This window comes from Aythya fuligula, chromosome 1, assembly GCF_009819795.1.
Source record: "Aythya fuligula isolate bAytFul2 chromosome 1, bAytFul2.pri, whole genome shotgun sequence".
NCBI lineage: Eukaryota > Metazoa > Chordata > Aves > Anseriformes > Anatidae > Aythya > Aythya fuligula.
The window spans coordinates 46,951,762-47,093,812 of NC_045559.1; the positions used below are offsets into that span (position 1 = coordinate 46,951,762).

The following is a 142,051-nucleotide window of genomic DNA, read 5'->3' on the forward strand; positions in this document are numbered from 1 at the left end:
CAGCTTCCCCCAGACCTCTTGCTCCTGCGTGGGCTCCTCTCCATGGGCTGCAGCTCCGGCCCGGGACCTGCTCCTGCGGGGGCTCTCCATGGGCCGCAGCCTCCTGCAGGCCACATCCACCTGCTCCACCGGGGGCTCCTCCACCCATGGGGGGGCTGCAGTGTGGAGATCTGCTCCATGTGGCACCCATGGGCTGCAGGGGGACAGCCTGCTCCACCAGGGGCCTCTCCCTGCACAGGCCGCAGGGGAACTGCTGCTGCCTGCCTGGAGCACCTCCTGCCCTCCTGCTGCACTCACCTTGGTGGCGGCAGGGCTGCTTCTCTCACATTTTCTCTCTCCTCTCTCCCAGCTGCTGCTGTGCAGCAGTTTTTTTCCTTTCTTAAATACACTGCCAGAAATGCAATCAGCATCACTCAACGGCTCAGCTTTGGCTGTTAGCTGGTCCCTTTTTGGACATGGGGCAGCTTCTGGCCTCTTCTCACAGAGGCCACTCCTACAGTCCCCCGATACCAAAACCTTGCCACCTAAACCTAGTACAGTAGTCCAAATAAAGAATTACCAATAAAACAATAAATAATAGACATTTCTGAGTACATTGGCATGCAATATACCAGATTGCTTTTACAACCAAACATGTCAGAAAAGTATGTGTTCTACTTCCTCAGCTGCATAAAGTTATTGTTTATTTTTATTCACTAATAAATAACGTCCCATTCCAGGTGAATATGGTTTGTATGGTTTAGATTAAAGTTATATCAGTCTTAAATCAAACTGTCTTATTTGAAGAAGGTAAGCTACCCTTTCTCAGTATTAGTAGTGCTCTATCTACTATTGCAGTTGCTCAGACCCATGCTCAGCTGTGCTTGCCATGGCTAAGGAGCCTGGAGTCCCTGTATCAGTGTGCAGGCAAAGCAAATAAACACTTATTTTTAATGTAAATTAATGGGGAAAAAAGACTGTCACCCTGAATCAGGAGGGTCCAATCTGTGATAGCAAGTTGTTTTGAGACATGTTTGTCCATTGACAGTTATGTTACAGATCTTTCCATAATTCCCAGTAATCCACCTAAAAGGAGAGGCTTATTAAAATGGAAAAAATGGGAGGTTACTGGAGGAGTGAACAGTCATTCTTTATGGCAATTTATGGCAACAGCCTTTCGAATGGGTGGGGATTTCTCTACAGCTCTGTAAAGGGAAGCGTTTGCCCCTGGTGGAGCTACAATGAAGACCACAGGGTAATCTATGGAGGAAGAGGCTATGAGAAAAGAGAAGAGGTCTGGAATGAGGGCAAGCAGCCTGTGGTTCTGTGCCGCAAAACAGATGGTGTGTTGTAGGAAAGATGGGGATTTCTTCTGGATGACATCTCTTGAAATGCTGGGGTAATACCCTGGATCAGCAAGGAGGCTGGAAGAGGAAGAGAGTATTGCGTACAGGAGGACTGGCAGGTTGGGGTTTGGGTCTGAGGTTGGCAGAGATCTTCCATCCTTGGGAATGAGGCAGGAAAGTTCCCAACAGGGGAAATACCTGTGATTGAATTTTAACTATGCACAACAGCAGCTTCCCAGCCTGTGTAGGGCAGACGATTCAGATGTGGAATCAAGGCACGATATCAGCTAGGTAAACGTTACCACAGACCAGTAAGGGCCAGCCCATTGCTAGGAGGAAGGTGCTGCACAGCTGAGGACCTTCTGCTGAAAATGACTCATGTCCTGGACACGCATTTATAGACTTTCAGGAAAAATGCCTCCGATTGTCTGAGTTTCCACGGAGGTCTGTGGGGGAGATGTGGTCCTTCAGGACCAGCCTCTAAAGCATTTACCATACAGTTTTACATAGAGCTAACAGCTCAGATTACATCCAGATGGGAAAACGGCGTGTAATTCCTTCAGCTGACTCTCCCCACTGTGGAAACAGCCTGCCCGTGCTCTGCTAGCTGGAACAGACAACTGGCTTAATTGCATTGCCGTATTGCCACTTGCACTTTAAATAGCTACGGCCTGTTAAGTAAGCAGAAGCAGGAGGAGTAGGTTTGTGTGAGGTGGAACAAGGAAGGCCTGGTAGTGCCTCGTGTTTGAATTACCTGGAATCTAAGGAGGTGTGAACTCTAGCAGACGATTTTCCTCTGGTTAAGTAGAAATGGTTCATAATGGCTCTCCTCCATGACACCTAAGGAGTTCGAAATCTCACAGCCTTCCCTTCAGTACAGGCACTAGTAGTTACTTATTTTGATTTACTGAGCGTCATGTCTTCAGCACACAATAGCAGGGTCAAGTGTAGCTTGTTGTCATCCCTCTTTTTGTGACATGTCTCAGGCACACTGAGAATGATTCAGTTTTGTAGATGCCTGCGGCCCAGCCAGACAAACCTGCCTGCCCACACCAGCATACTGATCACCTGCTAGCCTTCCAGCAAAGAGCTAGAAGAAGCCAAAGTTACAAGGTGGCTCTGTTCCCCACATAGCAGAGCCATAAGCGGACATTTGTGACCCTCTGGAGATGCTCTTTTCAGGAAAGGTACCCCAGTAATCAAAGCAGCAGGGTCTCAGCTCTGGGGTCATACTAAGCATTGCAGAAAGCCTCATTATGGCTATTCTTTGCACTGAGAGCAATACAGGGCAATCTGAAACAAAATATAAATGGGGAACAACCACTTTTTCTCTGCACTTTCCAGAACCAGAGGCAAAAAATGCCTCCTTTATGAATTAATGTACTGGATATGTTGATGGTTCCCTTTGCTCTCTTTCTGCAGTTCAGCTATGTTTGTATACTGTATTACAATTACATACAAACGGGTTTTATAGGGACAGATTCCAGTCCTGAATACTTAAATAGTCAGACTGGGTTGCTGTATCTTGTACAGATATGAGGTTCTCTTTGTTTCCATACAAAGGCATTGAAGGGGAGTGAGGGAAGGCAAAGGGGAATGTGGGAAAGGTGTGGAGCGATGAGGAAAAAGCCACCTGGAAAGGGCAAAGGGAAATGGAGAGCACTCCACACACAAGCCTACTTTGGCTCATGAATTTAACATGTGTGTAATGTTTCTTACGAGAAGTCATGTGAGCAATTTAAACTAGCCCCTAGGCAAGCCTAATCCGAACAAGCTGCTCTGAGACAAGCTACAAATTGCGGGGTTTAATAAAAGGGATAGGCCAGAATGAACAGAGCAGAGGATAATACAGGAGGGGGAGAGGACCAGTATAATACCAGAACATGAAACAAAGCCTACATAAGCAGACCTTAATAATATATTATGTCGAGGTGGCAGAGACTGAAAATGAGACATTGGATGAAAATCCTGCAGTTTGGTGTGTAAGTTGTATAAGATATCCCAATAATAATTTCATAACCATGAAGAGTGGCTGAGTTCTTTTAGCTCGGTTGTACCACTGCTGTATCCCTGTCTTGCACTGTGTCCCTGCCATTAGGTGTCACCAGTCCACAGCAGTAGATTTCTGAGGAGATAAGTCTGTCTAATATTGCAAAGGTGCTCTTTCTTTCTGAAGGGTTCCCTGGGGAACCTACAAAACTCCTACAAAAGCATCTCCCTGGGTAGCAAGCTAAGCTACTGCACCAGACACTTAATATTGAGGTTCAACTATGATGCACATTCACCCTCAACACAGCCAGCAAGGCCCTGGCCTGCCCTTTGAGGCACCTCACTGTCCCTGCTCCTTGGCTCATCTGACTGGAACTGAGCCTCTGCCACTGTCCCCAGGCAGGCAACCAGCTGGCACGTGGTGCAGTTTGGCTTCACATCGCCCATGCTCGCTCAGCAGGTCACAGGTAGTCCAGCTGCAGGTTCAGGGGGCCCAAAGTGAAGGTGGGGTAGCAGGGGTAGCACTGTGTTGTGGTTTAACCCAGCCGGCAGCTCAGCACCTCACAGCCATTTGCTTACCCTCCCCCCCCACAGTGGGGTGGGGGAGAGAATCGAAAAAAAGTGAAAGATTGTGGGTTGAGATAAAGACAGTTTGTTAGAATGGAAAAGAAAGGGAAATAATAATAATGATGATAATAGTACTACTAATAATAAAATGTACAAAACAAGTGATGCACAATGCAATTGCTCACTACCTGCTGACTGATGCCCATCCCATCCCCAAGCAGCAGTCCCCCCTACCCTGGCCAGCCACTCTACGTTAATTCTTCAGCATAATGTCATATGGCATGGGACATCCCTTTGACCAGTTCGGGTGAGCTGTTCTGGCTCTGTCCCCTCCCAGCTCCTGCTGCACCCCCAGCCTGCCCGCTGGCATGGCGGTGTGAGAAGCTGGAAAGTCCTTGGCTTGATGTAAGCACTGCTCTGCAACAGTTAAACCATCACAGTGTTATCAACATTATTCTCATCCTAGATCCCAAAGCACCCTACCAGCTACCAGGAGGAAAACTAACTCTACCCTAGCCAAAAGCAGGACACACTGCTAGCTTCGTGTCATGGGGAAAACACAGCTTGAGGTTCTGCTCTCTCTTCTCTGTCTGATGTACTGCAGTGCTCTGCAGCTTCTCCAAGAGGGGAGACTGCGCTACAGAGATAATTAAACACTGCTGGTACAAAAACACTTTTGGGACAAGCAAAACAAATTTTGGAAAGTACAGCAATATTTATTAACTGGTGTCCATCCTGGGGCTGGCCAGTAATCCCCACTGCAGCTTCCAAGGAATTAGACAACTCTTAATATGGAAGCTTTCACCAGAAACATGAAACAATGGCTGAAACATCCACGCCACCCAGGTCAAGCCAGCTCAGCTCCGGTTTCTGACAAAGCCAGCAGCAGGCCCTGCACGCCACTGGCTGGCAGTGCATCCACAGCCCTGCTCCCTGGGGCCCAGCACAGCGGGGTGAAGGGGAACGAGCCACCGGTTGCCCAGTGCACTCAAAACATGAGGGTTTGCTGGAAATACGCAGCCAAATTTTCCTCGTAGCCAGTATTTGCTTGGCAACACAAACACGCAGCTGCAGGGCAGAACGCGAGTCATGATGTGGAGTTAAAAATATTTATCCTCTTTGCTGATGGAGCACTCTCTGTCACGCTAACTTCTGCCACCGGGGCTCACGGTGGCCTGAGGCCGTGCCGACAGCTTCCTCTTCCTGCTGCGGGGAGAGCTGTGCTGGCCAGGCAGTCAGAGCCACAGGTCGGCAGCCTTCTCATCCCACAGCCCACCACCTCCCACCAGCAGAGGAAGCTGAAGCGACCACTGTCCTTTCTGTGCCCTCACGCTTCTTCAATTAATTGTATCGAAACAGGCTGCAGAGGCCCCACGATGCGAGGCCCTGCGTGCGGTCCATGCACTCTCCCCAAAAGGCTGTGTAGTCAAAACTGGCAATCTAGACAAAGGGAAAGGAATCTGCTGCAGGCTCAGAAAACTTTGGAAATGAGGTACAAAAGACGCTCTCTGCAGGCCTTCCAGGGAGCCCCTGGCAGAGCATGGGCACGAGCACCATTTTCCAAAATGCCACCAGCGCCCATGACCAGCCCCGCTCTGAGCACTGCCGCTCCCTGCCAGCCACTTGTGAGCCCCAGCCAGCGCCCTGCAGGGTGTGCAGCCAGCCAGGGGAAAAAACAAGACATCCAGTTCAGGACTTGGCTGATGAGGGACCACCAGAAGCAGTCCAAACCAAGGGCCCACCTCACTCTGCATCTTCTCCCTGTGTGAGGAGAACAGCATAAGAAAGATGAAGTGTGGAGTGATTTTCCCCCTAGTGTGATCTCACAGGTTAGAGAAACTGCAGTTTATAAATTTTAGGATTTGGAAGTTGCATCCACTCAAAAAAACTTTTAGAGGCACCATTAGATCTAGTCTTCTTGACTGTCTAATTCTTTTGAACCTGTTTATATTCCCAGTACCCAGAGCATCCAGTGACAATGAGTTTTGTAGTGCACTTGGCTGCATTTAACTCATACATGTGTAATTGCATGAAAAAGTGCTTTCTTTTGCTTGCCTGGTTGCCAACATTTTCATTGGGTGCCTCCTAGTTCTCGTTTTATGAGGAACAATAAATAACCATTCCCAGTTCATCTTCTCCAGACCACTTGTGATTTTATAGACATCTATATTAAAAAATGTTTAAAACTACATTCCCCAAGCTTTTATCAATGTCTTCACATAAACATACAACCTGTTTCATATTACTTGGGTTGAAGCCTGCCATGGCTATCCTCCAGATACATATTTTAGCAACCAAAGTAAATATGTCCAGCCAAGCCTTGTGCATTGTTTTGTGTACTTGCCTGGCGATACAGCTTCCTCCTTTTTTACTGTTTTGTAGGAAGTATTTATTTAAAAGAAAAACTGTATGAACACTTCCCTCACTGTGCTCTCTCAGGTACTCGGGGTACCCATGCATGAGGATCCAGAGCGGGGAACTGCTGGCTTCAGGGTTTGCTGCCAGCTAGGAATAGGCATGGGGCAAAATTATACATTAAACAGCAAGCTGAAGTTAACACTTGGTGTAGCAGCTCACTTCTACTGAGTTTTGGGAATAAGACTGCAGTGTGAAAGGGCATATGCAGGATTTCCTTTTGATAAGACGCACGGTTTTGGCCCCTGAGGAAATAGGGGCTGCTCAGCACGTCAGTGCCTGCTTGTTTGTCTGTTTCTTTAAGTGTTTGGTGGACTTTTAGCTTCTCTCTGGCAGCCCACACGTTAGTGTAAAACTTATCCTGCTGGCTAACAGGGAGCAGGAGGGGAAAGGTGCTGGTTTGGAAGACTGGGATGCATGCTGCTTTCCCACCACATCCAAAATCCTCCACTGCCAATTGTTTGCTCTCCTGGCTGACAGCAGGTGTAGGTGAGGGAAATTCTCTCTGCTAGCCCTGACACATCCCCAGTCCCTTGGCCCTCTCAAAGCTACAGAGAGGACACAGGACCCTTGGCAACCTTGCCGGGCCTGAAACCAGATCCCTGTCACACGGATGGGCTGCCCGGGACTTCAGCCAGAGACCTGCAGAAGGCAGGCACTTACTCACAAAACAAACGTACCTAAGCGTGTCTTCTGGAGGTCTCTCAAAGTTATTATTTCCCATCGGAGAGACCATCTGAGCCAAACAACAGGAGCTCCTGCCAAAGGGAGCTGTCTATGCTTTCTCTTCGGTCCAGGCTGTGCGGTGTCTGCCCAGGTATCCTGGTGAGGGACCAGGATGAGAGGATCCCACTCTTTGCAGGAGTCCCACCATCTACAAGCTGGATTTCTTAACATGCCTGAGGGCTTGCCTGTACCTCTATGCTATTCTTCTTCAACCAAACTTTTCAGCTCTTGGGCTTTCTTGAACCTTTTTCTCCATTAAAGACGGTCCCAGATGATCAGCAAAGAACTTCCTTCAGGTTGTGTGTTGAGGACAGTGAAAAATCATCTTAGTTATCCCTCAGCCAGCTGAACTGAACCAGCCTGAGGCAGTAAGGATGCAGCCCCAAGGCTTTCCCTTGGGATGGGGATGTGTCCCACCTATTTTTGCAGGGAAGCCAATGGGGAGAGGTGAAAGACCCACAGTTTATGGCCCTGAGCAGCTCTGCACAGTCACTCTCAGGAGCCCTTTTCTCTGGATGCGTGGCCCTTCTCCACGATGTCCTGCTTCACACATTTGGAGTTATCCCTGTATTATAGGCATCCTTGTGGAGCAACGCCACTTTGCTGAGGCTGTGCATGGTGTGCCAAGAGAAGAAGCTCAACCCCTCTGCTGAGAGCACCATGGGCATGGAAACCTGGCTGGATGATGTGCTCCACGGGCTTTTAGTGAAGAGAGTTACACTTGAACAGCAGACTTAATCAAGTTGCATGTCATGCAGTAAGCTGGGGGACAGAAAGGTAGGCACTTCTGCTTTATTAAGGTAGCTGTGCCAAAAGAGCTGTGAGAAAAATATGGAAGTTGCTTTTGATGTTGTGAAAAGGTGGCTATGCCTGTGGTAGTCATCTCCAGATGTTTTTAGGCCTGGGGCATCCCCATTTCAGACAAAGAGGGAAGTCTGCTGGTACATCTATTTTGGGAGTCTTCCCTTCATGGCAAGAATGCTGTGCAGGCTCCAGTGGCATTCCTGCCATGGAGCTGAGAGCCCAGAGGAGAAGGGATGAAGAGCATTGAGTAGAGCAGCTTGTCGCAGCAGAGTAAACTGTGCAGCTTGTTAACCAACAGCCAGCATGAGGATAGGTGAGGGCACACCTGGGTTTGAGAAATATTGAGAACAACAAACTGAATTAGTGGTTGATGTAAGAAGAAACATCCTTGCAGTTCTTCACTGAGAAGTGATCACAGAATCACAGAATTGTAGGGGTTGGAAGGGACGTTGAGAGATCATCGGGTCCACCTCCCCTGCCAAAGCAGGTTCCCTAGAGCAGGTTGCCCAGGTAGGCGTCCAGACGGGCCTTGAGACTCTCCAGAGAAGGAGACTCCACAACCTCCCTGGGCAGCCTGCTCCAGTGTTCCATCAAATGATGAAGACTCGCATTTCAGTGATTTTGGAGAAAGCATTTCTCTTCGGGTCTTTTGACTAATCCTTTGCTTTCTCTCTCTCTCTCTCTCTCTCTCTCTCATTTTGTTTTATTTTGTTTTGTTTTGTTTTGTTTCTCTATTATAAAGTATCTCATGAGTAATCTTCTTTCATTGCTTATTTTGGAAGTACTAACATGGAATAACTTCATTTTCCCAGCTTGACCTCTAGAAGTTGAAGTGTTGCTGCCAGGCAAAGCCTAACACAAGAGTCACAGGGACAAAGTCCAATTAAAAAAACAAACAAACAAACATGCAATGCTTCTGTGCCAGATACAGGCTTTGAAATTTGGAGGAACTGGCACCACCACCTAAGCCTGTGCAGTAATATAAACACTGCTCTAACAACAAGCCTTCAGATCACACTCAAAGTCTACACACAAGAAGGGACAGAAGTGTAAAATCAAACGGTTTGCAAAAATTTGCATTGTTTGGTGCTGTGTTCATAGCAGAATGCTGTGGAAAACCTGAATGCAGTAAACCAGGCAGAAGAAGTAAGTAAGCCCTCTACAACCTCATAAATCATACAGAGAGATACAGTCACACTGACCGAAAAGAGGAAAGCACATGACTACATATTCCTTCCAAAACTGTAATGGAAGCTTTTGCTGTTTAGTAAATATTTCTTCTCTGTTCCCACTCTTTGAGTAAAGACAGCTGGCAAGAGATGTACTAGGCTTCTGCTTTTTGCTGAAGCCTTGGGTAGTATGGTACTTTCTTGCACAATTATTTAGTTTCTACTTATGCTCATGTTCTGGTTTGCATTCCTGCTCTGAAATTGGACACGAGGGACAAATGTATAGATAATTACATGCAAAAGTTCTGCAGCATCTTGCTGAGGAATGAAAAAGGCTCAAAAAAGCAAATTTGGTGTAGCTAAGGGAGATTCAACCTACTGATGTACAGATGTAGACTGCTGGTCTGACAATGAGCTCAAGAGCTTAATTACTGCACGTCACACTGACCACAGGTCATTGCCCCATCTGGAAGCAGAAGGAGATGGACGAATTTGTGTGTATCTGTTGGTGAGAGCCAGCACCAGACCTAGGCACAACTAAACAGTACTCCTACCCCTGAAACAACACCCCGAGCTTATCCAGAGGTCAGTCTGTATTGATGTGCAGGGAAGAGGCCACTTGAAGCTGAAATGAGAAAACATGAAAACAGACATGAAACTTCCTCCTGGAAACCTCCAGATACTAAACAACAGATACAAAACTCCCTTTTGTGATCACAGAACTTATTCTGTCAGAAGATGAGCATCTGGGTCCCATTCCAGCAAAGTGCTTATGAACATGCTTCATGTTAAACATATATACCATCCCTCTTCTTTCAGCGAGGATGCTTTTATATTTAAGATTTAATATGAGCTTGTTTGCTTGGTACCTCATGGAACAGAAAGGACCCGATCACCCAGAAGTAGACATTTTTAAAGTTGACAATTGAGAAGATTATGAAGCTAATAATAGTTACAGATTCTTGGAAAATGCAGATGATTTCTTCACATGCTACAATTCTGTTTGTACATTAACTTAAGCTGTGTGTGCATTACGGTTCTCAGATGGAGAAGGTTGCTGCAACCTACTGTTGGTAAGTGTGAATAATGTGACCAGAAAGAGGAATTGTTGCTGTCCAGGGGATTTCAAAAGCTTTAGCAAAGAAAATATTTGAAAAATAAAAGACAATCAACAAAATGATGGGTGGGCTAAGTGGTGTAGTAGACATTTAGATCAAATTAACAGAGAAGTTAACTGTGCATCACATGGATTTTTGCTTTTGAGGTGGCAACTATCCTTACCTGAGCCTGGCATGATGATGCCCTGAGGCTGCCAGACCTCTGCACACAGGTAGATAACATCCTCCAGAGAAGAAAACACACTGCACACCTGGAGGTGGTACAAGTGAATCGCATGTAGAAATGCAAATACAGACAGTTCAAGTGGCAATTTTAAAGGTAGTTACTTAATAGCATATCCCCAAATTCTGGGTTAACATCTTCAAATGTGCATTGTGACTTTTGGATTCTTTAGTTTTGAAATAATATCAGTGATTCTGAACATTAGGTCTTTGTGCTATCTTAAAGACAGCACCAAAAGCCGCAGCTCCTCATGCTGATGTTGCCAGCTGTGTGCGTGTCTAGCCACATGGAAAGTAAAAAAAAGAAAAGACTGTCTGTGCAAAAGTATTTTAAAAATCAGAGAAAAAGGAGGAACTGAAAAAATTACAAAACAGGTTCCTTCCATATGAAAGGAAGGATGAGGGGACTTATATTTAACAGGCCATCTGACATATAGAAATACATCCGTGTGAAATGGTTGGAGGCTTCTGCAGTGAAGACAGGACTGAGAAACTGCCTTTCTCAGAAAATAAATAAGTAAATTAAGAAATAAAATAAAATAGGCCTTCTAAAGCTGCTTAAAAGTAAACGAAGGATAAACTATTAATAAAATATTGCTTTCAAATATTTTCCACCCTATCTGTCCCAGGGATCTGAATTCATTACTGTCCATTCACGTACAAAACGGAGCAGTTCTCGAACCATTGTGCTCAAGCATTAAGCACTCAGTACGTTCAGCACTACTGCAGAAAAAGCGGAGGTGTAATTTACCCGTATTATAAGCTAACACGGAAAGAGGCCAGGCTAGTCTGGCGGAGTCATAAAACTGCTGTATGCATTGGGATTGAATGCCTGATGCTGGCCTGGGTGGCTTTTAATTGGCGGGTAGGTCGGCACTCCACCTGGCTTCAATTAGTGTTGCTGGGCTGACCTGCGTGGGGCTGCAGCAACGCGCACCACCTGAAGGTCCAGACCCGTGTAAAGAGACTGGGAAGTTTCAATGAAGGACTGAATCGCTCGCTCCTCGGTGGCACGCTGTGCTCACAGACCCCACATCATGCCCTGTGGCAGTCAGCGTGCCAGGGATCTGTGGGAGCCAGCTGCTCCTGGTGGCTAGAGGACACCCTGCTGGTGTTGTCACCAACAGTGGTGGTGAGCATGGACCAGTTGTCCTCACACAGGTCTTTTCCCAGGAGCTGATCCAGGGCTGGAACCATCACAGTGCATGCTAATGGTGACAAGCTAAAACTTCTCCAGTGAAAATGAAATTCTTCCAGCTTGCTTTTTCAATGTGTATGATCAACTGGTTCACCATGTGTAAGGATGGAAAGTCTAGAGCAGCTACTGGTGAAAATTGTGCCAGTACCTTCTGAGGGGAAGCCACGTTCCCCTCTCTTGTTCCCCTCTCTTCTTGTCAGGTTTAGCACCAGAATTTAGCAGCAAAATCCAGCTGGAGTAGAGGGCTTGTATCCTCCTAAACTGTCAGATCATCATGCTTATGTTGGATTTCCTGACCTGCAAGGAAGCTTGGAACAATTTGCTATTACAAGGATTGCTGCTGCAGGATTTCCACTAGACTGCTGCTTTTGCTGTGGTCTTCCAAGCTGGTTTTACAGAGCTAATGAGCAATGTGAACAATGTTGTTAAAGTAGACTTTTAAAATACTGAATTTTACAGTCTCAGAGGAACCCTTTCCAGCACATGTCTTGTTCTAATTCTCAGGATAGGATGGTGTGCCCTTCAAATATGCCTATTGCTCTGCATTCGTTACAGAATAAACTCAGAAAACCAATTTAGGTTAAATACCCTCTTTTGGACATGTAAAGATGGGTGGAAAAATCACCTGTATACACTTATATTCTGCTTTTCATGGCATTTGCTTTAACCCTTCCACTCTTGTGTCTACAAACCATCCTTGGAATTAAAAGAAAGAAAAGCCAAGTAATTTTATCAAGAACAGCAGCCGTTATTTCACGAGTTACTTGTTTCTTGGTTTAAAGGTATTGACACATATGAAGAAATAAGGAGCAAGCCCAACCCCTGACCATTGCAAAATTCAGATGGTTTGAAAACAACACACAGACCTTTCCAAACTGACACCCCTACAACATGATGAAACATCACCCAACGTGGCGGAGGTCTTCCTGGGTCTGTTCCTCCTGTTAGCCCTTACTGAACATTTATAGAGACATTTTTGACTCTGCCCTACCTGGTCTCCCTATGTATTGATTAGTTTCTTTCTAAGTGAGACCACAACTAGCATACTTTCAGTAGCTGATTATATTTATGTGTCTGCTAGAACAATTGCTGGAACATATTTTTAACTAGGCTTAAAACATGGATTTATTGCTATAGTCTTCAAGTTCAAAGAGGGGCTTTTCTGTTCTTTTCCTTGCCCTTTGAGTAACTAAGAGCATAAACTTCTCAGTGCTCATAAGCTTGTGTTTCCTCATTACTAATGAGTTTCCAACATTTTCAAGCAATGTTTTTGCTTTCCAAAAATCTTCTTGACAATGGATAATTGTAAAGTTTGGCAGTTAAGCATATATAAAATGCACAACGTTAAACACACATATGGATACAACACACAGAGGACAGAACCCGCAGAGTTACAAAGTGCTCAGGGCCTTAGTGTGCCTCAGTAAGATGCTCCAAGGAGATGCAGTTTTGATTTTCAGGATGAAACTCCAGCCCAGACCTCCCCTGGGGGCTGCTGTGCCATCACGCTGCACCATCAGCAAGGCTGCGAGCAGCAGTTTGCTTTCCAGCACTCTTGTCACTATTTGGTTTGGCTGAGCTGTCTCCTGCAGCTGTGAGGCCAATACTGGCTCTCCTCCCTGCACTCTTGGTAGTGAAATAAGATGTGATGAAACAATCAGGAACATCAAAAGGGATGTGGAGGAGAGCTGCCTGTGGATAATTCAAGAGGATTTGGAAGAAGAAATCAGGGCAAGGCTTCTGCGAGTTCCTCAGGCTTTCATTAGCGCTGGACCTAGTCCAAGCTTTCCTGCAAACACCATGCGAGGCTCACTGCTGGGGCTCCCTCTCCTTGTGCCTCCTCTGGACTTTGCCCTGAGGAAGCCAGCATGGACTGCACCGAATTCCTCCCCACGGTGTGAGGTGGTGCCTGCTGGGCTTGCTGGCATTGCCGGCGGCATTTTGTCAGGGCCTGGCAGCTCCATGATGTCAGGCCGCTGCAGGGCAAAAGGGGGCCACCATGTCAGGCTGATTGAGCTGACTGGGGGAGCTCAGGTGGGAACAAAGCGCTTCCAGGGGGAAATGGCCCAACCTCGTAAAAACCCACTCAGCACCCTGAGCTCCTTGCTCCTTCTACCTTTGCCCACACACACAGAGCAGGGCTCTCCAGGATTGCAGAAGCTGCACCTACACAGCCAAACCTTGCCTCTTGTGCAGCTTGCCTGTGCCAGCCCAGTCTCAAAACCTGAACCCCAGCTAAGCAGGTATGGAAGTGCTTGCAAGACTCTTTTTCATGCCTGCAGAGCTTCGTCAGCGTATTTCTGTTTGGAAGGGAATTGCTTTTCTAATCCATTATTGCTTTATGACAGCTGAAATTGCCTGACTTGATGCCAACACATATGAACCATGAAACGGTTCTTATATCGTATTTTATGGTCCATCCTCGGTTTTGAAATAAGCAGCCTACTAAGCAAAATATATATATATATATTTCTGTTTGCAAAGACGTAAGTGTGGACTTCGCGAAAGGGAAGTGGGCATGGAAGGAAATTCAGAAATTGCAAAATGGACTTTAGTTTTTGTTCCTTCTGTAATACAGGCGGCAAGAGACCTGCCAAGCCTGCCTTCCTCTCCCATCTGGGTTTACCTGGCTGTGTTGGCACAGGCCCCAGCTCTGGCTGGGTAACGCAGAGCTCCCGGGTGTCTCCGGGGATGGTTCTCCACCTCACATCCCCCCTTTCCTCAGCCTTTATCTTGCTCCCCTCTCTGGGGGGCAGCCAGGCGGGGTGGCTGGGGGCTGTGGGGGCTGCAGGAGCCTCATGGCTTCTGGCAGGGGCCTGTGGGCGCCACTTCATCCCACACCGCCTGCGTGCCCACCGCTCCTGCCTCAGGGCTGGGCTTTTTTCCAGCTCGGTGCGAGAAACAAAAGGTGAATGGTTTGGGAAGGCTCGGCTACAGCCCCTGTCCAGCCGCTTGTGCTTTCCCCAGGTGTTCTTTCAGTGACGCGGCTGAGCTTGTAAATCCTGCAGCCGCACCGCCAGCTGCCCGGACCGCCCCGATCCTGCAGGTTTCTTCTTTGTTTCCTTTTTTTAGGGAAAAAAAAAAAAATCTGCGGTACAATTTTACAATTTCAACGTTTTTCTTGCAACAGCTTCGCTTTCACAAACTGGAGGCGAGGGGAAAAGAAGTAAAACATATCGTACCTCCCCGTCGGGGAATCGAACCCCGGTCTCCCGCGTGACAGGCGGGGATACTTACCACTATACTAACGAGGAACTGTACAACGGCCGTTCTCCGCGCAGCCGCTATATCACTCTTCGCGCTCAGCGCCCAGCGCCGCGCCCCGCCCCCGCCGCGCTGCACCATGGGAGGTGCAGTCCCCGGCCGCGCTGCCCTCGCAGATTCCTATGGCGCGCAGAACTACATTTCCCAGCGGTCCCCGCGCGGCACCGCCTCCCTCTGCTCCCCCCTCCCCTCGCAGGTAGGCGGCGCGCGGCCGGCGGTCAGCGTGCAGAGCGCGGGCGATGGCGGCGGCGGACCCCAGCTCCTTCGCGTCCCCCGCCTGCTGCCTCACGCGCCACCTGCACCTGCGCTGCCGCGTCGACTTCGGCGCGCGGGCGCTGCGGGGCGCGGCCGCCTTCACCCTGCGCGCCGAGCGCGAGGCGCTGCGTTGCCTGGTAACGGCGGGGGGGGGGGTGGGGAGCGACCACCGCAACGGCCGGCGCGGAGCCGCCTCGCTGAGGGGACGGGGACGGGGATGGGGACGGGGATGGGGTCGCCGCCTGCCCTCAGGTTCCCCTCACGTTCCCCTCAGGTTCCCCTCGGGCTCCCCTCAGCCTCTGCCCCGGCCCCTGCCGCCCCCTGCAGCCGCGGCCTGTGCCGGGCCGTTCTGGCCGTTGGGGGTGAGGGGGGAGCCGGGCGTCGCGGCGGTGCTTCGGTTGGCTTTTCCCCCTGCTGTCCCCATAAAAGCCTTTCGGGGTTGACACTCGTGTTTTGGGAAAGCCCTTTCCGTTAATAACGAAGGCCAGAGCTTTATTCACGATGCATATGTGAACGCTGCCTTGTTGGTGCTTGCCTGAAGGGCTTGACTCACAGCAGCCAGTTCCAGGCTGGAAGTCTTGGCAGGCGCCCTTGTATCCTCCTCCTTATTCCACGGCAGCCATGCGAGCTCCGTCGCCTTTGTAGTGTGCTTAGTAACCTCCCGTTTCCCCTTTTGCGCGTTCATAGCCAGAAATCAGCCTTCACCTTCCTCTCCCTCTGGTTTGTCAAGTTCCATGCTACTGTCTTAAAATGCTGATCCCCAGTGTGGTTATTTAATCATTTTGGTTTTACCTAGAAGTATTTAAATCTTCCTTTAGCTTCAGATAGACTTGTCTTTATGATTTGAGGAGCGCTGTGATAATTGTTAGCGCTGTTTAACAAGTAGGTAATATTTGCTTCGTTACAGGTCTTGGATACAAAAGACCTCCAGGTATTTAAAGTGACCGCGAATGGACAGGATGCAAAATTTGCTTTTGGAGAAAAACATAAGTTCAAGGGGACCCCCTTGGAAATCACGCTTCCTTTTGAGCTAAGAAGGTATATGTTTACACATTTGCCTGTTCTTTGAGATGCTTTCCAAGCTGTGCTATATAAGCTGCTTTCCTGCTTGCAAGGTCTTTGTGTAAAGCTTTCAAAGGGACTTGTAAATTAAGGTGTCAAATGTATACGTTCTATGATGTTGTAGACAAAATTAATATTTGGCCTTTGTGAGACAGGCAAAGCTTTGGGAGTCTGTACCTGTGTCCAGGTCTCTATGTTATAAACGTACAGAGTGGCTTGGTAAAATAAGCAGTGAAACAATGTGAGCTGTTTCACAGTTGTTCCAGCACTTCTTATCGTTAATGTCCTTCACCTGCCAGAGTTAGATCTTGTTTGGAATTGCCCCAGTGTGGAGCATGTGGAGTTCCTGACCCTGTTACTGACTGATCCTGCATTACTGTAGAAGTGCAGGTTACCCCTACAATTATCTGGGAATATGTTTTCAAGTAATACGAGCTTTAGTGTATTGCCTAACCCAAATACCCTAAAAAGAGGAACTTGAATTTTGGCAACACCATGGAGAATGGTAATTTACCTCTTTTAAATTGCATGAAATAGAAAATTGTTGCAAAAGTATGATACATTTTTGACAGTTTGAGTTGTATGCTACAACTCTGTATCATCTCATGTGCTAAAGCTGAAAGTGCTGATTGTATAAGGAGGTTCCCTTCTTGAATAAAATTGTAAGTTGTTTCTTATCATTTCATTTTCAAAACTGGTTACCATCCCTACAAATTCATCTTTGACTCTAAATTTTTTTTTCACTCTGTGAATTAGTGCAGTTCACAAACATAAGTGAAGTGGAAGAAAAAAAGCTGTCATAAAAGATCGGTCCCTTCTCGGAGAGTTCTGGTGGTTTGATGTGAAATTGAATGAATGAATGCCTTGGACAAACAGGCAGCAGAGACATAGGGAATTGTTTCTTTTCAGATTTTTCAGATCTGAAAAAAAACTTTCAGATTATTTTAATCACCAGACTTTCTTCTTCTAAGAAAAAACACCTACAAATAGTTTTTAGTCTTGGTTGTAAGAATTTGTAATCTTATCACATGTTACAGTCTTCCATATAAATTGAAATAGAACAGTGATAGGAAAGGTTAAGAGTTACAACTGGAAGTCTGACTGTTCAGTAACCATGTGTGCCTTATGGTAATACAAATTGTTTTTTCTTTTGCTGTCAAATATGTACTTTGGAATGGCTGTTATAAACGAGATATGTATACTTGGTCGACTTATCTAGTGTCTAACAGCTTTGATTGCTGGAGTTTGTTCTGATTTATGATTTGATTATTAATTCGAGAGAAATGCATGTATACACGGAGCTTTCAGATAATAGAAACAAGTACTTCTACCTGCTTTTGCTGTTGGTCATGGTTTTGTTTTGCTTTAAAAAACAAACAAAAAACAAGAGAATTAACTTTTTTTTTGTTTTGTTTTCTCTTGATAGCAAGCTGATGCTGATCTAGCACAGAGCTGTTAAATTTGACTTAAGTCCTTAAGCCTTAAATTAAATTTAAACTTTTTTTCTCATTAACCTTACTGCTCATAGGGTTTTCTAGTAATTATTATTTATAGTATTTTTTTCTTCTTAAGGATCACTTCTGCAGAATCAAATATCAACTGCACAATTTAATTATTTTGATTTAAACAATGTGCAAATACTGTGTTGTTATGGCATGTAATATATGCTTTTTTATTTGCTTATTGAGTTGAGATTTTATACTTCATTAGATATGTCATTAGATAGTTGTGGGAAAACTGTGTGAACTTAGGTTGTCCAAATAGTTTAAAGAAAAAGTCCATGTTCTCCTTGAACTGTAAAAGAGGAGAAAATGCTGGTTAGTAAAAACAATAATGGAAGTGTTCTTGTGACATCAAAATTGAAATAAACCAGCTATTTTTTATAATCGTAGCTGGGAGAAGCTGTAGTAGTGTGCTACTTGTTTGCATTATCAGTGCTCCTGAGACAGCACTGCAGACACATTTTCTAGCAAGCTTTGTAGAGGAGTGCCAGGAGTGATCACAAGTCCTGTCAAAACTCTCTGACTGTATTCTTTATTGTACAGGGGACAAGAAGCAATTATCGAAATTTCTTTTGAAAGCTCTCCACAGTCTTCAGCTCTTCAATGGTTTACACCAGAGCAAACTTCCGGAAAGAAACACCCGTTTCTCTTCAGCCAGTGCCAGGTTGAGTTGACTAATTTTTCTAAGTTGTTTACATATCACAGTTGTTGTTTACATGTCAATTCCCACAGTTTCTAAACAGGAGGGGAAGGCTAGTATGGGATGAGTACAGTAACCTGTAACTTCTAATTGTGTGTGTCAAAGGCCCTAAACAGAAAAACTAAAATCAGAACATTGCTGAGATTTTATTTTATGTTTGCAGTTTAATAGGTCCAGAACTGCTTTACCTTCTCCAGTATTCTTGCTGAAGAACATCTAGTCCTTCGCAATCAGCGTGTGTGATTAATGATGTCTTACCTAACGATTTTTCTTTAGAAAATCTTTCAGTATAAGACTAGTGTAAGCTATAAATGACAGGAAGTATTGGTTTGTGGATAATGAATTCACTGCAGGAACTCTATAGGTTTCCAATATAATACTGGTTTATTTGTAATCCTTTGTGTAAGAAAGAATGCTACATTTTATGTTTTTTCTTCTAGGCTACCCATTGCAGAGCCATCCTTCCTTGCCAAGATACACCAGCTGTGAAGCTAACATACTATGCAGAGGTAGATGAATCTAAGTCGTGTGCCTAAATAAATGCCATCACTACAATGAATGATTTTATTTTTGTAGCTGCTAGCATATGGCCTCAAATAAAAAGAGAGAATATTGGACAGTGCGCTTAGCCACATGGTCTAAACTTTTGGGTAGACCTGTGTGGTGCCAGGAGTTGGACTTGATGATCCTTATGGGTCCCCTCCAACTCGGGATATTCTATGGTTCTATGACTTTTAGCTTACTGCAAGAGCCAAAAATGTGCTTATCTTCTCTTTAGCACTTCTTTAGGCATCATCTCTTTTTCATTCACATGTATCTTTATGTCTAAAAGAAAAAAAGTTCTGCAGTAGGAAAAAATACAGTCTTAAACCAGGAAGGTCTGACAGTCAAACAACAAAGCGTTGCAAAGTAAAAATACTTGAAGTTGCTTCAAGTATTTTTAGAAAGTATCAAGTATTAGAAAGTATCTAATACTTTCTGGTACAGAGTTGGGGCACCTTTGCAGAGTTGTCATAAGTAGTCCAATTGTTTTAAAGAAGCACAAAGACAGATGTGCATTGTGATGATTAGTAGTTTAAAGAAAGTGAAACTTTGAATGTTTGTCAGAGGTGGTCCTTTTGGTTAATTAACTATTGTCCTAAGTCAATATTTTCTATACGGCATATTCTACCTGAAGGGGAAAATTTTCAGATAGAACAAATCAGGGCTATTCTTTTGCTCTAGCTGCTTGTAGTATATTATATACTCCCATATGCCAACTGAGTTCCTCATGGTTGCACAACCTTCTTTCAGGTATCTGTTCCTAAAGAGCTGGTGGCTCTTATGAGTGCCAATCGCGATGGAGAAATGCCTGACCCAGAGGACAGCAGTCGGAAGATATACCGTTTCAGGCAGGATGTGAGTGCTACAGGCTAGTAGAGGGGTTCCTAAAGTCTTTTTTCCTAACTCTTGCAGTTTACAGCCAGTTCAGATATGTTTTTGACATCACCAGTAAATCAAGTGACGGATAATAGGTTCGATCCAGTAGGTGTTGGTGATGTTTCCTGGTTATCTGGAATTCCCAGAAAAGCCTGATAATTTTTTTGGAAATGTGTAATACGCTGAAAGCTAGTACTGTGGAAACACCTCTGCCTGCATTGATTCTTGGGAACTAATGGGTGGGATTTAATAGCATGGGAGTGAATTTTGAAAACCAGATCCTGCGAATTTTAAGCTTACCAAGATTTTTGCAGTGAAGCTGAACATTGGAATCAAATTAAACTTGAAGCGGTGCACATTCTGACAACAGAGACTATTAAAAAGGTGAAAACTTTGGCTTTTATGGGAAGTGTCTCTAGCTAATTAAAAAATGACTGTTTTTAGAATGAAGTTTCATTAAGTGGTGCAGCTAGTTTAATGATTCCAGTGTTCCTACAGTGGCAGTCTCAATTTACTCTCCTGGCTTTTTTGTTCTTTGCTTTTGGGGTTACAGCTCTGGTGTGTATGGGATCTCTTAGTGAGCTTAGTTCATTTTGCTGAACAGGCAGAAAAAAATGAAAAACCTTAGTAAGTTGATCTGGACTACTGGAGAGTCTGAATAAGTGCGTGGAAGGATGGATGGACAGACTTGAGTGGCTGGGGAGAGGGGCTGGAGAGAGGAGTGGAGCCTCAACTGCAGAAGCTGTTGGGTTGATTTGGCTGCATGGTGAAACTTGAGAGAGGGGAGAGGAGAGGAAAAAAGAAAAAAGTGTTCGCCTTATCTGGGAGCTCTTCAATACGGTACCTGCTCTGTAGAGCCAAAAACCTTTGCAACTCTTGGTCTAGTTTGTCAGATGTCTGTTGCATGTTATCTGCTTCCATAAAATTTAGTAACACTGGAATTAGTTTGGGAAACTAATTTTCTTTTGAACAGTAACCAAACCTGGTCCTGTGCTATGCTACAGCTACAGGATTTTTCTTTTCAAGCAGAAATGGTATTTAAAAGTTTGTGGCCTTTACCTGAAAGATCAATGAAACAGGTACTTTCAGATAAAGGAATATCATTTGGGGGAAAAATGCCTTTATCATAATGGAAGACAGAAAGCTGTGGAGAAATGTACATTCTTCTTTGTTTACATAACTTTGTTTTTCTTTGAATCAATGATATTGATAGCTCACTTTACAATAAGTCTTTTTTTCGTGTTCATATTTAGGTTCCCATACCTTGCTACTTGATTGCTTTAGTGGTAGGAGCTTTAGAAAGCAGGTGAGTGAATCAATATAAAGTAAATAATAATAATTGCTTTTTAAAAAAATCTTCAGAGTATTTAATTTGTTCTACAGTGCTGCACCTTGCTGAATTTATTACTGTCTTGTGAAATCTTTGTATCAAACCATATGCATCTTGATTCACTCTTGCATCGTTTTTCTATTGAATATACTTTTGCTGTAAGATAAAGAAATACTCTGAAGACTTTGGAGTTGATTGAAATCTCCTAAGGGCATTTTAAGCTGAAGGAATAGTAGTATCTTTTTCCTCTGGTAACAGATAGGCCTGATTATGTACAAAAGGGAGAAAATGAAATTTTCAGCCTCATTGCTTGTCTGCACAAGAACGTGTTAAGCTAGCCCATAATAATGCTTGTTTAATAGGGCTTACAGCATCTTACAATCTGTAAATGTGTTGCCCATTTATTTGTCCTGAGCAGTGGATATTTATGGCTTGTTTGTTTTCTAAAGCTTCTTCTAGTGTCACTTTAGCAATGGAGAGGGAGATTGTAACAAGTTTCTTCAGCATCATGGGTTTCTTATGAGCACATTAAATGTATGCTGTCCGTGTTAGCTTCCCATGGAATGATTTCCCATTCATCGTGTCTTGCTGGCATTTTCACTTTCAACAGGCAGATTGGTCCAAGGACACTGGTGTGGGCTGAAAAGGAGTTAGTGGATAAGTCAGCCTATGAATTTGCTGAGGTAGGTAATTAACAGAACTGTTTTGTCAACTATTTGTTTTACATGGTAATGGAAAAGGAACTGGCTCCAGCTTCAGGTTTTGTCCAGATTTGTTCATCCGTAGTCCTCCTTTTTCTGCTTTCCACCACAAAAAATGCTGCTCTCTTCCAGCACAGCACAAAACTCTTACTGAACAAAAGTATTGATGTGCAGCATTGTGCTCATTTTACATGTGGGGCTTACCAAGGTCAAAGAGAATGAAGTGTGGGGTCAGTAGCTTATAACTTGTGTAGTGTTTGTAGTCAGAAATTGTATTAGAAACTAACGGGAATTCTTGTTTCAGACTGAAGCTATGCTGCAAACAGCAGAAGATTTAGCAGGACCCTATGTGTGGGGACAGTATGACTTGTTAGTCTTACCACCTTCTTTTCCTTATGGTGGCATGGAGAACCCTTGTCTTACTTTTGTGACTCCAACGCTATTGGTAAGTGTAACACTGACAAAATTCAGCTTTTCCTTAGAGCTTGCTCATCCGTCAAGTGATGGATGTTAATTTACAGACTGCTAATCTTCCCCCTCCCCCCTCCCGAGAACTGTAAATTTTTCTGTCCCCTTTGGCGTTTAGGGATCATGCATGGAACTGCAGTAAGTGGTGTATATTGAGTTTTACTTGAACTGACAACTACCTTGTCTTACCTTGACTTTTTTTTTGTTTTGTTTTTAGGCAGGTGATCGATCTCTATCAAATGTAAGTGCACAATAAGTTCATGTCTTCAAGCAGAACATAGGTTGAATTTGCATCTTAGCTTTGTAATGGATATCTGCAAACTTAGTCTCTTGTTCGTTGGGGGAATTAAAAGCTAATGCAGTGATTCAAGAAGTCTTACAAAGTGAGTTTTAGTTATAAGTAAACCCTAGAGAAATTGGAGATATATCCATTTTTTATACATTCACTTATGAAACAAACAGATGAAAATAACATGACTGTATACATAGGGGACTGACTGAAGTCTGCTGCTCAGTTGCAGTCTTCTTGTCCTGTATGCTTAAAATCACAACCATATTGATTTCATCTGAATTGTTTGTAGGAAGTTTCTTTCTCTATATACCTATCTACCTACTGGAACTCGCATTGGGTACATTAAAGTGGAAATTGTGAGAACGACGTGAATAAATTCTTATTTTGTCTGGGAAGCTGAGTACTCTGGATGCTGTTTTATCTCTTTAAGTCTCTCTTACCAGACTGATATACTGCTTAAAAAGTGAATATGATTCCCTATATGATGTTTCTTGCAAGAAAACTAAAATATTAGACATGGGTACATTTTGCATCACTATCCTGCTTTCTGTTTGCTATTTTAGAATATCTCAGCCCTGCATTGTTTGCTTTTGTGGGAAAGTAATACTAGTTCATGGCTTGCCATGTGTCCAATGTTCTGTAATACAACTTCATAAACGAGTGCCTTCATGGTACTATCAGAGGAATTATTTTTGTTGATCAGTGTGGCTCTAGGACTTGCAAGCTACAAATTCAAATTATTTCCGGAGAAGGTTCATTCAAAGGCATTGTTAGTCCTTTAAATAATATTTATATGGATAAGTTTACAGATCCAGTATATACAATATCAGTTGGCTTTGTGAACACAGTGCAGTAATCCTGCTCGGATTTTTCCTTTCTATAAGGATTTGATGATTTGTTTTCAAGAGGAGTCTAAACAGTAAGACTGTCACTGTTTTTCTGCGTTTTAGGTTATTGCCCATGAAATCTCTCATAGCTGGACAGGAAACTTGGTAACAAACAAAACATGGGAGCACTTCTGGTAGGTATGATATTCAATGCAATGTAATGCAAACCATGTATTAAAAATGATCTATAAAAAGACCAATGAAATGAGTTTTGCTGTCCTACCAGTGCTGACATTATCAATGTATTTCCAGGCTGAATGAGGGACATACTGTATATCTGGAACGCAGGATTGGTGGTCGGTTGTTTGGTGAGCAGTTCAGGCACTTTGAAGCCCTTGGTGGTTGGAGAGAACTGCAAAATACAGTGAGTATGTTAAAAGTTTTGACAACTTTGTTTTAGGTATATACCTAAATTAAAATTGATTTCACGTTTCCCACAAATAAGACTTATCTAGTCAGCTTTCCTAACGCCTTCTTACTAGAGGTGCACGACGTTGATTACAAGGTGTATTTTGTCTTCCTAATGCTTAATATGCTTAGAGAATAGGTTAAGCATTTTGAAACATTTCAAGCTGTTCTGTAAGGGTGGACATCTTTCCAGGCTCTCTTGGTTGTTACTGATGTGGCTAAACTGTAGTATTAAAACTGTAATATTGTTATCTGTTAGCATACTAATTGGCAGCTGAAAGTTTGTCAAAATTGTAGAGTCATGGAATCGTTTAAGTTGGAAAAGACCTTCAGGGTCATACAATCCAACCGTCAACCCAACCTGCCAAGCCCCATCACTAAACTATGTCCCTTAGTGCCACCAGCTTATCTGCGAGCAAAAGTGCAGAATTGCCAGTGCCAAATGCAAATAATGGATTTATTTTTTCCTGCATGCTGAGTTATAACTGAGAGTATTCCAGATCTGTTGTTGTCCAAGAGGGTTGTTTAGTTTCATGGTTAGATACCATAGTTAAACTTCAGTTTTCAGATTTCTTGTCTGTGATAACATAGCTCCTTCTCACTGTGTTTGGTGATGCAGTTTGCATATTTTATTGTTTCCTTACTGTTTTGTTTTTTTTTATACCACATATTTAGAGTGAGTAATTTGTTCAGTAGTTTGTTAAGAAAGGGATAAATATTTTACCAGGTGCTCATGACTGCAACAAATGTGACTGTAATTAACTACTTTGGGATGATGAGGTGATCTCTATCTTGGATTGATGATACCCGTAGAAATAGGATTAGTGGTGACTTGCAAAAATGTTAGTCTTTCTAGATTCATGTATTTTCTTTTATCTTTGTCACAGATAAAAACTCTTGGAGATACAAATCCCATAACTAACCTCGTCCCTGATCTGAGTGACATTGATCTTGATGCAGCCTATTCATCTGTTCCATATGAGAAAGGCTTTGCTTTGCTTTTTCACCTTGAGCAACTTCTTGGAGGACCAGGTAGGTGTTGGTCAGACTTAAAATGTGTATATTTATATTTATATTTATATTTATATTTATATTCCATTTTAATTTCAAATGTTGAAACGATTGTTTGTTCTTTCTAATTGTTAGATGTCTTCATGGGCTTCTTGAAGGCTTACATTCAGCAGTTCGCTTATAAGAGCGTAGGAACTGATGAGTGGAAGAAGTTCTTGTACTCCTACTTCAAGGATAAGGTTGGATTGTGTTTAAAACCTTTCAATTATATAAAACTATGATATAATTCAGGAATTACCTTCTTTAAGGACCAGTTCTTCTTCTTTCTCCTCTTTATCTTGATCTTAATGCGATGCAGTCTGGAATCTTACAAAGATGGGTTTGCATTATGATGCTTTTTTTTTTCCTAGAGGTATTTTATTTCTGTTATGTCTTGTTCTGAAGTACTGTGTATAAGATTCTCCAAGTTAGAGGGATATTAGAGGGGGGGAAGTCAGACTGAAACTAGACTTCATAGGGTATGCTTTTGTCTAAAAATAACACTCTAAATCCAGTCAGAATTTGTGTCGCTTGTAGGTAGATATTCTTGATAAAGTTGACTGGAACTCTTGGATGCACGCTCCAGGAATGCCACCGGTGAAGCCCACGTAAGCATTTTTGTTTGTTTATAATATGTTTCTCTTGTTCAGATTGCACGTGATTTTTCAAACAGTCATGAAGCAGTTTGTAAACAGAGTAGAAGTCTTCCCATAAACCTTTTATTAGAAAATGTCCTTGCACTATGTAAAAATAGATGTTTATATAGAACAAAGTGTTGCTGTTACGTTTTTTTGTTTGTTTGTTTGCTTTGCTGGTGAAAATTCATTTTACTTTGAAATTTGCCAGGAAAGGTATATTTTTTTCCCTTAATAGTCTGTTACAACATCTAAGTGAAAAGAGAGCATTACTGTAATATATGTTCAATATACTTGGAAATACCAATCATTATAGAGGTGTGTGAGATCAATGTATAGTGTCACCTATGCACAAGATGCTTGTAACTAAAACTAAAATACATTTCATGATAACTGAACGTTTGTGAATTATATTGCCATATTGAGTTGGAGCCTACAATGAACAGAAGTGGAGACATTTGAAAACAATTTCTAAGCGTTCTTGTAAAAACATTACAGAAGCGTTTTGTGTTTCCAAAGTGTGATCCTTTGTTTTTAATCTCTGACAGATATGATATGACACTAGCAAATGCCTGCGTTGCCTTGAGCCAAAGATGGATCAAAGTGAGTGGTTCAAGAATTCTGCTAATATCTCTGTGTCTTGAAAAGCTAATTTTCTGTACACAAAGTGAGTCATTCTCTTCTGGAATCTATCATTTGCTGAGAGAGAATGCATTTATTATGGTGATAGTATTGCTGCCAGGGATTTTGCATTCTGTATACTAGCCTTTCATCATGGAGTCTGTGGACTTACTACAACTTCTGTACATGAAGTGCAGTATTTTTTTTTTTTTTTTTTTCCCAAGGCACACAGCCAGCTTTGTGTTACGTGTATGTAACAACCAAACTGGGAATGTTCTTTTTGAAATCCTGTTATTATGGCTTGATGAGAAACATAAAAAGAGGTATCTCTATGTTACTGATTATATAGCAATAATACCTCTACATTACACTAGGGCTAGGAAGTATTTCTCATCAAAACTTAAAATGCATAAATTGTAATAAATACCTAATAACCATACAATTATCTCATAATTTTTACCATTAAACTCATACAACTAACAAAGGATTCAATGTACCTTCCTTTTGTTGGCCTTGTGGCTTTTCACTCTACTTGTATATTGTCTTTAACTTTTTCTATAAAATTTTACACTGAGAAAACAAAGTATTTGATTTTCATGTGACTTTAATAGAAAGATAGGGGAGACAGAAAGATCAGTGGAGAGAAAACAAGTAGAAGTGAAAGTAAGGAAATACCAAGTGTCAGACAATGGCTTACCTCCTACCAGTAGAATCTTGTAGTATCTACTGTGCAGATACAAATTGATGTGTTTTTATGGGAAATAGAGCAAAAGGAAATGCAGATGCTGAAACAAAGTTACATCTGTTTGTGCTTTAAAATACCTATTAGAAACTTAAGTAAACCATTCTCTTTTAGGCAAAAGAGAGTGATTTGGGCTCATTCAGCTCGGCAGACCTGAAGGGAATGTCATCTCATCAGCTGATCGAGTTCCTGGGACAGTTGCTGCTGGAGGTAAAAGCATGCCTGTGGTAACCTGATTCTTGTATCACAAAAGCAGGCACAGAAGACCAAATGTTCTTTGGAATTAAATGTTCTCTTAAGTCTTGCTAAAATAACCTGCTCTAACCATACATAGTCTCTAAAAGCATCAGCCCTACTTACCTTTTGGTCCTTCAGCTGATGAACAACATGTGAACTATTGTGGATTGAAAAATAAAAACAAAACTAGAAGGTGCTTGAATTTGTCTGTATGTCGTGTTTGCGACCTGCAAATGAGCTATAAATGCTGTAAATGAAACAGAATGAAATTAGTTCAAGATTTGTACGTTTTGGTAGTACTGGATGTGGGAATTTGCTAACCATTGCACTTATTCCTTGCCCCTTCTCTAATGTTCTGAAGAGGTGAAGGGAGCAAATTCAAATATTTATCATGGTAAGCTTTTAAATCCTTTGTAGCATCAATCTTCTTAAATGAACCTGTTTATTTTTGGAGTGTGTGGAATGAGGCATGTCTCTGTCTTATTTCTGACTATGCAATTTCCTTTTTTTAGGCTCCTCTTCCAGTGTCACATGTTAAACGAATGCAGCAAGTATATGACTTCAATGCTATAACTAATTCTGAAATACGATTCAGGTTTGTTCTAGTATGGACATTTTTTCTCACTTTAAATGCTTCCATAAAACAAACTGTCCTGCCTCAGAAATGATCTGAGCTATACTGTTTTATAGCTCTGATGCAGTCATTACTATTTATGTGTATGTGTAAACCTGCTTACCAGAGCAGTATTGTTACTTATAAATTGGGTAAATATAGTCTAGTAGAACAACAGGAAGGGAGCAGTGGATTAGCTGTGCTTTATTCACATCTGTCATGCTTGCAAAGGAGCCTGATGACATGATAACTTATTTTGGGGGTGGTATTGGATAATACACTAATGAGCCTCTCTTTGACTCAAAGATATTGAAAAATCTTTCAATTTGTCAGTCAGGACTAGATCTTTCGGGCTGGCCTAATGAGTTCTGTTGATGTGCTGGTGTGTGTGTGTTTGTTTTTGTTTGCTTGTTTTGTGTTTATTTTCCAACACAACTCTTTTTTGTCACATTTTAATGCCTGCTATTACAAAGCTTTTGTCTCTTCAAAATAAGCACATATCAAGAGAAGTCTCTAAACAAATAGGGAAAGCCTTCTGCTACAGGGCTTGATTTTTTATGCCATCCTAACTTTTTTGTATGTGCATTGTTACAACAGGCCATGTGTTTAAAAATAAATACTTTTTTAAAATTTTTTTGTTTGTTTGTTTGGGAACAAAAGTAATCTTCACAAATATTTAGAAGAATTACATACTTTGCTATTGTTACATACTTGGGTACATTTGTGGTAGTGATAGTTATTCTCCCTTATTGCTAAATTAGAGTTCTTCATTCCTTATCATTAACAAAACTAAATGTTTTTAAGCATACAGTATAGTTCTTGTTTCTTGAAAGAGTATTTTCTTATATTTTTAAAACAAAACCTGATGAGGTTTTGTTTGTGTTTTTCTTCAAGTTTTTTGGTAACTTGGTCAAATGTGGAAAGTACTTTATAATTCGGCTCTGAGTGATGCAACCGGATGCTACTCTAACATAAACAAAATATATGTATAGCCACAGTAAAAAGACAATTTTGGAGAAACTTGGAAACTTTTTTTTTGTGTTTTATGAGAAAGTCCACTTTGTAACCTGCCACTCAGACACTAAATATTTTATATTGCACTTATGTTAGTATTTTATATATGCTGAAATTCTAGTCCATGAGCACACAGCACTGTCTATGGCATTTATGGAAACAGAATCATAAGACAACTGCAAATGAAAAATAACATTTTCTTTTTTTTTTTTTTTTTCAGATGGCTACGCCTCTGTATCCAGTCCAAGTGGGAAGAAGCTATTCCTCTGGCTCTAAAAATGGCAACAGATCAAGGGAGGATGAAGTTTACTCGGCCCTTGTTCAGGTAAAAGTAATCTCCAAATTGTAGGAGCTAACAATGTTGGCATTTTTAGTATAATGGAATATATGTCTTGACACTGTGTTGTTATATTTTATAGTGATAAAATGATTTTCTATATACTGCCAACAAGCTTATCTTCAGAGTCACGTTCCACTTGCTGACTTTTTAAGAGAGGAAACACTAGTTTCTCAATATGTCTCTTAATGTGAGGCTGTCAAGATAAAAGTAAAACTTTGAGAAAAATCTGCATTATACTGTTTTTTCACGGATTCTTTTTTTGTAACGCTGTGCTTTTTGTTTTGTTTTTTCAGGGATCTCTACAATTTTGACAAGTCTCGAGATCTGACTGTCAAGACATTCCTAGAGCACAGAGCCTGTATGCACCCGGTCACATCAATGCTTGTGGGCAAAGACTTGAAACAGGATCAGTGACAAATTTATTGATTGCTTTGAAATTTTCTAGTTGCTGAAAAAAGACTGATACTGCAAACCATTCATATGTGTGCTTGATTATGCCATAAATGATCTGCTGCTTTGGTACTAATTTAGCTTAAAATGAACTTTCTGAATCAAATTTGGTACTTTCTATTTTGTACCTCCCAAGTATTACTGCAAAATCACTAAATCTCTGGAACTGGGAGAACGGTTTTCTTACAAGCAATTCATGGAACATGCAAAGAAGCTGTATAAGATGTAGTGAATCATGGAATTTAAAAACATGGAAAATTAACTGGTGGATGGCATAACTCTTTGTGCATAGCTTTCTTTTTTTTTTTCACAGTAATATGAAAATAACTTCAAGTATCTGACAACTGAAAAATAAATCTTTTTATTGCTCAGTCTGCTTGTCTGTGTGTTGATCTGTACAAAAAGTGTCAGAATAATAGAATTATAGGATCATTAAGGTTGGAAATTACCTACCTCCATGATCATGTGGTCCAATTGTCCAATACCACCACTACTGCCCACTAAACCGTGTCCCTAAGCATCACGTCTACCCTTTCCTGAAACACCCCCAGGGACAGTGACTCCACCACCTCCCCTCCAGTGCCTGACTGCTCTTTCTGAGTAGAAATGTCTCCTCATCTCCAACCTGAACCTCCCCTGGTGCGACTTGAGGCCATTCCCTCCAGTCTTATCACTAGTTACCTGCAAGAAGAGGCTGACCCCCAGCTCCCCACCCCTTCCTTTCAGGTAGTTGTAGAGAGCAATAAGGTCTCCCCTGAGCCTCCTCTTCTGCAGCCTAAACAACCCCAGTTCCTTCAGCTGCTCCCCACAGGACCTATGCTCCGGACCCTTCACCAGCTTCGTAGCCCTTCTCTGGACACGCTCCAGGGCCTCCATGTCCTTGTAGTGAGGGGCCCAAAGCTGAACACAGCTCTCGAGGTGTGGTCTCACCAGAGCAGAGCACAGGGGGGTGATCATCTCCCTGCTCCTGCTGGCTGCACTATTCCTGATGCAAGTCAGGATGCCACTTGCCTTCTTGGCCACCTGGGCACACTGCTGGCTCGTGTTCAGGTGAGCATCCACCAACACCCCCAGAGCCTTTTCCTCTGCATAGCTTTCCAGCCACTCTGCCCCAAGCCTGTAGCGCTGCGTGGGGTTGTGCCAAAGTGTAGTACCTGGCACTTGGTTTTGTTGAACCCCATTGGCCTCAGCCCATCGTTCCAATTCCCTTATTTACTCTCCTGTGTTGTAGGAGAATATTTTCCACTGGTGTGAATTACTATGAGTATAATAGGACTTTGAAGACCTAAACGGATTACAGCATTGTACTGAAAGCTGAGGAAAAAATCTGCGTAGCCACATTTATCACGGCTTTGTTACATTAGTCAGTTCTTTACATCACTCACAATACAGTTGTTTTACTTTTTCATTGCTATTGGATCTTTTGTTGTGTACTATTACTATGAATTGTCTGAAATACTTTTGTTCTCTTTCTTTGCCAAACCTGTCGTTTTTACCATATTTCATATTTAATGCCTTGCTATGCTTTTAGTGACATTAATTATTTCAACCCACTACATATTTTTAAAACTTCTAATTATTGCAGGGGACTGAAACCCAAGTCTTTCCTTCATGGATTTAGATTTTTTGTTTTTTAATATTTCCATTTTATAATCAGTCCTAGTCACCACCAGTCTATGCTGATACTGTAAGTTAGAAATAAGGTTAAAAGCATTAGGAGCTGTTTCTTGTGTATTTCAGTCCAAACTGATAAGTGAAACTGTTGTGAATACTGCCATCTAGGGGTTGTTTTTTGAAACGAATCTGGGAAGAATTGCTTTTCCTGAAAATGATAAATTAACGTAAATGAAATCTGTTGACACCGACCCCCCCCCCAAAAAAAAAAAAAAAAAAAAAAAAAAAAGTATTTTGGAGGAGGAAAAATACTATATATAAAGTCACAGCAAAAAGTCTAGATTTGATTATATTTAGAGTAGGACTGGAGAGTCATTCAATATATTTGTTTTGCGTTTTGATTAGTATAAGCTTTCAAGTAGATGAAGATGCATTTTACCAGGAGATTAATCTTTCCCTGTTAGCAGCTCTAATATAAATTAAGGCATGAATGTACCTTGTTGGATGTTAGTTGTTCAAGGTATGCCGAGTTCTTCTATTCAGCTCTGAACTACATATGTCTAAGTAGATTAATTAAAAGTGATGGAAAAATTAACTCTTGTGTGACTGAGGCTCAAAAATCAGTTTACATATTTATGAATGCTGTGTCAGTCATCTTTTAATAAACTCACTAAAATACTGGCTGTTTTGGAAACAGGATAGCTTAAAATAAAGCAGTAGAAAACCTACCTAAATTGTTACAACTTTTTTTGTGTTAAGGACTTAGTGAGCCATTCAGTTCTCTTCTTGCTACCCCTCTGGGTGACAACTTCTAGTGGAAAAATTCATTGAAAAAATTTTTTCTCTCTTTCAGTTTATGAACTTACACCGTTCCTTTCATTCACTCCCAAAATCTAATTAGGCTTCTGCTACAGCACTGTCCAAATGACCAGAGATTCTCGCAGGCAATGTTTTGATCAGAAGAGGGGGGATATCTGGTCCTTTCCAGGAAAAGGGTGTGCTCCCTTGGTTTGGTTTCATTGGCTGAAGTCAGCTGAACGCATCGATCTCACTTATTTACAAAGGTGGGGATCTTTGGGGGTGGATTTTTGCCTTGATCTGATTGGGACACCAGAATCCGGCTGGATACCGCTCTCAGGCTGTGGTGTGGTAAATGTAAGGCTGCTTCGCACTGCAGCCCTTCAGGCAAGGAGCAATTCTGGAGAGAAAGCATGCCAAGATACACGGTGCATGTCCGAGGGGAATGGCTGGCAGTGCCGTGCCTCAACGGTGCTAACACAGTTGGATGGCTGGGAAGGGAAGCTGTGAGACGGTACATGAAAAACAAGCCTGATAACGGAGGATTTACATCGGTGGAAGAAGTAAAATTTTATGTTCGAAGGTGCAAGGGTCTTGGCTTGCTGGATCTTGATGACACAGTGGAGGATGCCCTAGAGGACAATGAATTTGTTGAAGTTGGTAAGCAAAACCTTAGGCAATGCATGACGAAATGACTGCAATGGCACCTGAGTTAGCAAGCTGTGTTTTAGGTGATCTAAAATTGCATCAGAGATGGTGTCTAAGATTTTTATGGAAAAATACCAAAATGTAAATTCTAACAGAACTATTTAGCGTTTAGAAACTACAGGGTGCTGTATGTATCATCTGTATATGATGTCTTATATTCTCTATGATTGTTCAGGAGATGGAACATATGTCCAAGGACTGGGCTCTCCTGTTTCTGTCTTTAGATAACCTTAAATAAACTACATACACACTAATTATTTTCCTAGAGGCATACAGATATGTTTGGTGATGATGACTGCAAATTAGTATACTTACTGTTGTGTACTGTAAAGAATAACATATTAATCTATACTTAGAGTAGAGTTTAATCCTGTTCATGTTTACTTTGGATATTTCTTCTAGTTATAGAAGGAGACATAATGTCTCCAGATTTCATACCGTCTCAGCCGGAAGGAGTTCATTTGTATCCTTTTTTGAGCAAGCCATGAACTTTTTATAATTCCAGATTCATAATTTTCTAGATTTCCATGTTCTTTCAGTGTTCCTTCATTTTTAAAAGACATGGCCAGTTTTAATCGAATGGACACTACTACTTTTGACATCATGTTTGCCATTTCTTTTCCTTTACGTAACTTTCAGATATAGCAAATACCGAGAACCAGAACAGGTAGGAATTACCAATGGTCTTACAACTCAGTAATGGTCCTCATATTCTTCAGAGCTTGTGAAGAGTTAGCCACTGCAATATTCATGAGATCAGTGGCTGTTAGGTTTGCTGGGCCTGGGAATCTAAATTGTGATTTGCTCATTGCACTTTTATTATGGTGTTCCTATCTTATGAATGAGAGCATGCATGATCTTCCTGCCATCGCTGAGCTTTTGCTGTTTTTGTTGTTGTTGTTGTTTTAATACTGTGATCATTAAGCAATTCTATTTGTATATGTATCCCAAACTAAAAGGTGGTTCTTTGGTGTAGTATATTTCTTTAGATGGCAACAGCTTAACAACGGAGGACCTGGTCAGTTTGGGAAAGGGGCTCTACAAGATAAAGGTAAAGATTCTGAACAAACATGGCAAAAAGTCATGTTTATCTTTCTACAATTAGAATTAAATGATGTAATAGATAAAATTACATCAAAAATGCATAAAAATACTCATTTTCTAGCTCACACCTGAAGCTGAAGCTAAAGTCAAACGATCGCGAGAAGTAATTGAAAGGATTGTAAAGGAACAGACAGGTAAATATTTTTATCACTAACTATTAATTGTTTTTGTCAGACGCTATGAAAACTGTCTCAGGCTCTCTCCTTACCCAGAAATGTGTGTTTCTTGCAGTTGTTTATGGAATCACCACAGGGTTTGGGAAGTTTGCCAGAACTGTCATTCCAAACAGTAAACTTATGTAAGTTATGTGTGCAGTTCTCTTCTTCCTTTCTTCTGAGGAAAGAAAGAAGATGGAGCAGCTCTACACTGCATGCTTACGATTAGATGAGAGGGGGCTGCTTTAGTATTTCTGTTTTGTGCAAAATAAAACTTGAATTTCAAAAACTTATTTTTTTATGTAACTCTTTTTTTTGTCTTCATAGGGAGCTTCAAGTGAACCTGGTTCGATCACATTCTGCAGGTAATGAGAAATCGCTTGGTGCTTTCCCTTCCCTGTGCTGTTGATAGCAGGTGGGTAACTGAGCCCATTACTGTTTCAGGTGTGGGGAAACCTTTGACCCCCGAGAGGTCTCGCATGCTGTTGGCGCTGAGGATCAATGTTCTAGCAAAAGGGTACAGCGGAATTTCCCTAGAAACCCTCCAGCAAGTTATCGAAGCATTTAATGGTAAAGAAAGATGCTGAAAGAAAGCTTCCCTCTCTTTTGTTGTTATTGTTGGTAGTGTGGTTTGTTTGTTTTTGTTTTTTTTTGTTTTTAACTCTTTCTTTAAAGGATGTAGCTCAGTGAGTCAAGCTATGTATGTTATTTATTTGACTTTGTAGCTGGGAGAGATCAGGACTTGTTCCTACCCAGGCTCATGGTTAGAGACCATTCCTGTAGTGAAGAACTCAGGGGTGAGCAGAAGCAGCAGGAGAGGCTGAGATGGCGCAGGCAGGAGTTTGGGAAAAGAGCCCCCGAGGATGAGCCCAGTGATGAGCTCAAGGCTAAGCAAGAGGTTTCTGGTAGAAATGGAAGCCAAACATGGATGATTTAGATCATGGTTCACCCACAGTCTGAAGTGCAAACCTGATTGTATGTCTTATGTTTTCTGCTGTGAAAGCTGTGAGCACACAATAAAAGGAAGGGTTCCCTGCTCACAAACAGGCTGAGGCCAGCAGTGAGTGAGAGCTGTTTCCATACTTTCTGCTCATATTGGTGTTTGCTGAGCAGATGCACCTGTTTTTGTGAGTAGATCCCTGAGAGGTGCCCAAGTTTTCACGAGCAGGCCTACCAGGCAGACCCGCAGCAGAGCGTGGTCAGCAGTGCACGTTGCCACCACAGCTGTCACAGCAGCTGAAGCAGAGTGTCCCTGATGGACACCACAGCAGGGAGACCAAAGGGGTGTCTCTGCTCTTTGTTGGTGGCTCTTCTTTGATGGTCCTTCTGGCAAGACGTGCTACAGTGGCAGTGGTGACCAAAGAGCACCTCTGCTCCCTGTTCAGGACTTGTTTTGAGGATAAACAGGTTCCCTGGGCTCTATTTCTTCATTTCCACGCATTCAGTGCCCAGAGGGATGAGGCAAGGGAAAGGGGTTTGGAGATGGTTTCCAGGAGGTACTCAGTGTTTAGTGAAGTGGGAAATGGTCAGATACCTTTGGCTGGTGGTCAGCCTGTGATGGGAAGCTAAGAGCAGCATTTTAGCTGCCTGGCCATGTGCTTATAGACCCCTAGCTGTGGTCCCCCCTCCTTACAGTACTGAATTCAAAAGGGAGTCAATTTCTTTATAAATTGCAGCCATTCTTGGAGTATGGACAAACCTGTCTGCACAACAAGTAGTCCTGTTGGTGCTATTGATAACAGATAACCATTACAAGATGTTACTGTGACCATCTTCATGTGCTGGCTTCTCTGTTTTCCAAGGAGCATATCAAGGGGAAGCTCTAACAGAAGTTGTATTTGTTTTTTGTTTTCTTTCTAGCATCCTGCCTGCCTTACATCCCCGAGAAAGGGACAGTTGGGGCCAGCGGAGACTTGGCTCCCCTCTCTCATCTTGCTCTGGGATTAATTGGAGAAGGAAAGATGTGGTCCCCAAAGAGTGGCTGGGCTGATGCTAAATACGTAAGATTTAAAAGTCTTTAGATTTTGTGTACCAGTTTGAATTGGGACTGGGTTGTGTTTAACAGCTCATCCTCTACCTTGAGGAAGGTGGATCCATGAGAATAGAGCAAGTAACCCACATGACAGGGGACCAGAAACAAACGCCCAGCATGTTATTAAGTCCTAAAGAAATATCACTTCATAGTATCATAATGCAGATTATAACTAGATTATAATATAATTTATAACTAGATTATAATATAATTATTTTTTAATTAATTAATTGTTACCCTGTCACTAATGCAGCAGCAGATTGATCTAGCGTTGAACATCTCCAAGTCTGGCCTCTCTGACGTTTTTCAAAGTAGCTTGTTCTGTCAATCCTAACACTCCTATCCATGAATATTTATTCATAATATTTATCCACCAGATTTATTAAAGGATTGATAATTATACCATCATGGTAGGCTGTAGAAGTACACAGAGAGGAGTTAGGGAGGAAGGAGGCCAGCATGTGCCAGACCTTCTGTTTTCAGATGTTGGAGGGACCTTTATTATGAATCTATGTAATATTTGAAGCATCACCTATGTAATATTTGGAGCATCACCATCTCAGCTTTTGCCCATCTCCCTGGAAATGCAGGAAACAATTGATGGGAGGGGAAACGGGGCAGTAGACAAATTAAGAGCTTTGTTCTTCAAGTCGGTGGCTCCTGGTAGAGCTCTGTAGCAAAAATGGAATTGAAGGCAGACTCCCCAGGACATATTTTCAACATGAGATCATCCAGCCTTCCCACCTTCTCTCTCTCACTCTCCCTGCTTCTGCCATTGCCCAAATAGTTCCTTGTATCATTTCCAGAGAAAAGAGGATCTGTTGTGGTTTGGGACCAACTGCACACCTCTGAGGTTTGTTGCCTCTTCAGCTGGAAGGGCTGAGAGGACTCTTATCAAAACCAAGGTTACACCGTTCCTCCATTTCCCACAGGAGTGATTTTATGGAACAGATATGCACAGAATAAACTGAGTAGGGCTCTTTTCCACCGGAGGTTTTCTATAGGAAGGGTTAGGGAATCATCTATAAGGGAACAGTTTATACCAAGCCAAACCTGCTGTGTGGTAGGGGGTAGGCAGAACCATCTTCCCAAGGCGTTTCCAGCCTTCTCTCATATTACTCTTTCCCATGAGATAATACATGATAGCTGTTCATGGGCTGTGACAGTATCTCACGTTGGTGCTCACGTTACTGCCTTCCTTTATGGAACTGGGAAATGAGGTGATAGTTTAGAAGCTCCAAAATGCTGTCCTTTATTTTGCCCAGCAGAAAAATTAACCTAAAATGTTCATAATATAAAACTGCTTTTCTTCCTTCACTTGGGGACTTTTTTTGTTGTTAATTCATTTATGGAAACAGTTAAGATTTTATAGTTTTGGTGGTTGAATTACTGGGAAAAAAAAAATCATTAATTATGTTTTCATTAAACTCTTTCACAGGTCCTGGAAGCCCATGGTCTGAGACCAATTACCTTGAAACCAAAAGAGGTAATAAAGTGTAATGATGCCAGCTGATGAAAAACAAGCTTAGTCAATCACTAGTTGCTTTATACTTGCTATGTAAGCCTGAAATTAATTAACAGTCATTTTAAATTAAGCTACAGAAGAGTATTTGAAGTCAGCCACAGGGAGGGATACCAAAGACCCCATTCTCCAGCAGGGTTTATGGCAGCGTTCCCATTGCAACTCCCACCTACGTGGCAACTGCAGCTATCAGAGAAGCTGTGACTGCAGGGCTTCAGGACAGCAGAAAAATAAGCTCCATCTTTACCCCCATTTCAATATCACTGGTAGAATCCAGTCCTTTTGCCAGTGGTAACTGGTACAGACCTGTATTTCCAACCACTCCTGACCCTTCATTGGCAGAAGTTATCACAGTTGCCGTCCCGTGTGTCTCCAGGCCAGTGGAACCTGGTGTAGTATTGCATTGATGAGGACAGGCTTCTTTTTGCTGATAGCCACAGCAATGCACACAGTACTAGTAGATCTATCCCTTGCAGCACCAGTGCAGACCTATCTTTTTGGTTGCCAATCAGCTCTTCACTTTGCTGTCTCTAGAGGCTTGGTATTCAGATCTGTCTTCATCTGAGCCCTCTGAAGGTGCTTCTCAGCCCTTTGACCATAGAAAGAGCTCAAATGACTGACTTGAACCAGATATCTGTCTTCTAGATTGGTTAAAACTGGGTGAGATGAATCTCACTTAAATATTAAAGTTTACATGGCAATGCAGCAGATGAGAGGGCTGGTGAGGGGGCTCAGAAGCTGTAAAACTCAGGGGAAAGAAGCCAAACTCAGTGTCTCCTAAAGTCAAACGGCAAGCTCCCATTGCTCTAGGTGACCCTGCTTGGCAGGGGGTTGGATTAGAAGATCTTCAGAGGTTCCTTCCAGCCTCAACCGTTCTGTGATTCTGAGATCAGCCTCATGTTTGTTTAGAACAAACCTGTGGTTCGTTTTAGCTGAACTCAACAAATCTTTGAAAGCAGTGATAATTTTTAATTCTGTTTTAACTCTCTATTTCTTTATTATCATTGTTGTTTGCACAACCCATGCTCTTAACTTCTTTGGTTTAATGACTTAAGAAATAATAATAATAACACAAATAAAATCAATAATAATGCTGTTAAACATTCCACTTCCAAAGCACTTGGAAAAGATTTAAAATTTGAAATAACATGAACTAAATAAACCTCTTTCTTGGAACCACTGGAGTTCCAAAGGTGTTTATAATAACTTAGTAGGGTCATGAAAATTGACAATTTATGTAGCAAAGATACCCAGTCAAGCTGTGCTTTTTATGATTTTCTTCAGGACAACCCAGGGAGCTTAGCAAAGGTCTTTACATGCCTTATACAAGAAAGAGAATTATCCCTGAGATGGGTAATTATCACAGCATGTGGAATAGCTGCAATGAACTCGCTGAACATCTGCTCTCTCTTTGAAGGGTCTGGCCCTCATCAACGGGACACAAATGATCACCTCGCTGGGATGTGAAGCAGTTGAAAGAGCCAGTGCTATTGCTAGGCAAGCAGACATAGTCGCTGCCCTTACGCTTGAAGTCCTGAAGGGTACAACTAAGGCCTTTGATACCGGTGGGTACTGGACCTTTCCTGACTGTTTGCTTAAAGCCATTGGAGAGAGGCAAAACTTATCAGTCTGATTTGTCTTACTAGACATCCATGCTGTGCGCCCACACAAAGGGCAGGCTGAAGTGGCATTTCGATTCAGGTCCCTCCTGGATTCTGACCACCATCCATCAGAAATAGCAGGTGAGTAATCTCAACCTTCACCCTGCCAAGTTGCACAGGACAGGCTGGGTCTCCCAACTGCAGCACCTATGCTTTTGTGTGAGGAGTATCTGCTTTTCATCCCATTGTTCCTTCTAGAGAGCCATCGATTTTGTGACCGAGTTCAGGACGCGTACACAATGCGTTGCTGTCCTCAGGTAAAAACTGAATTTATTTCCTTTCATAAAAAGAGAAAAATGATGGTAAAGTGCCCACCTCAAAAATACTGTCATCTGTGCATTGTCTGACACCACTAGAGAAAGAGATTTTATTTTGCTTCTCCCTTACTTCAAAGTTAATATTAATAGGGATGTGTAATTTGCTGATCCCATGCACACATCCCTCAGGCAGTATCTGGCAATGCTGTGCTTGGGTCTGAAAAAGATCGGATACTGGTAGCAGGGGGAAGGCACTGGTTTTCCCATTTGTAGGCTTTAGAGGGTATTTCTTCTGCACTGAAGTTAAGACCATGAACTGGGGAAAGGTGTTTCCAGCCAGAGAGATAAATTGTTCAGGTAGCTGTCAATCATCCTGGATGAACACAATGCCATGAGCTTTAACATGAGTTAAAGAGAGCACATGCAAGTGGATCAGCACCCCCGAGGATGAACTAAGTGTCCAATCTAGCTCAGGTGCTAATGTCTTGTTCTAGGTCCATGGAGTTGTAAACGATACAATCGCTTTTGTGAAGGACATCATGATGACTGAAATCAACAGTGCCACAGACAACCCTGTATCTTTTTATGAATTTATTTCTTGGTAACATTTTACTTGTCCTTTATTTATTTATTTATTTATTTATTTTTCTAAGTAGTTATTTGTATACGAGGCAAAAAATTCCTAGTTGGTTTCAGTCAATAACTACCACTGGCTGCAATGTCAGCCTCTCTTCCTTTCCCCATATCTGCATCAGTGCATGCAAGTGTGTGCTGGGGCAAGGGCACCACCCATGCATTCAGTCTAGTGCATGTTAAGGTTTCCTAGATAATAATCCATATGCTTCTGTTGCATATGTAGATAGGTGGGACTTGGTAACCAAATGCACTTAGATGAATGGTAACTTGTATGAAACACTTGGTGGTGCAGCACTGGTGAGACCTGCATTCCAGGGCAAGGTTTGCATTCCGTCAGGGAAGGCAGACAAAACATACATGACTGGTAAACCTCCTCACGGTTCAGCCTGGTAAACTGTGGGCACACTTTTTGTGCTGGCACTGAGCAAGGCTGGATTCTCCTCAGCATTATGAAGATGTTACACGTAACATCCCACTGATAGCTGACATGCATCACTGCTTGTTACCTGTCTAAAATTGTACATGCCTTGGAGAGAATCTATCAGGTAACTAAGAAATTGTGCTGGGATTCAAACACATGTGTTTCTTTGTACCCCTAATAATCCCACCCCCTAATCAAACACCTCTTTTCATGCGGTCCATTTGAAAAAAATACATGTCAAAACTCTGTCTACAAGTTTGGAGAACTGAGATTGGGCCTTCATTTTCTGAAAAGTACATAGTTGTGATACAGTGTATGTGCAAATAAAAGCCTACTAGTGCAAACATATCTTCAGATAAGATATTCTGATTGCTCATATATATCTTTCACATAAGCTGTATTTAATTCATATTTGTGCCTTAACCTCTCCTTAAAGATGGTGTTTGCTGAAAGAGCAGAGACCATTTCTGGAGGAAATTTTCATGGTGAATATCCTGCAAAGGTAATTAAGCATATAGAGAAAAAAGACATTATAGCTTCTGATTTTTTTTCCTGTCACCTAATTTAATGAGGACGTCTTTTATAGGCTTTGGACTACTTGGCAATTGGTGTGCATGAACTCGCTGCGATTAGTGAAAGAAGAATTGAGAGGCTCTGCAACCCCTCACTCAGTGAACTGCCTGCATTTTTAGTCACCGAAGGAGGCCTGAACTCCGGCTTCATGATTGCACACTGCACAGCAGCTGCCCTGGGTGAGTGCTTAACTAGTACCAATAGGGCAAGCTAGAAAGATCAATTTACACTGAGGCAGTTGTAATTTGGTAGTTGTCAAAGGATCTCACTCCTGTTTTCCTTCTCTTCTCCACATGCTTTGAGCTGGCTGGGTGCGATGTCTGAGCATTCAGTGCAGCTGCAATTATTTCAGCTCAGGGTTCTTTGTTCTGCACTGACCCATGAGCAAATTTAGTGCTCTGAGCATGCAAACCCATAGGTGGACTTCAGGAATGCTTGCATCTTGATGGGCTTGGCAGAGAGTCCTCTGTGTACAGAGTTGCCAGCACATGATCTCCAGCTGAAATCAGTGAGAGCTCTGCACCCAGCAGCCTGCAAATCAGCTCAGACAAGGCTGTAAAATTCACAGCAAGCTCTGCAGGCAACACACTCTATCTGTCTGAGCCACTCTACCAAACCTGTGTTTGAATAGGTATGGTCTCTAAGTGGAGGCACCTTCATTCCTCAGTTCTCATAGGGACACCACTTGTGTCAAAGCTGGGCTGATACCCTTATCACTCAGTGTCTCCATCTGATGGCCAGGTATCTACACCAGCAGCAAACTCCACAGGAGTTTCCAGGGCTGCGTATCAGAGGAGCACACCAAAAAAAAGCACTGGTATATTTTTCCTCTAGTACTCATGACTAAACCAACAACAAGCATGCTGGCCTCTGTAATATTACAGTTCAGGGACGCACGAACCCACATGAAGATAAACATGCTGCAAGCAGAGGGTAAAATGTAAGTAAGAGTTGCAAACAGTCAGGAACAGAGGATGTCGGATAATAAGTAGATAAATACCCTACAGAAAAACAGTCAATGAGCTAAATCGATGCAATAAAATGGCTCTGCCCAGAGGCTGTTTTGGGAAATGGGACTGGAATATGAGCTGAAGGACTCGTTGCTATGTTTGAAGGCTGGCAACTTTTCCTTTTGGCCAGACAGAGTTTGTGATGGCTGCAGACCTCAGCTGCTGCTGGGCTCCAGGTGCCAGGGGCATCTGCTCTGCTCACAGGCCTCACACTTACAGCTTGTGTCTGCCACCCGAGAGACCCCAGGGCATTCCCCAGCCTCCAGCATGGCAGTGAGGACAGCCCTGCCTCCCAGCCCATCACGGTGCTGAGGCCAGGGGCTCGTGGTGGGGAGTGGGCAGACTTTCTGTCTTTGGTTAATATTTCTATCTAAAGACCAGTATTTGGTGACTGTTTTCAGATGTGGTGGTAGTTTTCAAGGTGTTTATTACAAACAACTCAGCTAAAACATTGATGTGTTCTCCAAAGAGGAGCAGCTGTTGTATTCTCCACTGCAGTCTGTGGTGGTGGATGGGCTCTTTGCTTCAGGCTGGCTGTTGCTTCTGGTGTCACTGCCCTTTCTGCCCAACGTTCACTGCATTGGGTTTTTGCAGTTTCGGAGAACAAAGCCTTGTGCCATCCCTCCTCTGTGGATTCTCTGTCCACCAGTGCTGCTACAGAGGACCACGTATCCATGGGAGGATGGTCTGCAAGAAAAGCATTGAGAGTCATTGAGCATGTGGAACAAGGTAACATTAAAACACTGACTTCCATACAAACCTTATATATTTAACTGGATTAAGATATTAATGCCATTCTTTTTAGATGTTTAGATGATTAGAAAAAAGGCTGACAGAACTATGCATCTGAAAGAACTGTTTAAAAATATTTTATTAAGTATATACTTTTACAAGCAGTTGGAATAGAGATGAGGTAAATCCAGGGCTAAGTGTTTCCTGTGAAACAAAACTACTCACTACAGGATGCTCAGCAAAACTGTCATCTCTTGCTTTGAAGTACAGATTGCTCTCTTGCTTTTCTGTTTTTTCCTTTTATTTATTTGTTTGGCAGGTGATGTGCTTAGATACAGATGTCAGCTGTTAGTGGAAGAACAGAGTAATACATAGGTCACAAACACTAAACTCATTCGCCCACTCAAGTTTATACATGTGAGTGCTCTAAAGACTTAGTTTTATGGAACTGCATTCTTCACGTGCAGACTAGTGAGTCTGAGAAACATGTTTCAACATTGTGTTGAGAAACAATATATTCTAGATCAAGCTGATTTAGCCAGCTCCTTTGGTGAGTTGGCTCGTGAGACTGAGGAACTAATGCCCATAATCATCAGGTCTGAGGTGGGCAGATAAGTTTCAAACTTTTCCAGAAAGAATAATCTCCTTCAAAGTTTCATAAGCCAAGCCTTTCTATAGCTCAGTCCCCTTTGTTCATCTCAGCCCTAAAAAGTTTTCTGATTCATGATGCCCATTACTTGGGGTATTCAAGATACCCTGGAAGTGATATTTATGGGTATAGGACCCCCCTTGCTGTTGTGATTCCCTAGTTCTGGCTATCGAGCTGCTCGCTGCCTGCCAGGGCATTGAATTCCTACGCCCTCTGAGGACGACAACGCCATTGGAGAAGGTCTACGACCTTGTGCGCTCAGTTGTGAGGTAAGATCAGATAAACGCGACAGGCAGAGGTCACGGGCCGCTTTGGAGACCTGCTGCCGCTGGTGGTTAATGTTTGGCCAATGTTCTCACTGGGTCTCGTTGCAGGCCTTGGATGAAGGACCGCTTCATGGCCCCGGACATCGAAGCGGCTCACAGGCTGCTGGTGGAGCAGAAGGCGAGTGTTGGCTTCTGGCGGGGGCGGTGTGCTCTGTCCTCAGGGGCACGCCACGGCTCTGCTCTGGGGATGTCCCTCGCTGTGGTCACTGGCCGGAGTCAGGAACAGCGCCCATTTGCCCGGTCCTGTGTAATAAATGGTTTACATTACTAAAACTGGCGGGGAGCTGCTTGAGGGCAGGGTCCCACACCCCTGTCCATATCCACGGGATCCCATTTCCAATGGGATCCTTCTCCGGACAGGGATCCTCATTCCCCAGGTAGCATGCTGCCCAGCCATGAGGCCCTCGGGCCTGGCAGGCTGCTAGAAGAGGTAAGGGGAGGTGCATGAGGGAACAGCAGGGGCCTTAGCAGCGCTAAACCAGGCCAAGTGTTTGTACAGCTATGGGACTGCACAAACATCTCTCACTTGTTTTTAAAAGGTAAATAATAAACAATCAGTGAGCATAAGCAAATGAGAGATCACAGTCCCCCCTCTGTAAGACTGTGCCTTGCAGCCATCTGTCTTACAGCCTTGAAAGAAGAGACATAGGAGACTGTAGAACATTTTCCTCTCCTTGTCTGCCTTAAATACCAGACACTATCCCTTCCATTTTTCTTTAGGCATATCAGCTGTCATTTTGTTTCCCTGGCCCCTTCATGACCCAGGGATTTGGTAACTAGTGACAGTGATCCTCTCCCAACTATTGTACACCAAGCATTTGCCTGCTAACAAGACAAGATGCAATGTTTTCATCTTGAATCCTTTCATCTCATCCCCCCAGAGCTGTCTTTTCCTGTCCTCTCTCAACTCCATCCACATGCTCTTCCCTAAGCCCCACTCTTTGCTTTGCTAGTTCTGCTGATCACCTACAGCTTATTTATGCAGGTCTCTAATTCTCAGCTGCATCCCAGTAACTTTCCCACAAGGTTTCCTGAACTCGAGTATTGATGTCTAACTGAGTATGAAGAGTATTCTTCAGTTTTCCTTCTAACAATCCTGTTTCACTTTATGATTCCACAGGTGTGGGAAGTAGCTAAACCTTACATTGAAAAGTACAGGAGAGAACACATCCCTGAGTCAAGACCTGGTTCACCAACAGCCTTCTCCCTAGGATCACTGGCAAAGAAAACACATATTGGCCACGACCACTCACATCAGAACGAACTTTAATAGTTGCTCTCCTCAGGTACAGAGCAGACCCTTTCCAGGACCTTCCCTGTGTATGGCTGTTTCACCAAAAATCAGAGTGGTTTCTTCGGATGACCCAAAAGAACTGTTTGTCTCACTCAGGAGCACATAGCAATGGAAGAAAAATGGCTCACTAGTTTCTTCACATGTGAAAGACAGCTCTGTCATAATAGTGTGGATTTGACTGAACTTCCTGAGCTTTTGAACACAAAATATTCAGACTTCTGCTGAAACCAGTGGATGTTTTATTCAGTGTCTCTTGCATTTGTTCTGTCAGCTCTTTGCTTATCTTCTCTTTATGTGTGCCAAGGATACTGAACAGCTGAGATCTGTTATTCTCACCTCTTTTTCCTTTTTCATTTGGATAACTGCTGCAGTACCCTTCATTCTGCCACATGCAAAGTTATCTCTGACACTTAATTCTTCTCTCTCGCTCCTCCAGCACTGTGCAAATTTTACGTGAGGTATACAAATTCTTGTGTAATGAGAGCATTTTTAGAACAGGTGCTTCACAAATCAAAAAAGCTGTGTGCAAAAGAACATGCTATGGGTATCATTGCTCCAGAACAAATACGTTGTGTTCTGATGATGGACTACATTTAATGCAGCTTTCCAAGACCTATGGGCTCACATCTGCAATAAAAGTAGAGAGGCTTCATATACAGCTGTAGCAATGTGTTTTCCTGTCATGATGAAAAAGTGAAACAAAGCTTTAGCCTAGAAATAAGCAGGACAGGTGGCAATGGGGCCTGGAAAGGGTACAGACTCTGGGGAGGAAGAGGTGGTATGGATGTGAACCAGCGCTGGAGACCTGCACTTCCATGGCTTCCTGGGCATCCGTCTGGCAGCAGAGGGCCTTGTCACCATGGAGAAACTTGTGTGGTAACGTGCTCTGTGTTACAACACTGACCTCTGGCACAGGCTATGTATTTTGCAAGGGAGGACTCGGGACTTAGCTTCACATCACAGCACAGTGACAACAAGTAAAGACCAGTTAAAAAACATCAGCCTTGGCAGTACAGGCCTGATAACCACAGCCACGTGTGGGTTCAGCATGGACTAAAAAAAACTCCCTGGCCATCAGCTATGCTGCACAAGCAGTTTAATTGCTAGTTTGGGGCCACCCATATGTGTCTCTGGGTGGGACCTGCAATGATAAATGTGCCCCAAGGACAGGATTCACACCCACTGGAAAGCTGGCAGGGAGACACTGAACCTGGCCAGGAGAAAACATGACTTGCAGGGTGTCCTGCCCTGCGCAGAGCCAGGTGACTTTTGACTCGTCACATCAAGATATAAACACGAGCGTGGTGCTGGGCCCTTAGCCCAACACTACGTAGAGCTGGGAGTGAGGGTACCCACCCATGTGTGTGAGATCCCAGTTCGGCCCCCTCTGTCCCTGGCCCCTGTCTCTCCCTCCTGTGCCAAGTCTGTCTCCACCCCTCCAGCTCTGGGCTCTCTGCAGCTAGCCTATCTCAACCTCCTGCTGAAGCTGTTCCATTTTGTACGAAATTGGCTATTAATTAAAATCAGCTGCGAGAGTGACCCTAGGAGATATGTGCCTGGTTGTTCATCCGTTTGCCCTCAGCCTTAGGGTATGGCTACATCATAGCTTCCCCAACAGCAAAACCAGCAGGCGCAGCTCCTACCTGCTCCACTCCTACCTACATCCACGTGCTGCAGCAGCCAACGCAGTGAGTGTCATTGCCAAAATGAGCCACATTAACAACAAGCAAAAAAGAAATGTTCTGTGTTTCAATGCGCTATGCTTTCCCTGGCAGCTGCATGGACGCAATGGCAGGGCCATGCAGCCGGCCATCAGGAAACACTTAAGCCAGTTATGCTGCTGAAGGATAACCACATCCTCTAACTGCAAACCTCCCGCTAATTATAGCCCTGGGGCATGCTCCAAAATGGCTACTGGATTTGGCCACGTTGATCAGGCAAGCACATGGTTTGAAATTCCCATCAGAGCTTGTGCATGAGAGCACATTCCCCTCAGGTCAGTAGTTTCAGGCCACAAGTGACTATTTCTGTCCAGCAAGAGAATATTTGAGGTTTTCCTTATGCCAGCGTGGTCCCGCAGATGTTGTAGGCACTTTGGAGAAGACGTACTGCCTCGCTGCACGGCAGAGGATAGGCACTAGGCTCTGCCATTGCATATAGCAATTAATGGCAATTACAGCCTGGGGCTCATATTAGGGCTGCCACCACTGCCACTCAGTTTGCCCTGCCCTACTGCCTTAAGCTCCCATGTGGGAAAACAGAACCAAAACAGCGTGAATGTAAGCAAAATTTTTAACTCATATTTGTCTTTGCTATGAGGAGTGATGTCGCAGGGCCAGGGGTGTTGCTTCCCACTCACCTCTTCACAGCTGCCTGTGGCAAGTGCAGCCGTCAGCCCTTCCCCTCCCTCCATCCTGCCCTGGTGCACAGCACCTCGGGCACCCAGACCTGCTGGGCACCCTGTGAGGAGCTCTGCCCCGTCACACTGCACACCTCGGGCTGCCAGGGACCAAGGCATGGCCAGGACATGCTGTAGCACTGCTAAGCTCAGGGGCACTGCTCTGACCGTGCGCTGCTTTTTGGAAATGCCTGTGACAATACTCTGACAGCTTTCCCCACCAGCCTGCATTAATGTTATTTGTGAATGCTGTCTCAGGCAGAAAGGACAGTGCAACAGCATGCTTCGGATGTTATTCCCAGTTCTATAAAAGCAAAAGTTCAAACCCACATCTGGTACAACATCTGCTTGCAGGAAAATATATCTAGTGACAGGAACACCATTAAATTATTTTATAAAATGATTTGGTTGGCTAGCCAGAATGAAATCAAACACGAAGAAAGATACTGTATGGTGTGGCTTGCGTGTTTTAGATGTTAACAGATGACCCCAGTGCTCAGGGAGATCAGAAAGACATAAAGTTCCTACCTGATTATGACGGCTTTCAAACTAGAATGAGACTGCTGTCCCTCATCAGAAATCTAGTTCACTAACAAGCACCATTCCAAATGTGCATACCTAAGACCCTGGCCCTGTTACAGGTTTCTTAACATTACTCTTCCCAGTTAATCTTACCTAGTTTAGAATAATGGAATCATTAAGGTTGGACAAGTCCTCTAAGATCATCTGGTCCAACTGTCTCGCCCACCACCAATGTCACCCACTAAACCATGTCCCCAAGCACCACGTTCAACCTTCCCTGAAACACCCCCAGGGACAGTAACTCCACCACCCCCCTGCGCAACCCGTTCCAGTGCCTGACTGCTCTTTCTGAGCAGAAATGTCTCCTCATTTCCAACCTGAACCTCCCCCGGCACAACTTGAGGCCATTCCCTCTAGTTGTAGCACTGGTTACATGTGAGAAGAGGCTGACAACCAGCTTCCCACAACTTCCTTTCTTCGTTCATAGATTGTTCGTCTTCTGTGTTTGTTTGTTTTTTTCTCAAATATAACAATTTTATAGATTAAAAATATACAGAAAACTGTCTTATTTCAAACAGGCTTGTTTAAAATAATTTTTATGCACCGGAAAAGAAGGAGAGAAGGACAACTGATATGAAGATGCACCAGACGGCGGATATACCATATGGGTAATGCATGGTAACATTTATTTGAATAAAAGGGCTGGCAAGATGAACAGGCAATCAATTTACCAGTAAATACAAATCTAATTTGTCTGTCACTTTGAAATATTCCATGCCAATTTGATTATAGCAGCTTCCTAAATTACTGTCTTCCTTCAGTAACTGCTCGTTATCCCACACCTCTCGTTTTTATAGACAACTTCTCCTTTAACTATAACATAGTCAATCAATGTTTGATGTCCCCCGAACTGGTAAATCAAATGCTCCCACCTAAAAAGACAACGAGATGTTTAAGAATATCTGTTATTTGCATAAAAGCAGGTCACATACCTCGTATACCTGGCAATTACAAAATATTTGCTTAAACCATGGGAACCATTTGCTTAAACCATGGAAAACACTATTCCCTGTTGACATTGATTCAAAATTCCACATTTACATGTTGGTCTCTTGTTGCATGAATACAATGAACTAATGTACAAATCATTACAGAAATCCTTCCACAAAATAAACACGTATTATATTTAGATAATTTGTCAATAAGCACGGGTTATTTGTAATATTAGCCCTAAAACTATTATGCTTTATCTTCCACTGGAGTGATTAAGGAGAATGAAAGTGGGTCTAAAATGCTAGCAGTGTCCCTTTTTACAGATGAAAATAACTTTTAAAGCACAAGGAATTCATTAACCTCTCCACTATCCTTCCGGTGAAAAATTAAGTCCCTTATGTTAAATCACATTACAAATGATAACAGAAGAACATACCTTGATGAATTTACAATAACAAGGTCCCCCTGCTTGCCGATCTCTATGGAGCCATGCGTGTCTGATTTTCCCAGAGCATAAGCTGCATTAATGGTGGCAGCTGCTAGTGCTTCATTCATTGACATCTTCATGTTTACACAGGCCAGATGCATCACCATAGGCTAGCAGGAAAATTAAGCAGAAAATGGGAGTTACCAATAACAAAAATAAAGTTGTTTATGCCTCAAATCCCACAGCACTCTCCTCCCACCTTATGCAAAAAAAGGAGTTGTCCCACATGATGTAAATCTTGCCAATTCCAAAATGAGAAATGTGGAATCAGGAACTTTGCAAGCTTTTTTTTTTTTGAAGCCTCAGTGCATTTGAAAAATCAACCCCCTTTAAGTTTCAAGAATTTCTGGCAAAAAGTACCAACCCACATAAATAGGCAGGAGCAATTGTCTAAGCTGCGCATGCAGTTCTCTGTGGATACGAAGAATGTTTTATGCATGTAAGATCTACACACAAGTCATACTAGCGGGAGATTTTGTAATTTTGTGTTGTTGTAAGTATTAGGGATAGCTTACCATTGAAAAACAGTATGCATTAGGATTAAAATCACTGCCAAGAGCAACTATAACTCCTTCATTTAACATTTTTCTAGCTTGAGGTTGTTTCAGTCTAGTGGGAAAAAAACGCTTGTCAGTACAATTCTCTTAGTTATTACATGATGAGTTACAAGAGCAAAAGTCATCACTCAGTTTGGCTACATCCATGCATTCAGTTACATCGATTCCTTTGGAGATGAAAGGCCAAATCCTCCTCTTGGCTACCTATCACCCTATGGACAGCATAAATGGAAACTGTGATCCACTGTTTTTGCAGTAATAACATGTGACAGTAACCACTATCAAGCACCACGCTGCAGGCCACTGAAATGTTGGTATTTATCCAGGCCTCAGCCACTTAAGGATTTACAAGGTGAAAATCTTCATTTCTCAAAAAAGTAATTTTCTAGTCTTTTAGCTTCAAAGACAGACTTGCAAACACGAGCAGAGGCATAACCAATGCAATAGTCTCTTCCTGATTCTGCTGGCAATTCGAAATAACTTGACAGTGTGAGTTTCATTTGTATATATTATAGGATTTCTCTCACTTAGCAGTGTTAATGCAAACAATAGCTAGCTTCACTAGCTAAAGCTAGCTGCTTCATAAAAGCCTCATGCTCCCACTGAATTCTATATAAACAACCCACCGGGGTGCTGTAACTTCAGGGTTATGCAGGAATCCAGCTTCATAGATCTGACCTTCTACCACCGATAAAATCCACTAACGTTATGAGCATGATGTCCCTGGTTTACATTACTTGGCAGTCAGGAGGTACCTCTGTAGTAACCACCAGCTGAGCTCTGATCTTATGAACAGTTGCATTTACAATCAACTTCAGTATCAGGAATAGCTGTTTCAAAACTGTTCAGCCACTTGGTAAAGCTGGGTAGGTGTTTGCAAGGACAGTCAGCAGCCTTAGGAAAGGCACTCACTAAGGAGTTTTAGCCAGAGCTGCTGTAACACCAGCAGCACCAACCATAATTCCCAGAAATAAACCAGTGTAACAATAAAAATGAAAACACAGAGCAAGAGCTACTCAAAAAGTAGTTTTAAAAGCACTGCAGTTAACAGAAAAGAACAATAAACAAGATCTCTGAAGAGCTTTTATTTAGTATAAGACAATTTTCTTGCTATAGAAGTCTCCTAGCAGATTTATGAGAAAATACCATGTTCTGTACACAACAGGACCCTCTGAGAGTTAACTGCGTTTAAAAAGATTTGTCTGAAAAGCTGCTCCCTGTCCTCACATGTCCTCTGTGCTCTACTGCCAGACTCCTACTAAGGAATACTGCAAACAACTGTTAGCAAAGGCCAAAATGAGAGCATGTTTATCATTAAGCAGCCCTTCAGTTGCATTCTCTGGCCCAGTTCTGGTCATCATATGAAGCCCTGGCTGCTACAGATTTTCTTAAAACTTGGGACTACTGCAGGGGCAGGACCTTGTAAGGTCTGAAGTCTCATAATTAGTAGTGGAGCTGAGGGAGGCCAGCATCTCAAAGGATGTACCACATCAACTCACAGCAACTTTTGGTCATATTAGTGCCGTGCAGCTTTTGGCCCTCTAATACTCTTAACTAGTTATCTGTTGTACCTCAAACATGGCTTCCTCTTTTTAGAGTATATTTGAACGGGAGATCTGTGTTCAATAAATAGTGCACTGGACACCAGAACAAATGAGGCCTCATTACCATTACTCACAGCTGATCATTATCTCAGTCTGAGACTTATCCTGAGGTTATAAACCTTTCACTGCATGGATTCTCTGGAACAATGTGAGCTACAGCTGCTGCCTATTCCACAGGTAGATATGGTTCTGCTGTCTCTCCTTTACCTCCCTGCCCAGGGTCAACCTGCAGGACCTGAAGTTTTCTCCAAGATCTGCATTCTGGCAGTGCGTTTAGTTGCAATTAGCCAGTGGGTTCAGAAGCAGTGTTGCAGGATATGCTAACCATAAATATGAGCACAAGCACAGACACAGAAGTGAACATGATCAGAATGACACAGATAACAACTGCACAAGCCCTTCCAACTCCTCAGAAAGCAGGCCACTGAAAAAAAAAAAACAAATCAGTTTGAGGATTTTTCTCTTTACAGAATAGAAGGCATTATTGGGTTGTGGTCCTCATGACCTAGAGTGAAGCAAGTGATCCATTTATGCTTATCTGAAATCTCTGCACATGGAAAATAGTGCATTTAAGCCAATTCTGCTCAGCATTGCCTGGGTAAAATCATACCAATTTTTTACGTTACCCAGTCTTTTACCTCTTAAGACAACCAAAGGCTTCATTTCCCAGCAAAAACTTCTGCAAGACAGCAAATACAAACACTGCAGATAAAAATTGCCTGAAAAGAAGCCAATTCAATTTTCAAAGTCTAAATGTGTTGATGAAAACCAGTCATTCTTTTCTTAAATGAATGCCTGATTATTGTCAGCCTATCACGAGGGCTAAATTCTAGTGTTGACTAAACCACTCACAATCTACCATGAGACTTCTCAGAAGTAGGGTACTGCCTCGTTTTTGGGAATGTCCACCAGAAATATGACATGAGCATTCAGCTCTTTGTGATTTGCCTTCAGTGATCTAGCCTGCTCATTAAGAGACAGATACAAGCTTACATTTTTGCATAAGACCCTAAGCCACAAATATGTTTTTGTTGTTACAAAAGTTTTTCCTCTAATCAAGTGGCCTTACCTTAGCATGTAGGCAGTAGTTGGCAAAAGGACAGCTGCACACTTAGCTCTTGCTATTGCTGCAATGCCTTCATCACTAACTTCTTCTAGGTGGCTGATAGCCTGGGCTCCTAGTTCAGCTCCAAGCTGAGGGAATTATCAGGAGAATTACTCAATTAAGGTGAGTCATATAACAGTGAACAGTTAATTCAGTCAAACAGTGTTGTTATCAAATGAGTGGAGCAGACAACTCATTGTTAATGTCAAATTTACTAAAAGAAAAATCATAAAGAGTGCCTGAAAGAACAAATGAAATGCAGACACAAACTATTTTCTACTTTACTGCGTGAAAAGTTAATCAGAGAAAGGTATTAACCTGAGAGGAAGGGAACCTTCAGTGGTGTTTTTGACAGATGAACGTGTACACTATTGGCCAGCTACGGATAAAACCATTATGAACTCCTGTTCACAAAGTAAGCAGAAGAAAAGTGCTGACAGAACTGACACTAGTTGCAGAACAAGCAGTGTGACTGCTGCTTTCTGTGGTGAAGCACCAAGAAGGCTTTTATGATCAATTAAGATTTTCTTGAAAATATAGCAGAGAATAATCTGAGCAGAACTCATGGGAAACAGGAAATCTTTAAATGATGGTAAAACATTGAAAGGGACGGACTTTCTTTAACAAAATAGTTTTGAGCCTATTCTTGGCTAAATCAACCCTCTGAGTGTGCTATACTGCACATCTTGTTACTGCTAACAGTACATTTGAGGAAAAAGTATTTCCCCAGTTGCATATAAACTATTCTTTTGTCATCCTTGGGTGGATAGCCACCTCCCCCATTCGTATCACATGTGGAAGATAAGCGAAGTCGATGTTTGATTAGGCAGTGCATGTCAGTCACACAGGTCAGGGTTTCCTTCCAGGTCCAAAACTGCACAATGGCTGCACATTCGCATTGTCTATGAATGATCTACTTCATAAAGTATTTGAAAAGAAAACCTTGGATGTGAAAACTGCAATTCTTTCAAAGACTGAGGTCTAACAAAAGCAACGCAAAACCAAAAGTGGCTGAACTGAACATTAAGAGAGAAGTACCTCAGCAGATTTCATCGGATGGAGTTCATCACCATGGAAGTTAATCTGTAACCCTATATCTTTTCCAGCTTGAAGAATTCTCCTAGTAGAATCCAGATCAAAGACTCCCTTCTCACAGAACACATCTATATTGTTAACATGCATTTCACCACTTAGTTTGAGTTCTTTCAGTTTAGGGAGATGGTTATTGATAATGTCATCTGCGGCCTCAGTAGCAGTTTTCCCTCTAATGAAAATAAAATGTTACAGAGCCATAAGAACAAAAACTTTGAAGCTTGGCAAATATTCAAATCATACATGCAATTACCAGATCGTTTAGAAAATGATGCAAATACAAATCACTCAAACTTCAGATTAAAAAACAAAAGATGATGTAATTTATGTACGCTCAAACCATGAGCTACTTTCCATTCAAAAGTTTTAGCCTATATTACTCTTTATTTTATAAGGTTGGTTTTTGGATGCTAACCAAGACATGGGACATTTAAAAACCAATACTTCTGCTTTCCTATTCATATATTCTGACCCAGTTGCATTGTATCCTAAAACACAACCATGCAAAATATGTAAATGATTATTTTAATGTCTTAAATGATATTCATGCAGTATTTTTATGCAAGTATCAAAGCTCAAAGGGTATGTGTAGTTTTTTTTTTTTAACCTCTCCTCCTTTTATGATATCATTCAGAGCAATAGCTAGATAACCATCTCTAAATCAGACAGGCCTTCCGAGATTAGATCTGCCAATGTCAGAACCATTTATGAACCTCCTATTACACAAAAGATAACCCAGGAGAGATAGGTAAATGGCTCTGAAAGAATGAACAATCCCAAAATATGTAATAGAGTTAGTATTTTGCAATTTTAAGATCTGAAGATAAGTGACATACTACAGTTAAATGTCTGTGACAGCTCAATCCTCATTTCAGGCGCTGTAAAGCATGCGCAGACCAGAACTGCACAAGTGCCATATGTGGGGGAGTTCAGGGTTTTACAGTGGCAGTAAATTCAAGAAGCCCCAGTCTGCTCTGATTTACAAATGAGGTTGTGCAGTTATAAAGCGGAGTAAAACCTGGCACGCTGCCCTTCTTTTGTTCACCTTTCACAGAAACAGTTCTTGGGCTTGCTCAGGCTCTTACTATGTCAAGCCTTCTCCCTTTTCTGCTTTGGGCTCAGTAGTCTTTGGAGGACTTTGGACTTAAAAATTAGGACCAGAGCCAAGACAAAACATTCTTGATCTCACATTTTTGGGGACATAATGCCCCAAAACTGAAAACTGATGTTGTTCTAATGCAAGAGGCTTTTGCTCAGGAAATCACTTTGAAAATTCCTTCCTAAAGATGAAAAATGGGCCCGGTAAAGCCTTACCAATAAACTAATAATAATAATAAAAAAAATAGAATCAGATAGCCCCAAAATCATTAATTTAATTCAAAATGATGACTAGAGGAATGGTAAATCAGTTACTTCTTTGCCCCCCTGCTTTAAGCCTGCTTTTTAGGTTAAATTCTTAAAGAACCAGCAATATTCATAGTCCAGAAGTTCTAATGCTGGAAACATTTCTGCAAGGGCAAATGGAGAGGAACAAACATTAAGTACCTATAGCAAAAGAAAGCGTTACTTTTTAAGACTTACATAAATCAGAAAGATTTAAGTAAAAACAGTCAAATCGATCTTAACCTTTTGTTTACGTGATTTATGCATATCTACAGGACACTTTTATGGAATATAATGATGAAAGGAAACTGGCATGAGCTTATGTGGCTTGGAAGATGTCTGTTGAACAAATCCTAGAATCCACAAGCTCATCACTTATTTGTATCTGAATCATTCAAAAGAGCAATTTCCAGCCCCAAACCTGTGGGCAATGTGCTCCCCTTGAGATATTCCACTGTTACTGAAGCTGCAGGAAATTAAGAATTGAAAACTTGAGCTCAACAAAGCATGATGCCACCTTCACTGTGTAACTTGCCCCAGATGTTCATGAGCCAGTCAAAGGCAGAGGACCACCACTCTGAACATTCAGGCCTTAGATCAGGGAAAACTGCAAAATTCTTCCCAGAATAAAAACCTGAGGCAGAATCTAAGTTTGATGGGTCAAAGAAAATGCAAGCAAAATATTCTGGACATGAGCATATGAAGAAAACAGAAGAGGATTTAAGAAGACCCAAACTGGGAAACATATTGTTTCAAATATACTTTGTTACATTTTAGGAAAGCTTGGCAGAAGAAAATTTTCTGAAAACAACCAAATTTCAATGCAAAGCAGTAACACTGACAAAGAACAAGAAAAATTAAGTCACATTACTTTGGCACGGAATGAGCTCCACAGTATGTTGATGAAATGCCAATATCCATGGACTGCTTAGCACGTTCAATCACTCTAAGCATTTTAAGTTCCGTTTCTAAATTTAAGCCATATCCACTCTTGCACTCAACCAAAGTAGATCCTGCTCTGCGCATGCGTTCAAGTCGGTGTTTGAAAGTATTGAACAGCTCTTCTTCTGTGGCTTTCCGAGTGTGTTCGACAGTAAAATGAATACCTCCTCCAGCCTGGTGGATTTCCATATAGGAAGCGCCTGCCAGCTTGGGAGAAAAAAAAAAAACAAGAACACCACCACACACATACAATTAGCCATTAAGTGTGTATTTTCTCTCCAAGTGATTATGGAAAGTGCCTTGAAGTATCTTTGCAGTGAGAGAGAAAAAGATAAAAAATATCCCCATTAATCCTTCCTCCCTCCTTCTCTCTACTCTTCTCTCTCCCCTCCACCTAAGCAAAGAAACGATGTAAAAAGCTACATAAAAATAATGTCCCCTGGGCCCTAGGAGAAAACCTATCTCTACCTTACAGATTCATTTATGTGGAAAAACAAGAAAGAAAGAAAAAAGACTTCATGATTAAGATGGGAACAAAAGGTGACAATCCTGATTGCTTCAGTTAATGCAGAAGTACACTGAGACTGGCTGCAAAAGCTGCAGTTCCACTCCCCTTACAGCCTATCAGTCCTCACAACTCAGCCGTCCTCCCTCACTTGTATTTCGTGACAGAAATTACATTATTTTCTACATATGAAAGACAGATGTCACTAGAAAGAGTTATGCATTAAAAAAAAATAAAAGAGAGAGAAAGAAAAATCCAGCTCTATAATTTCATGCTGTTACCTTCATTGCAAACTCATGAACCCTATCACCAGCCCACACTGGGTGCGTATGTGCATCTACCAGGCCTAAAGAAAACAAAGTAAATGTACACTCAAGTTATTTCACTGTAGGAGAAAAGCATTAACATGTAAGCAAATTAAATGGACAACAGAAGCTCCCCTACAAAGCCTCTGTTTACAGAGAAAGAAAAATCCAAAATGTCTCCAGGAAACTTGCTCGGTTTCTCATGTTGTTTTGATGATGTTTTATTTGTTGAAGTGATAAATTACAATCTTTGAAATTGTTTACTACAGTTTATTTGTGTTCTCTGAAGAAAGCAAAGTGTTTATGCTGGGCTCAGCACTCTAGCACTTACTCTAGCAATTGCCCACTTGCTCCAGTGGGAGCTTTTTCAAAGAGCTGTGAAACCAACACTACTGAATGCCAAAGTGCATTTAAAAAAAAATAAAAGAGGTCTAACAGCTCATGCGGTAATACCACCAGGAAAGTTTAAAATGCAATATACTTGCTCAGAATCAGGTAAAGTTTCAGAGTGTGTGACAAACTCCTGTACTGCCCTTGGGCCTCCAATTATCTATGAACAGCACCGACAGAGATGAAGCTCCACAGCTGAACAGCTGATGGAAAGGGGACAGAAAGAGATGTGAGATTTAAAAGTCACTCAGAGAACCTGCTACATTACAGCTGTGATCTACGATACAGATGTAAGGTGAAACAATAGAAGACACAGCTCAACCATAAAGCCAAAAGAAATATCCTGAGTGCTGCAACCTTACCCTTCCAACAATCCTGATGAGGAACGTACCATACTCTATCCCCCACCACATTATCAAACCAGTACTGAATGAAGAGGAAAAAGGACCAAGGAATGCTTCACATGTGTATTTTGTCTCTAAGCACTTGCAGCCTTTCTGCATTACATCAATATGACAAAACAAACCTACCCGGCAATACGCATTTCCCAGTGCAGTCAATTTTTCTTTCAAATGTTGCTCCTGAAAACTGATTGCGAATAACATCTGCGGGGCCCACAGCTTTTATATAACCATCTCTGTAAATAGATGATGAACAAAGAAATCTTGTATCTCTTTAAAGGTCAAGATCCAAAAGTGGTCAAAGAGCCCCTGAAGCAACAACTCTAGCAGCAGAGCAGGAACATTGAGAACTGTTAGCAGGACTAAAGATGCACAGAGGAGGTGACTTGCTAATCTTATGGAGGCACAGCAAATGATGGGTTATGCTATACATTTCTAGTTTGCTGCTGTAACACTTGTCTTGTCCTCTCCTTAGACTCCTTTAGGATGATACCTTGGTACTCTGTTCTAACTTCTACTACACAACGTTATTATTCTCGTGTGGATCAGCAAATGTAACGCATTCCTCCAGCAAGTATCTGCAGGGCATTCTTCACAAGGAAGCCAGTGACACTGCTATCCCTTGCCTCCCTGTGAGCTGTGGGGATAAATCTGCTCGGGGCTGATCTTCAGTTCAATGGGCATTTTCTCAGGGTGTATCTGGAGGATCGTACTGGGGATCTCAGACTGTGCTAGGCATGGGGCATGCACTGACTGCACAAGGCTCCACCTCACCACACGAGTGGAGCCGCTGGGCTCTGTTCTTTAAGCCTCGCCTTTCTCCAGCTCTTTTCAGGAGTTGGGGACAGCAGCTGGGAGTCATCACAGGCAGCGCGCTGAGGGCACCTCTACGCTAGGCAGCAGGGCTGCCAAGAGGCAGGCACGGTCACAGCCAGAGTGCTCAGGAACAGGAGAGAAGAGATGGAGTCGCATGCATTCATTAACTGTGATTCTATTAATTGCACAAAGTGTTTATGTGATTGCTGCCAGTTCACGCCAGTTTGCCTAGAAATAAAGCGGAGCACAGGGTGACAGTCACAATCTGCAGCATGCAAGCAGTTATCATTAAGAGGCTAAAGATGTGCACATCACATTAAAAAGTAAGTTAGCAGGACACTGATTGAAATGATGGGAATTACGAGCGCACACTTCAAGGAATCATTTCTGCACACACCGGAGCCCAAGCCTCGCCCCACCCAGACCCCATCCCCACACTGCCCACCGGGGGCGAGGGCACCTGGCCGCCCTGCAGCCCCCCGTCGCTGCCACTCACTGTCCCACCACCAGGCTGGCGTTTTGCAGCACGGCCAGGCTGGCCATGCCGGCCTGCAGCAGGTACTTCTCGCCCCGGCCGCACACCAGCACCAGCTGCCGGGCGTTCTCCAGCAGCAGCCGCTGCTCCCCCGCCATGGCAGCGCCAAATGGCGGCCGGGGGGCGGCCGCCGCTCGGCTCAAAGTCCCCCGGGGCGGTGCGCGAAATGGCGCCTCCTGCACCCAGGGGGGCCCCGGGGCGGCCCCCTTGGCAGGCAGGGTAGGGACCCGGTGGGTTTTCCCCAATGGGTTTTCTCAGGGTGCTTTTGGCAGGATCACTGGGCTGCTCTCCCCATCACAGCACAGCCCAGACCCCCGCAGGGGAATGGGGAGCTTCTGAGCTGGGTGCGTGTGCTGGCACCCGTGGCATCGACAGCCTGCCAGCTGCAGCCCCCGAGGGAGCCTAACACCTCTCATCGCCCTGGATATCCAGGCAGACACTCATTTATCTGGGTAGATGCTAATTTATCCGAGTCCACGATCAAAGGTTTGTTAGATTCTGCTGCCCCCTACAGAACTCGGGATGGGAGAGCTGGGGAGCAAAGGCTCTCCATGTGGATTTCCCATTTTCTTCTCTTCAGGTATTCACAGCGAGTGTGGGGCTCCAGTAATTCCCAGCTGGCAAACGGAGTGGATTTCTGAGTAGGTGGTCCCTCAAACACCTCTGTGATGGTGGTAATCTTCAGACACTCTATTATCTTTTAGAAAGGGGCTTGATGTATAATGCTTAAAACACACTTCCGTGCATACACATACTCCTATATAGCAGAAACAGATGGATTTGTTGGCTCAAATCCTGCACCACACCATAATCTGTGTCTTCCTTCTGAGCATTCTCTCTCACTAGGCATACAAAAGGTGGATATGAGAGGTGGTAGGTGGTGCTGTGCTCCTTCCAGGAGATCCTGCTGCTTATTTTGGCTTTCCCTGGTAGTATAACAGTTTGTATGAAAGTAGAAATTAAAGAGGAACCTCTCAAGAGAGTGATAGCAAGGGCAAAACACCGCATGGGATGACGTTTCAGCAGCAGAGGTGGTGTGAGAGCTGGGGTGTGAGGAATGCAGTGCCGCGCGCTGTCGTGGGGTCTGGCACTTGCCAGTTCAGTCCTGCCCATAAAAGCAGCAGAGCTGAAGCACACCCCAGCACATAGCTCACATCTTGTGTGGTGGGGTGGCAGGCAAATAAAGAGGTTTAGAATGAGGACTGAACAGCTTCCCTGTTGCACTGTCTTATGGCAGTTTTTAAGTACTGCAAAATCACCTTCCTTGTATTCACAAGTATTTTCATTCTCAGCCTTGTGCTCTGCTTGCAGAAAACTCAGTGTTTTGTATGCACACGTTGTATATAGGATGTGTTTTCTGTTCAGGATTCTTCTCTTTAATAGGCAAGAAAATTAAGAACAAGGTCAATCTACTGCAAAGCCCGTGGTTTACGACATGCTGTCTGATATATTTTTTTAAAGTACTACCCAGAGAGACAAAGCGGTTTCTAGGTTGCATCCTCAAGAAATTCTTGAATTTGACAGAAAAGAAGATATTCTATAAGTTGGGCTGTATTATAAAGACATTAATGTCAGAATTCACAGGAGGTAAAAACAGGAAGATAGACTGCCAGAGGAATCTACTAGGGGAACTCAGTCCGTTAAATGTAGTGCCTTTAAATCACAGCCTTAATATTCCAGTAAAAGTGCTTTTTGAAAAGATTTTAAAAATATAGTATCTTAAATAGTGTCTGATTTAGTTTTTCCTGCAAAATTGCGTAAATATTGATAAAAGCAATCAAAGGAATATAACTCCTTTCAGAGCAAAATACGGAAGGACAGTTCCTTGTGTCTTGATTTACTGAAAAGGTGAGTGTTGAAGCTTGAAGGATAATATCCTATGCTGATAATACTTTTGTAGTTATCTTTGGGCATTTTAGGTTTCTGGAGTTTGCAAGTTTTTGTTAAAAAATAGCTCATTTCACTGAAAATTAAGCAAAATAAGATAGTAGAAAGAATATAGGAAATAGAAAAAAAAATTGCAAAGACACGTGAAAAAGTAAATGGATGATCAGGTTATTAAGAGATTCCCTCTCTTCTTGCATGTAGCCATGCATAAACACCTCAGCATTGTGATTCATTTCTCAGCAGCCCTTGCAAAAGCAAACAGAAAAGATATGGCCACTTTTCAGCTGATGGGTATAGGATGTCTGTTCTGGAGTATCAACAGCCCATTTTTAAGTTAGGGAGTGTCTGCCGCGGTCAGAACAGCATATGCAAAATGCTCTCCCATTTATTTTGCTGCCAGAGATTTATTTGGGAAAAAGAAAAAAAAAAAAAAAAAAAAACTTTTCTACTCATTTTAACCTGCTACAGGACTTCCTTGTTTGAAGATTTTTTCAGTGATATTTCTCAAGCATCAACAAGCATCACTGTGCTATGTTGAAGAACTCCCTCCCTTCAGGAGGGCAATGGGCAGAAGAACGCTTGCTATGGATCATAGGAAGGCTTTAGCTTTCTCTGAAAAGGCAAAAACGTATTCTCTACCCTCAGGGTGATGACTTAGGCTGCTGGCTGTACAGCACAAGTTGAGACGTTTTTCTCTATTCAGCTGAGGAACTACTCACATTGATTCACATATACATAATTTGTTCAGCATATACTAGGGCTTCCCAAAGTTATTCTGAAAAGCTGTAAGACTGTCATGAGGATGGCACCACCTGAATTCGGTGCTCATCTTACCCAGTTCACCTCCAGCCCCACTTCCTCCAGAGGAGCAGCTTTCAGTCAGTGCCAGGCCACTCCAGGCAAGGAGGCAGCTGGATGCTAAGATGACAGGCCCAAGCATTTTCCCCTCCGATCCTGATACTGCTGTAATTATCAATGAGAACACGGAGAACGCACTGCTCTGAATTACGTGTATGTTAAACTGGGCATGCTGTATCATAAACCAGACATGGGTTTGCCCCTCCTTACTGCTACTCAAAATGTTCTAGAACACATCAAACACTTTTGCTCTACTTGTTTGGAGGTTTCCTAAGTCAATCGCTGATTTAAAAGTACTGATTTATTCATGTACTAGTGCTTGTTTTAGCTTAAATGGCTCATTTCCCTTTCCCAATGGGACTGTAAGATACTTCAGAAGAATTGTGAAGTAAGTCTTCAGGCTGCCAAAGAGGAGCTGATCTGAATAATGAAAGCCCTTCACAAGTACATCCTATGTGAATGTTCTCTCCTGGCAACCTGCAGCTGCAAATATTAGAGGAGCATGTGCATAGACACAGGGGTGACTTCCATCACAAGAAACAGGGCAATTTTTCTCTGCAGTAGCTGCCTTTTTTTTCTTCCCCCAGTGTACATAATCAGTATATCCAAATCCAGCCGTGTCTGCCACTCTTTCACACGTCATTGCTGAAAGGACATAGGATCCTCACCCAGGTACTGGGAGACCTGCACCCACTTTGTGCCCACCAGTTACCATCAGTGTAGCTGTTACAGATTTTTCACTTACTCCAAAACACTCCTAAGGGTGACAGCGTCAATTCTACTGCTCAGTAGAAACTAAGGTGCAGCTGCAGTGGCTCACTCACGATTCAGTAAGCCACACTGCTGAGGTACCAGGGTCTGGTTCTGTGTTCTGTGCCAAAGTAACAATTTAAATCCATGAACTCCTCTAGCTGTTTGGGTTCTGGTTTGCAGAACACCCCGCCAGCCACCTGTAGGTAGATTCTGAGCTCCCTCAGACCCCCTCACACTGTGCAGCTCTGGCTGGCAGCACTGGCAAAGCAGTGGCCTCCTTTCACCAGGAAGTGCAGACAGGTAAGGAACAGGTTCAGTTAACCTGTGTTTGCTTTCAACATTTGAAAACTGGTTACTGTGTTCTTGCCAAAACATTAGTATCCTGGATGCCTGATAACAGAGGGCTTTTCTTTTTTTTTTTTGGAGGTATGAGACTGAGAATAGACAGTCCCATTTTGCAGTATGTTGTTTTAACTCTATTAGTACCATTTAAATTCATAGACATTTGTAGCTGCTGGGTCTTTTGTTTGCATGGTTATTAGCTACAGTTTATACAAATTTGCCCTGCCTTAAAAATGGTTCTACAACCACGCTTCAAGCTTCACAGCTCAAAGAAGCACAATGTTACTGTGGGGCACTGCTGTATAATATCAATATCCCACCTGTATTGAAGTCTTTCAACTATTTCCAAATAGTTCATAAACCAATATAAAGTGCATTTAGATAGTAACTACATATGCACTGTGAAGCATGCACACATCTGTTTTCCCACGTTTCCATTGGGAAGACAACTGGTGGTTTGCTCACAGCCTTCAGCCCTTAAGTAGAGAAAACAACTAAGAATGAGGGCCCTGCAAATACTGAAGATGACTTTAGTTTTTCACATAGAGGTGAATTTTCGTTTCTGCTTAAACAAGGCTACCCAGCATTGTATCTACATTTTCCTCATGGAGCTAGTTAGAAAAATGAGTCCACGGAATTTACTTTAACTTCCACTCTAAGCTAGTCTGCACCACAGCCTGACAGCAGAGTGCTGGCACTGACACTAAACTGAGATGACGCAAGAACGAACCGTCTGTTTTCTAACAGATTAGATCGTTACGTACATCTAAAGAGTAGACAGCTTTGCATATTTAATCCATTCTGAGAACCATTTAAATTCACGTATTTGCCTTGAAAGAACTGGTGTTTGTTGACACTAGTAATAAAAACTTTTGGTTGTGGATTTTTTGGTTTTGTTTGTATGTGTTGTCTTTTTTTTAATACTTACATTTCATTCTACAGTTTCCGTTTTATGTTGACATCATTGCCTATTCCACCAGCATTGTTTTTTCTGGACATCAACAGAAGATTAGAGACTTTTTAAAGGGTTAACTTCCCCCATGTTAGAATACAATAACAACAACACGTAAACACTGTATTACAAAAGTTGTGGAAAATAAAAAAAAAAAAGAAAAAAGTTTATTCCCAGATATACAAAACACCTATTCTCTCATTTCTCCATCTTCTTCCTCCTCTTCCACACCTCTGATGTACAAAACATTATTGCACCTGTAAAGAGAACCAAGAGTTACTTTAGCTGAAAGCATTTCAGTTTTCCCCACATATACGCTGCTTTAAGCATTTTCCTACTTCACTGCGACCTGGCAACAGCCAAATCCTGCCTAACAAACTGCTGCTGTTGACTTTACGCAACTTTCCCAATAAGTTCATTATAAATAGGAAAAACAGTTTATACAAGTAGTAAATAAGGATGTATAAGAAACATTTCCATTTGGGTCTGCAGTTATGGGCAATAGCTGTAATTTCCAAGTATGCAAAATGTTTTCAGCAGCAACAGCAAAGTAGGTACCCTAATATACTCTACTACTGGCAAGAAATTAATAGATCTGCAGTAACCCTAAGAGGTATTTAATTATCTGAAAGGATCATAAATACTTCTTCACAAATACTTTTGTTTTCCTGCCTTAGATGGGGTCTCAGCTTAAAAATTACAATCTTTGTGCGCTTCAGTAGCACTCTGCACTTCAGAATAGATGAGACACACAGTACCTGGTACTACGAGTTTTAACACACGCAGTAAGAAAAGGTTTGGCAAGATGCTGCCCCCGCTACACGCACCCCAATTACCTTATCAAAACTTCGCCCAGGTGTCCCGACAGCGCCCCGTCGATGTACTCTTCTGTGTTGGCGAGCTTGGGAAGAAACCAGCACCAAAGTTACCGCGCAGGAGCCGTGCCCCAGCGGATCTACCCCGCGGCCCCCGGTGAGCGGGGGAGGCCGCCCCGCTCCCCGCAGCGCCCCTCACCTGCATGTTCATGTAGCCGTCGACGGAGACGAGGTACCCCTTGTACTCCATCCCCCACTTGAGCTTCACCATCACCGGCTTCCCCGTCAGCCCGTTGAGGAACGGCTTGGGGTTGAGGGGCAGGCTCTAAGGGGACACCGCCGGTCAGCACCGCCCGTCCGCGGCCCCCCCGCCCCTCCTCTCCCCGCCCCGGGACCGTTAGCGACCGTTAACGGCCGCCCCCCGCCCGCGCCCGCCCCCCCCGCCCTCACCATGGCAACGGGCGCGCGGCGAGGCCCGAGCAGCGCGGGGCGCACGCGGGAGCGGCGGGAGAATGGGAGGCGGCGCCGCGGCCGCTTCCCCTTCCGCCGGGCGCCGCGCCGACCTCTAACCCCTCACCTCACCCCGCCCCGTCGCGGGGAAAAACGCGGCCTCCCATTGGCTCGGCCGGGCCGCGCGCTCCACCCCATTGGCTGAGCCGGCCGCCCGCCGCCCCTCCGCAGCCAATAGCGGGTGCCGCGTGCCGCTCCGCGACCGCAGTTAGCGCCCAGAGCGCTGTGGGCGCCGCCATTTCGCGCAGGCGGCGGGGCCGGGCGGGTGTCCCCGCGCCCCCTCCTCGGCGCTGCCCCGGGGCCGCCCCCGGGCGCTGCGAGCCCGGCGGAGGCTTCGCGCCCCGTCCGCCGGGTGTCGCCGCCTCAGTGGCGCTGCCCGCTCCGCCTCCGTGCGGCTGCGGCGCCGCCAGGGGGCTCCCGTTCGTGTACGGGACTCGGGTGCGCACCTGCGGCCTCACGGGCTGCGGGCGTGAGGGTCTGGGGGCGGCTGGGCGCTGTCCTGCGAGCGCTTGGCTCAGGTGGAGGAGTTGCCGGGACTTTTCCTTGGCTGTGGAGAGCGTCAGCCCCTTCACGCTCCTGAAACCTCGGCCCTGCTGCTCCGTCGTTTGTGGCTGTTAACTTTGGGCAGGCAAATAAATGAGACAATCTTCGTGCTGTTTGCTATTTGTCATGTCTGTTATTTAATGCTGAACATGAAAATCATGTACATTCAGTAAATACTTTTCCCTAATAGATCTATTTATTTTTTGTGGACATGCCTTTCCAAATGACTAGTGCCCAAGCTTTGAAGGCAAAGCCATCATCACCTGCATTAATCTGAGTGTTAGTGCTGTTGATTCAGTCTATCTTATCCAGATCCTGACTGTCTACAGCTCTACATACTGTAAAATACTAAAATACTAAATTTATCCTAAAATACTGTTAGGATACTTTTATGGATGGGTAGAGTGGGAATTACAATTCTTTTCAGCCAGCAAGTGTCAAAAATGCTCTCAGATGCTTGTTTCACTGGTAATTTAAAACAAGTGGTTTTCCTCATGTATTGGCTGGGCAACAGACACAACATCAAAATTAAGCTAAGTCTTTCTGTCACCAGGACTCACATTGGGCCAGCAGGGTGCAATGAGTTTAGAGCGAGTCTCGGATAAAATAATGCCGTGGGAGTCATTTTTGCACTTTCCTGACAATTGCTAAAGATAAACATGTATATTTGTGAATGACAGTGTGGCAGTTTTAGTATTTTATCTGTAAACAACACTTATTATTTTTAGGTATTGACGCAATTTTGATTACAAATGTCTCCTACTTGTGTTGAAAAAGCTGTCTGTGTACCAAGAAATTCAGGGCCGATTACTTTCAGTTTTTCATACACTCAGTTCCTCTGATAGATGAGTAAATATTCCAGCCCTGTTGTTATTAAAATCACCATCAAATAGAAGAGTTTCTTAGGGTCACAGATATCAGTATTGAAGTCAAAGTAGAGAGTGGGAGTGCTTGACTTCTAGTTTCATAATCAGTGCATGAATTCATGTGTCAGTAATCGCTTCAGCTGTTGCCTGGGTGTTGCGTGGTGGTAGGGTAGGAAGAAGCACCAAAAGCACAGAACGCATGACTACATCTGGTATAGGTGACTAGGTAACTTGGTCAATCAGGAAACAAGATAGCTTTTCTCCTCCTCCATGAGGAATTTGCTGTTTACTTTGTTGACTGAATCATTCTGAGCCAGAGATGGTTTGCTTACGTGGGTCTTCTCTTGACCTTCAGCACAGGAGTGAATTTCACCTTTTGTCCTCATTGTGTTTCCCCATGTAATCGGGGAAGTAATAGTTTGCATTCTTTTCTGTCGTTGGGTCAGGGTATTTAGGATGTTGCTCAACAGGAAATGAACAGGAAATAGTTTTTGTTGTAGATTAATACAAACCTTAGATCTTGGGTGGATGGATAGGGTTCCTTGTACAGCTCAGGAGTGGGCATTTAGCACGGCTGCCTACAGTTTGTTCCTAAGGAAAAGCGGTAAGCAGCGGGTCATCCGATGGCAGCAGCGTGTCTGGTGGAGGGACACATTAGACAGCATTATCTGTGTAAGTGCAAATCTGCACTGACATCATTAAAACACCATGTCGCCCAAATACTGGGCAGAGGGGACCGGCTCCTGTGCTCTCACATTGCTGAGAGAAAGCTGAGCTGTCCAGAAGTATTTCCTGATTGAGCTGAGTTTACTGAGACAGGAACTCCCTGCAATAACCTCATGCTGCCTGTCGTAAACACATTTCTTAAGGAAACTTCCAGAGCTGCCTCGCGTTCCAACTTCTGGACTGTGTATGGCATGGCCATCCCACACCCTTCCCAAGGCAATGCCAGCGTCAATGAGGTTTTGCTCTGCTGCAGTGTTCTCCCACACTGAGCAAGTCGCTTTTGATATCACACAGTTCATCCTCACTGGAGTAGTAGCAGTGCCAACTTTGACATCACAACAAAGACACCCTCAGATAACAGAGGGTTTGCTGTACATGCTGAAATGGGAAATCAGTTCTTTCCCATAAATTTTCTGTAGAAAGCGTCAGATAAAAATAAGACTAAAATTTTGTATAAAAAACTTCCCAACAAAGAAAACCAATTTTTTCATATACATGAAGGTCTGAATCAGCTCTTGGTGACTTGGGGAACTGCTGTGGTAGTACGCGTAGGTTGTCCACAACCCTCACGTGAGGCATAATCATCACCTCCTGGGGCTTTGCCATGATAACTTCTCATCAAGCAGTTGACTTTCACAGAGATCTCTACCAGTAAAACATCTTTTTCCTGACAACTTGTCTTTTTTGATGGCACTGTCTGTGACCAAATCTCCATGAATGAGGCAATAACCACCCATCGCAGACCTTCACCAGGGATGTGGACTGGGCTCCAGTAGTGACATCTAAAAGAGAGGCCTGCAAGTGCTCTGAGATCCCCACTGCTGAAAACCAAGCTAAGCTGTGAGGCAAGCATACAGGATCTTAGGCATCACTCTGATCACTCTGCCTTTTTCCTGCAGACTGGGGTTGGTATGAAATGAGGCTGGGGGTGGTAGGTGTGTGCTAGCAAGAGCCCAGGTAAAAGGTGGAGTCATAAAATCTTGTTGCTCCCCACAAGGGGGGGTTTCTGGAGTGGATCTGCAATGAACTTTCCACCAGGCTAAACTGTGCTGAGGAGCAGGGGCAGCGTTTGGATGCTATGTGGTGGGCATTGTACAGGATTATGAGAACATTAAAGCCTCCTTTTATGCATATTGAAAACCTTTATTTGTTCGTGCAAACAGTAGTCATGCGAATTATGCCGCTACACTAAAGGGAGGCCCTTTAAGAATGTGTCTCTGAAAACACGGACTCCTTTGCCAAGAAATAATGGGACTTCCTTAATTATCAGCTGTTATCTTCTGGTTTTGGCAAACTTTTGTTGCTTTATGTGCTGTTGTTGCTTTTATGTTTTGACATTAATGAATTGGAATTGAAGTTATGTACCGAGGAAAACAAAGTGATCTGTATAAATAATAAACTGGAATTCTTCTGCGTGTCAAAAAAGGAGGGGGAACCAAGCATTGTGCAGAAGGAATTTGGAAACTGCTTTCACACAAACTTCTTAATAGAAACTAATAGCTGGCTTCAGATCAGTGAAGTGATTCGAGAGCTGGTGTTTTGAGAAGTCTGAGCAGAGCTCAGAAAACCTGTCTAATGTTGGAGACTCCATGTTTGGTGGCAAACTATTTTAACAGAGGAGCTTGTATGCTTCTTCTGTTGTCTTTTTACCTCTATCCCTGGCTGAAATTCCAGTGATGGGGATATAAACCCAACAACAGTTTCTACACCTTAATGATCCTTTATTCATGCCGAAGCCCTCTCAGACAAACAGTCCCCCTCAGACAAACAGAGGAAACCCATTTTTAACAGTGAATCTTGGGGAGGGGGAGGAGAGGAAGCCATGGTAAGGCAACAGGGCGGTCAGTTGGGTGCATGGATCACCAGGGGCCACTGGTGGAGGGACAGTGGATTTTGTACAAGAGGTTCCCTCACCATTTTAGAGACAGCAGGAGGAAAATAGCTGTAGAGGAGAAAGTTAGAGAGAGAAACACTGCTGGGTTAATAAAGCTGAGATAAATCCAGGATCCCTGAACTTCTTAGAAAACTCTCTCAGAGCCCAAGTGATATTCCAGAGTGATGAGGTGAATAAATAGGGGCACAGTTCCCAAAGAAACCATTGAGTCATCAAGGCTGACTGGCAGCTGCAGGGACAAACATGTCCTGAACTCCATCCATAGCACTGCAAGGCTCTGAATTAATTATTGATTTGGCCAGATATGTCTATTCTTGTGGTAGTCGAAGGGAAGAGGGATTTGGGGTGGGAGCCTCTGCAGAGCCTGCCTGGCTGTTTGCTGCCTGTGCCTCTCCCAGTGGAGCCAGCGCTGGGCCTGGGGCAGCCAGGCCAGAAAGCCTTTCCAGGAAGGGGCTGCAGACAAAAAAAAATCCCCAGCCCCACGTTCTCTGAAAATGTTCCAGAGGCTATGTCTGCATTTCGTGTTTGGCTTGAACCTGAGCCCAGGGCCCATGTCTCAGCTGGGAGGCAGCAAGCCCTGCCGTGCATCTGAGACCGGTGCTGTCCGCCCCTCTGCCAAACCGGCGGTGCTTTGGTGAGGGCCCCTCTAGGGCTAGGGTGAGGCGAGGGCCTGCTGTAATGCCAGGCGTGTCTGTGTTAATGGCCCCACGGAACTGGGAGCAGGAGGAGCTTCCACACAGCCTGTTTCCAGCAGCTGGCTAGCCAAGCCTCTGGGAGTCTCATAGCCGCCCTGCAGCAGGCAGGAGTCCAAGCTTATGTAGTGGGCAAGCTTCTCCCAGACCCACAAACCCCACAGGCTTCGCCTGCCTGAGATAGGAAGGGTTGTGGGGACGAGGAGTTGGCTGTGGGGATGGCCAGTGGATGAGGGCTGAGCACTCGAGGCAGTGGCACAAAGGACTGTGGCGTGCTCAGTGCGAAAGTAACTCAAAGTCCCGCGGTTCGGCATGCACCATCTGATGCAGAGCCAGGAGACAGAGTATGGCCATAGCTGTTTACACTGGGTTTATGCCAACCCACCCCAAATTACTAGTGCCCTGACTTGCATGCTGCTTGGGGCAGTACCTGGCTGTATGTGCTGTGTGCAGGGTGCTACCACAGAAATGCCTTTTTTTTTTTTTTTTTTTTTTTTTTAAAATGCTAAGATGCTTTGAGGGTTCAATAACTTGAAGTTTTGGCCTGCAAACTTTCCCTTAGTTGCGTTAATAGCAATGATGTGCAGTGTAACCAGCTCTGCATGATACATTTCTAGCCATGAGACTGTGTGCTGGTTCTCCTTGCCTACAAGTACTTTCTATAATGCTTCAGATTGTTATTTCTTATGCTATTTTCTGCCTTCATTTTGGTGAGTACTCTCTTAGTTCAGTTATACAACTACCGCTCTTTTTTTTTTTTTTTTTTTTTTTTTTTTTCTGATAAGCATAGAGGATGGGAGCTGGCCTCTCTCTGCCCAGCAGGTGTTTCTGAGGAGGCCTCTGGTGGCTTCCCTGCTAGGGCACGAAGAGCCCAGAGAGCAGTGAAGAGCAGCTGCAGCGCTGCCCATGAGGCACCGACACCTCCTGGTGCTCCTGGCACACTCCGTGTGACCTGGCCCTTCTGCCATGCTGCTCCCTCCAGGCCCTTTTCTGTCCTTCATGGTTGTTATAGCAGCTGCTGTCACCTACCTGCCCTGCAGCACCAATGGCCTAAGCAGCACTGCAAGGTCTCAGAGACATTTGCCTCAATTTGGTGCCTCTCTTCCCCAGAGCTACGCTTTGGGTAGGCATCCTCATGTTGCCTCTTGTTTCTGCCTCTGAGAATGAGACCTTTTCTCCCCATTTGCAGCTTCTTTCCAGTCACTGCCTTGCTGGTGATTCCCCCTACAGCAGCTGACACCTTGGGTAACAAGAAGAGCCAGGGGGATAAGCAGGGCTCGGAGGTGGTCAGTAGGTGACCCACGCTGCTGCGCAGGAGCGTGGTGACAGATGCACTTGTGAGGGTTGGCACCAGCCAGAGGAGTGAAGAGGAGATTAGGCTCTGACTGCACTGTTTACAGCAGTGCAGGATAGAGATACTTAGTTTGGGTAACAAAAACAGTTTGGGTAACAAAAACAGTTGGAATAAGCCTGCTTCTTTGCCAACAAACAGACTGCTCTGTCTGAGCCAGCTTGCTCCCACCAGCACGTGCAGACTGATTATCTGGAGAGTTAGAGTACGTTCAGGGGTTAGCTTGTGGCCGCATTTCAGCAGATTTTCACAAGCACAGCCAAAGGTACACCCTTAACAAAGAACATTTATTGTGACATCCAAGTCTTTGCTCCAAAGCTCACTGTAATCTTTCCAGAAGAATTGTGCGATATTTTTTAAAATAAATAAATGAATAGTAACTTTTTTTTTTTCTTCCCCAAGCACCATTCTTGGAAATGACCTTTTGGCTGAAATTTTCTTGAAAAATATCAGCTCAGCACAGATATTTCCCTCTTTCCAGGAAAGCTTTTCTAGAGATCTACCTCTTGTAAATGTTTATACAGACGACTAAAGTCTGCCAAAGTTATAAGCGGCTAAAAAAGAGGAGCTTAGAATGGAAAACAGTGAAACCTTAATAATAACATTGCCAACCTCACTTAATAAACAGATGCATTTAATATGGATTATATATAATAAACACTAGCTTAGATATGGAACTATTGTACTTTTTTTTTTTTTTTTTTTTTTTTTTTTTTTGCTATACAGTAAGCAAAGGTTTAGAATATCCCTGCTTAGCTTTGAATGTTTTCTGGCAAATGCTGTGTTTCTAAAATTATCTTTAAGGTTGTTTGATCAGTTGTAGGTCGCAATGGACTGATACTGTGTTCCTTTTATATAATGCATAAGGCAAGCAACTACTTGTTTTGACAGATTGTTAAAGATCTGTAATTAGAAGGGGAAAGGGGCTAGTTCATACCTGCGACACTTTATGCATTTACGTGCTTCTGTGAATTGGACATAAAACACTTTGGTTCACCTGTGGTTTTGTAGGTTCTCACTTGAAATGCTCCAAGAAGGCTCTCTTACCATTTTTTATCTCTGGGAAAGGAGATTTAGAGGATTAAATGATACAGTTAAAATGTATTTAACAATAGATATCAGATCCACAGGTGAATAATCTTGGTTCAGCTTACTTTGCAGCACTGTTCAGCTGGGACCCCAAAAACGTTAATGGAAGTATGACTTTGTGCTGAGTACCTTATAAGATGATTCAGCCTGGAGCCAAGCAGATGGCTGGTCCCATGCCTCATGACTCTGCCCGCAGAAAACCGTGGTGATGGCACTGGCTCACACCACCTCCACCAGAAGACCCCAGCAGATGCATTGCCCATCCAGAAGAGTGGCTGTAAACCTAACTGCTGTGGTGCTCCTTCACCACTGAGTATCTGGATGCAGGTCTGCAGAGGGATTTTTCCACAGGCCATGCTGACATTGACCTCTATAATATTATTATTATTATAGCTGCACTCCCTGTGGTGTTTGGGAGTACCTCTATAAAGCTTACCAGACTAAAGAACCTGAATTTTGTGAGGTATCTCTAGAGGTTATGTATAAATAATCTCCATTTCTCTGATACGCTAGTCATACATTAGGTTTTCTTTATGGGTCCATTACTTGCAGTCCTAAATTTTTCAGAATTTCAGTGATTTTATTCTGAAAATATGATGTTCATTTGCATCAATGTGGATTTTTTCCCTTAGTAGTCAACATTAGTAAATTAAGTATAGATGAAAAATACTGCAGACTAGTGTTTCTGATGCTGAGCGAATATGTGGGTATACAATAGCTTGTACAAATGAAAAATGCACCGTTTGTAATGTTGCCAGGTTGACTTCAACCTTGGATAATGGGCTAAAAGGTGCAGGCTAAGCACATTGATCAGAGCTGTAATGTCTTTAGCAAATGAGGGAAATTGAACAACCTTTGCCTACATAACCTTTGCCTTCACTGTTTCTGCTTTATTCACATTTGGAAGTACACATCATCTCAAGTGCATTTAAATAGCAGCAGGATGGGAGTAATCACTGTGCTTTCAAGGGCAGAATGCCCCTGAGTTCCATGGGAACTGGATGTTGACTTATACTAAAAATCCATAGAGCACAGATGACTCAGACTTACATTGTACATCTGAAACATTGTTGTAATCAAAATTATCACGTAATTATTTTTGTATTTATGGAAAAGTTAGATCCATTTTATATCATTTTAAAATGTTTCACTTTCCATGTTTTCTCTGATTTAATATTCACATGTGTATTATATATATCTATGATACCACAACAGTGCATCCATACCAATCTATATTTATGTACTACACATAATGTGTATGTATAGTCTATTATTATTTACTAACAACCATTTTATTTCAGACAGCAGAAAAATGTGGGATTCTGCTGTGTCTGAGACCACTGATTACGTTCACAATGGTGAACAGATTAACCATTTAGTTGCAGGTATCAAGGTTGTCACTCAAACTGGCAGCACCTCAGAATAGCTAAAGCTTATCAAAAATTGTCTGGATTGGAAATGACAGCCATACATGCATGAATGCGTCTGTATGGCTGGAAGATTGTTGAAGTGTGAAGTGAAGAAGTTCACTTCAGTTTATTTTTTATCATAATTACTGTATTTCATGAGGGAACATTGACTTGCTGCATGATAAATACAAGGGGGAACAGAAAGAAACTTCATTCTCTTATCATCTTTGTCTCCAAAGGTCACCACATTTGAACAAAGCGTATTTATTTTATTCCTTATGCATTTATGTAGCCATTTACTGTACTCTGTATAAGTGAAGCAGAATAATTTTTTGCGAGACTAATTAAAAGTTGCATGGTAGAAAATGTTTTTGTGATCACACCACCGTAACGAAATTGAGCTGTCTTTACTGACGTGTGTTCCATTTACTGGATTTTTTAAAACATATTTCCCACACTTCCAGCAGGTCATTACTTTTTAAGAGCAAAAACATTGTAAATTCTTTCATCCTAAGCAAAGCAATATCCTTAATGAACATATTTTGAAAAAGTTGTGGCAGTTTACCTCATCTTTATTCTATTTGTTGTGTGGCTTTATACAGCTTCCATCTCTACAGCATCTTTGAAAACCTCCATGTCAAATCAAGAACAACTAAATTGCTTCTGGGTTGATAGGGTCAAAGCATAAAGTTAATTTGTCTCCATCGCAGTGCCATTTCCATTCTCTCTCAGCCCCAGCATAAAGCATTAACCAGACAAATTTACCATTTCTGATTGTATGTGGAATAAACTCTCAGGGAACAGAAGAAGCCATTAACTTAATTATATGATTTCATAATACACTGTTAACTGAGTTGAGGGCTGCACTGAGAAAACCTGGAGGTTTCAGCAAGATAAGTGGACAAAACCAATCTTTTATATATATATATAAAAAAGTGAAAAATAAAAATCTCCTAAGCTGGCTCAAACTGGTGTTAAATCATCTGAAAGAATGCTATACGTGGAGATAGGACTTAGTTGTGTTTTTGAGGACAAAATGGTCTACTGAGACCATTCATGCTATGCCCCAAAAGACCACAGCACGTGGTGGTTTGATGTACCCTGCCATCGAAGGTGTGGGGTCAGGGGCTGGTCTCTGCCCTGACACTGGTCTAGCAAGTGGCCTTCAGCAAGTTGTGAGATTTCTGTGTTCTCATGTGTGGAGCAGGAACATTTTTGGTCGTTATTATGACCATCATTGCATTATATTGTTACAGCAATGATAGCACCTAGAAGACATGCAAGACCGAGGATCTTAATCTGCCCCTGTGTGGAACACCTGACAAACACGAGGAGTGTGCCAGGCTGTTCCCTGCAGAGATATCGAATGATGGGTGGGGAAAATGAAGTATTTTGTTTTTTTTTGTTTTGTTTTGGTTTGCTTGTTTGTTTGTTTTTACCTGCCATTTTGGAAGTGAAAGAGGCATTGCCAGGCGACACTGGTTTTTGTCACAAAGCTTTGGGACTGTCTAAAGCACAAAAGGATACCCATATTTTTCCTTCCTCGGTGGCTGACCACATGTGGAAAGATGAAATGCCCCCTCCATTTCCAGAGGCGTGTAAATGGCCCTGAGATATGGACAGATATGCAATTGTCAACTCCAATTAGTTGGTGAAATGACCTACTGTACTTCTGTTCTATAGGTATCACAAAGGCTGTTCCGCCCATGAATTAGGCGTCGGTGAGAAGCTGAATTTAAGCCCACTATTGTATGGGAATGTCCACTCCGCTTTGCCACACTAAAGACATTCAGGCAGGCAGAACACCCTCCGCTGGCTCATTAGGGCATACATTAGAGGCAAGCTCGCTGAGCTCGCCATGAACCCACTTGAATGGTCGTCCTTGGTGGACGCTTGCAGGGCAGGCCAGTTCCCACAGCACCCCGCTGATCCCCTGTGAACAGATTCGCAGCTCCCCGCTGACTGCAGAACGGACGGCTTGCCCCATCCTCACCCGCCACTGACAGCCCTCATAATAATAACCTGCCCAGGAGGCGAGGGACGGAGCCGAATTTCTGACAACTCATTAGCCTGAGATACAGTCGGTTCCTGCCGGGGATCGCCACCACCGCTGCAATGGGAGCGAAACAATACTGGGCAGCACTGGTCGGCGCGGGCCTCTCCGCTGCTGCAGGAGTGACGTTTATTCCTCACAAAGGAGGGTGGCTCTGTGAAGAATCCCAAGGAGAAAAACAGAAAAATTGGCAGCATAAGAAGTGCTCAGGAGAAAAATGAGGCCAGCAGGGGGTCGTATGATACTATAATGAAACCACAGCTGCTGAGGAGGGTGCAGGCTACCATCAGCAGAGGTACACATGCTCACATTGTCCACCCTTATGGTAGCAATCCAGTTTTGAGGTTCTGGGTCTAATTTTCATACTGCTTTCTTGCTTTCTTTTTTGCCTTGACCAAGACATCATGATCAGCGTATCAGTTTGGGAAAAGAAATTAAGAAAAGAACTGGGAAGATTACTAAATATGGCTTTGGATAGGCATCTCACTGATCTCTGTAGCTTGTCTTTTAAAATCAGATGTATTGAACTATACTGTGATATTTGGCCCAGTCAAGAACTACAGATGAGATCCTGCCCATTCCCCTGTGTCACTAGATGGTGGGGCATTTCTGAGGTCTGAGCATAGACTCTGCTCCTCACCTTGCTTTTGGGGCACACGTGGCCTATAAAAACCACCCACGAGAACTTCTTTAGGCTGGTTCAGCAGCAGGGGATGTGGAGGGCTCTTCATGAAGAGCCATTTTTCTGGCTGTCGTTGGGTGTTGCTACCGTACTCCCAGCTTGGAGAGTGATGCATATAAAATAAAGGTGAAGTCTTCATCCTAAACATTCAACAAGGGCAATACGGAGTAGATTTGTCATTACAGGCAAGAGATACTCTTGTGATGGGAACAAGACATGTGAAATCTTTGAAAAAAATGTATTTTTTCATTTTGCCTTTGCTACGTGTATCTTGTGATGTGAGAGGCAATTTTCTATGTAAACTGAAAGCCTGGAGTGCATTTCCTCTGACATTTTCAAGTATAATCATTAGGATCAGAAAGAGAAAAACAGTTGATTTATAAGGTCTTTGTGTGGCTTATACTGGTAGACAATGAACATTTAATGAGTTTTCTACAAATTTCAGTGCAGAAACAAGAAACAGCTTCACTAAGGGAAGTAATGTTTGGCACTACTAGTGAGAAATACCATCTGCCAGGAATCGAGTCACTGTAAAGAAAATGCCGTCAAGACCCAATTTGACAGGAAAAAAAAAAAAAAAAGTAAAAAACAAACAAACGAACAAAACTATTCAGGCCAGAAATAAGTAAATAAATAAGAAGAATCATTGCAGTGTGAGCTGTTTCCTTTGCTCATCTCTTTTGGAAAAAAGAGTGAAGAATTTATGAGCCATACCTCTCAAAATACGTGAGCATTGTGGCCAGGGAAGACTTGTGGACAATGCTAAAATTTTGAGAGGATGTACAATTGCAAAGAAACAACTTCTGACAGAAGGGAGGAAAATGAGAAGACAGCTTGCAGCTGACTAAAACTCTGTTATTATATTGTTTCAGTCTTGTAAGCAGTCTATCTTGTGGGCAGGCCCTTAAACTATAGAGATACATGTACAGAGATATTCCAGGCACACTGGAGATGTTCCAGACCCACTAACAGTCCCCCTTAGTCACGGAAGCAGCAACACATAGTAAATCACGTTGAAGTCTCATGCAAGGTTTTTAACAACTTTATTAATGAAATGGAAAGGGAGGTGCATGTCAATGACATTAGTAGGAAATTAGTAGGAAATGTTAAATGTGGGTGTGATACAGGCAGAAAAAATGCTCAAAGACAAATGTGGAGATTAACATGATCAGGCTGAATTAATATAAACTCATTAAATTTTAGGAACTATAACTATTGAAAAGAAAACCAAATATTTTGCTCCTTACAACACGTGCAATCTGTCTAGAAAGCCAGGGGAACTGATCTCCTGTAAAAAAAAAACAGGCCCAGGAGACAAACATCAAGGTGAGATTGCCTGTTAGCAAGGGACAGCTGTACTTTGCCAGTGGCCTGAAACATACCTATTAATGGAAAACGGTGCAAAGAGAGAGGGGGAAAAAAAATAAAAATCAAACAACCAATCAATCAGACAAACAAACAAAAACCACTAAATTAATCCAAATGAAAAGACTGGCTGAAATGATCTAAAGCAGGGGTCAGATACAGCTAAGGAAACAAGGCACATGTTGTCCAGCTTGGGAAAGACATGAAAAAGCCCCCAGATGTAGTCTTTCATGGAAAACTCAAATTGGAGAGCAAAGAAATGGCTGTAAACATGAATGTGTGTTTTGTCAAAGGCAGAGAAAGTCAGTCTGCTGCTGGGATAAACCACCAGAGTGCCTTGTCCTTCCCACCAAGGCGGGTTAGTTGCTAGAAGGAGAAATTCTAACTTTGTAAAGGAGGAATTAAGATCAGCGATGCAGTCAGGAGTGCAGCTGGGGTTTTGTACACAGTAAAACGGTCTTGGAAGGGAGGCAGTCACGTACAGCTGAGACACTTTCCCCCAGAGACCTTCCGTCAGGAGATTCACCAACAACTCCAGTGTCCGTTTTTTTTGGAGCAGGTTCATATTCATGGATTGCCTTTAAGTGCTCAGTACAGAGTAGAGAGCAAGCTTTTATTTCTAGCTTGGCAAACTAACAACAAGGGAGCTTAACTTCAAGTATTAAAACCTGTTCATTTAGTAAATAATAATAATAATAAAACATGACTGAATACATACAATCTGTTGTATTTATTTTTCTTTAAGTATTTTCTAAATAGCAATCTCCTTGGGTGTGAAAATTTCTTCTAGAGTGGAAAATATTGATCTTCCTGAACATGACTGCACATTTTTGAATTTCCTTCAGTTTTGAAAGTTGTTACACTGCTGCTAAAGGTTGTTGCTTGAAGTGGTTTCTGCATTTGCACGTGGATGGACTCTAGCTGATGTTGCCACATCTTCCAATGGTACAGCCGTAACTAGAAAAAAAGATGCTTTGTTTCCAAGTTCATTTTCAGCACAGAATTTGAAATGGATTCAAAAAGACTGTGAAAAAGGAACTACAAAACTTGGCTGATCCAAAAGCAACACAGATACATAGCCCAAACAAGCAAAGATTTCAGCATTGCATCTCTGAGCCACTAATAGAACTGTGTTGGTTGCAACTCCTATGATACATGCATCTTAAAGCCTCAAATATCTGTGTCAATACTCTTCATGCCGTGATTGAGACCACAAATTTGCAAGTAAGGCAGAGTTCAATGCTTGAAGACAAAAGTATCTGGTAAAATGCAGCAGTCTGGAGGGAAACAAGTCAGCAGGAACCCACAGAGGAGAAAATCCCTTAGAGGAGACTAGTGCTAAAGGCCACCACCTTGGTGAACTCAACAACCAGCAACTCATCTGATATTCACTGGGACAAAGGGAGGAGCTGATATTACTTTTCCTAGTGTGTGAATAGCTCCACTTTCTGGATGTGTGATCATATGGAAGTATATAAGACCAGGAAAAAAAATATTTCAGGAGGACAGTCTTCTCACGTTATGATATGGAGGCTCTCTGTGAAAGGTCTTTTAATAATTTTAGAAAGCCTTCACAGCAAGCCATTTCAATATGTTCCTCTAAAACTACTTTTCAATGGAAAAGTAAACATGTAAAGAGAAAAGGGGGTGTTTTTCAAACTGTCCAGGAATTGGTTTTGGCATTTCTACACATCTTTCCCAAAGCTAAAGCACTTCTTTCACTGTAGCAGACTGAACGAGTCCCAAAAAGCCCTAAGTTCTCAGTGCCGTTGCTATATTTTAGATACCTCAGATATTCTTCTGCCAAGCTCTCTGATGGCAAGAACTGTAAAATCACATCTGTAAAGTATGGAGAATTCTTTACATGTATAAAATTCCTTCTCATTATATAGAGAAATAGTTTACAGACTGCTCTAAGTACAAGACAAATAACTCACTGGAAAAATGGGAATAGTATATACAAGCCTCTTAGCCTCAATGATCTTCCTTGGCACCAACTCTCTGGATGGCTTGAGTGGATTACTTGAAAGTAACTACACTAAATATTGTCTTTTGTTCATCAGCTGGGAGATTTCTTCCAAGCACTCTACTCCAGTCCTGAAACGTCAGATAAATGAGGAGAAGAAAAGAAGACAAAATAGCACGTAACGTGGATTTAGCTCTCTCCTAAGTAGTAGAATTGCAAATGAAAGGATTCTGGCTAGCTTGGAACATCCTTTCTCAGGGAGATCGATTCTGGAGACTAGACAGGAACAATGTGAACATGTATTTCTAAGGGCACCTATGTCACCCAGAGCTGCAAAACTAGGAGGCATCCATGGTTGTATTCAGAAAACAAGACAAATTATCATTTAGTGCCAAGAGATCAGATCAGAACCTGAATTCCCAGCTGCTACACTGAATTTACACCATGAAGATGCTGTCCTACAAAGTCACTCTCTAGCTGCACCTTCTCAGGCTGCTCCATTGCATGAGATGACGGACCTTCCCGTGGCACTGGAGCAGGGCAGCCTTGCGGCTCTCTGGAGGGAAGGCTGGAGCTTTGGGAAGCCCTGCAGCCCATGAATGCTGTATCACAGGCTCCTACGTCTGAAGGGGTCGGTCACACCAGCGCTCAGCGGGGTCGCAGGCAGGCTGCCTTCGTGCTGCAGCTGGGTGCCACTGCCCTGCCATGTACCTCCAGCCCGCGCATGCTGACTCCCATCATGGGACCCCAGGCATGCCGTGTCCTTACATGCTCAGAGATGGCTGATGAAAGGTGTGTTTTCTGAGTTGCTAGCCATTTTTTTGCATGAAGCATCTGCTACACCGTGTGTTTTCTCGCTGTCTCTTATTCCCTCAGACAAAGAAGAAGCCAAGGTTTTGCGAGCCAAGTCTAATCCCATTTATGTGCTGCTTTTAACTCCTGTATTACTAGTTCAAAGTGTGTGTCCAAATTTAGAAACAAGACTAATACAACCCCAGGCTTCGCACTCATCAGATCTCCCTAATTAAGCGTGTTCAGGCCTGGTCATTACTTGGATGGAAAGCTGTCAAAAATTATCTGTCTTAGCTAGGAGTGGTCTCAGAGGCTGCAGGTGATGCAGTTCTCTCAGTGCTCAGCAGTTCTGAACGTCTGGAGCAATGTTCAGTTTAACTGTGTCCGTAGCTCTTTGTGCTTCCTTTCCATGCAAAGGGGGAAGCCCAACCTGGTTTTGAAGACTAGCTCAGCTCTACATGGTGTTTAAATCTTCAAACTCCCTATGTGGAGTACAGAGAGGGACTTTGATGCTATGAGCATGTGTGCTGGCCATCTGCACCACACTTACTGCTAGTGCCATCCCCTGAATACCTAATGAAAATGCCGAGTGTTCAGGCTGGGATGCTACAGATGCACTTCAAGTCAGGTGAGAAACAGAAATTCTGTTCAGTTAGCATCATTAAAAGATTGAAATATGTTTTGCTACAGAAAAGGTGTTGATTAAAATGCCAAGTTCCAAATGTGAGAACAATATTTTTCTTCCCTGTATCTTTGTCTTGGTTATCCTCCTGATCTCTGCACTCATCTGACCATGCTGCTGTTACACCTTTCTCGCATGTGCCTGACGGTCAGCCTCTGTAAATAGCTGGCATGAGACCCATGAACTACATGAGAAAGAATTCAGTAGGAAACAGATTCATCACTGCATACCTGATAGCTGAGTTCAGCCCTAAATAAGGCTTTGCGAACAGCTTAGGTCATTACAATACAAGGAACTGTAATAAACCACTTTACATAGAAGACAATATTTTGCCAAATACAAATACTGTACAATTTGAGAATGGTTAGTAGTTACACATGCAAATCTTTGCAGCAAGTTTTCTGATATAAGGTTTTAACAACTCCATAACTCCCTAGCCATGTTACAAACACAAAGCTCAACCTGTCTGGTGATAGAAATGTCCACAAGGTTCATCAGGAAAGGATGTCTGGTCCAAGGCAAGCCAGGGTCAATGTCTTGAAATCATGACTACCTCCTTATTTCAGCTGAGTTTCACTCAAGCTTGTGACAAAGTCAAAAAGAGAGAGAGAAGATGAAGGAGCAATTTACAGATCTAAACCAAAGACAAACCCTGCCTATGTCAGAGTACTGTCTTTCAACTCTATATAAACACTGTCACATTCATCACACCTATTGAGAGTGTTGACCAATTTGTCTTTCAATAGCCAGTAAACAGCAAAATTCATTAAAAAAAAAAAGAAAGGGCAAAGTAAAAATCAAGTTTTCTGTTTACAGTTTCTAGTTCTATTTGACGTTGGATTTAGAAATCTCAGTATTCAGCTATCGCTAATAATAGATAGGCAGAAACTATCAATATATTTTCCTTTGAACATAAAAAGCTCTCTTCTTAGTGATGTACAAAATTAACACATCTTTGCTGATGTTTTCCATTGATTACTGTGGCTTCTAGGATATCTGACTGAACAAGACAGTGCTAACATAGTAATGGTAAATTGTAATGACAAAGAACCGCCCGCTAGGCAGTATTTTAATATTTTTCTATTATTTCAATTTAGACTTTTCCTCAGTAATAAACAACTCATCCTAAACCTGAGTGCCTTTGGCAACTGTCAATGACCAATTAACAATTAACACTTTAAACGTCCAGACTTTCTCAGTGATCATAGCTCTGAGAGCAAAGGGACGTTTCAGAGTCTAAGGCGAGTAATTCTGTATGCTTGGGAAAGGAAGGAAAGGAAGAACAAGGTCTCAGCGACATTAGGAGTCTTTCACAAAGTCAAAGCTTTGCTATTTCCCTGGAATACCAGGATTTCAGCAGTAACCCCATGCAAAGCATGCATGGGAAAGTCTGGCTGCTGCAGAGAGAAGAAGCCTCAGCTGTGGCAGGCACCAAAACAGAGGCATCATCCCGCTTCTGATAAGGTATCGAAGCTCCAGCCTTGAGGGCTCCTGCACCATGCCCTGGCCCTCAGGTGGGCTCCCCAGCCTCCCTTTCCCTTTGTGGAGCCGTCAGTCAGGATCACGTCCTCGGCCAGGCACGCTGCGGCCACTTGTCAGCTGGGAACAATGCCCGTGCCACAGCACGCCATTGTGCTCCCGGCGGATTACACAGGCACGGCTGTCTGCCTGGCATGATATTATTATGTCAGTAGGACTTTTCTTTCTCCTGGAAGACGTAAGCACTGTCATCTTTTAACAAAGAAACCCAGAGCCAACCCGCTGCTTTTCTTGGAAAGTGCTAATGGGCTCCTTCGTCACAAGAGCACCAGGGGCTCTGGGGAGGAGCGTGGGGAGGCCTCCATCACAGTGAACCCATAGTAAAAGGGCTCCCAGCTGCTCACCTGCCCCCAGCCCAGAGCACCTACGTGCAGGTGGGACGCCCCAGCTAAGGGCCACCTGCCTGGGAGAAGACCCATTGACTGCAGGGTTCACATGGGGCACCTCTCACAACTCTGGGCTCTCGCCCGTGCAGGAGGTTGTAACAGCAGGAAAATGGCACTTGCCAAGATATATCTTTTGCTATGTGGGGCCTGTGCTCCCCTCCAGCTCCACAGCCCTGAGTGGCCGGCAAGGAGGGGCTGATACTGGGCCATGCATACCACCAGTTGCAGCCAGCAGCAGGCCAGGCCTGTGTGTCCCACCATGGCCACCCTGGGAGCAGCGGCTGACATGGCTGAAATTTCCTCACAACAGCCTGGGCTTTCCCCCTCTGGCCTTTGTTTCTGGGTGGATTTCCTGAAATCCCTTCTTTTTTCCTGTTCTCGTCACAGATGCCTCACACTGCTCTGTTAGTGTGAGGGAAGACCCCTCGCTGGTCATGCTGCGCATGCAAGTGCACATTCAGCCATGCTCAGAGACCTCCTCGTTGCTCCTGAGTCCTGCAAAGACCTTCACTTCTGGCTGGTGGGGACCAGCAGCCCCTAAAAGGCTCCCTGATTTCAGCTTTTCCCTCCCAGCCCTTGGGTTGGTCACACTCAACCACTCCTCGATGTGTTTTTGCCCCCTGCAAAAGTGTTACACCACCATCGCCTTGCACTTGCTGCTATTACTGGCTCCCTTGGGGTTATTTATTTCTCATGACATAATTTCAATCAAGTTTCAGGGTGCTTGGTTCCTGTAAAGCAGCATTAAAAGGCTGTCGCTGCTGTGCCTGCTGATGGCGGATTAAAACAAACATGACTCCATCTGCCTACATCAATCTTTCATGTTCGCCCATCTGTGGTTTGTCCTACCAGTTAAATTCATTTATCATTAGAATAGATCCCTTCTGGAAATGGAAAAGGGAAAATGAGGCCATTTGATGTACTGAGTTTAGGTGAATTTGAGATGGCTGCATGAACTGACTCTCAAAAAATTATGAGCTGCATTCCTGGCCCATCCTGGGAAACATACCTGTCTCCACAGATATTAAATGTATATTCTTCCACAGGAGGCCAGGAAGACAAGCCAAATATGTACCCATCTATTGCAGGATGTCCTGGCCATATGTGTTTGTCTTTGTGCACATCAAGAGAAACCCCACAGAAATCAAGGCATGGAGATGATTCTGGCACCAGGAGGCAGTGCGTTCAGAAATGCTTAAGTGACCCAAGGTCCTGTTTTCAAAGGTGACCTAGTAGAAGAGATTTATTGGTGCCTGTCAGCTGCTGGATATGTACATTTGCAATGTAGAAGCTATGCTCTTTAACATACATTTTTCCCTTCCTTCTCTGGTGTTTATCTAGGGGTTGTATTTCCAGAGTATAATCCTCTTCCCAGCAGCTAGAAAAGGGCGTGAAGCCCTTACACATCCCCAGATCCCGAGAGCCTTCAGAAGGAGCATGCTCACGATGCAGTAGAGCACCAGCCCTCCTGGGGGGGACTTTGTCTTACAGTGGTGCTTATAGCATTCCCAGGCACCCACCATCATCCAGACATGAAGAGGTGACCCAGAACGGGGCCAGAGATGCTGGATATACACTGGAATAAACTGCTGAGCCTCCAAGCACAAACAAGCCAGTCAGCTGTACTTCATTACCACCTTAGTCATTACTTTGCAAATACTTGGTTTTCTGCCAGAATTCATCAACATATTTCTGGATTCCAGGAGTGTCAAGAATTCATACCAGCTGTTCATTAGTCACTGCTCACCAGTCAACTTGCTCATGCTAGGAAACGTCAGTGAGTGCTTGGAACAGAAATCACACGGGCTCACCTGCCAGGCACCCCACTCCCCAAGATCTACCAGTGGAACATGGTAGCTAACATTTTGAAGGACATCTGTAGCTGGAAAATTATTTGCCCACACAGTCAGGTAATGTTTAAACAAAGAGCAACAGCAAAAAAAACTGCTTCAGACTTGTTTCCCAAAATAACACACTCTGTACTGCATGACTGTCTTGAGTGGCTCTGACTAGGGGATCTGTAAAGGGCTGGCACTAGGCTCTTAATTGCTGCTCAAGGCCTTTTTGAGTGGCAACATGACATTTCAGGGGTACTTCAGGCCCTAAACACCACATTCAACAAGGCTCTGCAGCAGAGCCCTGGCATCAGCTCCTGTTTCATTTCATTGCTTCATGTGTCTCCGTCTCATGTGGTGACACGACATGTGGTGAACTGGGCTTGCTTGTCCCTCTTGGAAGGTGAGGTTCATACACTGAGGTGGCTCTGAGCAGGAGCCAGCTGCTTCACATCGAGGACTCTCATTTGATCATCTGAACAGCCTCAAAGCTTGCTTCTATACAGTGACAGGGCCAGCAGCTCTTTGAAGGAGTACGAAGAAAAGGTGAAGCAACTTGATCAAACCAGAGGGTTCGATCTGCTACAGAAGTACATCAAAGCCCCCAGTATAGGACTCAACACGCAAGCGTTGCACAGTCATATTCTGCAAAGACTTGCACACTCTGGCAAGACTTTTCTTCAAACTGAAGAGGCTGCAGCAGCTGTTCCTTTCATGCTTTGATGCAAAACAAGTAAATGGCCATATCCCAATGACTCTGCTGCATGCAGCTTAGCCAAAATTGCTGCCTGCTTTGAGTCACCGCAGAGTGGTAACGTCAGCTTGACACGGCCTCTCCCATCAGCTGGTCCTGGGTGGGTTCCTCCTCAAAGACAGCTGTCCACTGGCTTTAGTTAATGCCAGCATCTCCTTTTTTTTTTTCTGTTTCACATAGTCTGTCAGTGCTAGGGGCTGAACTGCACAGCTCTAGCTTACTGCTGAGCACTCCCAGGCACTCACTGCCCAGGGGAATGAAATTCTGCAAATGGGCATGTGGCCCAGTTCAGCTTCTTCATCTTTGCTCCATCCATCCTTGTGCTGGTGGGATGACACCCACTGCCCTGGGCTTCCCAAGAAGGAGGGCAACTTCTAGGAAATCTCTTTATGTTAGGAGAATCTGCCCCAACACATAACATTACCCAGTTCTGGTATTTTGTTTTGGATGATTGTGATGTTGGTCATTCACAAGAGCTGGCTTTGGCTTTGGCCTGAATGTCCCCAGGGTCTATCAGTCTTTTCCATAAGCTTACTCATGCCCATCTTTGCTAAAAGAACTCAAGTGGGAAACTACTGAGAAGCTAAAGCGTAAGTGTGGAGTCCAGTGTATTATATGTTCATTCAGATGAAAAGAAATTGCCTCTGTTACAGGGAGATAAAGAAGATACAAACAGATTTTAACTAAACGGTTGGTATTCTCCAGTCATTCAAAAAGAAGGCTTTAATTTCTCTAGAAAGGACAAATGAAAGAAAAAAGCACAGCCCAAGGGAAGGGAGGAGAGAAAGACATTAAAAACATAAGACAGTATTTCCCATTATGAAAGGGGTTTGGGGGAGACATAATGCTCAGAACTACATTATTACAAGATTTCTTGTGATTTATGATAAATCTGAGAGCTGACAGAAAATGCTTGACATAATTCAGTTAATATTACAAAAGCTCTTTGGAACAAGCTAGCACAAGCTTTATACCTTTAACTTAAGATTAATTAAAATTCTTACACCAAGAGCCCATGATATTGTAGAGATACTGCATATCCCTGCAACATCATGGACGTTGTGGTTGTAAAATGGACATATGCAAGACTGATGATTATGAGTTTTGGGGATGGTTCTTTCTGGCATTTTTTTTTTTTTTTTTTTTTTTTTTTTTTTGTGGTAGTGGTTTGGTTTTGTTTTTGTTTGGTTTTTGAATAATCTTGAAAGCTAGCTAGGAAAAAAGAAACCCAAATAGTGTTTGGTATACATCCTTACTTTCAAAAATACAAGCATTCATTGCTGCTCATTGAACGTTGACATCTGCTATCAGACAGTTCAGCGTCATTCCCAATGGACATCACTTCACAAAATGCAGAGCTGCTGTGCGTAGGAGGCTTCAGTCAAGGCCACATAATGCCAAAAATTATTCACCGAGAAAAAAAAAAAAAAATAAATAAATAAACATTGTCCCAAGAAAATGTGAGTCACCACACTGAAGATGAAGACTAGGACCAACCCTTCACAAAGGCAATCTGACGAGCTGCTGTTAGCTTTCCTCACGCCTCTGTTTTGAACCTGCGTGCTTCGTTCTGCCTCTGCCTTCTTGTGTAGGCTGGGATAGTTTGATTACTTTCTTTGTCTCTGCATTCCTATTCATGAAACAGAGAAATGATGTGTTCCACATCTCCTTGCCTTTCAAAGAACAGTGGAGCTTGCTCAGATGTAGTGACATACAGCTGCAGCAACTGAGAACTTGCTATGTTTATTAAAACAGTAGGTCAAAATGAGTATTATTTTCTGTTGAAACACTTCAGAAAAGCTTTTTAGTAAAATGGCTCAAAGTGAAAAATAAGGTTTTTGACAACTATAAACCTTTTTTTAATTATCATTATTGTTTTATTTTTAATTTCAGCCCTTACAGAAAAAAATGACTTTCCTTTTTGCTTCTTCCTTTCCTCTGAACTTTTTACAGTAGATGGAAGGAATATAGACTACATGGCAATGGAGATACCTCAGGTTAGATCACCAAATGTGAAGGCAATACTGCTCTATAAATTGGACGGTGGGAGTAGAAAGAAAAATGACCTCTTCTAGTCCCTTAAAACTGTGTCAAACCCCCAAATTTTTCTGCTTCCATCCAACCTAGAGAGGCAATTCATGGCTTGAATGCATTGAGACACATATTTTCATTAGGAATTATTTTCTTATTAAAATCAGAATAACTTTCAAACACATCAAAATGTTTGTATCAACCAAAAAATCACGTTACATCTGACCTCATTAGAGAGTAGTGCTGATGTGGCAGTCCTCTACTAGATACATGCACTGGGCTGATGGCTTCATGCTTTTTTTCCATTCTCCCTTTCATCTCCTTCTTCTCCTCTTTGTTCTTTGGCGGGTTTCTGAACGGCAGCATGTTTTTCTTGGCTGATTCTCAGAAGCGTCAATTGACATTGTTGGATCACTGGATCTCATCTGCTTTGATTTCAAACCTATTTTAAACCCATTAAAAATCCAAACCACTTGTCCTGTTCTGTTCCCACTCCTGCCTGGCTTCCAGAAGCTCAGACATATTTAGTCAAGGGCAATAAGGAGCCAAAATACCTCCTAGTTTGTGTCCGAGGCTTGTCCTGGCTGTCTCCTGGCTGTGCAGGGCTGCCAGTGCTGTGGTTACACGGGGCTGCTGGAGCCCATGACTGGGACCCAGCACAAAAAGGGGACCTGGTAGCACACCGTGTCCCTGACAGGGTTGCTAGAAACCCCAAAGCAATGTTTTTTGGGGGAGAATATGAGGAGTCGGGTTTCATGGCTGTTGTTGCAGTCCATGGACTCCTGTGTCTGGTACCCTTGGCTCATGTTTTCAAACACTGAACTAGGAGAAACAGAGAAATAGGGTTTATTAAATCTGTTCCATGTTAGGATACTACTGGCCTACAGGAGCTACAGCAGCTAGTTCCCACCACCCAGATCTGCAGTGACACAGGGAGAGCCTCATTACCCCCTTTCACCACCTCATACTTGGGAAAACCTCCCCGTACGGGCAGCCCGGCGGGGCTCTCATGGTAGAGCCCTGCTCTCCCATCTGGCTGCAAGAGCCTTTCCGTGCTGAGCTTCTGACAGCTTACATCCAGGGCTCTGTCCAAGTCTCACAGTCACTCCAGCTGTTAGAAATTTCTAAATTTGTCTTTTGTGAAATGCGAATAAGTGGTGTCTTATCAGCTCATATCTCTACAGATGTTTGGGGATCTCATCTCTCAGGAATGTATTTAGAATTTTGCCCTGTGCCAAAATTATAAAGCTATAAAAAGTATTCCCAGCCTTACTAACTCCGGATCATTCTGAATTTTCCTCTTAAGCATTGCTTATCTCCCTTCATGCTTTTCCGGCGCTTTCTGTTTTTAAACCGAGGAAGAACATTATCTCAGTCCTAATTCAGTCCTAATTCAGCATCCCATCTCTGAGAATGGCTGAGACCTGGGGAAGAGCCAAGTGAGCCTGGAATGGAAAAGGATGAAATTATTTGACCATAGTTAGAGATATTCCCCAGAGTTTAGTGTCTGGTCTGTGTCTTTAAAAAGTTTTTTACCCTGTCTACAGCTATGAACTGTTCATTCATATGCAACTATGTATGTGTTTATTTGCTTCTCAAAAATATTAGCTTTGTAGGTCGGTACATTCTGTACATTATGGTCTGCAAAGACATAGAAACTGGAAATGGAAAAACAGTCATCTGTCTCTCACTGTTGTGAGATCCCTACACTATCCTTTAAAATATTTTAATGGAGTTAGAAATCACCTAAACTTCCTTGTTTTTGCTTTCATTTCTTTTATTTCTTCTTACATTTTTAAATTCATTTATTTAGATTTTTTTTCAGCATCCAGTCCTGATTTTCTTTTGCTCAGCTGCATTGTGCACTACACTGTCTCGAACAACCATACCATGTATGTATGTACCATCAGTTATGTGGAGGGTTTCTCTTCAGTTGCTCTTTTTCCAGGTCAGATTTAGTTCTCTGTCCATCTGGCAGAGGTCTGTCTTCCCCCTTTCATTCTTCCCATTCCTGCATGGGTTCTCTTCAGCATTCCCTTTCCAACAACAGGTTCCCAAGGCTATGAACAGCCCTCTAGGAACTGTCTAGGGAGTTTTTTCTTTATAGAAAAGATCTAGTGCATAAGGAACATTAATTCATTGCCTGTGTTTTCAGTGGGCAATAAGCCCAATCCCCTTGGCATCATACAACTCAAACTAAAGGACCAGGGTTGGAAGGCTCAGTTGGTGCTTCAATGAGTAGGAATGTAATTTCCACTGGGACTGGGGCCACAAATAGACAGAAGTGTTGCAAATCGGAGTGTCCTGACATCTGCTTTTCAGGCATCATGCCATCTTCTGGTCCACATCGACCTGAGTTGTCCTTGCTGCCTGCGACAGTGTTGGAGATCACTAGGTGTCTGGGAATGGGACCATAGGGGACAGGACACTGGTGGGTCAGGACATGAGCAGGTAATTCATCGTGGTAGGCTGATCATTAGACCAGAGCAGCATCTACCTTAAGCATGTCCAAGGGTTTTCCTTTGTACTCTGACAACCCTATCATGCACACTGCTGAAAGCTGCCCAAATGACTGGTCACTCGCACGAACCCGCGTGTGCCCCTGGGTGCTGGATGCTGCTCTCCTGGAGCAGAGCCTCGGGCTTAGTGGTCTTCAGGGGGAGTCCAGTTCTCATGTACCAGAACTGCTCTGCGAATCAGATCAGTTAGCAGTAAGTGGAAGTGATCAATGATCTTGTTTAAAAACTGCCCTACCACTCCTGCAGTGCCAGGATTGCTCCCAAGTTTGTCTTTCAGAGATTTTATGGGCGTAATTGTGGAAACTTGCCACTGTTCTGCTGTACTTCATTATTTTTAGATGCTAAGCACAAATCTGGACAGAAAGACAGAGACAGTGATCTCTGCAACACTCCTTCAAACTCCGTGCAAAATGTTAGGCACGAGACTCCACCAGCTTCTGTGGGACTACCCTGTTGATCAGGTAAGGATGTGGGTACAGATTGAAGAGCTGGGACCTAGCTTGGGCATTTGGAAAATTACTCTGTCACTGCAATAATATTCTTGTGCTGTGAAGGAGAGGTTTCAAGGCTATCAATAGGATGTTTTCCAAGAAGTCTAGACTCAATTTGTAAAGACAGAAAGCACAAAGGCTGATTGTCTCACAGTTTTGAGTTCCACGAATCATTTGGCTTCTGGACTCATGCTTCAGAGCACAGAGTAAAGAATGTTACAATGACCCAGAAAAGTATAGTCTCTCACGCTTTAACATTTCCTGTATTATTTGATTGATTGTCTGATATTCTTCAGGGGTAGTTTCTTACACAAAATATTATAACAACTTGGTTTAAAGAATACCAGAAGAAAGGTAATGAGGAAAGAGAAAGATGTGGGGATGCATAGGATGGATGTATATGAAAGGTCAGGGGCTGAGAACACAGTTAGAAATCAGGTGTAGGCTACAGGAGTAGGGACAGTTTTGTGAACAGGAGGGAATTAAAGACCATGGTGACAAAAAGCGAAGGCAAAGGGTAGATTTAGGCCACAACATGGGAAAGCAGAGAAAGTTTGAGACTCAAGAACTGTTACTGAGAAAGAAAACAAGAAGAAGAGATCAAGAAAAGACACAATAGAAATGAGCAATCCTTTATTTTTATTTTCCAGCCCAAAGAGACAAAATGTATTCTCCTTAATGTTGACCATATTTGCTTCAGCTGATCAGTTCAGGGCAGGGCAATAAAATCCTTGTCAAAGCTTTCATTCACTGAAAGATGCAGTTTGGAGTAGCTGAATGCATTTGTAGATTAAGCACATAGATTTCACTGCAACAAGAAATAATGACTCAGAAATGCTGAAATAAATCTCATAACATCCACAGCAGCTTTTTATGACTCATTTGTGATTAAGGCAGAAGACCAAACGGAAGCAGCAACAGTATTGGCACTGACTGCTACTGGTGCCATCCCAGTGGAAACAGCAGCACATCCAGGATGTGGAAGACCTTAGTTCAAGCCCTTTCTCTGCCTGCAGGCATTTGTACCCCTGTCTCCTACCACACTGCTCTGGGATTTGGTGGGTGTTTTGGGGTGTACCACTTGTGCTTGTTTCTGCTGACACAGTGCCACTTGGCGTATACATTTGCTTTGCATTTGAACATACATTATTGTACAGATGGGACGTCCTACCTAGTTCTACCCAAGGCACCAGGTGATATTACTATTTTCTTACGTGCAATCTCTCTGCTACAGCAGGCAATGGAATTTGCTAAATAAATCTGAAAGAGCAAGGGAAGAACACAGAGAACTATTCAGCTTACAGTAGCTGGTTGGTTAGCATCCTTTTCTAAGAATGAAGTTTAATTCTGCTTGATTCTCAGAACAATACCTTGCCGTTACAGGTGAGGGCATCTTTCACACCCTTCAGTTCCTTTGTGAATTTGGCATTTTAGTTTACTGAAAATGGCAAACAGCAAAACTCTCAGGGACCCTAGTCAGTGACAACATCTAACGATATGCAGAAAGTTGCTCCAAAAATAATAATAATTAAAGAGCTGGGCAGACTTTCATTTCAAGAATAAGAAGTTGGTACAATTAGTGTTGTCCCTATTGTTTAATGTGAAATTGTCCAAGAAGAAAACAAACACATTTCTGACCATATGATGAACGGAAGAAAAATTAAAATAAAATAATAATAATAATAATAATAATAATAATAATAATAATAATAATAATAATAAAGCAGCTACTGACTCACTCTTAGGTATGTGGTTTTGACTTTCTTGAAAACAATGGTCCCATGGCCAGGAAGTGCTACAGAAGCACCCTGACCCTTAGCGATTTCAGGGACCCACTGCTGGGACTGCATGGAAATCCACGAGGAGCAAGTCTGTAATATCTTCCATGGACATGCAGCAGTCTCAGTAGATGAACAAGCTGAATCTTTCCACCATAAACATAAAAAGCAATCAAACCTTAAAGGACCACAAGCATAGACCCTACCTAAGGCTAAACAGAAAACCTGGCAGGGAAACAGGTCCAAAAAAAAAGGCAAAAAAAAGACTAATCCCCCCCACATCCACCATTCTTGGCTTGTCCCAGGCTAAGCATACAGCAACCTGAATTCCTTCAAAAATATTGTAAAAACATCCCAGTTACCTGCTGAATTCACATACCCTTATGAGCAAGAGTTGCAGGGCTGTTTATAAAATGGTCGCCTTCAAACAAATTAGCATCTGGCTGCTATCTGCCCCTTTTTGAGTGCTCTTTCATCCCCTTTCAAGCACAGTCACATCAAGTAAGGAGGTGCCCAGAAGTTGGGTCAAACTATTTTTCTCCTCTGAGAGCTTCTAGGAACCAAATCCTAAACCCTCTTGGGTAAAGGCCAGTGGGACCTCTGGCAACAATCTGTCATCTTACTGGTATCTGCTGCAAATCATCTCCAGATCCCTACGTTCCTGCTGGATGTTGTGAATCAGAGGCAAACACACCAGGGCCTGAAAGTCAGAGTTGCTTTGAGGAGGATAGAGATCCCTCCTGGAGGAGTCCTTCAAAGGAGTTCATGCTTTTTGCTGCCTGTGCTGGTATGTCATGTCTTCACTGCTGCCTGCAGCATGGTTTTGAGATACTAAAACTAGCTGTAAGTAGGAGCTTACATGTAATACAGGCTAATTTAGCTTAATTCCTCAATTTTCAACCAGAGCAGAAATCATGAGGCCCCTGGCATCTTTAATATCTGTAAGAATAAGGCAGCTGGGAATAGGATGGTTCCCTGGCTGTCTTCCCAGTCCATACGTGTCCTACATCCACGGACACATCTAAGAACCAGAGTTGTCATATTTAACCACCTAGAAAAAAAAATGATATTTAAAAGCTCCCTAGTGATCCAAGCTTGAAAGCAGCCAAATGGTGACTTGACTAAATGCAGACTCGTAGGCACAAGCCACTTGAGTCCGTAGCTCTGCTACATTATGCTGCCACAACAGCACAGACAGCACATTCCACATTATGAAGCCCTTCTAGTCTAAAGAGCTAAGTGGTCTTCCATTTCCACTTACAAGAAGGTAATTCATTTGACTATGTGACACGCTGTAGATGCATGTTAGACACGTAGAAGAAGAAATTCCCCTTTAAAAGAGTATTTTCTGCTATAAATTATGCCTGCCCTCAGTGACAGTCATACTCGGTAACCTGTACCATGAAGCCTGACTGTAATTAGTGCACTTAGTCCAGCACGAGCTCTTTCTGGCACTGAGTCCTTGTACTGCATCACAATGTGATGACTCTTACTGTACACGTTCTCCTGTACATCAGCCTCATATGGGTCGAGGAATCTTAAATATGAACTGGCTTTGTCTTCTGCTTAGCAAAAGAGAGGAGATTGTTGTCAGAGACCAGAAATAGGCATGATGTCACCCTGCGTGTACATCCAGCAGAAAGCAAAACCATGCCTAAATCAGCATGGAAGGGCTGACAAGACCCCAAAGTAAAAGCAGCATCTGAGCTGAGATTTTGATACTATGGCGAGGGCTGTGAAGATGGACAGACCTCTCTAACGTGCTGGAGCTCAGTATTTTAAACACAGCCCATGCTCCACAGGTCCATGTATCTGCCAGGTGCATCCCCAGAGTGTCCCATCATGAATCAGCCACTGCAAAATGGTGGGCAGGGCGTGAAGTCACGGTGCTTAGGGCTACTTAGAAGCCAGACTTTTGTGCCAGCATAGGCACAATCCTTGCAATAGATGGCCTGAAAGAGATAGAGCTGGTATCTTCAGGGCTTGGGGAGCTCTGGCCCCCTTTGAAGGCTGCACCATGAGCCTGGGAACAAGTCTGTTTTATCCGCCACTGCCGGAGCTCGGCTGCACCCAGGGCTTGAGCCAGGTGCCAGGGCTGAAACAAGAGCCTGAGACCGAGCCTGCTCACCCGGCTGCCAGCAGCTTTCTGCCCGGGTGATACTGAGGCTGGCAGCACACGGGAAGCAGCCAGCAGGTTAATCCCCATCACCGCTTGTAGCGCGGGACGGAGCAGAGAGCTGACGCAGAAAGCATCGGTGCTGTGGGTTTCTATGGCATTTCAATTTCATCGTTGTCTTGCTATCTGCATATCAATTACCAAGAAAAGTAGGGAACAAGGAGGGGCAAAGGTTACGTGGGAGCTAAGTAAACAGCAGTGGCAATAATCCAGCAAGTGCAGGTTCCATTGCAGAAATTACGCTGACTGCCTACCAACAGTTTTCTTTCTTCAGCCAGTCCTTCCCACCTCTTTCTCTCCTGTGCTTTGCTTTTTTGCTTTTTTATTTTTTGCTTTTTTTTTTTTTTTCTTTCTTTTTTTTTCTTTTTCTCCTGAATCCCCTGTAAAAGGAACATGTGCAGATTAGCTGGTTCCCCTTCATTCCTGCTTGTTCAAAATGTACAGTAAGAAGAGAGGGAGAGAGAGGGGAGAAAAAAACTCAAAATGCCTGGAGCCATAGCTTGTGGATAAAAAACAGCTGCACGTGAGAAATAATTGATGTGGTTTTCAAACTACTGCAGTTTGGAGAATAAAATGCCAACTCAGCCCTTGCTTCCAGAAAGATGACAGAGCCTAAAAGACACCTTCCTAAAGCAAAGCCCTATCAGAGGCATTTTGGTGCTGTTAGTCAGAGGTGTAGCAGCTACTGGACCTTCAGGACACCAGGACAAGCCCAGGCCCTGTCTTCCATCCCATGAACCTGAAGAGAGGACAGCATGGCGAAGCGATGCCCTATTTTGTGACAAGGTGAGGAACCCTTGCTGGAGCACGGGATCACTTTGACTTGCACAGGGGGACCCTTCTCCTCACTAAGGATTTATGCTATAATCAGAAGGAAAAGGGTTCAAATCTTCAGCAGACCACACGGTAAGTGGATTTGCGTGTGTTCGATCAAGGGAGTTCCTGTGACAAGCAACATGCAGGAGTCTACCCAAGTGACTGTGGATGTCTCAGCTTTGCTCCCACCTAGACTGGGCTGCAGTGAGTACCTCCAGGATTTCTTCTTCCTCCCTTTTCCAGGTTCCCTACTGATCCTTTGAATTCTTCCCTGTGGTAGGGAAGAAATGGGGTGATTTCTATCCTTATTACAGGCTTCTGAAGAATGGTGCTATCACTGCCATGATGCTTCTGTGACTTGACTTCCAATTACACTAAATCCTGTGCAAGTGCTCTCATTCCTGCATGCACACTGGTGCAGCATGCAAAACACTTGGCTCAAAGAAGTCGATCCCTGGGTACAGTGAAAAGTAATGGCACTTTGGTTCCTTCATTCTCCTGTAAAGTGCTGCACTGTAGCAGAACTCAGATTTAACAGTAACTTAAGCAAGGGAATGTGAAGCTTTAATCAGTATTTATTACTCCAGATTATCCTTTGGTTTATTTTCATGCAGAAAATTTAGGAATCAGACTGCTTCAAAATATGAAGGGTCAGTAAAATGTTTTCCTTACTCATTAAAGAAAAAAAAAAAAGTGCAAGACTTATTAGTGGATTTTAATAGAACAGATTAATGATGTAGTACCAAAACAGATGAGAGGAAGGTGGCTTCAGCCCCCATCCAAAATCTCCTGATCAGATGTCAGCGTCCATTGACTTCAGTGGACTTTGAATGAAGACCAAATTTTTTCTTGAAACAAATCAATTTTGATTCCTTTCACCGAACTCTTCTGACATGTTTAAATCATGTATGTGGTACAGGTACACCTCTTCTGGAAGGGAGGAGTGGATCATGTCCTGCAAACAGCAGCCACCAGGCCTGGATGAGCCACATTCTCTCTGGAGCCAAAAGGACACTTTGTGCTGATCCAGCGGGCCACTCATCGAGACAGACCATCACCATCTCACGTGGTGGAGCAAAGGGACAGAACCATATCACCTCTGCCACCCTGGTACCTTATGTTGAACACCATGAACACTGGTAAAAGACAAAACAGATCAGCAAAAAGCATATGGAGCAAGCTGCAGCTGCCGTGGGGAAGGACCCTGTACAGGTCTGTGGTGGCTCTGTGCACAGCACAGCACAACACACTTCACACCAGTGTGCGTGGGGATCCAGAGCTCTCCGACCACATTTCTTGGACCCAGTCCCTCATCTTCCTCGCTGCAGGGTGATGCTCTTTGGGGTAACCCCTCTGCTCCCGGCACACGGTGAAGGGGCCATGCCCGGCCCTCGGGGGAGCCGTGCGTGCGGGCAGACACATCTGGCGCATGTGACACCACTTAAAATAGCCAGACATACCCGAAGGGCTGCATCGGCCCCGAGGGCCTCCTGTTAAACTGTAACAGGAGTCCTGCGTACTTACACAGGTGCCAATATACAAAATGGTGATCTTTGAACAAGCCTCTAGTTAAAAGTAAATCTGATCTTTTGAAATTTTGACGTTTTTATGACAAAAGCATAGGCCAGCCTGGTCTGGCCAGGCAGGGGGTGAGGTATTCCATCCATGTTTTGCTTCTAAAATTAGCTTTGCATCTTCATTTTAAAATGCCAGTCCCAGCTCATCCCTACCCTGGGCAGGGGGCTTGGGGGAAGAAATTTTTTGGTGGCTTCTTTCACATCACCTGATTCAGGGCCCAGGATTTCGCCTTGATGGAAAAGGCTGAAGGGCTTCCTTTAGGGCTGGGACACTGAAGGACCTCTGAGGGAACCCCCGTCAGTTTTGAGCCATCACCCCTTCTTCCTGGGACATGTACATTCAGGGAAATCATTCAAGCACCAACCTTGAATGTTTCAAGCAGTTCAAGCAGTTGGTTAGTGCAGTCAGGAGACACAAACACCAAAGACAACTGATCTTCATATTTGCTTGTGGTTTTTTTGTTGTTGTTTTTTTTTTTTTGTTTGTTTTGTTTTGTTTTTGTTTCATCTGCCTGTCTACCTACAACCACCTTGCAGACGAATGAGAGCTGGAAAAATCTCATTTTTACTGACCCAGCAGAACGGGATGAAAAACCTATACGCCTCTGATCCTGAAGAAGTTTTGGAGAGAGGCGAATGCTCTGGTCCTCATGATTTTGTGATTTCCTCTTCTAGCACCTCAAGAGACAATGCTGATGGAAAGAGAAAACAAAACCATGCTGAAACATCTGTGTGGGCTTCCTACCCTCTGCTGAACCCCCCACCAGATCTGTGAAGCCGCAGTCACCCACACCTGCCCTGGGGAGGTACCAGCAGCTCGATGTCTTGCACAGCTCCTTGGTGGGCATTTACAGAGCCACCCCCAGGGCTGTGTTTGTCCAGCTGCCATGGGACCTGCCCTGCTCCTGCGACAAAGGGCCAGGAGGACCAGAGCTGCCAAGGGGAAGCACAAACTCAGCCAGCATTTTCTCCCCCCCAGCATCTCCCACTCCCCCTGCCCAGACAGCTGCTCCCCCATGCTGGCAGCCCCCAGCTGCTGCTGGTGCCGAACGTGTGGGTGCAGCAGCGATCGCTCGGGCTCCGAGCACCGCCAGGAGGCTGTGGGGTCCCAGCATGTGCCGGGGTCTGGAGGTCGCTGTCTGCATGCGCACGGGGCAGATGCCAGCGAAATGCCTTTGTGGTGTGCAAGGAAGCGCTGAAACATCAGAAAGGTGACTGAGATCAGCCAACATGCATGGGATGGGATGGGATGGGATGGGATGGGATGGGATGGGATGGGATGGGATGGGATGGGATGGGATGGGATGGGATGGGATGGGATGGGATGGAGTGGGGTGGGGTGGGATGGAGTGGGGTGGAGTGGGGTGGGATGGGATGGGATGGGATGGGATGGGATGGGATGGGATGGAGTGGGGTGGGGTGGGATGGGATGGAGTGGGATGGAGTGGGATGGGATGGGATGGGATGGGATGGGATGGGATGGGATGGGATGGGATGGGATGGGATGGGATGGAGTGGGGTGGAGTGGGATGGGATGGGATGGGATGGGATGGGATGGGATGGGATGGGATGGGATGGGATGGGATGGGATGGGATGGGGTGGAATGGGATGGGATGGGATGGAGTGGGGTGGAGTGGGATGGAATGGGATGGGATGGAGTGGGATGGGGTGGGATGAAGTGGGGTGGGATGTGGTGGGGTGGGGTGGGGCGGAGCGGTGCGGGGCGGAGCGGGGCGGCGGCGGCGGGGCGCGGGGCGGCGGCGGGCGGCGGAGCGCGGCGGGCGGCGGCGGGGCCGCGCGGGGCCCCCGCTGATGCCGCGCAGGGCCCGGAGCGCCGCGGGGCGGCGGGGCGGGCGGCGCCGCGGCCGGGGGCTCGGACATGGGGCTCGGGACGCGGCGGCTGCTGCTGCTGCTGGCCGTGCTGCCGGTGCCGGTGCTGGTCCTGCTGGCGCTGCTGGTGCCGGGCGCCGCTGCTGCAGGTGGGTCGCGACCCCCCGGGAAAGCCCCGTGGGAAAAGGGGGGAGTGGGGAGAGGGGAGAGGGACCCCGGGGGAAAGGGGTCTCCGCCTGGCAGGATCCCCCGCTGCTCGGGGGGGTGATCGGGCGCAGGTTTGTGCTGCGATCCCCGGGGTGTCGGCGAGCCGAGCGCCAGGACTCCGTAGCCAGAAGGAGAAACCCGGCTGGGAAGCGGGCGCTTGGTCGGGCACGGGGCGCAAGTGGAACATCACAAGGCAAGGGTTGCTAAAATGCTTTAGCAGGGAGCATATGATTTTCCGTGGATGTTTTACAGGTGAGTCATGGTATTCGCTGCGTGCTCTTGCTCATTACGGAAGGTCCCAGTGCAGCAGCACGCGCGGGACGGAGAACGGGGTATTTAGCTGGGCAGATGCTTTTAGTGCAAGTAAGGAAAAGCACCGCTCCGGGGCTGTGGCAGAGCAGTCATGAGCTCGTGGCTCACGACGTGGAAACCTTTACGCTCTCATCTGTCTTTCTGCCGAATTCCTCTTGCATGCGGCACTAAACTGGAAAGCTGTCACTTTGCATAGCATGCGGGGCTGTGCGTCCGTCACGCGACTCTAACTCAAGTGAAAACAAACAGCCTTTAGAGGGGGTTTCCTTTTCCCCCTTGCTGCCCCGGTGATGAGCAGCAGGGTCTGCATGCTGGCAGCTTTCCCCAAATCCTGCTGAAGCCGAGGTCCCTGGCCCCAAGTCTGGCCGCAGGTTAGGAAGGGACCATCCCTCCGTGGCGGCTGCGGTCAGTGACCGGGGCCGGAGGGTACGAGGAGCTGAATGCTGCTGGGGGCAGTCGCGTACCTTCAGCTCCCAGTGTCTTGCATGGGAATTCAGTAGCCAGCCCCCCTGGCACAGCATTGCCCCTGCCCCAGGGACAGCCGCCCCAGGGACAGCCACCCCTGGGACAGCCACCCCAGGGAGAGCCACCCCAAGCCCTGGCACCACTGGGGACCCCAGGGACCCTCCCACCAGCCAGGTCCTCCCTACTGCCTCCCTGGGACAGCAATTGTTGCTGTGCAAAGAAACCAAAAGGTTTGAAACACAAAAAATAACCTGGTCCCGGCTCAGGGTGCTGGCTGAGCCCCGCTGTGTTTGCCTCTTCCCGAGCCCACCTTACGGTCCCACTGCTCAGGGAACTGCAGCAAAAGCTCACCTAGTTGTTTAGCGGCTAGCTGCGCTGTGCTACGTGTAGCCAAAGAATCTAGGAAAGCAGCCAAACACATAAATTAGGCCAACTTGCGGCAAGCCTGATAACATGATAATAGCACACACTTGCCTCTCCCTCTGGAGAGCCGTGTAGGTTAGTTAGTGTTTACACGAGGCTTTGAAAAGTGTCTTCAGGAGATGTAAGGGACATTGTGTGAATTTTACAGTTAGGTTTGTGTACTTTTCTGGAGCAGATGTGTGCTGCACAGTTAATATAGATCATCTCGGATACACTTCTACACGTAGTGCTTCTGTCTCTGTAGGAAGCTAACTTCACTGAGCCTGTTCAGCTCACTAAAAACTTCCCAAAACTTTTTACCTGCTGAAGTCCAGAGACTGGAATGAGAAGTGCTTTGTGATGGGTGTATAACAAGCAGCGGTCCACATCTGTTCTGAATAACCAGCACAGAAAACCTGTATAGATTGATGGTGGTAAAAATGTGTTGTTTCCAGGGCGTTTCTCCTTAAAGAGCAGGAGTGGGGAAATTTGTCAGGCTCTGAAGGCTTAGTCTCTGCTAGTGGATAATATAGCTTAATTGCAACTATGACACTGTAGACAAAGGCTGAATAAAGCCCAAATAAAGGATTTATTGGATGCTAAACTGAAATGACCTTTGGACATAACAAAAATGCCAAGAAGAAGCCATAGTAATTGGTGCACAAAGCTGATTATGTACGATTGGCCCAGTGATAAAGAAGACATTATGCACTTCGGATGTTTTGGCCTGCCTGCATCCAAGTCATCAGAGCTTCTTCTTTTTTATTATGATATTAAACAGTTGTGGTTCATAAAATACAGCCTTGGCCTCCTGCTACATTTATTAATGAAGAGGAGAGAGCCCCTCATCACGTGTTCCTGAACCAGGAGGGTTGCTGTGCGGAGGGTTTCACTCCGAACCCCACAGTGATTTTGTTTTCCTTCAACACTCTGACTGTGATCTTTAAACCGACAAGAGAAACCTGAACACAGCCCGCAGAGACTCAGCTGCGAGGCAGCTTGCCAGCGTCATTTCAGCCAAGGATTTATTCCTCCCCCCCCCCCAGCCCTGCTTTACACACATTGGTGACAGGCTTCCCAAACTTCAGCAGCGTGTCGATTCAACCTGTGCAGCAGATTGGGACTGTGGGGAGATCTGGGGTTGGAAAGGAGGGGAGGGAAATGGGGGTGAGGGTTTGGGGTCACTGTTTGAAAGAGATGCTCGCAGCAGCTCCCGTGCCCCCACACCCGATGTGCCATGGCGAGATGGGGGCAGAAGCACGTCACCTTTCTTCTGCCTTGCTCCCATCCCCAGCACTGCCTGGGTCCCCTCCAGGGCCTCGGGGACGGGTGGCCACAGTCCCTGGGTGCCTCCTCCCTGCCCTGCCCAGCTGCCTGAGACAGGAGGGCGAGGTGCAGGCGTCCCTCCTCCCGCCCTCTCTCCCTTCTCATCCCTTTACAATTCTTGCTCGGGATTTTCCCAAGCACAGGGAAGCCCTGAGGGTGGGGTTGCATTTTTTTTTTTTGTTTTGCTTTGTTTTGCTGTTTTAGATGTGCTAAGCTGCAAGGAGAGTGCCATGTGGCGGTGCACCTCCTTGACGGGTTGATGGGCACCAGGGATGTAGCTGTGCTAGGGTGGTGCGTGGTTGAGTGCGGCACAGCCTCAGGGTGTGTGGCAGAGCCCCAAAACACATCCCGCAGTCACTTCATTTTCCTTCCAGGCCTGGGCAGTGCAGCCGGGGCGGGCAGCCCATGCGAGAAGGCCTGCAACCCCCGGATGGGCAACCTGGCCCACGGGCGGGCGCTGCGGACGGAGACGGCCTGCGGGCGCCATGCCGCCGAGTCCTTCTGCGCCTACGCCGAGGACGCCGCGCGCCGCTGCCAGCCCCCTGCCTGCGGCCGCTGCAGCGGGGCCCACGCGGGGCTGGCGCATCCCCCCGCCGCCATGGCCGACTCCCCCTTCCGCCGGCCCCGCACGTGGTGGCAGGCGGCCGGGGACGCCCCGCAGGAGACCATCCGGCTGGACCTGGAGGCCGCCTTCTACTTCACGCACCTGATCCTGGTCTTCAAGTCGCCCCGGCCAGCGGCCATGGTGCTGGAGCGCTCGCAGGACTTCGGCAAGACCTGGAAGCCCTACAAGTATTTTGCTGCCAACTGCTCCGCAGCCTTTGGGCTGGAGGACGACGTGGCGAGGAAGGGAGCCCTGTGCACCTCCAGATACTCCAGCCCCTTCCCCTGCACCGGAGGAGAGGTGAGTCTGCCGGGACAGCCCTCTGCTCTGCTTGGGGCTTGTGTTGCTCATTTTGCTGCACTGGGCTCCCCTTTAAGCCCATTTATTTCACAAGGTGTGTTCCAGGTAATGTAGGCATCCTCCTGCCCCTCGCCTCTCTGGGTTCCTAGTCCCGCTGTTTTTCCCCCAAAGCTGCTCATCCCTCACCTGGTGAATGAGCATGGACACGGTGGGAGCTTGGGGACTGAGAAGGTCCAAAGATGTGGGAATTTACCAGCTTCACGCTTACTCCCAAGTGGAAATAATGTGGGAAAAAAATATAAGAGAAAAAATACACATGAAAAACAAGATATTTTCAGTAGCAGAGACTACAGGTAGTAAATGGTGCATCTGGAGGTGCTACAAGCAGAACCCTTCCCCATCCTGCCAGGAATTACTGGCAATGTCACACTGGACACCCAGCCTGGCCACTGCTCCATGGGGTCCCCACCTGGGCAGGGGTCCCCTGGGACCATCGCTGGCCGCCAGGCTGCTCCCTCTAGTGGCCTCATCCCACGGGCTGGGCTGAACGGCGAAGGAAAGCCTCACTCTGATGCATGCAGAGAGGAGCAAACCTAATTCATGAATCAGGGTGCCGGTTTTCCACTGATAAATGCTGTCATTGCATTTTTCCACTGATAATATGTTTTGAGGCGAAGGTCCTGTCCTTGCAGACCAGCATCCACATCTCAGAAGAATCCCCCATTCATGGCTTCCCACCCTACCCCCATCTTTTAGGGTCACCTTCGCCATGCTCGGAGCCCCTCTCTGCAGAAACACAGGGAGCTGCTCACCAGGTTGCATCTCAGCTGCATCTCAGGAAGCAGCCGACATCCTGCTCTAGGAGAAGCTCAGTAATGCCCTTGTCAGCTCAGAAAAAAAGATCTCTGGACATGCCAGACTGGCCCACTGTTGTTCCATTCGACTAGCAAAGGGCAGTAGCACACACTCATTTGGTGTGCAAGAGAAACATAAAATCATAGAATATGCTGAGTTGGAAGGGATCCACAAGAGAAAGTGATCTCTTCTCTTCTCCCTCCATCTTCCCATAGAAGTAATGTGTCAGCACCCAGAATGAGGGCTGTGTCTGGCAACAACCTGTGCAAATCCTGGCCTTGCAAATCCCTCTGCAGGTCGGTGCAGTGTGAGGGTACAGCAGGATTGGGGCTCTTGTATGTCGAAACCAGTGCCTATTTCAGGAAAGACAGAAATCTGGTATTGTTTGATGCGTCTGCGGTAGCCTGCTGCAAAACAGGCTGTGTACCGAGCTTGCTTCTGCAGGATCCCTTCTTCTGGCATTGCCTTAGTTTGTGTTATTGCAGAGAAGCTGTAAAAGTCAAGATCATTTAATTATTCCAGGGCTTAAACAAAAGTTGAGTCCAAGAGGCTGGAGCTTATAAGATTTTATTTACATGGCACACTTCAGTTCCCTGCACTTAAAAACCACTTCTGTTTACCTGCAAAGTAATAACAGCAACTTTCTGGTGACCAGATGGCAAGCGTGCATGCTTAGCAAATATCGCATTTAATTTATTACAGTGTGCTACATTCCAGCAATTACTCCTAACTGCCAATAGCAACATGTATCTCACCTAAAGAAACATCGGAGTTTTGTGTTCTGTTCGGAGTTATGCAGTGCTTTACTCCCACTTCTGGCTGTACCTAATTCCAGACATATGGAAACAGTAATTTCACTTGAAACAGTGGTTTTAAAGATGCAGTCATCTGAAATGTCCAAGGGTATTATTTAATTGCAGCTCAGTTTCCACAGTTTTCTTTAAAGCACAAACATAAATTCCATAAGTGCTACTGGATTTCTTTTTAAACTTTCGATAGCTTTTTAGTGCCATGTAACAGCTACAACCCATGATCCAGACTGCGTATCACACCATCTATATACCACTTTCTCCCACTTCAAACATATCAACACCACATGTGCATTTCCAGGCACGGAGTCAGGGCCTGCAGGATCTGGCAGCGTTTTGCGGGACGGAGGGGTTTCTGCTTGCTGCTGGCAGCTCAGGAACTGCTGCCCATTCCTTGGGATGAGTAATTTGCAAAGCTCAGGGTGGTCTCAAGAGGTGGCTGCTCACCCCTAAAGATCATCAGAGTTCAGCAGACCTGGGCTGGTGGTCCCTGCTTTTCACTGTCTGCAAGGTGCAGGCAGCCCAGGGAGGTGGCGGTGTCACTGTCCCTGGGGGAGTCCAAGGAAAGGTTGGACGTGGTGCTTAGGGACATGGTTTGGTGGGTGACACTGGTGGTAGGGTGACCAGATGATCTTGGAGGTCTCTTCCAACCTTTATGGTTCTATGATCCACATTTCTGGTGCCTGCAAGCCCCATTTCAGGGCAGCAGAGGCAGAAGCTTGTTGTATTCAGTGGGTCGTGGCCTCTTTTTATCAAGTCCTATGTGTTAATTTGGAGCAAACGTGTCTGCTTCATTTTTTACTGTGTGCTTCTTTAAGAAAAGAAAACTCAGACCTTTTGCATTTCTTCTGCCCTCCAAGGACTTGGCAGTTCCTTTCAGGAACCCGATGCCCTGGTTTTGGGTCTTAAAGGTTTTGTCAGTGGAATTAAGCACGTGCTTCCAGGTAAGCGTGTACTCAGAGCTCCTGTGGTTCCGCACGTACGGCCAGGCTGTCCCCTTCCCGCGTGGGCAGGAAGGAGGAGGAAACTCCACCACAGCCAGCCCGGCTTTCCAGCAAGCCTCAGGCACCTGCCAGGCAGAGGGGCCAGGCTTGCACAACTGTGAAAGGGAAAACAAACCCCTTCCCTGTCAGGGAATAATTTTGGATCAGCTGCATGCAAAGAGGTCACTGAAGACTCTCCCCATGCTCAGTTTAGTGAATTGTTTCACAGCAGGGGTTCGTTTAACCTAGGCAGGAACCTCTGAGTGCCAGCCTTACATTATCAGTGTTTTAAGAGAAAGGCTAAGACCAAGTTTTAGCCTGGATCTTACAAATGTGCCACAAACCCAGGGTATTTTTGTGGTTTTCCAGGGTGTAACTCTTCAGCCACATTACTGCAAGGGAAATCAAAACTGATTCACCAGCCAAATATAATCTGATCTAAGTAAACAAGATGCAGAAATAAACTCTTTCAGTGTTGTGCTCAGACAGGAATGCCGTTTTTATTAGCACGTGTAAAAGGCCATCTTCCCTCCCGTATTTTGGCTCATATTAATGTTTCTTCCTGTACAGGCTAATCTTAAAACTCTCCTGGACTAGGGATCCATGTTAAAGGCTCATCTAGAAGGGGCTCTTAGCAGATGTTGGTTCTGTAACTGTGCATGAGGGTGACTGTCCACTCTGCAATGCAATTATCTCATTCACTTTAAATTCCCATCTGTGGTCAATTCAGATTAGCTCGCCTGAGTGTCCCCATTTAGACAAGCTCCGGGATAAAAGGACCTACTGAAGCAGAGTCTCCTTGACAAGATTTTAGTAAATTAGTAACTTATTTGAGTGTTCATCTATTCAGAATACTGCTAATAAATCACTTTGAGACTTCAGCCATTGTTGCTATTTGCTATTAATAGGAGAGGCGTATTTGCAGTTTGACTGTTTTCCAGCAACAAACTCTAACACGCTGCTGACGTTTGAAACGTCTCATACCACTCTTTTACTGTGGGGCGTGCATGTGTGTGTCTTACTGAGCATTTTATTGATCTCATGTGCTTTCTGTAGCAGAGAAACCTTGCAGTGCCTCGCCTTGCACTGTTACTGCATGCAGCCTGCCTCTGTTCCCTAACGATTTGCACACCAGCCCTACTGGTTCTACCTGAAATTAACTCTGCACAGCAAAACTTAAGTTTTGTCCTGCTCCTCACAAGTTTGGCCCTGACAGACAGCGAGCAGTGTTAACACTTGGTGACACAAACAGGAGTTAAAGGTACTCGGTGGCTTGTATTTTGGTACCCTGATTTTGGGGTTGTAGGAACAATCTGCTGCAGCCCAGGAGCTTTTGCCCATTTTTTGCCTTTTAGGCCTAAATAAGCTTGTTTTCAAACTTATGATTGGCATTATTAACTGAAGGTAAATATACATTGCTCTGGTCCTGGCTGGTCCTGTTCAGTAGTGCATGGGACAGGTGAGGGCATAGTTGCAGAATTACATTTTCATACCTTGTCCCATCTCTACAAGTTGTAAAAGTACATTTTGAAGGAAAAAAAAAAATAATACAAATAATAATAAGCCTTTTTAACAGCATCTTCCTGATCATTTTGTCCTCTGGAAAATGCTCCTTACTGGGCTCTGTACAAAAGTGCTGCGTGTGAAGGAGCGCCTGTTTACCCAGGGAGTGATGGGGGTGATGGCCAGATGCAGCACAGCTCTTTGCATTGTGTCCATGAATTTTGTGAAATACAGGGGTCCTTATTTCATAAGTACAAAAATGAGGATTTCTAGGGAAAATATAAATGACACAAAGTAAATGAAGTCAGGGCAGAGTCAATGATATGATGTGGGAACCTAAAAATCCCACGCTTTGGTGGCTGATAGTTCAGTACAGGGCAGATTCAGGTAAAAATGGGAAACCTGAGCTTCATTTTCACTTGTGCCCGAGAGAACACAGTACAAGGACAGCTCCAAGCACATGCAGAGATGAACCTTTGGTACCCAGGGAATTTGACCACGAAAGGCACCTGCCCTCCAGGGTTTGGGCACCACCAGGGGCGAGTGACAGAACAGCTTTCCAGGCACCAACACCTACTTTTAAAGTTTTCCACATGTGGAGGACCAGGGATGATCCTGCCGGGTCTCTGGGCCAGGCTGGGACTACTGTGGCCTGCAGCTGTCCTGAAGCAGAGATGTGTCCCCTTGCTGGGCCTCCTGGGGAGCTCAGCACCGCTGGTGGACCAGGGACCAGGGCAAGAAGTTTGTCCCACCTGCCCAGCGATCCTCCGCTTGATTCCCCCTTTGCAGCCCACCCACAGTAAGGCCTCATTGTCTCCTTTTCTCCCTGGCTGTCCCAGGGTTTTTGGCACTTGGAGTTTGGCCCTCGGCTTGGCCAGCTATTGAAATGCAGCCACCTCTGGGATGGAGCATAGCCAGTGTTTAATAGTGCGTGCCGGCAGTCCCCTGTTTAAAACAGCAAGTTTCTAACTACTGCAGATCCGGGCTTCAAGATCAGCCTGCAGTTATGGCAAAAACATATTCCTAGGAGGGAGCTTGACCAGTCTGTGAAAAGGGATATATATTATATATTGTCAGCTGCCAGCAAGAGGAGGAGTGGGCTCCAGGGCTCCAGGAGACCCTTTCCAAACTTAGGTTCTCATGTAGGAAGTAAAGAGCACCATACCCACGTGAAACCAGAGGAATTTGGGTAGGGAGAATTTAATTCTCTAAATTGGCATCTGGCCTTGTTAGCAGGGTTATTGCTTCCCTTGAGAAAAGGGCCGCAGGATTTTAGCCATGAAGCTGGAGCCTCTCTTCCAGCACTGCAGCCCACTGCTTCGCTTCACTGCTCCTTGCTGGCATGAAGGGAAGACTGGATCACTTGTTCAGCTCCCAGCTACCTGGCTGTAAAGTGTGGCTGCCATATTTCTCTTTGGGCTTCCTGGACACAAATGGCCACATGAAAGGTGTGTAACCTGAAGCAGTGAATCGCCACATCCCACAAGTCTTGGATCAAAAGCTGATGGGGACTTAATCTGAGATGAATCGACGTGCACAACAGGTACTGGCATGAGGCTTCCAGCATTTACTGGCATTCAACATCCCACACAAGTGTCAAAGACCTCAAATTCTGCCTGGGCAACATTTCCAGGAAGAAAATAAGTTTACATCCAAAGCAAACTTACCAGAGACGCAAGCCATGGCTCTCCTCTCTATAACTGGTCTCTGCGCTGCATCCCCCATGTCCCGTTGCCATTGTCAAAATCTGTAGTGTAGGTTGAAAGGGGGATGCTGTTTCTCACGGCCTTTCTGACTGTGCATATTTGCATACAATTCAGACAGATGTTCTTCTTCCCCAAATTAACTATAGCTCCTGGGCGCTGAATGGCTTCCACTGCAATAATAAGCAGCCAGCTCTGCAGACACAAAGCCTTTTCTTTATAGACAAAAGGAGTTGAAAAATATTCATGAAATCGAGTTACACTTAGGCTGGAAGCAATCCTTTGGATCCCCAGCACTGTTGCAGGCATTCATTTCTCCAGGCTAACCTGCTGCCTTGCAGGCTTTTGCAGCAGAAGCTGTGAGGGGCTGTCCTGCGGCCCCGGGGAGCCAGCCAGCTGGACGAGCACATCCAGTTCTTTCTCTGCCTCCTCGGATGTAGCTCCAGGTTTTCTTGGTCTTCCATACCCAAACATTACTTCTGTGATCATCACCTGAATGAAGACCGGCGCGACCTCACAGGGTTTGCTTTTCATCTGATAAAACTGTGCACCAGGATCTTAAGGGGAAGCTAAGATGGTCCTTACCTGCCTGATGGTTGCCAGAGATGTAAAGGATGCTGGAGGAACACTGGGGCTCTTGCCCGGTTCTCCCTGTGCATTTTTCAGCCCCTCACCGTGTAGGTTGCCACGTAGGAGTAGGAGCTTTTTGCGCACAGCTTCTCACTTTTGAGAATGGCAGAGCAATGCCTTGAGTTTCCCAAAAGACAAACATTGCACTGGTATAAATTAACTTGTCAAGGCTCTCACAGGGGACAGTTATTTGAAATAGCTGGGTTTTCTTTTAGAAGTCTCTGTAAGATTGTGTAACTCTTGGATGGTGAGACAAGGGGTTATTTGCCTCGTTTTATGTGCTGTAAAAGATTGCAGAAGGGCTGTAGGCACAGGCCACATGTTCCTCTTTGTCAACGTGTATGAAATGTCCATAACTGCAGGAGTGCTGTTTCTCCAGCATCTCTAGGAGCTCAGTGGACTGCTGTTGGTGGCACGTGGCAGGGTGGTGCGGCCATCTCTTGGGGATGTGGACAGAGTGCTTCTCGCTGTGGCAGGTCCCCCAGTTTCTCTGACTGTTTGGTCTCACCCAGGTGATGCTGTGCTTGTGCAGGGGGTGGCCAGACCTTTCCCCAAGGAACAGAGAGGCTCCTTCTCCCTGCAGTCCACATGCTCCCACAGGCAGAAAAGCAAAGCTGTATGCTGGAGGAGCTGGTGGGTGCCACCGGCCTGGTTTAGGCTGATGAACTTCCCACATCATGTGAATTATTTACAGCACCTGCAAAGAGTCTTTTTTTAGCCTCAGGTCATTGCAATGAGCACAGCACAGCACAGATATGTGTGGGTTTCTTTTCTACTAGCTCTTTTGCTTGTTGTGGGGGTAATACACCAAATAATTGAGGGTACCAGCATTGGGGTCGTAATGGCCTTCCCAGGGAGAGGAGTCCACCAGGTCTGATTCTGTGAAGGACCAAGACTGTTTCTGTAAACCTTTTAAAAACTTACTGCTTTTAAGATATCTGTCAAATATGATTGAAGTTATCTGGTAGTTTCAACATTTTTTAGAGGGCACTGATCAGCAGCTGCATAGCTACACACACAGAGTAATGGCACAAAGCCTATTTCAGTAGGAGGCTAACCTAAAAGATACGAGAAGGCTTCAACTGCTCTGCAGACACAGCCCTCGCCTCTGGGAACAGCCATGGAAGGAACGTGGCAGATGTCTCAGGTTGTGGCAAGGGAGGTTTAGACTGGACATTAAGGCAAATTTCTTCAGCCATGAAGGAAAAAGTTGGAAAGGAACCACAGACCACTTCAGGCGGTGTCACTGCTTTGGCTTTTACAACCAAATAACAGTGTGGTGATGTTTTTAATGTTTGTTTATTACTTTTATTTCTGCTGTTTTACTTGTTTGTTGGCTTGTTTCCATGCTCGTTGACTCCCCCATCCACTTACCCGTTCTGCGTTATTTGCTGCTGCTGTTTATTGCTGTTTGCAAACCATCTCCTGATGCCTTCCAGGCTCGGGGTGATGAGTTTGGGTCGAGGCCTTTGGGAAGCGCAGAGCACAGGGACGGGGCGTGCACGCAGAGCTGTGTGTCCCTGCACCCTGCCTCCACAGGTGCCTGTTTCTCCTGTAGGTGTCTCTTAAACCTCAGGGGTGTTTCTGACCCGAAGAGCCCCCTTTATCGCTGCAGCCACGTGCATCTCAACAAAGGCCGGTGGCGGGTGGAGGCTCTGGTGGCCTGGGATGTGCCCGTGACTCATGTGGATGGCTTTGCCCTGGTTTTGTTGACTTCCTTGGGTCTCTGTGACTTCAGAGCCTATTTTGTTGTTCTCAGCATCATTCATTAGCATTTTCCTTCCCACTGTGGATATATATATAAAGATGCCCTTTCATTGCCTTTCGAGTGTAAACATAGTAGGGTACTTCTTGCAAAGGGACTTTTATGTATTTATAAATCAAGGTCATTGTGGTGCAAGCGGTTACTTGAGTGCAGCATGCTCGCAGCCACCGTTTTATTTATATTCAGGGCTACATTTTTGCATCTGGGGAATGGAAAGTAGCTAAGCCTTCTTGCGCCACTCGAGCAAAAAAACGTGAAATAATCAGCAGATCAAGAGCTGCTCATGACAGAGCTTCCCCGTGAGGAAATTGAAATGCTGTGAAAATTAATTAGGGGGAGTCAGTGTTTCTGTGTGCCCAAACCGCAGGCAGCCTGGCTGAAGAGCAGCACATTTCCAGCCCACAGCATGCATGGGGTGCTCCCAGCCATCCCATACAGCCCTGGCCATCCCACTGGGAGCCAAGCACCGCTGTGGGGCTGGCTGGGGTGCGACCCCCAGGACGTGGGGAGAGGGGCAGCGCCTGGCCGGGGCTGGCAGCAGGCTCCAGGCACCACGCTGTGGTGGCTGGCATCGGGACACATCACAGGGTCATGGCCTAATGCAGGGATTTCAGTCTGCATTTCCATTTTTTATTGAAAGCATTGCCTTTTCCTTGGACATTTTTCCTGGGGATGAGGATTCCTCAGCACCCTATCTGGCTGTGCAGAGACACTTCTCCCCCCACACAGATATCCTTGTGCAAGTCTTAAATCACACCTCTGTTGACATTGCTTCATGCAAACATCACATTTATGGACATGGGAGACAGCAGCACAATTCCACGTGGCTTCCAAGGAACATTACCCTGAAAATCACTTGGTATTTTGTTTCGAAGACAGATATTCATTTTGTTTCCCTCCTAGCTAGTGACATTTGCTTCTCAGATACAACCTATTGCTAGATACTTATTTTTAAATGGAAGCTGAGACAAAGATTTGATTCCTGGGAATGTGCTTAAGAAGAATCCCAAACGTCAAAAGATTTACAGTGAGCTCACAGCAATGGGGATGAAAATGCCTTTCTGATAGGATGTATAATGGCATGTTCAGCATAGAAGTGCTGTGAGTTTTCAATTTATCACTTCCTACTTGTTCTACAAAATAGAAATTTGTCGTAATGCACACACCAAACAGCTGCTGATGTAGAGATCCAGTCCTCCCACCTTTCACTATCATGTGCGGTGCTGACTGTCATGTGGGAGGAATCACACCATCTACCTAACATCATAACACTAATTTTTGGCATATTGTCAGTAAAGCACTTACATGGAGGCCAGCAAGCCAGAGCTCTGCTCACCGCGGGGTGCTTCCTGGTGAGGCTCATTGTGTGCAGAAAGCTAGATTTTGGTGCCATCGCTCCCTTTGCTGAGCAGGTGCATTTCCCTGTGCACGGTGGAGCGCTCTCCATCCCTCCAAGGCAGGGGCCTTGCACTATGAGAGCAGAAATGGCTTCATTTATCAAAAAGGATGTTCTGCACCTTGCTGAGCTATGCATCTTTGTGTAATCACGACAAAGCTCTCTTTGGCAGGAGCCTCGGGCACCACTTTTTACAGTGTTTTTGTGTTGCAAAGAGTAGCAGGCACAGTGGCTTTGAAGGCAGAGACACCCCGGCCAGGCAGCAGCCAAACCCCATGTGCAGGTGTACGTGGGGTTGGGGTGCTGGGCAGCGCAGGGGTGTGGACCCTCCACAGCGGCATGAGGGTGGTGTCACCCCAGTGATGTGCTGGGATTGCTCCAGAGACGGGCTGGGGTGAATCCGCAGGGTTAACAGCTGACCAGGGAAATCCTGCTGGGAAACACGTCCTTGACCTTATTGTGCAGCCTCTAGGGGCTGCAACTCAATCGGCTGGGACAGAGCAGAGAATCGTGATTTGTGTGGCGACTTACATGTTAGAATGACCGTTCTGTATCTTATTAAAACAGACCCACTGGCATTGGGTGGGGGAAGTGGGGGTGTTTACTGCGGTGGCAGGGCTGAGGCCAGGCTCCCCTTTTGCTCTGTGCTGCTCGCTGGAGCCCGGCTGGAGCGGTGCAGGGCAGCAGCTGGGAGACCGCTCTTTGCAGCCCCTGGGGACTGCAGATAGGGCTCATGTTTAGCATCACTGTTTTCAAGCAGCCATAAAAAGACATGTTTGTAACAATTTAGGGCCTGAGCTGAAATACTGGCTTCATGGAGATCAGTGGTGTGACTCCCCCTGAATTCCTCACCAGCATGATTTAACTTCCTCAGTGCGAAGGCACTCAGGATTATTGATTTCTATCCGCATTGCCTTTACTGGGGTTACACGCATCAGTCACATGCATTAAAATGGGACTGATAAACAAGTCAAACTGAAAATAATCAGAAGAAAGTCTGTAGCTGCATATAGCATAAATTGTTCCAGTTTTTGTATTTCCTTCACCACTCCCATCTGAGTCAGGACAAACAAAGACTTCTCTGAGATGCATTTTATGCTAGGAACCCAAAATGCTAGATTTTACAGAAAATTCTCAGCCAGGCATTTTCCATCATCTCCACTAAAAAGGCATCAATGTCTCCAGTGTGGATGTTTTCCAGGGAATTTTCTTTCCATGCCTGAAAACATCTTGTGTTCACAAAGCCACTAGTGAGTAAGTGCAATCAGAAAGACACTGATGTAGTTTGGGTAAATAACTTGCCCTGGGGAGAGGCACAGAGCCTGATCGCTCGGATCATCTGGGTTTCTGTTCATACTGGCTCCATATATATTTTAGGAAAGCAGGAAAAATGCCTATGCTCCTGAAAGAGAGGAAAGAAGACAGCTTTTGAAATGTGTTGCTATTCGGTAATGCCCCTCATCAGACTCACTGCTGCCGCACAAGGGGCACCGCTACCCAGCCTTTCAGGTGGATTCAAGCCGCTGCTGGAAGCAGAGCCTCAGCCCACGAGGCTGTGTCACACTCAAACCATTGCCAAGAGCCTCATTTAACTGGTGCTGGCAAATATTGTGATTCATCACGCCTTCAGGAGCTAGTTAGCGGAGGGGTATTTAACCATTTAAAAAGTGCAAGCCATAAATTAGAAGTTCTGGTGACTAATACATGTGTCATAAATGTGTCATTTCGTGTGAACGGCAGCTGTGCGGGTCCCACGCTGGTTCTGTGTCACACTGCAGGCAGCCGGCCCAACAAGTTTAAAATAAACCTCTTAACGAAAATTAGTTATTTTTATCTAGTGCTCTTGATTTTCAGTTTGAGACAATATTTACCTATTCAATCAGACTGAAGTTAAACTAAAGACTGACTGATAAGTATTTGTTTAAGCCTCTGGAACTCCCAACTTTTCATTCTTTCTTATCTCGGTTTCCTCGACTATCAGCTCGCTGTCACTAATTGCCACACCGAGTCACTTCTCCACTAGGAAGTGGCCCGGGACTGACAGGAGCCAAATATTTGGAAATCCAAGCTTTGTTTGTTAAAAAATAAGCGTGGAGGGAAGGAGAGATGTCGGTGAGGACTCCCCCGCCCGATGACCACCCACAGGGCTGCCGGTCAGCCGCGGTGTGTTAATGGCCAAATTTAAGTTGGTGACACCACAGGGACCAGACTGGGTGCACCTAGAGACACGAGGGGGACAGGGACACGTGTCCCGGGGACGGTCCCACACCGCTGACACCTCCTTTCTGTGCAGGTGATATACCGAGCCCTCTCGCCGCCCCTCGCCGCCCAGGACCCCTACAGTGCGGAAGCCCAGGCGCAGCTGAAGGTGACCAACCTGCGCGTGCGGCTGCTGGAGCGGCAGAGCTGCCCCTGCCTCCTGCCGGCCCCGCAGGCCCCACCGGCCCCACACTACGCCGTCTACGACTTCATTGTGAAGGGCAGCTGCTTCTGCAATGGCCACGCCGACCGCTGCGTCCCCGTCAGCGGGTTCCGGCCTGTCAAGGCGGCCGGCGTTTTCCAAGTGGTACGTACACGTGCTCGGCAGTGGCTCCTTAAAATGTTAACGTTTCTGGCTCCCTTGTCAGCCTGGATGCTAACTAGTGATAGCACAATATCTGATACAATAAATGAAGGGCATTTTGACGACCGAGGGGGAGCAGAGCTTGCCGTTGCTTCTGGAGCATCCTCAGAGACGGGGTTGGGTCCTGAGCTGAGGGGCGGGAGGGCTGGCTCTCACTCCCAGGCTTTCCATTGCACTTTGCAATACCAGCTCTGAGTAAAAACCTTGTTACCTGGTTTCCAGGGGACTCCCTTCACAGGAGCTCAGAGCTGAAATCCCTTGGGACCAACCAAGACACAAAGCCCAGACGTGGCAGGCCAATGCCAATGCCTTCCCGAGCAGCGGCGTGCCTGCGTCCTGCCAGCCCGGGGACACCCCAATGCGCTGTGTCCTTTCTTCCCTTCTTGGCCAGCCCTAAAGGGACTGGCTGTGCTGGCAGAGGAGCTGTAGGGAAAGCCAGGGCCATTAAATATATTGCACTGAACAATGTGAAAAAGGGGAAGATCATAAAAATGTAAGCCAATTACTTGAGGTAAGGAGGTCTGGCATCTCTCCAGCTCTTCGGGGAACTCTCATTTGAGTTAAATTATGGTCTCAAACATGAAGCAGACATCATGTTTCCCTTCTAATAGAGCTGGTCTTGCAACATCTTGAAAATATACAAATTTGAAAGCATGCAGCGCTATGATTGATAAGCCTGTTTCAAGTAGCGCTGCTCTGGTTTTCCCAGATGTTCCCTGAGTGAAAGCCTTTGAAAGGAGCTGTTTACTTGGGATTATTTCAGTGTGATACAATTGCACGGGAGTGTGCCCCTGAGCACCGCTGAGAGTTACAGCAGAGACTGCAGCCAAATACGCTTCCAGTACAGCTACAGCCCATGGAAATCACAGTGCACAGGTAGCAGGCGGTGCTGTGGGAAGGAGCCGCTGCCAGAATCGCGCTGAAAAACAAAGCAAGAAATAGCAGCAAGCCCTTGCACCAGCCCCAGGGGACTGGGAAAGTAAACTCCAGTTATAAATGTGGCAAGAGTCCCAACAGTGACGTGTGTGCAGTCAGGCTGACTCATTCTGCGGTGCCTCAGAGCTTACTCTGCATGGCCCACAGGGCACGGGGCAGCCTAAGGGTGACCTAGCCCCATGCTTTGCAGCAGGGGCTCTGCTGGAGGGTCGGGGTGTGCAGAGGTGTCTCCTCGAGTGCTGAGGTGTTTCCTCTCCCGTTGCCCCTTTTTATACCATAAGACCAGGACGCCTGAGGCCAAGCCCCAGCTGTGCCAGCGGCTGGCCAGCACGTTGCTCTGAGGTGGGAGCAGGGAGTTGTGTCGTGTCCAAGATGGCAGCAAGACATGTTCACGCATGTGTGTGAGCAGAAAGACTGCAGGATCCGCAGCTGCTTAGCTAGAAGAAGTCAAATTTCTGAAAAGAGAGGAAGATTTCAGTTTTTGTGCATTTCACCTGAAAAAGCCAGTCACATAAGTGACAGTTCTGAAGAATTATAGTCAGTCGTTCAGGCATGAGATGTCTTCTGTATGTAACTGTATCTACGTGGGGTTTTAGCAGAACCTTCACTGTAAAACCAGGGACAGCAAAAGCTGGGAAACACATTACCGTTTCCTGATGTGAATACAAAATCTGGCTCGGTTCTTGTGCTTGTGCTTCAGAACACTCCTGAAGGACATCCCCTAAATTAGACAAACAGCATCACATTTCATGAGAGTTTATGATTCCTCTTATTCTCCAAAAAAAAAAAAAAAAAAAACTTTTCCCAAAAAAAGTATGCACAAGTTTTCTCAACCCCCCACTTGTTTTCAGCCTAGAGGCAAAATCCTATCTGCAGGCTTGTTTTCAGAGCCTGCTTGGCCAGCAGAAGAACCGGACGCGGTGTATTTGTGTTTCTGCTGGGCTGTAAGCCGCCGCATCCTGGTAGCACTAGGCATGGCTGCCAGGTCTCCTGAACCCTGAAGCATTTTGGCCACCTGCCCCGGCAGTGAGGGTGATAGAGTCTGACAAAGCCATGCGGGAATGCAGGGACACTGCTGGCTGCTGCCTGGGTGAGTTTAGGGCCAGGGTGCCCCGCTCAGCTCGAGACCTCGTCCCGGCCCACTGCTGCAGCATTCCTCCCATCGTATGAATTTTTCCTCGGTGGCTGGGCCATCGTGTGCTGGGAATCTGACAGTTCTGAAGAAAAAATGTTCTGAATGGCTGAAGGGAGGCTAAAAGTCTGGCTTGGCCATGAGATAATACTGACCTAGGACATCCTTGGGTGCGGGGGCAGATGCGAATAGGGTGGCTCTGTGAATGAAGAACAGCTCGTTTCACCCCAGCAGAAGCAGGTCCAGCTCTGTCCACCAGGACGGGATAGGCTCCTCTGGGACCCCTGTGAGTCAGGTCAGAGAAAAAGTGGGCATTACAGACTCCAGACAGTTGCTGTAAGAAAAAAAACTATTTCACGTCAAGGCTACTCTGCCTTTTCTTTCTCACTCCTCCCACATCATTTATTCAAAGGGTCACTACCCAAACCTTGCCAACATCTGCCCAATGCATGACAAGAAAAAAAAGTGCATGAACAAACACACCTCACACCGTACCACGCAATGTAGTTGGATTAGCGTGTGAGCACGATTGCATGGTGAAACAGCAGTGCGAGTAGAGAAATGGATTCACAGACACAGGAGATCCCCCCAGTGTTCAGCGGCCAATGAAAGACTGGGTTTGGGGCTGGTCCATCCAGCTCAGGAGCTGTGCACTGAGTTATTTCAGTGCCTACTTGGCCCTTTACCGGCTAAAGCACACCAATGGCTTGCTTGCAACTCCAGCAAGGGTCGCAAAGGAGATCAGCTTGGAGACAGGCAGGATCTTGCAGTGTAGCATTCTGTAGTGTGGAAACCAAGAGCAGAAGTCCCTCACCTTGGCTTCACAGTTCAGTCTCAAGGTGAGGGCAGGGCTTCATCTGCCTCAGAGACTCCCTGGCCCTCCCTGACCGCAAAGCCCTGCAGCACCCAGGTGGTTCTCATGGTTGGGCTGAGCTGTCGGTCTCAGAGGGCTGTGCCCTTGCTGGGGCCACCTGCTTTTACCCCTTTCACCTGCTTTTACACAATACTGTATGCATCTTTGATCTGAAGAGAGGAAATGGGAAATGACAACCTAGGGAAGAAGAAGCTTCAACATGCTTAAGGAGTGCCCAAAGAAGTTTGGTGTGGTGCTGCTACCGTACCAAGCTGGTACTGTTGCAAATGTGCTTAGACACTTCTTTAGTAGTCCAAGGCTGCAAGAGCCCTGCCGCATAGCTGGGCAGTGGGAATATCCCTCTCCCTTCCCACGTGGCCAGCCCAGTGGCTGCTGTAAATTGTTGTCATGTTACTGACATCAAAAGATGCTGAAGGTCTTCCCCAGAGCCCCTGACAGAAGCCTATTGTACAAGGAATAATAATAAAATTAAAAAAAAAAAAAAGACAGCCCCCACACCCTGAACAACAAACTTTGTATTCTTTCACAAGAGCGAGATGGGATATGAGAATTTTCTCATGCATAAATTTGGTTGTCTGGTGCTCAGGCAGACAATACCTTCCTGCGGGCGGGCAGCAGCCAGTAGGCAGTTTCTAAAACTGGCACAGTGGCTTGAGTGCAACACGGTTTAAAAGCCATTGTTAGGGACTCGGCATGAATGGCACGGTTTTCCTCTAGGCTAATATCGTGCCCGTTCTCCAAGAAAGTAAAAAATGATAATTACAATACATTTTTAACAGTTCCAAGAAAGCAAGTCTATTAAAAACTGTTGCCCCTCCCAGCTATTTAGCCTATTTAGACAATCAGGCCTTTGGGACGTTAATTTGTCTTTAGTGTGTGTCTGCTGGGCTCTCTGCAAGGCGTGAGTTCCCGTGATACGAATGCATCCATAACAGGTGACTCGGTGCGTTTTATCCTCAGCACAGCATCTCTTTCGCCCTGTGCAACATTTTGGAAGGCGATAAATAGGGGGGGAGGCGTTTTATAAGATTCGACCAAAAAGCCCGTGTATTTGCAGTGTGAAAGGAAGCGCTGGAAGGTAATAATTCAGCAACAAAAGGCTATGGAAGGAAGCATGCCCTAGCAACTGTCTTTGTATATAGAAATCAGCCGCTCGTTTATCTTACAGAAGTCAACTTTTGTAACACTGTTTGCATTGTGCCCTCTAATGAGTGACGCTGCGACTGGGCTGTCAGGCTAAGAAGGGAAGCAGTGTGAAAGCCAACGGGGATGTAAAGACCCCATGACAAAATGAAAAATGGTATGAAAAGGATTTTCTGCTTAAATGAGTCAAGAGCCGTGTGAATGCTTAGAGCGGTGAGACGCACTGGGAATTGTGTTTGTGTACTTAGCAGTGCTCCGTAATGACCCCAAATGGGTACGCCCTACAGCTACATGTAAATCGAGGTGAGTGAAAAGGGGGAAAAATCTGCTCTTTCCACGTCAGCCCGTGTGGCTCACACCCTGCCTTTCCGAGAGATGCTGAGATGCCAGAGAAGTGCCCCAGGCCAGCACCACTCTGCCAGGCTGCTTTCTCAGCCCTGGCTCAGGGATGCTCAGGGCACCTCACCTGGCATCAGGAGCTCACACACCTCTTACCAGCGTGAATTTTCACCCGGTGCAAACAGCCTCTTGGCCACTTTTCACCTGCTGCCATTTCTCTTTTCCTTCTGCTGCCTCTTCTCCTTTCTTTTGTCCTTAGCCATCACAGTATTGCTTGAAAACTCAAAAAAATACCTGTCTGCCCATGGGTTACAAGAAAAGGCTTGCTAATATGCAGCTCTTTTGTTGTTTCCGATGCATAAAAACCTTTTCTGTCATGCTGGAATTATGTAGAAGAAAAAAGAGATATTTTTTTTCAATGGGATAAAGCTAGGATGGAGAGGGTTTTAAAGCAGAGCTGTTTTGGGGGTAATCATTATAATGCTATTGAAAGAGAATAAATACATCAGCCCGAGGCAAGGTTTTTGAAGTACTTAGGTCTGACTTTCATTACATTTCTGGAAAAAAAGGAATAGGGAAAAAAGGTATTAACTAAACTGTGTCTGTGAGAAACAGGTTCTTAGAGAGCCCGCTTCCCTCCCCTCCCCTCCGCACCTCCCGGGGTCCTTCACAGAGCCCCCAGCTCGCCCTGAGTGGCTCTCCGGTTACTTTTCAAGCTTTTCACCGATGCCACTCATTTCCCTCCCCCACGTGCATTACAAGCCATCGTTACAAGGTGCATCACGCCCTGCTCAGCCCTGCTGGCTCTCTCAGGGCCAGCTGCCTCGGCTTGCACCACCTCAGAGCCCATAAAACTGCCCTTGCAGCGGCAGGATGAAGCACCCCTCCACAGACTGTTGGTCTTTTTTTAATTATTATTTTTTACATTTGCACATTCTCTCCCATGCCTCTCTTGCTTTGGCCTCACGCTCACCAGAGCACCAAGGGACCACCTGAGTTTGACAGCAGCAACCTCTGGCAGCCTCAGGAGCCTTCCCCTCCTCATCACGCATGTCCCGGCTCCGGTGGGTGCCTCTGCCCAAGCAGCAGGGCACGCTGGTGAGGATTTGTCTGGCCACAGATGTGCTTCAGGCTACCATGGTCAGGGTAGCACTAACCACAGGCAATACTGTTTTAGCAGATTTCTGTTTCCATGCAGCTAGATGTTTTTGAAGTGTGTGTGAAGTAGCTTGTAATGTTGGTTTGGGCTTTACCTGGAGCAGGTGTAAGAGTGAGAAGTTTTTTGGGGGAGGAGTGTAAATTCAGGGCAGTGAGGGTTTGAAGAAGGATGTTCAGAAGTGGTAGCAAAAAATGAAAATGTGAAAGCACGAGACACGCTTTGAGAGTTAAATATTCCATCGGCAAATAAGTTTTGTTTCCTTTCTCTATTTGCTTCTCATTCTTTTCACACGTTATCACACATTTAAGCATATAGGTGACCTCACTTGCATAAGCCAGACAGACCAATGGATATCTGCAGTGAGGCCAAAATAGCACAGAAAGCAGCGTTATCTTAGCATTTGCCACTTTAGCTGAGACACTTTTGCATTCTGTCAAATTCTGTCTGTATCTGTGCGTTGCTTACACCGTCTGGTCACTGTGCTGCATTTTACTTGTCCCCGCTTCAGTGATCCAGATATTTTAATAAGGCAGGAAAGGACCACTTGAAAGGTTTTCAGGAGGTTTCACTATTTGCCTTGCTGCTGAAAAGCCTTTCAAGGACTTTCAAGGCCAGTTTTGGAGTGTTATCTGCACTGGTTATTTCTGACCCCCCTGCAATGGGAGCTGAAATCTGTTCATGAAAATAAAGCAGCCACAAAGTCATCATTAGCCAAGAGCACGTGTGGTGTGCATGCGTGTGCGCCTACGCAGCGAGCAGGGGTTGTTCACTGGGTGCTCCAGGTCCCCTGCTCTGCCCTTAGGGTTCTGCAGCAGCAGGAGAAGCGGAGCCCTTTGCTAAATCCCCCTGGCCGTGGCTTTCCCCGCAGCTGGTGAAGGAAGGGGCAGCGGGTGGCGAGGCACCGGGCAGCAGAGGGGCTCTGAGTGAAACTGCACCGAGAAGCAAACCTCTGCTGGGGGCAGGTCGGGGTTCGGCAGGCTGGGAGCACTGACTGCCCCGGGCTCAGTGCCGTCACGTCTGGGGGCTGCCGGCTCCTGCCCTCTGGCTGCATCCTGTTTTCTTTGCCTTTGCCAGCAGTGTGATGAATGCCAGCGGCTGACCGGGCAGCTGGCACCCGGCTTGCTACGCTGGCTTTTCGTCTCTAATTACCCCCTTGCGCTGTGCTCTCTAGCTGGTCAGTTCCCTGTCTGTCGTGAAGGTATCTGAGTATAGTCCCTCGACATCTTTGTGCTGTCTCCAGTTCTTCCCTTGCAAGGCAAGGACAAGTAGGTATCTATGTTCCTGGGGGGTTCATTTCTTTTTTCTTGTGCTCGCTGGTGTTGGCACTTGGCATTGAGATGGTGAGCGCTGCTGCTGCAGCATGGCATAGATGTCTCACTGTCTGGGAGGGAGAAAAAGAGAAAGGTTTGACAGTATTTCCCAAGGACGCTTTGGACCTTGGCTGCCTTTAATCTCTCCTGGAAATCCATACTGCAGCTGGAAACTCTGCTGGTGATCCTTTTAGATCTCAACAAGGAAAAAGGATTACATGATAGTATGACATGCAAACCCACAAGTACCAGTCTAGCTGAACGTGTAACTGCAGAACTGCCTCTGGGCGCCAGGACAGGCTCTGTGCTCGCCCCGTCCTGGTGTCCAGGGACGCGCCGGGTGCTGCTGTGGGTGATCTGACCTCGCTCTGTTTCCCCCCCAGGTCCACGGGAAGTGCATGTGCAAGCACAACACGGCGGGGCCGCACTGCCAGCTCTGTGCCCCGCTCTACAACGACCGCCCTTGGCAGGCTGCTGACGGCAAAACCGGAGCCCCCAGGGAGTGCCAGTGTAAGTGCCCGGCCAGGAGTGGCGTCCCTGAGCTTCTGCGGGAGCCAATTGCTTCCCCCTGTGCTTCCTTATGTGTTTCCCAGAGAGCAGATGAGAAGGGGCAGGGGGAGAGCCCATGCCACCATGCATTTGTGGGGTGGGTGCCCATGGGGAGCCAGCGTTGTGTCAGGCACATTTTGGGGAGGTACGGCCTCCTGGTGCTGGGCTGCAGTCCCACCTCGCTGCGGTTCCCCAGGGCAGTGGCAGCGCAGCCCTTACTTCCACCGGCAGCATCTGGTGCCGGGGGTTGCAATATGTCCCACCCAGACTCCAACAGGTTCCTAGGCCAGAGCTGCCATTCCAAAACCTGGTTCAGGTTTTTGCCTCTCTCTTCCACAAACCAACACCCCTCACTGCCTTAACAAGCCTTGCTGTTCCCTTTGGCTTCGTCCCAGCGTGCAAGTGTAACGGGCATGCCGACACCTGCCACTTTGACATGGATGCCTGGCTGGCATCGGGCAACCGCAGCGGCGGCGTCTGCGACAACTGTCAGCACAACACGGCAGGGCAGCACTGCCAGCGCTGCAAGCCGGGCTTCTACCGGGACCTGCGAAAGCCCTTCTCCGCCCCCGACGCCTGCAAACGTAAGTCAGCAACCTCTCGGCAGTGAATTGCTCCCGCTGAGTAGGGTGTCAGAGGAAAGGTGAGATCCTTCTGCTCCCGCTTGGAGCAGCCTTCTTGTTTTCATGAGGGATGGGGAGCTCTCAGGATCTGAATTCCTTTTTGATGATGTCCGCAAAAAGCAACGGAGAAGTTTGCAGGACAAAAGTCTGCAGATGCTATTGACAAATCTCTCCAGAGGATCCCTGTAGCTTGGGGGTGCAGGGAAGAAAGATGATTCATTGGCTCTCCTGCTAATTTTGGAGAGCAAGAGCTGCATCATGTTTGCATGCCTCCTTGTTCGGTGGTGCCGCGACCCCAGACGCGGGGTGCAGCTGGCGAGTAGCATCGCCCACGCAGCAGCAGGTGGGTATGGGGGGGACATGGGAACACAGGCAAAGGGGTGTTGCAGGAGGAATCACATCTTCATTACTTGTGTAAATAATTATTTCACTGCTGTATTATGTACACAAATTCAGTTTTTGGACAGTGAATGTCATCACTTTTTCAAGTCTCTTTACCTACTTGTGTACACTGAAGTCCCACATCTCTTTATCTGAAACATCAGCAACTTTCCCTCAGCAATTATTGTCAGAACTTAATCAAAGTATTTTTATTTTGGAATCTCATTAGTAAAAAACACATTTAAATCTTACACTTACACTCAAAGCTTGAGGGATTTTGTCAAGTACATCTACATTTTTTTTTTTTTTTTTTTTTTTTGACAAATTACAGAGCATAAAGTACTCAAGCATTTCAGGGAGACAACTTTCCCCAGCACAAACTGCTTCCATGAAAATGCAGGGAATATCTGCATGCTGTCCCTTCAAAGATCATATTGCTACAAACACACAGATCATTTCTCCCTGGGCTTCTGAACCCCTCACAGATGTTCTCCTCCCTAAGACCCTTTGCAGTTTCCCTCCTGGGCTCCCACTGGCTGATTTAGGGCTGCCAGGAGGGTCCTGCTGCAGCCACCCTGGTGCATGCCAGGTGCTGCCCGCGAGCCCTCTCACTCCTTGGGCTGCCCTGGCCAGGCTGTGGTGTTTTTTTCTCCCACCACAAAGTTTTCCAAGCCCTACAGCAGGTTAGGGCTATGTACCGTAGCTCCAGCTGAACAGCGAATGACTAATGACTGTTAAATTAAATTATATGACTGATTACAGCCCTCAGCTGGAACATTTCCAAGGACCGTGCCGTGGTTTGCAATAACAAGGGACAAGGGAGATGCCCAGTTATTCTTTCAGGGAAGGCCACAGCGTTGCTTACTTGCTTCTGGCTCAAACCCCTGTTATTGCTCAACTGCGGAGCCGTGATGAAAATTTTAAAATACCAAGGTCAAAGTAAATAAAGGAGTTGTTAAGCCATAATCTCTAAGGATACTTTAAAGATTCTTGTAGGCGAAGAGCATATATAATATTTGCTCAGGAGTAGGTGTGTACCAGATAGAACAAGACGTTCTGCTGTTTAAAAGAGCAATCTGATGACTCTTTCCCCCTGCCATACCTATCGGTCCTTTTCTTTATGTCCCCCATGAATTTTTAAGCCTCAGCTACAGTATGATTACAGACAATAAATCAGCCTTTATAGCTGCTGAGTTTATTTTTGCTTTTAAACTGTAGGTTTTTGAGGGTAAATATTTGTCATTTCCAAAGGCAAGCTGTCAGCTCAAGAAACCACACCAGTACCAGCAGTCGGGGGGTGAAATACACCCTTCAGGAATCCCTCTCACCGCCTCTCAGTCCCCGTTGGGGAGCAGGGATGGGCAGCTTTCCGTTTATATGGGCGTGGAGGTCTCGTGCCACATGCAACCATGTATTGCAGTGGGGAAAAGTGCCATCTTAATGCTGCTGCTGCTGAGGAATGGAAAGGAAGGCAACCAGGTGGAGCTTGTGGCAGGTTTTCCCTAGTCCCAGCCCAGCGGTGCCCAGCCCGGAGGGGTGCCAGCAGTGTGCATGTGGGCGCTGTCCCCAAACCTCGTGCTGGCACCCGTGCTCTGTGCCCGTGCATCCTCTCAGTGTCTTCAGGACCAAAAAGCCGTAGCTCCCAGCAGCCCACAAACAGCGGGTGCATTTTCCATAAGGACTGCATTTTTCATAAGGACTTTTGTAAATTTTATGTTCTTTCCTCGCCACAGTGTTGTCATTGCCATTAAATTTTCCATTAGGGAAGAAAAAGTATATGAAAAAGCATTGCCTAAAACATAAAAAGCCCCAACACTAATAGGGCGGGGAGTGAAACTCCGCTGAAACTCAGCTGAGACGGGACTGGGCTCCCTCTCTCCAAGCACTGGCTGCGTGGGGACAGGAGAGTGTCAAGGCTCAGTATTTCCCCCGGAGGGGCTGAGGAATGCCATAAATACCCACTGCATCTAGGAGGAAAATTGAGCATTTGGATACATGTGTCAGGTGTAAGAAACTTCACAGACTTCAGGAGAAAGGTATGCGACTCGAGCTGAGTGCTGTTGAAAACTATGCTATTAAAGGTACCAGAGTTCACTGCCTGCAGCTAGTTATGCAGTTTGTAGAGAGGCTTTCTAATCTTTTAATTTTATATAATTATATTTGTTTGGGAATGGAAAGGGTGGGGAAAAGTTGGGGATTACTTTGGCAAAGATTTTGGAATCGCAGTCTCCTCTAAGTTGACTGCCAATATTAACTCATCCTTTAATATTTTGAAACTGCACTCCAGATATGTCAGAGCCCTGAAACCACAGACCTGTCATCAGATCAAAACTAGATAAATGTGCACAGCAGTAAGGATTTTAAAAGAAAGAGGGGTTGTGTCACACTCAGTGGCCTTTCTGTTTTATTGCCTTCACAGTTGCAAAATAAAAATATTTTTAGAATTTGGTGAAAATTTTCCCTCCAAATGAAATTTCCTCAGGAAATCCATTTTTTTATATATAAACAGAGATTTAGACAAAAATATTCTAGTATTCCACAGGGGATCTTTATTTTTATTTCATCTTTTGGGTTGCTAAAGTTGAATGATTTATGAACACAAAGCAATGCCATAGGTTTCATGGCCATGCTCTGAGCGGCTGCTCCCCTGCTCAGAGAGGGGTTTTTCTAGCTGGGCTCTTTGCCATCACACACGGGGCTGACCGGGGTGACACGGGGTGCTGTGGTCAGAGACCCAGCCCAGGTGCAGGGTAATGCCATGAGCCTCCCCGTGTTGGGCTTGAACTTTTGATAACCATATTTCTGATTTTTAAAAAGATTAATATCCTAGAAGGGAAAACAGTCCTAGTTTTGCAATGGGTATGAATTATGCTTCTGCTAAAAAAAAAAAAAAAAAAGAAAAAAAAAAGAGAGAGAGAATCAGGCAAGGAAAATTTCAAACCACCTATCTTAGGGTATTATTTCTGACTGGTGAGTGTGGTCATTTCTTCCAGCACATCCCAGTGCACTCCCAGTTCATCTCCCTGTGTTCAGGGTGCCGGGGAGGACAGGAGAGCACTGGGCACTATTCTGGAGGAGACACTGCTCACATGTGCTCTGTGGACCCATGCCCCATGCCTCAGAGCATGCAGAAAAGTGCCTCTCTGGGCTGCCAGTGTCCTCATCCTTCTTTCTTTAATATTTTGAAATGATGGCTTTTATAGAAAATCAGACTTTAATTAAAATGACAGTTGGGCATGGGTTTCCTAACCTCCTGGCAGCCAGAGAGCTGCTGGTACTCCACGACTGACTCCCCCCGCGGTGTCCCCACAGCCTGCTCCTGCCACCCACTGGGATCTGCCGCACTGCCCCTGGGTCCCCGCACCTTCTGCGACCCCAGCACCGGTGACTGCCCCTGCAAGCCCGGCGTGGCGGGGCCCCGCTGCGACCGCTGCCTGCCCGGGTACTGGGGCTTCGGTGCCGACGGCTGCCGGCCCTGCGACTGCGCCCGCAGCTGCCACCCGCACACCGGCGACTGCCACAGCAGCAGGTGAGTGGGGGTCCCGGCTGCCCCCCGGCATAGGGCAGGCTCCTGCCTGGCTCTCATGTGTGAAATAACTGCGAAATAACCACATCTGGAGCTGTCTGGGGTTTTGGGTGGAAGGGGCATTGATGCCGTGGTTCTTCTGGGTGGTGGGCACTGCTGCGGTGGTGTTGCTGGCGCTTGGTGCTGGTGTGAATGTAGTGGGCGATCTCCATACCCTTCACAGTTTTTTCCTCTCCATGAGTTTCGGGGAGACCTGAGCATGCGGAGACCAAAGGCTCGATATAGTTGCTGTTGCAGCTCAGTTTGCATCAACTGTGCTGGGTGGTTGAGCTCTGATTTCTAGAAGGCGGCACATTTGGATGATAGCCCACTGTCTGGATCTCATAGCATGCTTTTCTACCATACCAGTGACATTTATAGCACAGAAGTTCCTGTAGCAGATTTTAAACCAAAACTGGGTTAATGGCCCAGGCTGACAACCCTCGGTCACCTCTTTCACTTGTGTGCATTTATCACCACCAAGGCGTGTGGCAGAGCGGCACGGGCTGTTAGTTACGCTGCTTTCTGCCGGCGGCAGGAGGATGTCTGGCTGACCCTCTGCTTTCCCCCAGCAGCGCAGACCCCAGCTGGCAGCAGGAAGCTCTTCCCTTCCCACCGGTGTTCAACGAGAGCGAGCCCGCCTGGGGCTGGGAGGACGAGCAGGGCTTCTCGGCGCTGCGGCACTCCGGTAGGACCAGGGCCCCATGTGCCCCCGCCACATCCCACGGCCAGCAGCCAGCTGTGCCCAGCGCCCCGCTAGGCCCTGCTCTGGCACGGGTTGTGCTGAGGGGGCGAGTCGCCCTGGCCTGGTATTCAGCTGCAGATCCAGCTGGGGAGGCTCCTGCCCCCTGCCCCGCCGGGCTGGACGAGGCGGTGCCATGGCCTGGTGGCTGCTGACGGCCTCGGCCTCCCGCGAAACAACCAGACAGGCAGGTGTAATTGCCTGCGTTTGCACAGAGCAGCACGATAAAATCTTACAGATATGATAATTGAGTTAATTGAGGAGAGAGCTCCATCATTTGTCCGGGCAACTTAATTTGGAGCATAAATAAGTATATCGTGTTATTCTTTGTTCTAAGAGCACGGAAGTCATTAATCTGCCTTAACCTCTGCGACGTTTCCTTCTAGAATCGTGTCTGGTACATAACAGTGTGGAAAATACCAAAGGGAAAGACATGCATGTTATTTGCATCCTGAGGCCACATAATAAGGCCTTTGTTTCCCTTCTCTTCAAATTGTAAACAAGGAATGATTGCCCTTGGACTAAGGCTGTGTGTTCAGCCTGGATCTGAAAACAGGACTTTTTGCAGGGGCTTGTGGACTGTAGGTCCTGGTGATGTGGCCAAGCCCCTTCTGTAGCACGAGGGCTGGGACCATGATCCTGCCCATCACAGCGGCCACCTCCAACACCTCCTTTTCTCCCCAGCCAGGCCCACGTAACTCGCCATTGACCCCTGCAAAGCTCCCTGCTGGGAGGAATGATTCACATTCACTTTGCTTTCTTCCCACAGGTAAATGTGAGTGTAAAGAGCAAGTTTTGGGCAATCCCAAGGTCTTCTGTGGGATGAAGTACACCTACGGTGAGTTGCGGTGAGGTGGTGGGGGCCTACAAGGAGGTCCTACAGAAATATGGTATTGGACCAAACCTCTCTCTGAAGAGGGGAGCAGCATCCCCTGAGAGCAAACTCCAGCACACAGACACAGCCTGACATTCAATCACTGTGCAGGGGATAAGGGAGGCAGTGTCCCAAGCCCCTGTGTCCCCTAACACCTCTGCATGTACTCAGCAATGCAGTGTGTCAGCCCTGCAGACCCATGGGCTACTTGGTCTCAGGACAGATCTTTGCACTTCCCAAGGAATATAGATCCCATGGTGCCTAGTCAAGCTGGGTGAAGCATCTTGCTGTTAGGTGCCCCTCTTGCTACCAAAGTACCCTTGTGCCGAAATCATGGGAAGGCAAGAGCTGGAAGGGCCCTGAGAACTGTTACAAAAAATGAGTCACTGAAAATCTCTCTATAGACCAGGTGCCCCACATGTGGTCTAGAATCACTAAATCTGACTTACACTGAGTGGAAGGAGAGACAGGGATCACCACAGAAGACAACACACAGAGAAGACAGCTCTGGCAGCCACTTCACCCTGTCGGCAGAGCTCAGCTGATGCAGTGGGGTGATGTGGGCATTGCACATTGGATCTGAATGAACGAGAGGAGGCACTTTATTCCCCAAGACCTCTCTGGTCTGTGCCAGTGAACCACCTCCCTCATACTGCTGCAGAGCAAGGAATGCTTTGTGCAGCACTCCCTCCCGTCAAAGCCTTCCAGAGGTTTCTTGCACCTGTTTCGTCTTGCGCTAAAGTTGAAAATGTGCAGGGAGATAATCCACACCTCTGCAGGCTGTGGAGCAGCCCACAAAGAGAAGTTCAAGGGGCCGCGAGTTGTTGAAATATAGCTCTGGCTTAGTGATATTAGAAAAAATCTGATTTTGCTTTGCTTTGCTTCCTGGCTGCGATAGTGACTGTGTTTAATCTTGCAAAAGATAAGAAATGAAAAAAAAAGGCACGAAAAACCCAAGTTCATAAATCTTATCTAAAGTGCACTCAGGCTTCCCACCCTTTCATCACTCAACATGCAAAGGTGTCAGCTCAGCTGGAGAGACAGATGAGTTATGGGGCTCATCATGAGTTTCAGGAGGCCGTACCATCAGAGGAAAGGTTTCCCCGTGGTTCATAACATGCAGTGCTGAATAAAGCACCGCTGGAGGCATCAGTGTGGTCCAGGGCTGGCTGATGTGTGGAACCTGGGCCCTGAGCCTCCACCACATGGGTTCTGCTGGCAGTCATGGGGTATCCTCCTTCTAACCCCATCCCACAGGGGATACCAGGTGATTGGGGTGTGCCTGTGAGCAAAAACGCTCCATGATTTGCCTCAGTCCCCACCAACGTCTCAGTCTCTGCGTTTGGATGCGGCGGTTCTTCAAAGCAGGTCCCAGGCAGGATGGGGACAGCCCTTCACATCCCTGCCTGCTGCCTCGTCTGCCTGGCCAGAGCCCTGCAAGCCTCAAGGCCCATCCCTAAAACCAAGGCTCTCTCTGGGGAAAATCTTGGCCCTCACAAGTTTTGAAAATGAGGTCATAGGGCCTCTCCCACTGCCTGCGTGGCAAGTTCAGGGGCTGTGGCCAGACCATCTGGTGGTGTCCCTGCCCACAGGTGTGGGGACAAGGGCATTCCCCCTGCAGCTGTGCTCCCCAGCAAGGAGCATCTGGCTAACACCAGTGTAGCACAGTCATTTATCTCACCGTTTCACCCAGACCTGCACTAGACACAAAAAAGACCACTGTAAATTATTTATATATTGCTGTATTTAATTCCTATCTTCTCAGTGATAAAGACAAAGATCTTGTCAGCGCATGACAAGGGCTCCCATGCTGAAGTCAATGTGAAGATCAAGAAAGTCTTGAAATCTACAAAGCTGAAGATCCTGCGGGGCAAGAGGACGCTCTACCCTGAGTCCTGGACTAACAGAGGCTGCACTTGTCCAATCCTCAATCCTGGTAGGTTTGAATCCCCAGGAAATACATCCCCACCGTATTCACACAGATTTCATCCTCAGTCCTCAGTCCCCTCATGCCAATGAGTTTAAAACTGCAACCCAGTGCTCATTAAAGTATTGGCTTCTAAATCATTTGGGTTCCAACAGCAATCTCTGTCAAATTTGAATTTTGTAGAGAAAACCTTGGTTCATTCTGCAGACTTTTGCAAGTACAATTGCTCTTCCTGGAGCGTAGTAACAGCATTACAGCTGTACCAGTCTCAGTGTGTTCCCACAGGGAGGTAGATGGATGTTGCACCATGACTATATGTCAGATCTTTCCAAAACTAATGCTAATTGGAATCCATAAAAGCACATTTAAATCTAATCTGTGTCATTATATTGTACTGAAGATAGAGTCTAATCTCAAGAGAAGATGTCTCTTTCAAACTAACATTAATTAGCATCTGCAAGGTTCAGAGCCTCTCTTATGGCTCTCATAAGAGCCTCTCTTATGCAGTGCAAGGGAAGCTTTGGCTTCATAGTTTTTTCTCATCTTTCACTGAAATGAAGTATAATCAGTTCTGGTTAAACTGTGCATGTAGTCCCCTTAGGAGGGGAAATGCATAGTCAGGGTTTTCTTCAACAGAGCAAAACCAAGATACGGTTGACACAGCTTTCTTTACAACTCCAAGATAAACCAAGAGTTACAAACTCAGATAAAGGACTTTTCTTTCTCTAAAGTGCATACACTGCCTGGCAATCACTGATCAAAGCGTTGACTTCAGTACTGAGATTTCTTCTACATGTGCAGCATTAGGAGCTTCCTTAAGGGGACGGTGCTGTCTGCAAGGCTGTATCATACAGAAAGGTTACTCATTGATGAGGCATTTGCAGTCTTCTTTCATGTCCACCGGAGTATTTGGCTTTGAAGGCAGCCTGCCCTGATAGCATGGCTGCAGTTGGTCAGGTGCAAGGGTCAGATGGATCAGCAGCATGAGGCAGGACTTCACTGTTTAAGCACAGCAAGACTTTGGGTAGTGGTAAAACACCATAAATCTGTAATGAAATAGATACAGATGTTTTAATTTTCTGTATGCAATGCAAACACAAGCCAGAAAGCCCAGGTGCATAATCTGCCTTAATACAAACCTGGAGGAAAGCAACATAAGCTTTCAGACACTGACTGCACGGGGCAGCCCCACACCTGACACCCAGCTTTGTGAGTCTGTAAGCTTCAGGGAGCTTCCCTGATTTCCCCCAGCAGAGAAGAGAGCAGCGAACATAGTCCATTAAGATTGCTGCTGCTTAGACATCAGCGGAGGAGTGGGGCTGCGACTGTCTTTAGGTGTCTGACACATTGGGAGTTATCCCCTTCTTGGGCACTCACAACATCACTGCCACACCACACAACCATCACCTCCATGATATTTTAGGCTTCTGCAAAGTGTCTACTGAGCTCTCTCCACTGCAGGCCATTACATCTTAGCAGCCCAGCTTCTCCCCGTGGTGCTGCAGAGGAGCCTGTTTCTCCCAGCCAGCTGCAGAAGGAGTCGCAGCAGCTGGTTCAGGGCAGTGGTGCGTGCGCTTGGGTCCCATCCCATACAGGCAGCCCATTCCTGTGTCTGCAGTGTTGCCAGCTCTTATGACTTACCTCACAAAGCTTGATGTTTTCTTGAAATGCAGCTGCTGGAGTTCGGAATATCTCTTGGTCCTGGTGGGAAACTTGAAAACATCAGCTGAGTGCACCTTAAAGAACCAATCAATCAAACACTTCAAAATGAAGAAAAAAAGGGGGATCCCAAATATTTTTTACTGTCTCATTATTTCCTTCAGCTACCACATTCATTTCTGGGTGGTTGGCAATACCATATTAGCAGACTTAACCCTCTCTCGGAGTAGAGCTTGTGACCTCCAGATGAGTAAACCACCACCACCAGCAGGATAAAAATCCAAGCTGACATAAAGCAATTTCCTGACATCTAGCTGTAATGAAGATCACATCTCCTAAAAACATAGAGGAGATTTTAAAAACTATATAAAAGCAGAAGAAAGAAAAACAAATTTTTGTTGTGTTTCACAGTGCTGATGTGATACCAAATGGAGGGTAGGCTCTTAAATGTTCTGACACGAAATAAAACCTCCCTGCATTTATCAGATCTCCACAGGCTGTTTCCAGATGATAAATGTGCTGAGATGATAAATGTTCCTGAGAGAGGGTGTTCCCCACACTGGCACACCTTCCCTCGCACACAGGCTCACTGGGGCAGGCTGGATTTTGGGGAGGACAAAGAAAGATGCCAACATCTTGGCTGTCTGCGCAGAGCAGGAGCCCGTCCGAATCTCAGCTCTGCCACACACACATGCACAAGCAGAGCACTCCCTGCTAGCAACACAGGCAAAGCTCACAGCCTCTAGTGCTGGCTTGTGGCACCTCGGTAGTTCATTTTGTTTTGGTTTTACACTTCTGTAAAGTCAAATTGACGATCTAGGAGGCTGAATCTTCCTACAGAAAGAGAATCGGCAGCCAAAGCAATATTAGCTTTCTCTCGGAGAGCGTGTGCCACATTTTTCTCTCAAGGGAGTAGATTTAGGAGCCCTTGAAAAGTGATGTTTACAGCAGCAGGATTGACATGGCCAAACTGAAGGTCTCACAAAGGCTATTCCTGCCATGCACATATCCTGTGTTTACTTGGCAGAAGAGAGGATGTGTGTGCCCAGAAGCTCAGATGGAGTAGATAACAAATTGTATTGAATTAAAGAAAACATGCTTGACCTTTAAAGAGAGGACACTGTCCCCCTGCCACAGCGTTCCCTTATGAGCAGCAAAACAAAAACCCAAGGAAACACGAGCTGACTGCCTGCTGCGCCAGGCTGAAGCTGGGTGACTGGAAGGGCCCTGGGCCCCCACCTGCCCTGGGGCAGCCTCACCCCGTTCTCCCCCCAGGCAACCTCTGCGTGGCTCCAAGTGCCCTGTGAGCCATGCCCCAGAGCCAGGAGCACCTCTCCACCCTCCCGCCAGCATCCAGCTGGAAAACTGGGCTGGTGCATGACATCCTGGCAGTGCCAGGGTACAGGGAGGATGCTCGCATGCCACTCATATATACACAGGCACATGAATGCTCCAAACAACCACTGTGGAAATCACCGGGAATGTCATTTCTGAGAAAATGCAATGCACTTTTACAAGGAGGTTCAAAGGAAAGTTTTTCTCCCCTCTATGTTTCATTTACCCCACAGCATCAGGAGGATTTTGAGCAGTACACAAGCACGGGGCCATCCTGCACGGTCACTGCTGGAATGAGCTCAGCTGACCAATTTCCAGGTATTAAGGGAGGCCTGAGGCAGGTGGCTGCCAAATGAGTGCAGCATCAGTTTGTAAACAAGGTACAGAAACTTGTCCTGCCAGCCCCAAGACCTCAAATTCAATTTATATTCTAAATAAGCAAAATCAAAGCTTGCTTATAGCATCTCTGTGACAGCTGCACTTCTGGGATCATTTTTGCATAGATACAGATGGAGGTGTAGATATGCAGACATAGTTGAAAGTCATAAATGCCAATATTTCTCTGTGTAAGTGCTTTTTTACTCAGGACTAGATAGTTCGGGCTGTTTGCCACAATTAGAGCCCTCATGAGCACAGCGCTGTGCAGTCCCTGACCACTTTGCTGGTTTGCAGGCTTGGAGTACCTGGTGGCAGGACACGAGGATGTGCGGACGGGCAGGCTCATCGTCAACATGAAAAGCTTTGTCCACCAGTGGAAGTCAGCTCTTGGAAGAAAGGTCCTGGAGATTTTAAAGAGAGACTGCAACTAGATGTGCGCGACCACTAGGGCATTTCTTCATGCACAAAATGCAAAAGCCTTCACAGAGGGAAGATCTCTAGGATGAAAACTGGAACGTAAGAAAATAGTGCCAAAACGCGTAGCGAGGCGTTATGATTTGTAGGCGCTGTCTAATTTAACCCTTCCTGGTCAATGCCCATTTACTCGCCTGTAGCTTTCTTGCCAGGCGCTCCCTGAGCCTGGCTCTTTGAGGGAAACAGAAGGGAGGGGGGCCTCTGGTCTGGCTCCAGGGCAGCGCCAGAGCAACACCCACAAAGCCACCCATCACCCCGACCTATTTTTCCACCTGCCAGGGGGAAAGCTTACCCATGATCTGCAGCTGGGAAGTGCTGCCAGTACCACTAGCATGGATCTGGAGTCACTCCCAGAGGCAGCTGCAGGGCGGGCAGGGCTGGCAGCAGGCGCCCGTGGCAGAGGGCTGGGTGCTGCCTGCTCCTCACCTCGCCATCTCACTGGTGGTTGCAGGGGCTCAACCCCCTGCTCGTGCTCGTGCAGGCAGACGTGCCAGGTGGCGTGAATTCCTCTGCCCTCGTGCACGTGTGAAGCAGGGCGGGTGCTGGCTCTCCGCCTTCGCTGTGGAGAAGAGCCGGCTCCGCAGGGCACGGCGTCTCTGAGCACTTGTCCTTGAAGTGTTAAAATATGAACCCAGCCCCTTGTAAATATTTCATTGTATAAAGCACTTTACTACCTGCCACTTCACGGTGTGGAAGGCCGGATTGTGTTGGGGAACGAAGAGGCTGAAGGTGGCACTTGAGAAAACCTTCTTGAAACAGAAGCACTCCTGAAGACGCCCCAGCTGGACAGCGTTGACGGCATAAAGGGAACAGCCAGCCTGGCACGGGCCGCTCACAGCATCCCAGGGTGCAGTCTGAAAGATAGTAAGCATTTGCACTGAAGTCCCAGCTTCAGACCAGCGCTCGGACTCCATGGGCAGGACTCCAGCAAGACTTGGCAAGCAGTACGAAAAGAAGAGACTTTGGAATAAAAATGCAATTGCCAGAGGAGGAAACTCTGCCTGCAGGAGAAGGAGTGGATCCGGAGAATGGAAAGGACTCCCGTTCACATATCCCTACCCAGTGATTCACGATGGGCCTGGAGTTTATTTTATTTTTATGTTAGTATTTAAAACTGAATGTTTGAGTTGTTTTCTTCTGTGTTATTGTTTGCAATATATACGGCCATTATACTTCCTCATTAACACCAGTATGGAATATAGCACAGTTTACTGCAGTTTTCAGCACTAAAGTATATCTTTTCTGTAAAGCATCTTTAAACCACCTTGCATAGAGTGTATTTTGTTCAGGAGTATGAGAGGAAAGAAAAGGCAGACTTAAAACATCATAAAAGTTACAAGCCTACCAATCTGCTTTACGTATGTATTTTTCTTTCAAGGTCCTGTGGACTCACAAAAAAAAATGATACTATTTTGGTAATTTGTTTTTATATCTCATCTATGTAATAAATATATTATGATTTCAACATCTTCGTCTCCTGCTCCTGCTTATACTGCTGGCATTGTGGTCTTCATGCTACTGAAGAGCACAGCTGAGTGTGAAGAGAAGCTGCTGTGGGGCATATTTTCCTCCCTGGGGGGTAACATTTGCCATATGATAAAAAGCCAAGTCACATGGATGGCTCACAGAAAGCTAGCTTCAGGTCTCTTTGAGGAGTCGTAGTCATAGGCTCTTCTCAGAAGATGGGGAATTGCTACCTAAATATTTTCAATGCTGGCTGGATCCTTGCATCCATACAAACTTGGTGGTTGATCTGCAGAGCAGTAACCAATAAACACCAAGTCAAGGACAGATGAAACCAGGCTCGCTGCCTACATTTGAAATATTTGAAACTATAAAGGAAAAAAAAAAAAAAAAAAGGCTGTAGGAAGCAAACACTGTGGCAAAATGTGTTCAAGGGCACTGCAGAGTGAAATTAAGTACCAGAAATGAGCAGCGAGGAGGTAGAGGGTCTTGGTGGGGCTGTTAGGGACCTTGACTTCTGGATGTAGACTCTGAATCTGACTGAGCTGGGTGCAGTCTCAGCTCCCATGCCCTGTGGTGTGAAGTTTGTCATGCAGCCTGAAGTCACAACAGGGCCAAGCCAAGGACTCTACTGCAGAAAGGCTGACTGTACCTGCAGTGAAGCACAGAGTTGAGCCATCAGCAAAGCAGGAAAGCAACCCGACATCAGTAGTTGCCTCCATTCATGTGAGATCACCTCACAGTAGTAAGGTGGCCAGGCAGCCAGAAAAGCATATTTGGACATAAATCTTCACAACTGAGTGATTTTATCATAGAATAAATAGATCCATGGAGAAGCATAGAATGGCTTGGGTTGGAAAGAACCTCAAAGACCACCTGGTTCTAACCCCCCTGCCATGGGCAGGACACCTCCCACCAGCCCACCCAGTGTGTCCAGATATGGACCTATATTCCAAACATATGTTCTCCCAAGATACACACAGGAGACCTCTTTGCTCTTTCTGGTGTGTTCACCCATAAGCTCTTCAGAGAAGGGGGACACCCAGTCCTGCCAGTGCAAGTTTACGGGATTTCAGTCCCTCCTTCTACTGTGTATCTCCAAACCCAAATCCCGTGACATGAGGGTTGTCAGGACAACATACTAAACTAAATAATCTGCTGAGCATGTGCAGATTTCTCTGCTGTTGTCTGCCGTCACTGCTACCTGTGGAAAAAGAGCAGGACGAGCCACAAAGATTTGCCCAATAGTTTTCACTAACATGGCGCTTGGTGTTTGGAGAAGGCCGCACCCCACATGTTCTTGGGATACCCCACGTCCTCCCTCAGGGACATATGTTACACACACAGTTTCTTGATAAGTAAAACCCTGCCGGCAGGGTGAGCTTTCTCCTGGCTCTGCAGGGCTCAGGGCTGGGCTGGTGGCACGTGCGCAGGGCCCGTCCTGGCCAGGTGTTGCTCTCAACAGAGGAAGGCGCTCCTCCAGCCACCATGGAAAGTTACAGGCGTGTTTAATGTAGATGTGCTGTGGGGAGAAACCTTCTGGGATGCGACCGTGCTGCTGAACGTGACTGAACATCTGGTAGTACCAGACTGCCCAAACGGAGAGCAGGGCCAGTACGGGTAAACAGAACAACTCGGGAACAAATAGCTGCAGTGTTGTGTTGTTGGGTTTGCTTTTTTGTTTTTGTTTTGCTTTATTATTTTTTTAATCTCTATTTTTAGTTATAGTATTGACTTTCAGTATCAACAGCGGACAGAATAAACATCTCAGAAATGTCCAGTGGCTGCTGCCCCGGAGTCCAGAGGAGCACTGGCTGTGGTACGGCAGGAGGAGGCCGGCTGCCTGAGGCCCTCCTGGACGGATGTGTTGATTTTTCGATGACAGTGTTTCCAAAGCATGCCTGTACCCAGGGGTCACCGCTTCTTACCGCTCTTTTCCCACAGTTCAGCACGGAAACATTACAAATGCCTTTTATTGCTGCAAGGGAGGGCAGTGAGGCCTCAGCAAGACTCACGAGCTGGGAAATGTACTATATATGGAAAACTTGTTGGCTTATTGCAAATGTTAGCGTGGTCAAGAGGGTAACGTGCAGTACCAGGCACTGGGGAGCTGCTCTGCATGCCCAGCCCAGCTCCAGGCCGTGCCCAGCCCCTCTCTGCTCTGTCACTGCAGTGGCTTGTTCAGAGCAAGAGCAATGCGGGGTGCTCACAGATGTGATGTGTGCACAGACGTGCTGTACTCATGGAGGTGATGTGCCCACAGAGGTGATGTGCTCACAGATATGTTGAAGCCCCACTGACACACACAGGCCAAAGAAGATGTTGGCATGCCCAAGTCTTGTTCCCTGCAATGTGACCTGCAGTTCAAGGCATTTCCAAGCTCTATGGGGACGCTTTCTGAGCAGTAGGAGAGGCGTACAAGAAGGCTGATTTGGATGCCATGCATCCCAATGGGATCCTTGCTGCTGCATTTCTCATATATCTTTTCTCTGCTCACATTTCTGAGCTCGCTGGCCTGGGCAGGCTGCTCACACTGCCAACATTTCTTCCTTTGGTCTGTTCTCTCAGTGCTGTGCGTAGACTTCATGTGCACTCACTGAACACAGGACCTGCATTCTAAGTCATCTGGAAAGCAGGGCTGGCAAAAGGCCCTTGGGTCTGTATGAAAATTAATGAGAAGAATAAAATTGCTTCCTAAAACATTAATGATGTTTCCCTGAACTGATTTGCTGTGGATGTGCACCCCTTTCAGCAGGTGCAAAATCCAGTCCAGCTTCAGGCATGGGACACATGCTGAGGTCCTGAAACAAAGGAAAAAGAGATTAAAATCAGGCATCCATCCATAAGGCTAGCATTAACCTCTAAGGACAGGAGTAAAGATCTTTCATCACTTTCCCATGCCTGTATTTCCCATGCTGGATTCACATGTCTTCTCTATGTGGTTCAGTTGGCGATATCTTTAACATCATTACCTTAAAATTTATAGCTGTAGAAATGCAGTTGCTTTGTTTCTGCTCTTCATCAGAGCTGGTTCTCCTCTCCTTTGTTTGCATCAGGTGTAACTCATGTTTGGACCTTGAGTGTTTGTATGGCCTCCATATGGTCACATCTGCTGCATAACCTTTATGTGGGCTTTCCTAACACCTGCAGAAGATAAGCAAACTTCATTCCACATACAAAGACAGGGACCGGAGCTTTGCCCCCCTGACATGAGGTGGCAGTGGCAGGTGCCTGTCATGCAAGAATCCCCTGCACCCACCGCAGCCGTAGAGAGACCCAGAAGCATGCTGAGAGGGGCGTTACAGCTGCCCACTTCCCCCTGCAGGGACAGGTCTGCAGGCCAGAAGACACAAATGTCCTTTGGTAGCTCAAAAAGTGCCACCAAGGGCGCTCAGAAAGCAGAGCAGGGGGCTGAATCCACCCTCACAGGGGCAGGGATGTTAAACAGAGCTGAAGCACAAGCGGGGACATCAGCAGCTGCCCGCACTGCTGCAGGCAGGCGCAGGGACGTGGGACCCCAGCCGTGGCTGCCCTTGCCCCTTGTGTTCCCAGGGCTGAGAGCTGCAGGAGGGCTTCCTGGCCAGCGAAGCGGGGAGGCCACAAGCTGGTGGCTGGTCACTGATGTGCATATGGCAGGCGGCCAGCCGCAGGCTCTGAGCAGGCTCGGCCGGTCGGCACCCGGCGGCCCCCCTGCACCGCCAAAGGCCCTCGGCCTCCGGAGCAGCCTGGCCGTGCTGGGGCATTTCGGGAGTGACCCCGCGGTGGCCGTGCTGACCATTTCGTGGTATGGTGGATCACGTGCCAGCCAGCGGAAAATTTCCTGAAAGCCGTGCAGCTGAGCCGCGTGTCCGTGCCTCCAGACAAGCAGCACATCCTGCCCCACGCCTTGGCTCTGGCCGTGGCTAATAGCTCCACAGGCAGGAGGAAAAAAACAACAACAACAAGAAAACAGGAGCCAAGTTATGCGGCCAAGGGGACAAAAATATTTTCCTGGTCACGGCGGGTGACCGGCAGAAACCCTGGAACGTGGTGTAAATACCATTCAACGTGACGCGGAGGCAGCTGCCTGCAGCAGGCCGGTCTCAGCGCTGGCTCCCCCTTTTTGGGGGGCCCTGGGGCTGTCCCAGCTGGTACATGGGGTCTGGACCCCTCCCCCTGCCAGCAAGGTGGGGTGGCCAGCACCGCCAGTCCTTCTCGGGGACGTAAACAGGACACCCCACCCCGGCTGATACCGATCAGATGGACATTGCAGAGCGGGGAAAAGGTTGGGCCCTGCCGCCGCCACGCCGGGTTTTGTTGGCCCGGGTCTGTTCCCTTGCCCTCGCTCTGTGCTGGTGACTATTTAACTTTGACACATTAAAAGCAATAACTACCGAATGCTTCTGAGCAAAAAAGCACTTATAATTGGATAATGGCCACAGAGCATCAGTTGCTCGGTTGCCTAACGCCTGAAGGAAAGCACGAGAATTTTTTTCCACCCACAACCCTATTATGAAGCTGACAAGGTCCTGCTCCCTGCAATTCCCATTAATTTTACTGCTGCGCTTAGAGATTTATGACAGCTTTGTCTGACATTCGTGAGCCAGACAGGTATTGTTACATGCCGATATAACCCCGGCAGCAGCCAGGAGTTCTCCACAAATGACTGCGTCCCAGGCAGGCTGCAGCAGCGCTGGAAAACTCCCGGCTTTTGTACAGGGAAATGCTAAATAAGTGAGAACCACCCTGAACTGCAGTCTCCCTTTCCACCCCCAGGGAAGCCCTACGCATGCCGGAGAACAGGAATCGCTACTCATCCTGTGTTCAAACAGTAAGCAAGCTTAAATCCTTAGAAATCCTTGAAGAGCTGGCAGATGATGACATGCACCAAGGACATACCATACATGTCATTTAAACCCCCTGTGATCTGGAAAAAGTCAAGCACGCACCAGTTATACTACCCAGGAACAGAGGAGGAACGAGCAGCTGGCACGCTCAACCTTCTCCTTCCAGCACTCAGTTCTCTATAGATTCAAGGATTCTTTCCTTCTTTATATAACGCCCAAAATAGAGAGAAAATAAACAGAACTAATATAGCAGCAGTAGAAGAGAAAATACCATCGGGGTTCCTGTTCACAAGGCTATCCTGGCATTTATCTGAAGCTGTTGACATATTTAAGAGCCACCCAGGCCCTGCCAGCTGGATGCCAGCATCAGGCTCGAACAGATGACCGACATAACTTGGTGCTTCATCCTGCAGGCTGTGTGAGGTAGCAGCCGAGCGTATTCTGGGGCACAGCTCTTCCAACCAGCAGCACTCTCATGGTGCGGGCACCGCCACGCTCGCTTGCTGCCAGCTTGACACAGGCTTTGTAGGATGCTTGAAAGTCAACTGGGGTTACCTATGGAAAATCAAGGGTGCTGTGTGGTCTTACTTGTGGCCAAGTGATTTTGTCCTAATGACTGCGTGCTGCTGAGCATGACCTCCAGGCCCGTTCTGTCCTTCCTGCTACCTGAAAGAGCACAATCCTAATAATAATGAGCCATAAAGGTTACTGGCTCATCCTTTCTTTTTTGGTTAAGGAAATGAATTAGTCAATCATCTTAAGCATTGAATAACAACAACAACAAAAAAATCCTGTCAAGGGATCTACTGCATTGCCCATTATAGGCCGAGAAACAAACCTCAGGTATTAGTTCCCAGACTTTTTTAATGTGAGGGGTACACAATAAAATCCATTTTGACTCCCTATCATGTTATGTGACAACAGAAGAGAGAACAAACACAGATAGCTGTCTTTACAGTGCAAACAGCCACAAAATAACACAGTTTGTACATTTTTCCCTCAGCCTTGCCTCCCTCACATTCCCAGCCTTGGAGCCCTCTGGTATCTTTACCCACTGATATGGTGGCAGCTCTGAGCCCCAGGGAGGTGCCTCCTGGCACTGGCTGCTGGCATGTCCTTCACGCAGGACCACCAGCAGAGGTCCTTGGAGCCATCCATCTGGGACATTCGCACGGCAGTGGTGGTGATGGGGACACCCTGACAGGCACCCGGGCCTTCATCATCCTGCTGCTGAGCAGGGGGACACACGGCTCTCGCTGGGCATCAGGGTGCTGCCACGGGGACACAAAAAAAACAGCTTGAAAAAAACAGCTGTCATCATCTCACAGGAGCAGTACCAAGGGCTTGGGCACCTGAACGAGCTGAACACCCCACACAGGGCCAGGGGCTGGCTGGCTCCTGGCCGGCCCTGCTGCGGGCAGCCGAGGGCAGTGCAGGGCTCGCGGTGCTGGGTGCCAGCCAGGGCCTG

The 142,051-nt window shown here is 45.6% G+C and overlaps 5 protein-coding genes and 1 non-coding gene across 6 annotated transcripts; 3 read left to right on the plus strand and 3 right to left on the minus strand.

The window, feature by feature from the left end:
* Positions 1 to 14,715: 14,715 nt before the first annotated feature.
* TRNAD-GUC lies at positions 14,716 to 14,787 on the minus strand. Its single transcript has one exon. It is a non-coding gene; the product is annotated as a tRNA-Asp (tRNA).
* Positions 14,788 to 15,031: 244 nt separating this feature from the next.
* LTA4H (leukotriene A4 hydrolase) lies at positions 15,032 to 29,895 on the plus strand. The gene is made up of 19 exons (XM_032207045.1): positions 15,032 to 15,189; positions 15,960 to 16,090; positions 18,160 to 18,280; positions 18,757 to 18,825; positions 19,610 to 19,714; positions 20,989 to 21,041; positions 21,676 to 21,748; positions 22,071 to 22,211; positions 22,452 to 22,475; positions 23,477 to 23,547; positions 23,666 to 23,777; positions 24,709 to 24,853; positions 24,968 to 25,071; positions 25,409 to 25,479; positions 26,055 to 26,109; positions 26,984 to 27,079; positions 27,619 to 27,701; positions 28,954 to 29,058; positions 29,367 to 29,895. Exons 1-19 carry the CDS (start codon positions 15,037 to 15,039, stop codon positions 29,485 to 29,487), a joined length of 1,833 nt encoding a protein of 610 aa, XP_032062936.1. The 5' UTR covers positions 15,032 to 15,036; the 3' UTR covers positions 29,488 to 29,895.
* Positions 29,896 to 32,348: 2,453 nt separating this feature from the next.
* HAL (histidine ammonia-lyase) lies at positions 32,349 to 44,991 on the plus strand. Its single transcript, XM_032202733.1, has 20 exons — positions 32,349 to 32,595; positions 33,046 to 33,106; positions 33,283 to 33,310; positions 33,620 to 33,694; positions 33,809 to 33,881; positions 33,979 to 34,045; positions 34,230 to 34,267; positions 34,347 to 34,472; positions 35,763 to 35,902; positions 37,373 to 37,420; positions 38,874 to 39,021; positions 39,103 to 39,198; positions 39,316 to 39,374; positions 39,869 to 39,949; positions 40,868 to 40,933; positions 41,018 to 41,183; positions 42,609 to 42,743; positions 43,556 to 43,664; positions 43,770 to 43,839; positions 44,842 to 44,991. Exons 1-20 carry the CDS (start codon positions 32,349 to 32,351, stop codon positions 44,989 to 44,991), a joined length of 1,983 nt encoding a protein of 660 aa, XP_032058624.1.
* Positions 44,992 to 48,752: 3,761 nt separating this feature from the next.
* AMDHD1 (amidohydrolase domain containing 1) lies at positions 48,753 to 59,148 on the minus strand. The gene is made up of 9 exons (XM_032202745.1): positions 59,012 to 59,148; positions 57,829 to 57,935; positions 56,885 to 56,949; positions 56,028 to 56,305; positions 53,720 to 53,945; positions 52,646 to 52,770; positions 49,931 to 50,024; positions 49,365 to 49,525; positions 48,753 to 48,867 (listed from the first exon to the last, which is right to left on the minus strand). The coding sequence occupies exons 1-9, from the start codon at positions 59,146 to 59,148 to the stop codon at positions 48,753 to 48,755; spliced, it is 1,308 nt and encodes a 435-aa protein (XP_032058636.1).
* Positions 59,149 to 63,857: 4,709 nt separating this feature from the next.
* SNRPF (small nuclear ribonucleoprotein polypeptide F) lies at positions 63,858 to 65,196 on the minus strand. The gene is made up of 4 exons (XM_032198815.1): positions 65,108 to 65,196; positions 64,857 to 64,982; positions 64,679 to 64,743; positions 63,858 to 64,099 (listed from the first exon to the last, which is right to left on the minus strand). Exons 1-4 carry the CDS (start codon positions 65,108 to 65,110, stop codon positions 64,033 to 64,035), a joined length of 261 nt encoding a protein of 86 aa, XP_032054706.1. The 5' UTR covers positions 65,111 to 65,196; the 3' UTR covers positions 63,858 to 64,032.
* Positions 65,197 to 102,112: 36,916 nt separating this feature from the next.
* On the plus strand, positions 102,113 to 134,696 carry NTN4 (netrin 4). Its single transcript, XM_032207740.1, has 9 exons — positions 102,113 to 102,626; positions 114,564 to 114,836; positions 122,170 to 122,296; positions 122,731 to 122,919; positions 126,652 to 126,868; positions 127,477 to 127,592; positions 128,416 to 128,484; positions 130,286 to 130,456; positions 134,114 to 134,696. The coding sequence occupies exons 1-9, from the start codon at positions 102,153 to 102,155 to the stop codon at positions 134,248 to 134,250; spliced, it is 1,773 nt and encodes a 590-aa protein (XP_032063631.1). The 5' UTR covers positions 102,113 to 102,152; the 3' UTR covers positions 134,251 to 134,696.
* The last annotated feature ends 7,355 nt before the right edge of the window (positions 134,697 to 142,051 follow it).

Excerpts from the sequence above, each read along its gene's own strand:
- LTA4H (XM_032207045.1), top strand. The coding sequence starts at position 15,037 with ATGGCGGCGGCGGACCCCAGCTCCTTCGCGTCCCCCGCCTGCTGCCTC. Across the intron at positions 25,072-25,408 it reads ACTCCTACTTCAAGGATAAG|GTAGATATTCTTGATAAAGT; the intron begins GTTGGATTGTGT and ends TGTCGCTTGTAG. Across the intron at positions 27,080-27,618 it reads TGGGACAGTTGCTGCTGGAG|GCTCCTCTTCCAGTGTCACA; the intron begins GTAAAAGCATGC and ends TCCTTTTTTTAG.
- HAL (XM_032202733.1), top strand. The coding sequence starts at position 32,349 with ATGCCAAGATACACGGTGCATGTCCGAGGGGAATGGCTGGCAGTGCCG. Across the intron at positions 41,184-42,608 it reads CTGCACAGCAGCTGCCCTGG|TTTCGGAGAACAAAGCCTTG; the intron begins GTGAGTGCTTAA and ends GGGTTTTTGCAG. Across the intron at positions 42,744-43,555 it reads CATTGAGCATGTGGAACAAG|TTCTGGCTATCGAGCTGCTC; the intron begins GTAACATTAAAA and ends GTGATTCCCTAG.
- AMDHD1 (XM_032202745.1), bottom strand. The coding sequence starts at position 59,148 with ATGGCGGGGGAGCAGCGGCTGCTGCTGGAGAACGCCCGGCAGCTGGTG. Across the intron at positions 56,950-57,828 it reads TGGGAAATGCGTATTGCCGG|GCCTGGTAGATGCACATACG; the intron begins GTAGGTTTGTTT and ends TGTTTTCTTTAG. Across the intron at positions 53,946-56,027 it reads GGAGCTCATTCCGTGCCAAA|AGGGAAAACTGCTACTGAGG; the intron begins GTAATGTGACTT and ends TATTTTCATTAG.
- SNRPF (XM_032198815.1), bottom strand. Across the intron at positions 64,744-64,856 it reads ACGGCTACATGAACATGCAG|CTCGCCAACACAGAAGAGTA; the intron begins GTGAGGGGCGCT and ends TTTCTTCCCAAG. Across the intron at positions 64,100-64,678 it reads CTGGGCGAAGTTTTGATAAG|GTGCAATAATGTTTTGTACA; the intron begins GTAATTGGGGTG and ends TTCTCTTTACAG.
- NTN4 (XM_032207740.1), top strand. The coding sequence starts at position 102,153 with ATGGGCAACCTGGCCCACGGGCGGGCGCTGCGGACGGAGACGGCCTGC. Across the intron at positions 127,593-128,415 it reads CTCGGCGCTGCGGCACTCCG|GTAAATGTGAGTGTAAAGAG; the intron begins GTAGGACCAGGG and ends TTCTTCCCACAG. Across the intron at positions 130,457-134,113 it reads TTGTCCAATCCTCAATCCTG|GCTTGGAGTACCTGGTGGCA; the intron begins GTAGGTTTGAAT and ends GCTGGTTTGCAG.